The sequence below is a fragment of the Sus scrofa genome, chromosome 12 (assembly GCF_000003025.6).
Source record: "Sus scrofa isolate TJ Tabasco breed Duroc chromosome 12, Sscrofa11.1, whole genome shotgun sequence".
NCBI classification, from domain to species: Eukaryota; Metazoa; Chordata; class Mammalia; order Artiodactyla; family Suidae; genus Sus; species Sus scrofa.
In genome coordinates this window covers 13,335,525-13,457,420 of record NC_010454.4, presented here as the reverse complement: position 1 = coordinate 13,457,420, position 121,896 = coordinate 13,335,525, and the positions used below count along the sequence as shown (strand labels likewise).

The 121,896-nt window shown below is 53.7% G+C and overlaps 1 protein-coding gene across 1 annotated transcript; it reads right to left on the bottom strand.

Moving 5' to 3' along the window:
* CACNG4 (calcium voltage-gated channel auxiliary subunit gamma 4) lies at positions 2,879-66,341 on the bottom strand. The gene is given in 5 exon segments (XM_003131272.5): positions 2,879-5,707; positions 5,710-5,784; positions 11,136-11,276; positions 16,501-16,584; positions 66,085-66,341. Coding segments are annotated over 5 exon segments (981 nt in total). The 5' UTR covers positions 66,305-66,341; the 3' UTR covers positions 2,879-5,246.

Here is a 121,896-nt window from a genome sequence, read left to right as displayed (position 1 = left end):
GTGCGGGGAGCTCAAGTGACAGGGCTGGTTCTGAGCTCCCAGCAGGGAGCTCTCCCCGACCCCATGGTTGCCTCCTCCCCCCAGGCCTCTCCCTTTGCAGCTAGGCCCCAAGCCAGGGACCCAGAATGGGGCTCCTGCCCGTACCGCCCAGCTCCCAGGGCACCAAGAGTGGGTGAGACGGGGGTCTTGCAGCCTGTATACCTCCCTGGACCAGGAGAGGTCCCGGTGAGGTTTGGGGGCTTACAGGGTCTGCACAGGGAGCCTCTGCCATGACCGCCACTGCCTCACCACCTGGGGACCAAGAGGGCCGAAGGGAGTGGGCACAAGCCCAAGAAGCCACTGAGAGAGGAGCCCTCTCCTGGGCGGCACCCCACGGTGCCTGGGTGACAGGTTTCTCCCAAAGCAAAGTGCGCTGGGCACGCACACCCTACGAGCCTGCCTCTCAGAGCCCTGCCTCCCAGGGCTGTTCTAGAACAGTTCTTTTTGGGAAATTCCTTGAGTGTTTTTAATCAGCAGACACTGCTGAAAGCTCATCCTAAGGCCAGCGGCTAAGCTGGAGGATTGACGAATGTTGGCTTAAGATGAAGTTTAATTCATCCTCCCAAGCGAGACCCTCATCCTGGGCCCCGGGAGGGAAGTGGGGCCCTGAGAGCGTGGGTGACGGGCCCACTGCCGCCCCTGGGTGCCTGGAAGATTTGGTCTCGGTCTTCCTGGCTCTGGGCCACGTCGCCACGGCTGCCCAGTGTGTGTGGAGGAGGACGCAGCAGAGTCGTTGAGTCCTGGTGTCCAACTGGGCCAGGATTCTGGGCTGCTTCTACCACTGCCTCTTTGGTTCAATTCAGTCAGCATTTTGTCCCCAACCCCAGGGACCAAGCATCCCCTAGCTCCACCTGGGGAAAGGTGGCTGTTCTCTCATTTCTTTCTTCAACCACCGCTTCCATTTTCAAAACTGTCGGCCTGAGTGTCCCGTCTGGTGGCTCAGCGGGTTAAGGATCCGGCATTGTCATGGCTGTGGCTCTGGTCACTGCGGTGGCAAGGGTTTGATCCCTGACCGGGGAACTCTCACCTGCTGAGGGTGCTGCCAAACAGACAAACAAACAAAACAACAACAACAAAACCATTGGTTCAAAAGTGAAGAGGAAGTGAGAGGCAGAACTCGGAGTGTGTTGCAGGGCAGGGAAATACTGAGTGTAAACAAGTGTGTTTTTCTACTATGTCCACAACCGCAAGTGCCAAAAACTCACTGTGTCTGAGATCAGCTTGGGCGTTATTGACATTTTGGGCCAGATCATGCTTGGGGTGGAGCAGGGGCTGTCTTGTGCGTTGTAGGATATTTAGCAGCCCCTGGATGCCAGCAGCAGCCCCTTCTAAGTTGTGACCTCCCAAAAGGCCTCCAGCTATTGAGAAATCAACTTCCGTTTTGTTAAGCCATTCTCCTTTGGGAGCAGTTGGTTATGTCATCAGCCTACTCTAAGTAATACACGGGACGGGTACAGTGGAGGCTGAATGGGGGCTCTGGGCGGCATTTTAAGGCCCTAGACTGTCCATTTCTGTGTCAGTTCCCATGGCTCTAACTCTGCAGGTTACAGAGGTGGTTTTTAGTTGAGCAAAATGCATGACCATGGGAGCCCCACATAAGACGGAGGTCAGACCGAGTCATTAAATGCAGATGGCACCCAAGTCCACCCAGGACGGCTGCGAAGCTTGTGCTGAGCCAGTGTGTCCTCAGGGCTAAGAATAAACAGACATTCTGGCACATGGTGCTGAGGCTGGGTGGCTTGGCTCCAAGCTGGCAGAGCCATGAGCCCAGAACTTGGCCAGGGTCAGTTGTGGGGGGTGGGGCCAGAGCTCCCGGGGCCCCAGGACCTGGTGGCTCAGCCCATCTGGGAGCATCAGGCTCCCCTGGTGCCCGTCTCCAGCAGGAGCAAAGAGGATCAGGGAGTGGGGCTGCAAGTTTGGACCAGCCGGAAGTAGTTCCTGCAGCCACCAAGTGCAGGTCATGGGGACACTGGGCCCTCGGCCTCCCTTCTCAAAGCCTTTGCCGAGACCAGGCTGGGAAAGGCCTTCATGACACCAAAGTTCTCTTGAAGGAGGCTTGGGAGTTCAGTGCATCTTGGTTCCAGAAGAAAACTCATGAGCTTAGTCCCGAGAGGGGAACATGTAATTGGCTGCGAGGGGCCCTGGCCTGCAGCTCGAGTAGGACTAGAGCAAGACTGGATTAGCCCAACTCAGTGCCTCCCAGAGGGGAGGGTTGGTGTCCAGCCCGTGCCTACCTGTGCAGTATGTGGATCAGAGGGTCACTCTGGTCCCTCTCTCCATCCCTCACTTCTCTCCCCTCATGGCCAGCTGCCCTGCCCAGCATGGGGCGGCTTGGTCCTATTTGGCTTCTAGTTGGAGCCGCATTCGCTCATCCAGCTCTTGCAGGCAAAAAGCTCACGCTTTGGTACAGGGCTCCTCTATCTATTTCACATTTGTTGTGGAATTTGAAGGGGAAAGGAGGCTGGTTAGTGGGCCCTGCGGCTTAGGGCCCCTGAGGCTGTGGCTCCGTCCAGCTGGCCCCCACCCTGCAGGTTCTGGAGGGAGACAGGCCTGGCTTCCCAGCTGCCCCCACCACACTCGGGGTGGCCTGTCCCTCTTCTGGCTCCTCAGTGAAAAGGCATCTCCGGGGCACCACCCAGAAGTCTAAACCCAGCTGATGGTGCTGGAGAGGCGACCAGTGACCTGGACAAAAGCCAGAGGAACCAGCCTTGACCTGCACAGAATCCACCCTCCCCTTCTCTTCTCCTGGAGGGTCCCCCGCATCCCGGCCCAGGGGACGCTAAGTGCCTACAAAGACCTGAAGGACCTCTCCCCCTCCCCTCCTACATTGAGAAGAGAACATTTTAAAAATGTTTTTATTTAATTAAAAAAAGACAGAACTAACAACCCCAAACCAGTAGTAGGTACAGGATTCACGGGTGCTTAAACTGGCGAAACACACAGGGGCTGGATGGAGAGGGTGGGGGCGGGGGGAGGAGGCAGGCACGGGCCACCCCGCACCCCCGTGGCACAGGGGCTCAGAGCGATGCGTGGGGTCGGGGAGCCAGCTCCACTCCCTCCCCGGGCGGGCCCCTCCGAGATGCCTGCGGCCAAGAAGGTTGGGGGGCGGGGGGTGGGCAGAGCCCAGGAGAGGGGGCGCTGGGGAGAAAGGCTGTGAAGACCAGAGGCTCTGAGGTGGTGCTGCTCCCTGCTCTTCTGTCCCTCCTTGTCATTTCTTTCTACTTTCTTGGTCCCTAGAGTGGGCCCCGCGTTCTCTGCCTGGGACTGGGCAAGAGGTAGGATTCATCGGAACACAGCTTTCTCCGCGAAATGATAAGAGATTTCCGGGGCAGCAGGTGGGATGCGGCTCCCGTGGGAGAAAGGACACGGCTACCTGCTTTTGGAAGTGATGGAGGAAGCGTCTCGGGGCCTCGCTGGGGAGATGGGTCCCCAGATTTTGCCCCCATCCTTCTAGCCTGGTGAGATGGTGTCATGGTACGGAGAGGGTGAGGGTGGACGGGGTTGGGGCGGGACGGGGTGGCCCACAGCAGGGGCAGGCCACGAGCCCTGACACTCCAGCATTCACTGTGGTACATGCTTGGACAAACCACACAAAGCCAACCTCAACGGGGGCAGGGGGGAAGGGTTTCGAGCAAGCGCAGAGGGGCCCCGGCACGCAGTCAGGTGGAGGCGGGACAGGAGGAGATACCCTCTGGGGAGCGGGGCGGGCAGAGGAGGATGGCAGTGACCATGACCCCAATCGGAACTCCTGGAGGCCGAGGCCGCCCGGGGTGGGTCCGTGAGCAGGTGGCTGAGGTAAGAATTTGCTTGTCTCTTCTACGTCCGACAGCTACGGGGATCACAGACAACTGCCCGAGGTGACCAAGTCTCAAAAAGTAAGAAAGGATTGGTCTTTAGAAAGCACGTGTGTTATATAAAAGAGGGTCCACTCGGCGCTGCAGAAACCCAGACACGCTTCCACGTTCTCTGCCTGCTTCCGGAGGGGGTGGAAGGGTTGAAAGAACCTCAAACATGGAACCTGCCGCCTTGCTTCCCGAGGACCGAGGTGTCAGCTTGGCCCTTTCAGGTGGTGGCAGAATAAGTTACCATACGAGGAGCTGGGGCAGGTGCCGCTGCCCCTTTTTAAGAGGGAATGAATGCAGCTTGCTCTCCTGGCATTTACTTGCAATAAATCAGGATCAGAAACCACGTGGGAAATGGATGTTTGTTCTGATTTTTTGGTCGCGGCTTACCCTGGGGTCTCCTTCTCTTGCCCAGAAGTTCAGCCTCCTGTTGCCAAACACCTTGGGCGGGGGAGGGTCTGCACCCCCTCCCCAGGAGTGAAGAGCTGCTCCTCAGGGCAGTGGGCGGGAGAAGTGGGGGGGGGGGGTTTGCACACAGCAAAAGGCTGCCTGGCTCCCATTCCTCCCACCCCGTGGGATCTTTCCGACTCTCAAGTACCATCAGTGTGTTCTGCCCTTTGCTGTGTGAGGCAGAAACTTCCAGAAGCAGAGAGGAAAGCCAGTGACAGGCTCTGGCCTTTGCCTCCCGCCCAGGCCGGCAAAGGCCTCCCCTGCTGCGGGTTCTTCCCCAGGCCTCCGTGTTCTCCGGTTGAGGGAAGCCGGCCCAGGACAGCACAGAGGCCAAAGCACCAGTTGGCCGCAGGGCTCTCTCCTCAGGATCCCCGTCATGTCAACAACAGGCCGCCTCCAGAGAGAGAGGAGGGAAAGGGGGCGAGCTTCAGCTTCTTCATCTCCAGCTCGCAGACACGGGACCCTCCGGCTCACAAGCAGCAGACCAGCGTCCAATGGCCCCATGGGCCCTGCGAGGCTGTCCCGGTGGCCCAGCGCCCAGGCAGGGCGGAAAGGCCCCAAAAGCCTGTTCTTCGGGCAAGATTTGTTTCCAAAAGGGGTTAATGGCTCGAATTTGTTTTCCCGGGATTGGTCAAGGCTGTGCAGCCTCAGGAGAGCTCTGGGGCCTCCTGGGAGATTTCAGAACCCGGCGGGGTGGGGGTGGGGCATCCGAACACCCTTGTGGGGGGATAAAGTCAGCCTTCTTGCTTCCAGCTCCCATCTCCGGGGGCTTCGCTCTGAGCCAGCCCTCCACACTTTCTGGAGACCCGGGAGGGTGGGGTGTGGCTTTAGTTCATCTTAAGGGTCAGCTGCCCCCGCTGTGGGACCCAAGCAGCCAGCCCATCTGGGGAGAGGCCGGAGCAGAGAGGGGGCGGCTCACACGGGGGTGGTCCGCCGGTTCAGCATGCTGATGTGCATGCCTTCCTTCAGGTCCTGCTGAAAGAAGTCGTGCACCTGCAGGAAGCCAGCGTCCTGGTCGGGGCTGTAGCTGGCGGCCGTGGTCACCTTGAGAGGCTCCCTGGACAGCGTGTACATGGACAGCTCGCCCATGGGGATGGCTCCCGTGATCTTCAGCCCCACCGGAGACGTGTCCCGGGACGGGGAGGCCTCGGTGGACCTGGAGCTGGACCGCGAGCGCCGTCGCCGGTACCGGTAGCTTGGCATCCTGGCGTAGGGCGACGAGGAGGGACCCTTAAGGAACTCCCGTTTGGTCTTAAATCTCAACTCTTTGTTTTTCTCAATGTAAATGTTTACGGCCAGGACACCCACGGTCTCGGCCACAATGAAAGACAGGGCTCCGAAGTAAAAAGACCAGCCGTAGTTGTAGTGGTTTTTTTGTCTTCGTCGCGCTTGTCGCTGGGGTCCCCCGTGTTGCTGGAAATGTAGACGATGATGCCGATGATGTTACTGAGGCCTGAAAGGGAAACAGCAGACAGGGTGGGAGGGAGAGAGGCAGAAGTTAGACCCACGGCGGGGCAGGGGCAGGTGGGCGGGGCATGGAGCTGGTGGGCGGAGCTAAGGGCTGGTGGCCACGCCCCCATTTGGTGGTTGTCCTTGTTTTGGTTGCCAACTTTACATAAAAGTAGTTCATTTTGAATGGGTAATAAAGCACAGGGTTTTGGTGAGTACACAATAAAACAGAGGCTCTTAGCTACACAGTTCTCCTGAGGGCAGCTACTGTTATCCATTCTTTCTCTCTCTCTCTCTCTCACACACACACACACACACACACACACACACAGTCTTTCTTTCTTTCTTTTTTTTTTTTTTTTTTGCACAATACTCTTTGGCCCCTTGTCTTTCCACCTAACAGTCCATCAGAGAGAGGGTTTCCTCCAGGGGCCTGAGGAGCTGACTCTGTCTTTTTAACTGCATGTGGCCCCCACCGCAGGTCAGGGACATCTAACCAGGCCTCTGCCCTGGCGGTGATTTCCAGCCCTCTGCTACGGGCAGCCTTGTGTTTACACCATTTTACACACACACACACACACACACACACACACATACACACTACTGTGATTAATTCCTTGATGTGAAACTTCTGCCTTACTAGGTATGTGCATTTAAAAACAAACTTTAGGGAGTTCCCCTCGTGGTGCAGTGGTTAACGAATCCGACTAGGAACCATGAGGTTGACGGGTTCGATCCCTGGCCTTGCTCAGTGGGTTAACGATCTGGCATTGCCGTGAGCTGTGGTGTAGGTTGCAGATGCGGCTCGGATCCCGCATTGCTGTGGCTCTGGCGTAGGCCGGTGGCTACAGCTCCGATTCGACCCCTAGCCTGGGAACCTCCATATGCCGCAGGAACGGCCCATGAAATAGCAAAAAGACAAAAAAACCAAAAAAAAACCAAAAAAACCCACTTTCATTTGGAGGTAGTTTTAGATTTATTGAAAAGTTGTGACGTCGGTACAGGAGAGCGAGCCCCTTTCCAGCTCCCCACCCGGTTCCCACATTACAATGTTCACTTGTCACAACCAGGAAGCCCACCTCGTGTGTTACTTTTCGCTTACCCTCCAGACTTTCCTTGCATCTCCCTGGGGTCTCCACTAATGCCCTTTTTCTGTCCCAGGATCTTCAGTTGTGTTTAGCTGTGATTGACTCAGAGTTTCTGCCCAAGCGCCCTCGGTGGGGGAACAAAATGTCTCAACAGCCTATAATTCGTAGTATCCAACTTCTGGATCTTTGCTGATCTGAGAGGTGAAACCTGTTATTGTGTTTATGTGATTTTTCTCTAATTATAAGTGAGGCTGAGCAGAGCTGAGCTGCCTGGGTTTGAATCCTGGTCCTGCCAACTCTCGGCTCTGGAACTTGGGGCAAATGACTCACTTCTCTGTGCCTCGGGGTCCTGACTGCACAACAGGGATGCCAGTGGTGCCCACTTTGCTGGATGGACGTGTGGATGTGACGAGCTAAGCCGTACAAGCACAGCACTCCAGGCACACAGGGAGCTGCCTGGAGTCCTGTTACAGAGTCTATTGTGCTTTATTGTAATGTGTTGTATTATTATATCCTGCTCAGGTCTTCTGTCCATTTTCTTACTGCACCGACCCCGGCGTGGATGTGGGAGGGGCTGACTATTTCCTGCTGAGGGCCTAGAGATCCAGCTGTAGGTTTGGATTCCTCCGGCCTTCCGCCGCGTTCTGGAAGAACCCTCCCCGATGTGGGGTTTCATGATCGCCGTCTGCTTCCTTCGTTTCCTCCTCTCTCATCCTGCCTTGCCCTGCCTCCTGGCTTTGCCTGTCCCTCCCCACTCCGTATTCTGCACTCAGAGTGCCCTGTAAATTATATCCCAACGGCTTCTATGTTCCCAGAGAAGCTGCTATCTTCCGACTTTCCCAGGCCTTGGACCATCCTTCTCCCAAGGCTCTGATCATTTTCCACCTAGAATCATTCATGGGCCTGTCTCACCCCCGTGCTCGGGCTGGAGCGGCCTGGGGCTGGGCCCTGCCCATGACCCTGGGCTCATACTGCCTTGACCCACAGTAAAGCTTCCTGAACCAGGGAATGGACGGGAACAAATGCACGTCCCCTCGCTCGCCTGCCATGGCAACTGTTCTTTGCTGCTGCCCCCTCCTCTCCTCTCTGGCTGGACCTGTGTTTTCAGCTGAGTATCTCTGGGCCCCGGCCTCTGCAGCCCCTCTGCTGACCAGGAGCATCTGGAAATGCCTTTAAAATGGTTCTTCCTTGGAGTTCCCGTCGTGGCGCAGTGGTTAACGAATCCGACTAGGAACCATGAGGTTGCGGGTTCGGTCCCTGTCCTTGCTCAGTGGGTTAACGATCCGGCGTTGCCGTGAGCTGTGGTGTAGGTTGCAGACGCGGCTCGGATCCTGCGTTGCTGTGGCTCTGGTGTAGGCCGGTGGCTACAGCTCTGATTCAACCCCTAGCCTGGGAACCTCCATATGCCGTGGGAGCGGCCCAAGAAATAGCAACAACAGCAACAACAACAACAAAAGACAAAAGACAAAAAAAAAAAATAAAATAAAATAAAATGGTTCCTCCTGGGGGACCGGGCAGCTGCAGAGGGCACCTCACTTCAGAGGCTGACTGTCCTGGGCTCGGCCGTGTCTTTGCCACCGTGTGACTTCAGGGAAGCCACCCGGGCCACCTGACTGCCTCCTCAGGAGCCGAGATGATGGGATTGTGCTCACTAGTGATACTGGACATCTTTCTCTCCCTCCTTGGGAAAGGAGAGGGGACAGTATCCAGGTGTCACAGCAGGGACCCAGATGTCACTTCGTGGGCCCAGACCTTGGGAAACCTGACTGTCCTTGCCCTTCTTTCTGCCCCTGTTCTGGGCTAAGGCAAGGAAGGGACGGGCCGGGAACCGGCCAGGAAGGAGGGTCCTGCTCCTTCCTCAGGGGACCCTTCACGCAAGTTCTTCCCAACACACACGCCCACTCCTGACACGCATACATCTCTCCTCAGACACACACACACAGACACACAGACACACTACGGCTCTGGAAGAAGACAAAACTGAAGTGGGATGTAGAAGAACGAGCACACGAATGGCAGCCCGAGGCGGACCCGGACGAGCTCCGGCTCTCAGGTCCGAGAGGCCCACGGAAGTCATCCTCCGTCTCCAAGAGAAACCATGAGGAGTGACGGGGATGAGGGTCCCCTCTGGGGACCCCCGTGGGCCGGGCACCCCGGGAGGCCCCTTCCTATGCCAGCAGAGAAGGCGCGGCCACCAGCGACTGGAATCCTCCCTGTCACCCTCACGGTATTCCAGGGCCCGTTTAGGATGTGGAGACCAGGCACAGAGAGGGGACAGGGCCTGGGCTGTGCTCCGGCCACCTCCCCGATGCTGCTCCGTGTCACCATTTGGCGTAAGAAAAAAGGTGCCCTGAAAGCAAAAATGCTGTTGGGACAGTGCAGGGAGCTGTGGTAACAATTCAGGAAGGAATTGCTGAGCTCTGGAACATTTCTCCAATTTGCCGACTGGAACGAGGCCTAAGAAGTCATGTGGCTCCTGTTCCTCCTGACAGGACAGGGACCCCGGCTGCCCTGTTATCTTCACTCCTCCAGGCAGCCTGGAGTCTCAAGGATGCCACTGGCTGAGCTTTGCCCCCCGACCCCTGCTGCGCCCCCAATACCCACTCCACACCCCTGCAGCGACTCAGGCCAGAAAACCAGGGTTCTCTACTGCACCAGGTATAAACACTGGCTTGTCTCCGGCCTGGATTTCTCCTGTGTCTGGCAGCGGCGAGGCCCACACTGAACGGTCTGAATCTGGGCTCAGAGAAGTGACCGTGTCATGCCACTGTGGACCCGTCAGGCAGGGAGTATGTTAGTGTCGCGTTAGGGTCACCCACAACTCTGCGGGTTTTCACTAGGTGGCAATGGGGGTGGCACTGCAGTGTTGCTGCCAGTCTCTTAGCCAGGAGAGTCAGGCAATCAGGATGGGCATGGGGGAGGGGTTGTCCACCAGCTCCACCCCCACCAGCCCCTCGATCAACCTTCCCCCAGCACACTGGGCTTCCCTGCCCCTGCATCCTCCCAGCCCTGGCCCCCACCTTTGTCTTTACCTGGTCAACTCCTTCAGGCCTTGGTTTCTCTAAGTTCCTCTGGGTACCATCCTGACCCCCTGACTCGGCCAGGCTCCTCTGATGCAGACATGTAAGGCACCAGTGCTGACTTTCTGTGGCATTTTGCACCCTTGGGCTTATTATTATTAATATTATTTTTATTATTTTTAATTTTTTAAATTTTTATTTATTTGTTTGTTTGTCTTTTTGCCATTTCTTGGGCCGCTCCCACGGCATATGGAGGTTCCCAGGCTAGGGATCCAATTGGAGCTGTAGCCGCTGGCCTACAACAGAGCCACAGCAATGCGGGATCCAAGCCGAGTTTGCGACCTACACCACAGCTCACGGCAACATTGGATCCTTAACCCACTGAGCGAGGCCAGGGATCGAACCCGCAACCTCATGGTTCCTAGTCGGATTCGTTAACCACTGCGCCACGACGGGAACTCCGTGTTAATATTATTTTTTAAATGGCCACACCTGTGGCATATGGCACCTCCCAGTTAAGGACCGAATCCAAGCCGCTGCTGTGACCTACGCCTCAGCGGCGGCAATGCTGGATCCTTTAACCCACTGTGCTGGGCCGGGGATGGAACTCTTGCCTCCACAGCAACCTGAGACACTGCAGTCGGATTCTTAACCCACTGGGCCACAGCGGGAACTCCCACTATTATTTTTTATGGAGGCAAAATTTATATAACGTAAAATTACCCCATTTAAAGATGACAAATCAATGGCATTTAGCACGTTCACACAGTCGTACAACCAACCACCCCCAGAGGCTATCTGTTCCAGAACATTTTCGTCACCCAAAAAGGAGACCCCCACCCCTGTGAAGCCGTCACTCCCCGCTCCGTGCCCAGCCCCCTGGACTTTCTTTTTTCTTGTCTTTTTGCCTTTTCTTGGGCTGCTCCTGTGGCATATGGAGGTTCCCAGGCTAGGGGGCTAAGCGGAGCTGTAGCCGCCGACCTACGCCAGAGCTGCAGCAACGCGGGATCCGAGCCGCATCTGCAATCTACACCATAGCTCACGGCAACACTGGATCCTTAACCCACTGAGCGAGGCCAGGGATCGAACCCGCCACCTCATGGTTCCTAGTTGGATTCATTAACCACTGAGCCACAACGGGAACTCCTGGACTTTTGACATGAATTGCACACGGCAATTTTACAGCCTGCCCGCACCTCCCCCCGGAGACGTGTTCTGTGCAGGGGGCACCAGAGGCCACAGCTCACCTGCAGCCACAAAGAGGATGCCAGCGCTGAGGACGATGTTGTTCTTGCGGCTGTAGAACCGCCCGGCGCCAATGCAGAGCCCGCCGAGCAGAAGCAGGATGGTGCTGAGGATGGGGAAGACGCTGGAGGCGCGCACGATGCCTGGGCCGGAAGCAGAGAGAGGAGAGAGGGCGATGAGACGGGCTGCCCTCCTGGGCACGGCCATGGGCCTCGGCCAGGAGCCCCAAAGCTCTCAGGGCCCTTCCCCTTGACGTTGCAGGCTCCGGAGACCCGGGGTGGGGAGTCGGCTGGGGCCGGGGCGGGGGCGGGGGCAGCTAGACCAGCTTTATCTCCATCTCCATCATCGTCGTCATCACCCCAGGGACACACCAGGTGACAGAGGAGGATGCGGACTCTCGGGACCTCCTGAGGTCACAGAGGACGAGGTGGCTGGACAGAGCAGGACATGGACTGTGGTGTCCAGCACAGTGAGACTTGCACCCTTGCTCTGCCACTGACTAGGGGCAGGACCGGGGCATCGAACCCCTGACCACCTTGGACCCCTTCTAACCTGAGGAGCGTCGTCACACCCATTTGTCGGGAGTTGGATCGTGGCCCCCAAAACCATGTCCATGTTCTAACTGCTGGTACCTATGACCATGACCTGATTTGGAAAAAGGGTCTGTTCAGACGGAATTAAATTAAGCATCTTGAGATGGCACCATCCGAGATGAGAACGGGCCCTAAATCCAACGACAAATACCTTTATAAAGAAGAGGAAGCGCTTCTCTAATAATTAGTGATGCTGAACGTCTTTTCATGCGCCTACTGGCCACCCGCAAATCTTTGGAGAAATGTCTATTCAGAGCTTCTGTCCATTTTTCAGTTGGGTTGTTTGTTTTTTGGTTGTTGGGTGGCATGAGCTGTTTGTATATTTTGGAGACGAAGCTCTTGTCTGTTGCATCGTTTGCTAAGATTTTCTGCTGTCTTGTGGGTTGTCTTTTCATTTACGGTGGACAATAATACGAGAAAAAGAATGTATATAAGTGTATAACTGGGTCACTTTGTTGTACAGCAGAAATTGGCACAACACTGTAAATCGACTATACTTTAATAAAAAAATACGTTAAAAAAAGAGGAAGCCACACACAGGAGAAGCCGTGGCAAGGAGGCAGAAAAAGGAGTGATGCAGCTTAAGACAAGGATGCTGGGACCTGCCAGAAGCTAGAGAGGCAGGAAGGATGCTCCCCTAGAGCCTCTGAAGGGACCACAGCCCTGCTAATTCCTGATTGAAGACATCTGGCTTCTGCATTTGTGTTTCGGTAAAATTCTGGGGTTTTTTTTTTTGTTTGTTTTGTCTTTGTTTCGCATTTTAGGGCCCCGCCTGTGGTATGTGGAAGTTCCCGGGCAAGGGGTCAAATGGGAGCTACAGTTGCCGGCCTACGCCACAGCCAGAGCAACAGGGATGTGAGCCACAGCTCACATCAACGCGGGATCCTTAACCCACTGAGCAAGGCCAGGGATCGAACCTGTATCCTCACGGATACTAGTCAGGTTTGCTACCACTGTGCCATGACGGGAACTCCTAAAATGTTGTTGTATTAAGCCACTCCGTTTGTAGCAAATTATTACGCAGCCTTAGGGAAAGAATCCACGACGTGCGAGAGCTGTGATGGAATGAGGGCTGTAACACATTTGGTTGGGCCCTGGGCGAGGCGGGGCCCCTTTCCTGGCACCTGGCTGGGAGGAGAGCAGGAGGAAGAGCAAGGGCACGTGAGCAGGAGCCTGAGCCCAGCCTTCCTGCTGCGCCTGCAGACCTTCCAGCCCAGTAGAAATCCCGGCTCCGTGGACTCCTGGAGTCAGTGAGTGGGGCTGGCTGGCAGGCCCACCTCCTGAGCCAGCTGAGCCTGTGTGCGGCTGTCCGGTCTCTGAAGGCAGCATTTGTCTCCTTTTCTGTAAGCCCACCAGTGTGTGCCCTGCTGCACAGAGGGGGTTTGTTCGGGGCATTAAATGAAGCTCTTCTCTCTGCCACCTCCTCCTCCTTCTCCTCCTCCCTCTGCCTCATGCAGCCGTGGGTTCTGGGAGGAGGTTTCCTGTGAGCTTCTGTTCTGAAACGTGCCTCTGAGCTGCACTGCCCAGAGACGCGGGGTCGGGTCCCCTTTGATGCCCTCATTCTGCAAACGGATCAGAGGGGCCGAAACGAAGGAAGCCTGGAACCTTTACAATTGCCGAGGTCAGGCCTGGCCCGGGGCCGTCCATCCTGCCCAGGTGTCGTGTGAGTGCCCCTCCTTTGCCATGTGGGCTCATTCTGGAGCTCCGGATATGCAGGCGCCAAGCAGGGTACGGGTTGGGTCTTGCACAGAGTAGGGCTGTCCAGCCTGGGCCCCGTGGCCCAGGCCGGCCCTGGATCTGTGTTTGCCCAGAGGATGGGCATCTGCTTCTAGCTCACCCTGGGGTACACGGTGGACTCCCAGAAGCACCTGAGGCTCAGCACAGACACCACCCACTGAACCGGAAGTGCAGAGCCTGGAAAAGGGGGACCAGGCCCAGGGCAAGAGGGACAGGAAGCCCGGAGGCCAGCAGGACTGGTGGGAGAGAAATGGTAGGGAATCAGGGAAATACAGGCTGGATGGCCAGAGGGACTGTGACCCCAGCCTGTTCTGGAATGTCCTACACCCCCTGGCTCCCAGCTCAACAGGGACCTGCCAGCTGGAGCTCCATTTCAGGGCCAGTTCTCCCTGTGTCTGCAGCCCCCGAGCGGAAAACCAGCTCCTTGTTGGAGAGTCGGCTCTGCCCTCCACCCCAACCCGCCAGCAGCCGAGGTCACAGGCCCCAAGGCTATCACCCCTTCTCTTCCTTGGGCATCTCCTGGCTCTGTAATGAACCCGGCTTGTCTCCGCGCAGCGGACGATGGAGCAGAATATTTGCTTCCCTAATGAGCTTTAATTGCTGATGAACCGTCACCAACATCTTATTTGAGAAAATCACTGCTGGGGCCCTCCTGGCCCCTACACCCTGAAGCTGGCTTGGCGAGCGTGTGGCACAATCTGTTTGCCCCTCCAGGTCCTTGGACCACCTTTCTCCCTCCTGCTCCGGGCAATGGGTGGCTGACACCAGGGACCGGATCACTGGGGTCCCTTGACTCCGGCTTTGGGAGAGAGTGCAGGCTTCCCTCCTGCGGATGCGGACAAGGATGAGGCAGCTGCATCCCCTCATAAAGGCCACAGCTCCGGCCAGGTGGTCCGGTCCTCAGGGCTCCCCTGGTCCATGTGCCCATACCTGCCTCTGCCGCCTGTCCAGGCCGAGTGGGGAGGGGCTCCTTCTGTTGCTGTCCCCGGTGTGCTCACCCGACCCCAGGCATCCCTGAGCCCCGCCCACACCTCAGTTAACTGTCCTTTGTTAAATGCCCTTCCTTTGCCCCGTCTGAGTATCTCCTCTGCTTCCTGCTGGGGCCCCAGGAAGCCATATCACCTGACCTCTGGCCTGATGAGGCCGATTCAGAAAGAGGTCCCAGCGCTCTGGGAACCATGAGGGGGATGCAGCAGGGAGTAAAGAGGAAGAGCCAGCACTAATGTCCATAACCTCAGGCAAGTTCAAGGGGGAGATGGAGAGGGCACGGTTTGTTTCTCCAGTGCCTCCCTCCCCAAAGTCCCAAGGCTGCTCAGTGGAGTAAATCTGCCTTCAGAGCCTTAAGAACCCCCTGACTGGAGTTCCCGTCGTGGCGTAGTGGTTAACGAATCCGACTAGGAACCATGAGGTTGTGGGTTTGGTCCCTGCCCTTGCTCAGTGGGTTAACGGTCCGGCATTGCCGTGAGCTGTAGTGTAGATTGCAGACGCGGCTCGGATCCCGAGTTGCTGTGGCTCTGGTGCAGGCTAGTGGCTACAGCTCCGATTCGACCCCTAGCCTGGGAACTTCCATATGCCGCGGGAGCAAAAAGACAAAAAAAAAAAAAAAAAAAAAAAAAAGAACCCCCTGACTGCTCTGGGCGTGGCAGACAAGGGTAGGTTCTGAGTTGGGGTTGATCTTCAGTTGAGCCATCCCAACTGGGCTGAGCACCAGTGGCCGCCTCTGGTGGCTGAGCAGGCCACACACTGTGCAACTCACAAAGTATTATTTATACTACATGCAAATGACATCCCTTGAGTTGTACAGTGCGCAACCTGCACAACCGTCTGTGGTAGCCCCATGGAATATCATTTGCTTGGTTCTGTATTGATGCCCAGAAAGCAGAAAGAAAGGACAGGCAGGAGGAACAGGAGAAGAGAAGGGAGGAGGAATGGGAGGCAGATCTGGCCAAATTATTTCAGGTTCTCGGCCTGGCCAGAGCAGCCTGACACTGCCCCAGGCTCCATGGGAACCACACGCTGTTCTATTTCACTAGATGACTCAGAACTCAAAATCCTTTCTCTTAGGAAAAAAATGATCCATAAGCAGGTGCAGAATGAACTGTGCTCCCTCTGAGGATGCTGGTATTGATTCTTCATAAATGAAGCTGGCCCAAGCCCCTGGGGGAGCTGCTGGGAGCAGCTCTGTGTGTGACTTGGCTAATGCAATCAGGGAAAACTACTTCAGAATGGTGCTGTTTTTCCCATTGCCGGGTTCCTTCCCAGGCTATGGCTCCAACCCTCTTTCCAGGGAGGTATCCACAGGCCCAGGCATGAGATCTGGATTTAGGGCATGGGGCTGGATTTGTGCTTTGGGGTTCAGTATACTCTGTCACTTCCGGGTTCCAGTCTGGGGACCAGTCCAGCCACAGGACCTGAGCAGGGGTGGCTCACGGGCAGGGGAGGTGGCTCCACCAGTTGGTGCTGCAGACACTTAAGGACCACCTATCCAAGGCTGGTCCTGCCACCTTCCTCGCCTTCTCTCACAGGCTGCCTGGCACCCACCGGGCTGCCTCAGTGTGCAACTGAATCAGATTTTTGGAGAACAGAATGAATGCTGGGTGGGTGTGGGAAGGAACGGCAGGTCTAGGGCAGTGCCCTTGGGGGTGTCATAGCGCCCCAGGGATGCTGGGCCTGGGGAAGCCTAAGTCTCTAACCTCCTTGCCTCAGGACCAGCTGCAGCAATCAGCTCCCGGGAAGACAGCCACGGCCCTGGGAAGGGGGATGTCCCCATCCCTGCTTCCCAGGCCCTAGTCTCCAAGCCCCGCCCTCAGTGGTCCTTTCAGCCAAGTAACTCCCCTGGGATACCCGGCATGTCACCATCCTTGAACAAAACTCCATCCTCTGAAGTAACATTTCTCCATCAGAAAGGGGAGTGACAGGAGCACCCAGAGAACAGCACCCCCACCACCCCCACGGGGCGCGTCTTTCCTCCAGCTGTCTTCCCACCACTCAAGCCCCCGCGGCGCACGCAGAGGAAGCAAAGGGTTCTGACACTCACGGAGGAGATACTCCGAGCTGTCGTGGTCGTAATCATTGTCCTCTGGGAAGTGATTGATCCGGAAGCAGTGCCCTTTATAGATGCCTGGAGGGAAGAAGAGGAAAAGAACAGTGTAAACGTTCCGCGGGCTCCCCCGTTCCTTCGCTCCAGACTCGCTCCCTGCCTGTGCACCTGGCTCTGCGCGCGCCCCTGGCGCCGAGACACCCAGCGTCGCTCAGGAGTCGGGGGAGGGGCGTGTACAGCGGGAGTGGGGGTCCGGATGGAGGTGGGGGTGGGGGTCGGGATGGAGGTGGGGGTGGGGAGCGCCCCGTGGGTCACCGTATCATTTAAGGTCCGTGTCTGGACACCCGCAACAGTAAGAGGACACCATGAGCAACCACACGAGGAGAAAGGGGTCTTAAGCGGAATGTCTCTGGGCTAGCAGGAAGAACCCCCTACCCAAAGGGACTGCAGAGCTAAGTCTTGAAAAATGACAAAGAATTTCCCAGTGGGGTCGGGGAGGCGGCCTTCCAGGCAGAGGAGGAGGCTGGGGTGGGCGCCTGGTTATGGGGGGAGTGGTGGGAAGAGGCCAGTGTGACCAGCCTGTGCACCTGTGCAGGGGGCGGGCTGCCGCGGAGGAAGGCGGGCTGTGGTTCAGGTAGGTAAGGAGGACCCCCGCCTTCCCCTCGGCGGGGTCCACCTTTCCCAGTCTCTCTCAAGCACAGGGAATTATGGTGAATCCCTCCCAAGTGACAGACCCGCACACTCTTGGTAACATGATTCTAATCCCCTCACTCAGTGGGTTAGAAGGAAGAACGAGAGAAACTTCCAGAAAGGTTGAGATCCACTTCTGCCTGGTTTCCTCTTCCCGCTCAGAGAAGTAGTTTTTTTTTTATGGTGGCGGGGCAGGACATCCTGGGTGGCTTAGTAACTGCAGGACAGCCCAGCCTTCCCTTCTGGGCTCTTCCATCTCGCTGTCCCAGTCCCTGCTGCTCCCTGCAGTCTCAGAAGGCCCAGTGCAGAACTGGACACAGACGGAGGGGAGCCCAGAGTGTGAGGCTCTGCCTGGCCAGCCGCCCCCTCATACCCAGGCTGGCCTCCCTACTCCTACAAGGAGCTCATCTCCACACCCCACACTGCCCACGCCAGGGCTGTTTCCAGCTGGAGCCCATTCTCGTGCTGTAGCTGCTGCCAAGTGCAGCGCGGCCTCCCGCAGCCCAGCCTGACCACCTAGGTGGGAGCAAAGGTAGAAGGGGGGCCTGAGCCAGACTGGCATCCGTCTCGGCACTTCCCATCGAGAAGGGCCTCTGATGAGCCGAGGGCAGGCTGCTCTTGCTTCTGTTGACCAGTCAGCTGGCTTTCCAGCTGCCTCCACTCTGCTGGGCTCCTTAGCTGCTGCCTCCAGAGAGCTGGGGTGCTTCTTCCTGCTTCCAGGGCCATGGAGGGGCTGGCTGGGCTTGGTCAGGGACCATGGGGGACAGTCTGAGGGCATCAGAGGTGGTGCCCTCAGTGTTCCCTGTGCTGGGTCAGGCGTGGACAGCTCAGTCAGCCCTCAGTCACCTCGTCTGTAGAATGGGGAGAACCAGAGGCCTTACAGTCTAGGGATCTTAGGAGGTGATACTTGAAAGTCACTTTGCTGGTCCTTGGCTTGGGGTGATGGCACAGGGGAGACTGCTGCTAGGGGACCCGCCGCCCTTTACTCCATGGGCCTCAGGCTTCTGTGAGTGGCTGAGTTGCTGGAGAAGCACCAGTGACTGTGAGCCAGAGGAAGGAGCCCCGAGGCAGGCTGGAGTCAGGATGGCCAGCAGTGGGGGCCTCGGAGGCCCCAGGGGGCCCCATCCCAGATTCCAGAGATTCAGGGAGATACAGAGCAAGCATTTTCCAGATGTGGGAGTGCTGGGTGGAGCTCTCCGTCCTCTCTCCCCAATCCCACACTTTTGGGGCTACTTTATGGGTCTAGAAATCATCAAGTCCCCCAGGCTTGTTGGAACAAGTCAAACATTATGAGGCTGAAAAAGAAGTAAATAATCTCCCTTCAGGAGTTCCCTTGTGGTGCAGCAGGTTAAGGATCCAGTGGCTGCTGTGACTCGATCCCTGGCCTGGCCAAAAAAAAAAAAAACCAAAAAACAAAAACAACTCTCCCTTCAGAGTTGTTTTCTGGAAGTCAACAGCCCACCTCTCTGTGTTGCACACCTACACGTGTGCATGTGTGTGAGGCTCTCTTTTTTTTTTTGAAAATCCGCTTTTTTACTTGGAGATAATTGTCGATTTATATGCAGTTGGAAAACTCAATACAAAGAGAGCCCATGTGCCTTTTACCCAGTTTCCCCCGATGCTAATGTCTCAGGAACGGCAGTGTCGCAAGCAGGATGCTGACCTTGCTGCAGTCAAGATACAGAACATTCCACCACCTGGAGGGGAGGGTCCCTCAAGGTGCCCTTTCCTAGCCACGACCACCTCCTTCCTGTGCCCGCCTCTGACCCGAGCCACGAGCCACGGCAACTACTAAGAGGACCTCCCTTTGTATGGCTTTGTCATTTCAAGAAGGTTCCATAGATGGAGTCATACAGCGTGTAACCGGTCGGGACTGGCTCCTTTCACTCAGCCTAATTCTCTCGCGATTCACCAAGTTGTCGTGTGTATCAATAGTTGGTTTCTTTTTATTGCAGAGCAATATTCCATGGCATGGATTGACATCTGGATTGTTTCTAGCTATGACATGTGTGGTTTCCAGCTATTTCTAATAACACTGCTATGAGCAGGTTTGGGGTGGACCTGTTATTTCTCTGGGATGAGTGCCCCGGAGTGCAATTGCTCCGTCATATGACAGTGGCTTGTTAGGTGTTATAAGGGCCTGTCACACTGGCTTCCAGGATGGCTATATCCCCTATTTTTTTTTGTTTGTTTGTTTTGCTTTTTAAGGCTGCACCTGCTGCATGTGGAGGTTCCCAGGCTAGGGGTCAAATTGGAGCTACGGCTGCTGGCCTACATCACAGCCACAGCAATTCAGGATCCGAGCTGTATCTGCGACCTACACCACAGTTCATGGCAATACCAGATCCTTAACTCACTTAGCGAGGCCAGGGATTGAACCCGAGTCCTCATGGATACTAGTCAGGTTCGTTACAGCTGAACCACAATGGGAATTCCTATACCCTCTATTTTGAAAAAGGAATTTTACAATACACATTATTCTGTAAACTTTTTTTTTCATTTAATAATGTATGTACACTTCTCTAGGTCAATACCTATAGATTTAGCCTTAAGAAACTGTTTTTTAAATAAAAAATAGTGAGTTGATACAAATCCAAAAGTTGCTGAAAATCTTAGAAGGAAATAGTTTAGGAACAAGAGGCTAATGCTTGCTCCAACGCTGACAATGCTAAAAGAAAACTCTGCTTTTTTGGAGTTCCCATCGTGGCTCAATGGTTAACAAATCCAACTAGGAACCATGAGTTTGCGGGTTCGATCCCTGACCTCGCTCAGTGGGTTAGGGATCTGGTGTTGCCGTGAGCTGTGGTGTATTGCAGACACGGCTCGGATCCCGCGTTGCTATGGCTCTGGTGTAGACCGGTGGCTACAGCTCTGATTAGACCCTTAGCCTGGGAACCTCCATATGGCACGGGTGCAGTCCTAGAAAAGGCAAAAAGGCAAGAAAAGAAAGAAAGAAAGAGAGAGAGAGAGAGAGAAAGGAAGGAAGGAAGGGAGAGAGGAAGAAAGAAAGAAAGAAAGAGAAAGAAAGGAAAGAAGGAAGGAAAGAAAACTGTGCTTTGGCAGAAATGGGGAAACCACGTGTATGTACTGAATCTGAAAACAAAAGTCGGGTTTTGAAACGTTAGCCTGCCTAGAGCCATGTTAGTTCCAAAAGTCCTTCTGATGTATTCTGCGAACCTCCGCTCTGCATGTAGGGTGATGTTTTACAGTTGATAGAAATTGAAAATAGAAGTCACACCGTCCAACACATTAACACATTTTTTAACACATTCTTTTTCGTGGCTGCGTAACCACTGGCAGTGAGGGTTTATCCCTTCAGCTCTACGACAGGAAGAGACATTCCCCTTTCCTGGGCTGTGTGTACACCCCATGGATCCCACCGCGGGGAAGTCTGGGCAGAAGCGTGCTGGACGACGCACTCTGTTGCCCGCTTCCTCTCCTCTCCTTTCCTTTTTTCCTCTCCCGTCTTCCCTCCATACCCAGCAATTCCGACCAGACCAAAAGAAGGGGCATTGCTATGGGTTGAACTGTGTTCCCCGCCACCCCCCCCAAACACACCTCCTGTTGAAGCCCTAAGTCCTGGTCCCTGTGAACGTGACCTCATTTGTAAACAGGGTCTTGAAGATGTCATCAGGTTCAGATGAGGTCACAGTGACTTAGGGTGGCCCTCAAGCCAGTGACGGGTGTCCTGATAAGAGGAAGACTTGGACACAGACACGCTCAAGGGAAGAGCAGAGACTGGACTGAAGCACCTACAAGCCGAGGGATGTCAGGGAGGGCAGGCACCTGCCAAAAGCTAGGAGCAGGCAAGGAACGAAGCCACCCGGAGTCCCAGAGCGGGAGGGGCCCTGTCGACGCCTTGATTTTGGACTTCTGGCCTCCAGAACTGTGGGACAATGTTCTATTGTTCTAAGCCACCTGCTTTGTGACCATCAGTTACAGCAGCTGCAGGAATCAGATACAGGTGAGTTGCTATGTGGGAGGAAATGCAGGGTGTCTCCTTCACTCTTTGGAGTCCAGCCTTGCAGGAAGGCAGACAGACGTGAGGCAGGCCTTAAGGCTCCTCCATCACCTGCCAGGGCTCGTGACGATGTCTAAGAAGCCACATTTACCAGGCACCTGCCACAGCGTCGTCTCGTCGGGTGTGCAACAAAATGCATATAATCTCTCCGGCGCAGGCTTCCAGAGCACCCCACAAGGGGCTCGAACCCTCTCCTCCTGTACCTCCAGCCAGCGCTGGGGACCTCACCACCTCCCGAGGCATTCTGTTTCCAAACAGCTTTAACTTCAAGCTCCTGAGAGGGCCTCTGCCTCCACTGGACTTCATCCACGGCTATCACTTAGGATCCCGGGGGGAAAAAAGAAGCCCTCATCTATCCCGTGTCAAGGCTTCAGATCATTGATGAGAGGGACTGAGTTCAACAAGGTGGAAGGACCAGCGATTTTTCCAGCTGTCCAGGATCTGCACAAAAAGTGAAGTCCAAGGCTGAGGACGAGAGGTGGCTGGCAAGCTGCCCACAATTGGGATCAGATACTCCCCCTCACCCCCACCGGACCTTATTAACAGACTGGACGCCAGACTCTGCTCCCATCAGCCTGCCCCCCACACCCAGTCCAAAGAAGTGCGACCTGTGGAGGAGAAGGGCACCAGTTGTCTTTGGCCCCTGGGGAGTGAAAGAGTGTGGTCACTGCTCCTGGAGTCGAGAACGGGGGTATTTACCCTGGATGAATAGCCTCTTTGGGTCAAGCATCATCATTTCCTTCAGCTATTTCTTTTTTTTTTTTTTTTTTGGCTTTTTAAGGCTGCACCCGGGACATATGAAAGTTCCCAGGCTAGGGGTCCAATTGGAGCTGCAGCTGCTGACCTGCACCACAGCTCACAGCAACGCCAGATCCTTAACCCACTGAGCGAGGCCAAGGATCAAACCTGCATCCTCATGGATCCTAGTCTTAACCTAGTTCTTAACCCCCGAGGCACAAAGGGAACTCCTTCTTCAGCCATTTCTTTACAGATGGTTCCAAGACCCTTCTCCAGCCTCGCTCCCTCCTCTGGGTCAGCACCCAACCCGTAGTGCCCAGGACGCAGCACACAGCACCCATCACCATATGCTCCTTCTCTCCTCTGGATTCCGGGCTTCTGTTAATGGGACCTGGTGTTCCTGGCGGCTCAGTTTCCCAGGGGTTGTTTCACGAGAGCTGCCTCACCTCCCCCAACCTGTTTTTGTGGCGTGGAGTGTTTAGTCCTAAGGACTTCGCATTTGTCCCTGTCAAATTTCATTTTGTTAGTGTTGGCCTCGAGGCAGTTAATAGGGAGAAAATTAATGGCTGATGTGAGAAGTAAGAGAGAAAGCCGGTTCCAATCCACTTCACTCATGTTCTTTCTGGGCACACAGGCTATTTACCAGGCTATCTATTCAGGGATATGCGGGGTGGTTAATTTTGAGATCCCAGACTGGCCACGCCGTCGGATAGACACTCGGCCCCCGGGGCACTGGCCTGTGATCCCAGACACATGGCGGTTCTCTCCTTCTGAGGGTCTGAAACCCCTGGTGTGAAGAGACGGCTTTCCTCCCAGATGAGTTATTTCTTCATCTAAAAAATTCAGGAATTGGGCCAGAGGGACCCCCCCTCTTGCTCTAAGATTTTAGGACTATTTTGTGACAGAGTGTGCCTATGTTAACGTATCCATTCGGCTGCGTACATTGTGTTAAAGGAATTGCTATAGGCATAGGAAACATCTAGCAAGAGATAGCCTACCATACCATGGGCCCACTGTTTTATTTCTGAGTGAATTAAGATTTTCTCCTTTACATTTTCTCTATATTTTCTAAATGTTCTACAAGGTCTGAAAATGAACCAACAAGGCTTCTTGAAAGAAAGAAAAGGGAGTTTCCATTGTGGCTCAAAGGGTTATGAACCCAACTAGTATCCATGAGGACATGGGTTCAATCCCTGGCCTGGCTCAGTGGGTTACGGATCTGGCGTTGCTGTGGCTGTGGTGTAGCCCAGCAGCTGTAGCTCTGATTCAACCCCTAGCCAGGGCACCTCCATATACTGAAAGCGTGGCCCTTAAAAAAAAGAAAGGAAGGAAGGAAGAAAAGAAAAGAGGCCACATCTTTGATTCTAGGGAGAATGTGTGTTCTGTCTGAAGTGACCACAGGTCTGTCCAGATATGGAAGCTGGCGGGCGGACGTGTGTGGGTGACACTTTGGCCGCCATGGCCTTTCCTCTGGGCTCTGATGGTCATGCCCTGGGGTCATGCCCTGATACACAACGAGGGTGACCGACTCCAGGACTCAGGTGGTGACGGGGGTACAGGACTTTCCGCTACAACCAGGAAGGTCTCAGGCGAACCAGGGCGCATTGGTCCCCCCATCAGTCATTTCAGGGCTGCTAGCGTGTGATGTAAGCCTCAAGCCTCCGTAATAGGCCACGGCGGAGTGGGGAGGGGGGTCCATCGTAATTGAGGGAATCCTGGAGGAGAGACTGTGAGAGGTTGACTTAGTTGTAACGGCGCTCATTTGTGTAACCTCTGGTTGTTTGCACATTTTCATAAGCATGACTTTGTTTCACCCTCGCCAACTCTAATAGCAGCCACGACACCTATGGAGATCACAGGGACACCCTTTTGCCCCCCTCACACTTCTCTGCCCACCTTCCCCTCCAGCCATTCCTCAGTGCAGCGACCAGCTCTGGGCAGGTGTCACCTGCTGATACCTCGATTTCGCCGCTCCAGTTATTTCTTGCTTTTTGCCCTTGGCACTGAGTAGGGTGCCTGGGGGAATGGCACTGCACACACACACATGTGTGGGACTGGAAGTTCAGGGGATGGGGCCCCCCTCCCCCACGCCCTGGGGTAAGCTTTGAGCGGGAGGATGGGAGCTCGTGGATAAAGGTCTCCATCCTTTGTCCCTTGGGTCCACTTGACCTGCTTCTTGGGTCCCTGCAGGATAACTCAGGGACGCCCCTTGCACCTGCTTTCCCTCTCTCTCAGCTTCGCTCTCGCAGCCCTCCCCCACGCCTGCACCCAAGACACACCGCCTGCATGCGGGTACTGGCTCAGGCTTGGATGAGAGCTAATGTGCCAAGCACGCCCCGTGCATCAGCCCATCATCTCTGTAATGACATGCCTTTGAAGATGCAAGAGAGAGGCTTCGAGATGTTGAAAGCCCTGCCTTCCCAAGCCCAGTGCAGAGGCCCAGCTCGCTCAGATATGCAGCCTTACACTGTAAAGGAAGACTTTTCTGCCTGATTCTAAAGAAGAGGCTCAGGGGGTGCCCGTGGCAGAGCAGCAGCCTCGGGAATCCAGCTTCTGGGCATCTCACCGAATGTTCCTCCCACAGCATCCTGACGCTGCCTTTCCAAGAATCCCCCGTGAATGCAGGAGATGCAGGAGAGGGTGCTGGTGCAGCGAGCGTCACTGGCCACCTCCCCAGGACAGGTCAGCAAGTGAAACCAGATAAAAACCAAGAGCACCAGGTTAGCTTCAGGAAGATGGTTTCCTGGCAGTGCAGCAGGAGGCAAGGGTGTGTCTCCTTTGGAAAAGGCAGCTCCAGGTCGGCGGGGCAGCTGGAGGCGGGGAGGAGGAGGAGGAGGCCAGGCCCCTTTTGGCTCCAGGACAAAGCCTCTGTCTTGGCAAGTTTCCATCAGGATCCTTTCAGGGAGAGTTACAGGCTGGACAGAGGGGAAGGGCTCTGAGGTGGTGCAGATCGTGGGCTTCTGTCCTTGAGTTGACGCTGAGCTCAAAGCCAAGGTTGGGGGCCCACATCCGGAACGGATACTTCTGCAGGGGTCTGCTCAGACCTGTGATCTCAGAACACCTCCGTCATCCCTGGTCAATAAGAGCGATGGAAAAGCCCAGTCGAGGCCCAGCTGCTTTTGGGGGCCGCCCAGACCCGAGGCAGAGGTGAGGGTGAGACCCACCCGGGGGCTGAACTTTCCACCAGCTTCATTGGCATCATCTTTTGTGTCGGAAAATAATCAAATCACATCTATTTTTTCCTAAACAGCTCTCAACGTGGACTCGATAATAAGTCCATGTGGCCGTCTCCTATCTCGTCCAGATCTAGGAGGTCTCACTGGACGGGCGTGCTGTGAGCCAGGTCATCCTTGTCAGCCACAGCCCAGGTCCGAGGGCCAAGTTCCTATCTTAGGTGGGGCAGTGGGAGGCGAGTGGTGCCTCCTCCGCCCCCGGGCCATGCACCTGCTCCAGTGTTTTCCCACAGCTGCTTATGTGGGAGCCCGGCCCCCCCGACCCCAACCTCCCGTGGGAAGGCCGGAGGGCTGTAGGTTTCCAGGAGGATACAGGCCTTTCCAGAAAGGACCCAGGACTTTGTGGAGGAAGTGGGGGATCAGCATCACCCTCGATATGAAACGGGAACAGCAGCAAGGACTCACTTAGCACCGGGATGCGACAGGCACTCTTGGAGCCACCTGACATCTCACTCCCTTCATCTCCAGACTAACCCAGTGAGGGAGACAGGATTACTAACACCATTAATTACTAAACGCCCCAGCCGGGATTTGAACCGAGGCCGCCCAGCCTCAGAGGCGGTGCCCTTACCTCCCACGCTCTGGAGGCAGAAGGACAGACTGTGTTCCCAGAGCTACAAGGAGTTCTGATTGGCTGGAGCCTGACAGGGAACGTTGGGTCCCCAATACCCTTTCTTGGTAGAAAAACCCGTTTTCCCAGACTCTCGGGCTGAAGGTGCTGGCTCTTGTTGGGGGCTGGGTTAACCTTTCGTGGAAGTGGAGATGTTCCCGAGGGGAGGGAGGGAGGGGCGGCCAACCAGGGCCCCACACCAGTCAGGGGCTGGGGCTGGGCGCCAGGGCAGAGCTTGGCTCCGGGGTAGGTTAGGAGTTTTGAGAGGTGCCGATGTGTCGAGAGGGGGCGCTACAGGGCCCGTGTAATGCAAAAGGTCCACGGGGCACAAGCGGGCAGGCAGGCCAGCCTTGTGTCCTGGAACCTCAGACGGCCTGGGTGGCAGAGACCAGCCATGAAGATGCGGAGGCAGAAGAGGCTGGGATGGGGCTGAGGAGGTGGGACTTGACCATCTCCGTGCGGGTGATGCAGGGAGCTGCAGGGGGGAGGGCCGGCCGGCAGGAGGGGTAGAGGAAGAAAGGCAGCACAGGACAATGGCAAGCGGTGTGCCTGTGCGGGGGAGACCCTGGCTCTTGCCCTTAGATGGGTTCGCAGATGAGCGATGGGGGCCCTGGATGGAGACGACGTGGCCAAGACCATTCCAGCACAGAGAGCCAGGCTGCATTTGTTTTGCAGGCTGCCGGACCAATGCACCGCAAGCAAACTCGTGGTCTCACAGTTCCGGAGGCCAGAAGTCCAAGGTGAGAGGTGGGCAGAGTTGGTTCCTTGCCAGGGCTCTGAGGGAGCATCTTCTGGGCCTCTCCCCCAGCTTCTGGTGGTTTGCTGGCAATCACATCCCCTGGCTCACAGAAGCATCCCCTCCATTTCTGCCTTCATCTTTACATGGTGCTCCGGGTGTGTGTTTCTCTCTCCAAATTCCCTCTTTTCTTCTTTAAAGCCACTCATATTTGATTAGGGCCCATCCTAATGACTTCATTTTAACTTGATTAGTCTCTATAAAGACCCTATTTCTTTCTTTCTTTTTTTTTTCTTTCCTTTTAGGGCTGTACCTTCGACATATGGCAGTTCCCAGGCTAGGGGCTGAATCAGAGCTCCAGCTGCCAGCCTACACCACAGCCACAGCAACGCCAGATCCGAGCAGCATCTGCATCCTACACCACAGCTCATGGCGACGCCGGATCCTTAACCCACAGAGCAAGGCCAGGGATTGAACCCACATCTTCACGGAGATTATGTCAGGTGCTTCTTTAGCCTAGTGAGCCACAGCAGGAACTCCCTATAAAGATCCTCCTTCCAAATGTAGTCCGATTCGGAGATACTGGGGTTAGAACTTCAACATGGGACTCTGAACAGACACCATTCAGCCACAACAACAGGGTTGGGGCAGATGCACTCACCAGGCGTCCAGTGGTCCAAGCTGCCGCCAACAAACCCAGGCCCCACGCCGCTTCCACTCCTCCACTTTGCCCTCCCCCGCCCTGCCTCTGCCTCCCTGTAATTCCCCTTCTGTGCTCTCCCTCCTAATTCCTCTGCTTCCATGCTTATCTCCAAAGAAGCTCCTAATAACAGTGATTTCCCAATTGGCACACGCTGGTGTTCTCCTAAAAGCTGGCCCCTCTCCAGCTGCAAGGAGGCAGGCTGTTGGGAAACTCTCCATGGGCTCCTATAGAGACACTCAGGCTTGGAGAGACAGCGTGGGCAGGGCTGGTCTTTCTTAGGGGAGCCATAGCTCCCTAGCTTGTAAGTGACTCTGCGAGACCTTGTTGAGCCATTATGAACTTCAGTTTCTTTGTTCACCTTACCTTTTTGAGCACCTGCTATGCATTAGATGCTGGGGACTCCTGGATGCGACAGAGTATCTACCTGCCCACTAAAAACACAGGCCTTCTTCTCCCTGGGCTCAGGGCCACCCTGTATCTCTCAGCTTCCTCTGCTGTTAGATGGGGCCACAAGAACCAGCTGGCCAATGGGTTGGGAGGGGAAGTGATGTGCATCCTTCCTGGATGAGGCTCTGGAGAAGCAGGTGTGCCCCTCCTTCTCCAGGACCTCCCGCGCCCCACCACAAGACAGGAGTAGCCTGGGTCCCTGAGTCCCTTGTGGAGACTAGCCATCCACAAAGAGGCTTATCCGCGTTGAGCTGCCACACGAGCAAGACATGCCCTTTTATTCCCTTTCGGACACCCTACGTTGTTGGCGCACTTCCATTCCAGCAAAAATCAAGACGACAAGAAGAGAACCAGACAGGCACGGGCCCTGCCATCCTGGAGCTTTCCAGGCACACGGTCCCTCAATGACCCCCGACAAGGGGGGTTTGAGGGAGGAGGCTGGCGGTTTTGAGAGCATGTCATCCGAGGCTGCAGAGGAGGGGTCAGGAAAGCGCCTCCCCGTCCGGAAGGTGGGGAAATATTTTTACCATCATTCAGAGCAGAAGTGAGGCCCAGTGAGACCCACGTTGGTCAGAGCATCTGAGCGGGGTCAGGGCTGATCATGTGGAGGGTGAGTATGGGGTTTCTAAGTCTTTTCTTAGAGATGCCTTCAGACCAGACTGTTTTCCGACTGGAGCTTGGGGAGCTGCCCTCCGCATCCTCTCTGTGGCCAAGGGCTTGGGTCTCAGCGCCTGGGCAGTCACTCTGGGCTCTAGCGCTTGTGACGGGTTTCCCGCGTGCTCTTTTCTCCTTTCTAACATGAGCTATTGGGTCACTGCAGTACCTCGTTGTCCCCGTAGGACTGATTTGGGGTCTTTCTTTTGAGAGGCACATGGTTGATCCATGCAACGCTCTGGCCACTCTTTCAATTCAGCATTCACCTATTGACGCCAGGCCCCGCGGGAGCGCAGAGAGCTGGGTCCTGCTGGCAAGAACTCGCAGCCTGGCTGGGGAGCTGTGTCCTCATCACCTTGGAACAAGAGAGCCAATGACAAGTGCAGGTTCATGGAATTTCAAAGAATGAGGGTTGAGTGCTGGATGGGGCGGGGGGTGGGATGCAGCTGTGGGAGGGGCTGCTGTTCACACACAGCTCAAGAGTGAAATCTCTGACATCTGGCAGCTGGGGGCTGGGGCTGGAGGCTGGTAGGGGGGGGGAGCACAGAGTCATATCTGGGGAGTAAACTTCTAGAAGAGAGCATTTTTGGGGTGGGGGTGGACTGAGACTGACAAAAGTAGGTGAAGCAGCAGTTATGAAGGTGGCCTGGACCACCCTGTAAAGATCTTGGATTCAGTGCCACTGGCTCTGCGGTGCCACTTTGACTTTCCTGAATCTAGAAAGGTCTCCCCATGACTAATGCAGGGACCTCTTGTCCCTGGAGTCTCTGTCCATCTCTGATGCTATTCCCAGTCTGGCTCCGTGGGGACTCCACCTGCTAAGTCTGAGGGCCCCGCCCTGGGGCCTCTTGAGTGTCTTATTTTAGTCCCAGAGGAGCCCAGCTGCCTGGGAGCCCACAGGCTCGGCTCCCCCAGGATTAACAAACTCTCCCTTCATCGCTTCCCTTCGCATCGCAGCGCCTGGGAAAAGGGACACATTTCAACTGGCTCCGACTCGGCAGCTTCCTGCAGCTGCCAGCCGGAACATGGCAGCCTCAGTCCCGTGGCTGCCAGAAGCACAGGGAGGGCAGGCTGGTGGGGGACCTTGGACCCAGCCTGCCTCACCCCTCGCTCACTGTCAGCCACAAGGAGAGACGCATCTGGAGCAGCAGTGGGGCTCAACTTGCACTGTTTCACGCCCATCAGAGGAGAATGGATTCCAGGGACATTTGGGCCCTGGCTCAGCTCTAGTCTAATCAGGTGGCAGCCAGGAGGCCCCATGTCCAAGACACTTCCTATCTTCTCTAGCAATCGGGGTGAGCTACTAGGTCCAGAAGGGTGTTTCCCCCCGTGGGACAGTCAGAGTGGGGCTAGTGGAGGATTTGGGAAGAAGTCACCCTTGGCATCAGCAACCAAAGAAAGATGGTGCCTATTTCAATGGGACTGGACTCTGGTTCCGTGTCCACCAGAGGGCTGGAGTCTGACCGCAACGGTCCTGGTTCAAGCTCCTTCCTCCAGGCAGTGGGCATCATGGAGCGCACTCTATTCATGCCCCCAAACTAGGTCTCTTTAAACCTGAAACCTGGAGATCACAGTTAGTCTGATAAACAGAGGCAGCTCTCAAGGTCCTAGACTCCAAGGATCCTGTCTAGGACAGCTGGTCAGTGGCTCAGAGGGCAGAAGATGCGGGGGGTGGGGGGGCATCTGCCCGGCGCTCAGCCCATCCCGAGGCTCTGATGTATCCCTGGGGGATACTTGTGGGGAGCCCCTTTCTCTGGAGTGGGTCTCACAGAGCTCCCCCTGGCGGCTGCATTGCCTGGCCCTGCCCCAGCCAGGGATCCTGGGTGCCCATCTGGCCTGAACAGGTCCAATCAGATGTGCTCTTGGGAGCTTGGATTTTGGATCAGAAGCAGAGAAGACCCAAGGGCTAGGGGACTTCGGGGAGCTCACAGATGGGGTGCTCTTGGTGGTCCCTGATGCCAGCGACAGAAGCACCTGGTTCTCCTCTTCCTCGGTCTTGGCTGTTAAACTCCTTTCACCCCTTGGGACCCTCTGCATCCTTTCAATCTCCTTTGGGATCAACGAAACATGTTGGTTTCTTGCACCCAGGAGAGCCCTAGCCCCAACCAACCGCACCTTCATCAGAGATTCCAACCCAGTTCTCACGGGCCTGGGTCATACTTCATTCCTCAGGGCAGGTCTACAAGGCTTTGACAAGACACGAGAGTGGGTGCAGGTTCCCAGGAGACCACAGAACCTGGGGTGGGGGAATAACATCGGGGGACAAGCATGCTGAACGTGTGTCCCCATGTTCCTACGTGGAAGCTGTGTGGCCTGTAACGTTCAACCTCCTGAGATCTCAGTCATCTGGGAATAACCTCCCTGGCCCGGTCAGTTCATTGGTTGCCGTTTCCTCATCTAGAAAGTGGGGATCCCCACGGATCTTGGACAGTTGCCGTGAGGAGTAAGGAGGTGAGAGCAGGTATGGCTAGCACGGAGAAGCTTCCCAGCCATGGTGGTTTCTCCTCCATCCCCATAAAATGAAGCCTTCTCACCTGTTGGTGGCCCATGATCCAAGCCCTTGACCCAAATCTCCTCCCACGTACATGCTGACATTGCAAGAAATGCCTTCTCTGAGGACCCCAGCGGTGGCTCTAGGGCTCCAGAGTCCCCATCCTCACTACCCAGCTCCCTGGCCCTTGGCAGGAGCTGGGACCTCGCTGTCCCTCTCTCGCTATCCTGCCATCTCTCCTTTCAAGAAGCCACAGTGCCAGCCTCGCGCCTCCTCCAGCCCTTGGCTCCAGAGCAGCCGGGATTTTCCAGGCTTCCTGCCGAGCTTCATAATTGAAGGGAGCCGGGAGATTTCCCCAAGAGCTCGTTCTCCCTCCTAACGCAGGGAAATGGGTGTGCGCTTATTGTCTCTGTGATTTTTCCACTCGAATCTGCTTGATAACTGCTGCTTGGAGGACAGCTCGGTACCAAGGATCGGGTTTTTTTTCTTCTTCTTCTTCTTTGTTTTTTTTTTTTTTTTTTCCTTCTTTTAATGAGCAAATATGAAGCTCCATGGGGCAAAACAGCTCTCTGTAGATTCCAGGCTTTTCTGTTCGTTTGGCTCTACGAATCTCTGGAAAGTTATGCTCCAATAACCTGAGAGTTTTAATGGAAGGGTTTGGGTGAGGGAAGGCGAATCATAGTGTGGAATCATACGCTTCTAGAAGGAACCCTTGGGACCATCTACTTCATCTCGTTCTCTTTACACGTTAAGAACCTGATGCCTGGGGAGATGAAGGGCTGTTTCCGTGCTGACAGGCTGATTGGTGACAGAGCCACGCCAAGAACCCTCGTTTCTTGACCCCAAGTTCAATGCTCTTTGGCGCATTCCCCACTGTCAGCTCCAGTGCAAAGATTCACAATCTGGGAAGAGTTTGCCTCCCAGGGGACAACGTCTGAAGACAGTGTTGATTGTTAGAACAGTCCCCTACAAAAAAGAATGATCCCACCCAGAATGTCAACACTGCTGTGGTTCATGATGCCTAAGTGGCCGGCACAGAGCTGAATCCTCCCTTCCTGGGTCCACGGCAGACATCGCTAATCAATCACAGTACTGTTCTGCCCTGATTACAGTCTAAAGTCTTCTCAATGCGGTAATCCATGCAGGGACTGTGAGTCCAGATGATATCTTTTTTTTTTTTTTTGCTTTTCAGGACTGCACCTGCGGCATATGGAAGTTCCCCGGCTAGGGGTCGAATTGGAGCTGCAGCTGCAAGCCTATGCCTCAGCAACACCAGATCCAAGCCACGTCTTTGACCTATACCACAGCTCACGGCAACACCAAACCCTTAACCTACTGAGCGAGGCCAGGGATCGAACCCACATCCCCATGGGTACTAGTTGGGTTCAATACCACTGAGCTACAACTGGAACTCCAAGATGATACCTTTTGATCACCCTGAGGCCAAATACCCCAGAGATGGTAGGTTCTGAAGTCATTCTGTTGGGTTTGAGTTCTGGCTGTGATCACCAACTAGCCATGTGATCTTGGATCCTAACAAATCTCTCTGTGCCTCCTTTTTCCCATCTGTGAAATGGGGATCACAAATGGGCAAAACTTCAGAGGGCTCTTTGGGGGAATTAAACAAGTTAATGCTGTCTTTAAATGTCACTGTGTCTGGGACAACAGGAAAGCTGTTATTATGATAATCAGGCCTGCTCCCAGGGACAAAGAGGCAGCTGGTCCTATCGGAAGGGAGCAGGCCAGTTTTGTGCCCTGTTGGGACTGACACGGACTCTTCCTTGTCCTCATATACCCGTGATGTTGTGACTTTCAAAACACACAAAGCCCCTTGACTCTTCGAAGGCCTGGCAAGAAAATGGTCTGGCCTTCAGTCCCGTGTTGGACACTGACTCTCTGCAAAGCCCTGTGCTAAGCTCTTCCCATTGTCTCATTTAAGCCTCAAAATCACCTATGAAATAGGAGCTCCCAGGAACCCTTTTTATGCACAAGGAAGCTGAGGCTCAGAGAGGCCAAGCAACTTACCCGAGGCAGCAGAGCCCCGGGCCCATAGGCCAGGATTCTCACCTGCTCATCGCCTGTTCCTGTCTGACACAGGAACCAGAGCTGTCCCCACAGTGCTGCCCTGCCTCCCTGTTCTTGAGATCGGGAGATGAGAGAGCGGAAAGATGGGGGCAGAGAGAGCCCATGTCTTGGAGGGCACCCTCCCACCAGGTCAGCAGCATTCCCGGACAGGTGGGTGGGGAGGGCTGAGGGCCAGGCTGCAGGGAGAGCATATCCCCTCCTGGCATCTCCCGGGGTTGAGAATGGCTCCTCCTGGGAAGCCAGGAACTGGTTCAAACCCAGTTTTCAAAACCCCTGGCATTGCCGCCGGCACCTGCAGTCTGGAGAGCCATGTTAAGATTCTCCCCCATCTGCTGGAACCCTGGTGCTTCCAGGTCACTTGGGGAGGAGCCACCAAGTCATGGGCTTACAGGGGACTCAGCCCTGGGCTAATCAGCCATAGTTGGTGACCTGTCCCTTTGTCCTCAACCCCCAGAGCACCCGAGGTCCTGCCTGTCCCAGTCCGCTGTCTGGTGACTCTCCAGGAAGGGTTTCACTATTTTTGGACCTTGTACCTTCCATTCTCTTTGGAACCAGAGCAAGTGTGTCAATTCTATCCCCCTGCCTCGCCCCCAGGACCCTTCCATGCTGGCAGAGCAGCTGTGGAGTCAGGGCCTTCCAGTCCCAAGACCAGTCAAGTCAGCACCCAGGCTCTGAGGGCCAGCCGCATGCCAGGCCCTGGGCTGGGCGCTGAGCTGTGGTGGGCAGCAAGCCAGAAACTCTCTCTCTTTCTCTCCCTCTAGCTTTTTTTTTTCCTTTTTAGGGCCACACCTGCGGCACATGGGAGGTTCCCCGGCTAGGGTCAAATCAGGGCTGTAGCCTACACCACAGCCACAGCAACGCCAGATCCAAGCCAGACCCTTAACCCACTGAGTGAGGCCAGTGAACGTGCATCCTCATGGATACTAGTTGGGTTCTTCGCCCCAAGCCACAGCGGGAACTCCCAGGATCTCTTGGCACCAAGAGTGCTGGGGAGCCTGTAACGGGGTCAGGGAAGCTGTCCAAGGAACCAGCACTGGAGCTGAGCCCAGAAGGATAAGCAGGAGCCTGCCTACTGAAGACAGTATGGGTGTTCCAGGCAGAGGGAACAGAATTGCTGAGGCCCAGAGGCAAGAGGTCAGGAGGTCAGGGCACATCTGAGGAGGGGAAAGGAAGCCCAGCTGCAAGTGGAGGGCTGGGGGCGGAGACGGGAGGTGGCGGGCTTTGGAGTCAGAGGAAGCCATGGAAAGGTGTTAAGCCAACAATCAGATGGGGTTTTCAGAAGGTCTGCCCCTCTCCAGGATCGGGGGCCAGAGCAGAGGCAGGAAGGCAGCGGGAATCCAGGCTCTGGGACAGAAGTCTCACTTGAGGTTACCTGGGCCAAGAGGGAGGGAGGCTCCGCCAAGGTGAACATGTGCCCCTTCCCCATTCATCTGCAGACTAACCATCCATCCCCTGGAAAGCAGCCTTGGCTTGGGGACTCGAGCGCCCTCTCCCAGTGGCCTTCCCAGGCTGCTCCAGCCAACTTCCTCCTGGCCGTGTCCAGACTCAGGACCTGGGGACTTGACCCCCCCGCCTCTGCTCGCCCCCCCAGTGCCCCTCCTGGCCCAAGAGGCCACGCCCACCCCCACCCCCAGGCTCTGTTGCAGGCTCATGGTTCCAGGGCTCGAGCAAGCAGTGGCCCTTCCCCTGGCACCAGGCCCTTTAATTCCCGGCACAGCTCCCTGGGCCTCCTTTCTTCCAGGAGGTTCGGAGCTGAGGCCTGGGCTTCTGCTTGCATGCAAAAGAAAAAAGGAAACGAAATGTAAAAGCCAGCTTTCCCCTCCTCTGGGGCACAGCAGGGCCGGCGAGCGCAGGGTGTTGGTGGGCTGGGACGGCGGCAGTTCCAGGCTGTCTGGGAGCCTGGCGAGGATGGAGAAACCCCCGGGAACAGAGCGGAACAATTGTCATTGTGAGTCAAGCAGGCCATTTACGGGGAGGATAAAAGTTAATGGGAAGCCTTACTGCAGCTCCTCACCATTAAGCAAGAGAAAGGCTGCTGAGAGACACAAAGAAAAGGAGAAGAGGTTTCGAAAGCAGCGGGATTCTGCTCACAGAGAGAAAGCCCGGGGTTAGGCTGCCGGGGACCCACGTTCATCAGCTGATTAGGAACCAAGAGCATCTGGACATCACTAAATCTTACCTCATCTCCGGAGGACTTCTTAATCTCTGCCCCATCATTCTGTCCCAGGCCCACTGAGACTAGGGGTGGGGAGCCAGTCCTCTCCCCAAATCTTGCATGTGAAAGCCCGCTCTCTGGAAGATGCCGGTGGGGCAGCCTGAACCCAGAGCCTCCTCTGTGCTAGCAGTCTGCAGTTGCTCTGGTTTCTCGCCAGTCTTCAGAGAAGCGCCAGGAACACAGGACTAAGGTCTGCAGAGGGGAGCCCTCTGGATCAAGCGGCTGCACCCTTGCTAATTACCCCAGGGTCTACAGGAACTTCTAGCACCAGCAGCTAACACGGATCCCTTAACACTTAGCAAGTGTTTCTATTTTCACTCATTTAGTCCTCACTACAGCCCTCCCCTGTGGGGGCTGCTATTATCATCGACTCCATTTCACAGATGGAAAAACTGAGGCCCCGAGCGGTTAAGTGACTTGCCCAGGTCTGCCCAGAGCTGGCATTAGAACACAGACACTGCCCCACAGAGCCTGAGTGCTGAAATCGGTCAGCCCTACCGCCATCACACGCTCTATAGAATACAAATGTCCAGACACCTGCTGGCCCGGTAGGGGCTGAGGAAGGCCCAGCCCACAAGGTGGAATGTTCTGCCAGATCCCCTGACCATCTCAGGAGTGCCCGCCTCTTACCAGCCTCTGCTTCAGGCCAGGCACTCAAGCGGACAGAGCTGATGGGTGGGTCTCAGAAAGGCTGGGGTGGGGTGGGGGCTCAGCGAGGAGAAGGATGCAAATGAAAGAGACCTGGAGACTTGGAACGCGAGGCAGGGAGGAGACTGGATGGGTCCCCAGGTCTGGCCCTGGGGGAGCTCAACCCCTCGCTGCTGCTAGAAAGGAGCCGCCAGTCGGGGGTGGGGGTGGGGGAAGCTCAGGGCAGCAGACTACAAACCTGGAGGACCAGAAGCCACCAGGCTTAGGACTGCATGTGGCAGATATGCCCCCTGAGACCTGACGGTGGGAACTCCCCAGCTCGGGGGTCTCTGATTGGATGTGCCCCCCGTGACCCTCTATCCAGAACAGCCCGGAAGCGTTCTGGACCCTGACAAGTCAAGGACCTTTGCAGTTCCTCCCAGATGTGGTTCCCTCCCCGGCTTCCACGGCCCTTCTCGCGCCCTCTCCTAGCTTCTCCCAGACTGCCCTTCTCAGGCTCTTTCACGGGCTCCCCCTCCTCGGGGGTGCTGGAGCCCTTTCGTGGGCTCCCCCTCCTCGGGGGTGCTGGAGTTTCTCCGCTGCCCTCACTTCCCATCCTCACACCCCCTGCTGACCTGTCTCCTGTCTTCTCTTCACCCTGCCTGTACTTCTGGAATTCCACCTCCTCGGGATACTCAGACCCTCCCCGTCTCCATCCATGATCCCGGTGGGCTTGCGTGACCTTTCTCTCAACTGGTATCCTTGCACCGCTTCCCTTGAAATCATCTGCCAGGGTGACTTGGTGACATGAGGCTACGACCACAGCACGGTCAATGACCTTCCACCTCCCCCAGGCTCAAGGCGGGGTACTGGCTCCTGCAGACCCTGAGTCTCAGGGCGGGCCCCTCCTCCTCTTCCTCCTCCTCCTCCTCCTCCTCCTCCTCCTCCTCCACCGACCTGAGCTCTGCAGGGTTCCTCGTTCAGTCATGATCCCACATTCTGCTTCTGACTCTTCCCCTGGCCTGGAGTTTTCCTCCCGCTTCCACCTTCTGAAGCCCCAGAGGCATCAGGGCCAGCGCCGCCCCTTCCAAGAAGCCCCCTGGACCTGCTTCCCTCTTCCCTTTTGAGTACCCATAATGCTCTGGGCATCCCCTGTCATTGCAGCTTCCTGCATTCCATTTACACAGCGTCCCCGAGCCAGAGGCCAGGTCTGAGACCATCTACCTGTGCATCTCTTGTCTGCCTGATTCATGTAGGTGGAACTGTGCAGTTTGCAAAGGGGGCATCTATGGGGCTGGGGAAGTTGAGGACACAGCTCTCTCCCGGTGCTGTGGTTCCAGGTCCACACAGGAGAGGCAGAAAGAGCATCCATTCTGCGCTGCCATCTGTCTTCCCCACCAGCGGGTGGAGTACCCCAGGGTGCCCCCAAGACGCCCTGTAACACGGCCGACAGGCATGGGCAGGGCGTGGGAGGCCTCTCTTCACACGATGCCAGTGAAAGGCGCTGCTTGTCACCGACCCTCCTAGGTCAGCCCGTCACTCCAGGAAACACCAGCCAACGGTAATGTGATAACTACGGCTGTTCCAGAGGAGAATGCCCAGGAGATCCACCCTCTGAGAACCGCCGTTGGGATCCAGTGTGACTGGCTGTCAGATAAGCTCCATTTTAACACGCTTCGAAACCAAAGGTTGATGTGATGGAAAGAGGGAAAAAACCCCACATCTGTCTGGATCCCATTTTCAACACAACACACACTGTCCTCAATTCCTAGAGTCTTGATGTTTCAGAAGAAATGCCAGCCCCCACGGAGAGGAGTGGACTCCCGAATCCCAGCCACACAAGGCCTGGGAGGGGCTGAGCCTCCCATCCTGCCCTCCCCACGCCTCCCTTTCTTCCTCCAGCACCGCGAGAAGCCACCCCACACGCTGGTAGAGCCGGCACTGCCCAGGAGCCCATCTCCCTCCCAGCTGAAATCCAGATCCAGACAGGAGAACAGCACAACCTTCAGGCCCCAGCACAATCTCTCCCTGTCTGCAGACAGAAGCCCGGGACGCCCGCTTCCAGCGCTTTGAGTAACAGCCGGAAAATGAAGCCTGTCCAGGGGCCTTAACCCAGGGCAGCAGTGCAAGCTGTGGCTGGGAGCCAGCGCCATGGCCATGGAGGCCTGAATATTTTACATCTAATGCCTCTGAGTTATGGGCTTTATACCTTTAGATACCGGAATAAACTTGATGTGGAATTGGCCCCAGGGGAAATTTGTTAAAGAGAAATAAAGATGTTTGATGACGTCTATGGCACTTTGCAAAGCGGCTCTCTCCGCCGGCGTTCACAGGGCCATGCATTTCCAGATAATCCGGTGGCAAGACTATTCCAGCCCCTCCTCATATCAGTGCCCCTCCCCCACGCCTCCCCAACCCCTCATCCTGGAAGTATCACCCCGTCCTCACCCTCTGCCCCGCATCAGCCTCTGGGAAGGAAGGAAGGGGAAGCTGAGAGCTGACCACGCCGGCCCTGCTGCTGCTAAATGTATTGCATGTCCCTATTTTACAGAGGAGGAAACTGAGGCTGCAGGAAGCGCTAGAAGAGCAAGTGGAGAGACAGAGCCAAGATTTCTTTCCTTCTTTCTTCCTTTTTTTTTTTTTTTTTTTTAATTTTTGGCCTCTCTCTCTCTGCATATGTAAGTTCCCAGGCCAGGGAGGGAACCCACACCACAGCCGCAACAACATCGTATCCTTAACCTAACCTGCTGAGCCACTGGAGAACTCCAGGATTTCACCTCAAATATCTGGTCCCAAAGTGCATGCTTTTCACTTGCATGACACCCAGCTTGGTGGTCACCAGGACCGGGCCACGTGGGGGGAGAATTTGGCAGTCAGCTGAGTCTGTTATGGGCTGTTCATGCTCAGCAAGTTGTTTGACCTCTCTGGGCCTTGTTTTTCTGCTCCAAACAGCCAGATCATCCCAAGACCCGCCTCCGAGGGTGCGGACTGGGTAAACGCGAGAGGACCTCGGCACTGTGCCTGCTGTGACTTCTCCACATGGATCTTCCCTTAGAGGAAAAGCACGTTATAAGGTGGGCCCTGATCTTAAAACACGTGTGTCCTCGAATGACAGGCTGTGCCAAGCTGCATGTGTGTGGATGGCGATGTGGGTGAGCAGGTGCCTGGGGAGGGGGAGGATGGACGGACAGGTGCGTCCTGTCCAAGGGCCCAGCCCCAGCGTGAGTGAGAAGCTGCCTCCTGCCACCAAACGCACGCCCTTTGCTCCGAGCGGCCAAGCGCTTTGGGGTGTGACCTGCAGGCGGGAGCAGCACAGAGCAGATGACAAGCCCCTGGAAGCCAGCAGGCTGGCCCGCCCAGCCTCTCAGCGCTCCCAGCTCCAACCGAGCCCTAATTCACAGGGCTGCTGCCAGTGCTCATTAATAAATGATGGAAAACGTCTCGGCAAATGTCGAGCCCCGAAACGGCGCTGTGCGGCCCCCACGAACCGAGCCAGGCTGGGAGGCCGGCCCCAGATCCCTCACGACCAGCCCAAGCCCGGGCTGGGGAACCAGGCCGGCTGCTGACACGTGGGGCTGCTGGATGCAGGGGTGGGCGCCCCTCTGGGGTTTCCTTGAGGAAGTCAGAGGCGGCCAGGTGTGGAGGGCTCTGTGTTTGCTGATGGGGATCAGGACTGCGGTTGTTGGAATCAGAAAGGTCAGTCTTGGAGTTCCTGCTGTGGCGTTCTTGGGAGAGCTGGGATGCAGGTTCAATCCCCGGCCCGGCATAGGGGTTAATTGTGGATCTGGTGTTGCCACAGCTACGGCCTAGGCGGCAATAGCGGCTCAGATCTGATCCCTGGCCCAGGAGCTCCATATGCTGCAGGGTGGCCAAAAGAGGAAAAAAGGTCAGCCTGATCAGTGTGTTTTTCCAGCTGTCTGGGGAGCCAGAGAATAGAGAAAAGAGCGGAGACACTCACAGTCCTTACCGGGAGACCCGACCTGGGCTGGGGGAGCGAGGTGACAGAACCAGCAGACTGGCTTCAGCCAGGGGGCACCCCCATCTCACCCCTAGAGACCGGCACTGTCAGTGCCGGGAGCCCACTGACTCTGTCCCCATAAAGCTTGATTTAGGGAGACCTGCTGGGGACCCCAGGCTACCCCAGAGGTATGCGTGTACTTTCCGGGACCCTGAACCTTCTTTCAGGGTCTCCTGGTGCCCCAAGAGACAGGACCCCATCTTCCAGAGGAGTCCTGGTTGGGCATCCGGAAGTTTGTGCACTTAGACCCCCTCTCTTCAAGAAGAAGAAGCCCCCATTACAAATGTAGTTAGAATCTGCGCCTTGGAAGGGACCAGAAGCTTTGGCCTCTCAAGCATCATGATAAGCCCACTTTGTGCTGATCCTGTTCCAGGAAAGCAGTGAAAACAGCCAGCCTCCTCCAAGCTCTCACCTTTTCAGGAAGCCCCCACCAGACTAGTGGTCTCCACATCAAGCTTGGGGGGACAAGGAGGGGGGAGGGGGGCTTACGATGCCGCAGAGGGGCGCACACAGGCAGTTCCTATCTGATCCCCTCCCAATCCAGCCATGGCAGGGTTGCTTCTTGCTGGCTTCTGAACACAGACCCCTCTGTCTGAGAAAGATGGGCACGGTGGTGGGCAGGGCTGGGTCTCTTTGGGGCAGCCGGAAGGACTTTCTTCTTTAATACAGACCCTGCGCCTGGGAGGATCAGTGCTAGGTCGATTACATAAATGAATGAATGAATGAATGAATGAATGAATGAGGTTAAGCCTTCATGGGGAAGGCCACCTATAGATGAGTCTTTTTTTGGGGGTGGGGGCAGCACCCACAGCACGTGGAAGTTCCTAGGCCAGGAATTGAATCCCAAGCCTCTGCAGCGACAGTGCAGGATCCTTAACCCACAGTGGCACAGACCTCCTAGGTGCGTCTTGAAAGATGGACCGAGTTGGTGCAGGCAGTTCCCCTGGGGCGAGGCTGGACACGCAGAGCGGACAGCGGTCTCTCAACATGCACCTCTCTTTTGACACAGAAAAGCTCAGCCTGTGGATTGTACACCTCTGGCTTCCATCTGCTTCAACATTGGGCCGGATCATGCCCTAAATGGTCAAAGTTTTGGGCCCTCAAAGGGCAAGACGCCTTGTGGGGTGTTCACTCGCCCAAGAATCAGCAACGCGTGGCCGGGAGCGGTCTGACCCTTTCCAGGGCTAATGTCTGGGGGCTGCCTGGGCAGGTCCACGCCCTGTCCTGGTGGGAAAAACCCCTGGTCTGTACGAGATTCTCCCGGGGGTTGCAACCGAGACGGTGGTGAAGGTGCCCAGTGGACCAGTGATCAACGGGAAGAAAGGCACTGGCCATCGGCTGCATACACACCTGCTTATTGGTTGGCTCAGCATCTGGAGGAGAAGGTGCCCTTCCCTCACTGGAATCTGGCCTTGGGGGAAAGGGAAACCAGGCTTCACTCTGGACAAGGAGGAAGGCCTTTCCAGAATGGCCCTTTGGTCTTGGGAGCTCATTTCAGCTTCACTTTTCTCCAGGTGAAGCTGCAGGGACTCTGACTCTTTGCAAGCAGAGGAGGGGGAAGCAGAAACCAGGAGACAGGTGGGCCCCGCCCGAGATCAGGGTGGAGCCCGGCCTTCTGGCTCCAGGCCCAGGTGCCTTCCACGTGCTTGGCTGTTCCTGTGTTTTCCTTTGTGAAGGGGATACACTTGCCAAGAGAAGGGAGGGAGCTGCGGTTTACTGAGCTCCTAGCAACTACCGGTGCTTGGCGGTTCCACTGATCTAATCCTCAGGACACCCCCCTTGAGCATAGTATGAGGGTCCCGCTGTTAGAAATAAGGAAATTCAGATTTCAAGGGTGTGGGAGAAAATTTGCCAAGGTCACACCCCAAGTCAGGGACGGAGCCAGGACTCAAGTTCATCTTGGTCTCCCAGTCAAGTTCACCTGAACTCGGTAGGCAGAATCCTCACTGGGTTCCCAGGTCCCCACCCCTTGGTGTGCTCCCCATGAGTGTGGGCGACACCTGTGAATAGGATGACATGTTATGTAAGGCTCCACTGTGGCAGGCTGGAGGGGGAGAAGAAGGCAGAGACGCACTCCTGCTGGCCCAGAAGAAAGCATATTGTCATATGGTGGGAGCCGCCAGTAGGCCATGTGGCAGGGAGCTATGGGTGCCCCCGGGAGCCACGAGGCCCCTGGCGGATGGTGAGCCAGAGAGCGAGGCCTTGGTCAGGCAGCAGGAAATGAGTTCTGCCCACAACCAGTGACTTGAGAGAGAAAGGAAGGCAGCCCGCGGCCACCCTGATTACAACCCTGGGAGACCCGAGCAGAATATCCAGCTAAACCAACCCATGGGAACCGTGAGCTACTCGATCTGTTGGTTTAAGCCCCTAAGCTTGCAGTAATTTGTTAAGAGGCATAGAAAACCAATATATTTCTTATCCAACCAGGTCCATTTTGCCCTCAGTAGCCCAGTCCAGCCTTTGACAATAGCCATGGAGCCAGAAAGAAAGAAAAATGTTCGGAATTCGCTGGTGGCCGAAAGGGTTAAGGATCCAGCATTGTCACTATAGCGGCTTGGGTCGCTGCTGAGGCATAGGTTCGATCCTTGACCCGGGAACTTCCCCATGCCGCAGGCATGGCCAAAAATAAATAAATATCCTCGCCTTGAGAAAATTATTTCCTCTCTCTCTGAGACTCAGTTTCCTCAAGTTTAATTGGGTTATTACCTACGTCCCAGGGGTGGTGGGAGGCTTCCACGAGGGTTCGACTCCGCCTACACAGCGAGCTCTCCACACACAGCTGCTAACAAAACCGCATTTCTTTTATCTGAGGTCACCCATGAGGTCACCTGGGCGGTATTGCAGGGGGCTGGTGAATTTGGTAGTTGTTTACGGGGTTGAAGGACCTTCCCTATATTCTCTGTATATGCTTCCCAGAGCTGCCAGAACAAAGCACCCCAAACCGGGATGGCTTAAAGCAATAGAAATGTATTCTCTTGCCCTTCTGGAGGCAAGAAGTCCAAAATCAACAGCAGGGCCCCGCCCTCTGTGGAAGGTCCAGGGAAGATGCAGGTTCACCTCTTTCTTTAGCTCTTGGTGTTTGCTGGCAATTTTTGGTGCTCCTTGGCTTGGAAACAGCATCCTTCCAAGCTCTGCCTCCGTCTTCCTGTGCCCTCTTCTTTCTTTAAAAATCCAGGCTATTGGCTCTGACTGTGACCTCGTCTCAACTTGATTACATGTGAAAGAACCCTATTTCCAACAAAGTCTCATTTTATAGGTCCTCAGGTTAGGACTTGAATCTGACTCTGGGGGGACCACATCACATCTCTACGCTAAAGATGTTGGGAGGGAAAAGCCCTCAGCGTCATCCTTTCCTCTTCTCATCGCCAGCCTTTTCAGTGCCCTTCACAGAACAGAACCAGAGAGGAGAAGCCTCCACCCAGGACTTTCTAGAACATTCTGTCCTGAGAGAGGTGAAGAGCCCCCCTGAGGTCCTGTATCCCTGGAGACCCTCTGAAGAGCAGAGGAGACCGTGAGCTGTTCGCTGCTATCCGGGTGGTGAGAGATGCCAGGGACAAATGAATCACAGAGACGATGGGAAGCGAGGGGGCAGGTGCTGGGTAGCAGGCCCGGCGGGAGGCCCGGCTGACTTGCAAAGTCAATAGGCAGATACTGCAAAACCTCTAATGATGGAGCCGGATTTCTAAGGGACACGGAAAAGCTGCTTCCTCGCTTCAAAGAAAAGCTGGAGCTGCAGATCCCGGCAAACTTGTCTTTCCCAGCTCCCCTGTCCTCTCTCTCGAGGGCAGTTTACAGGAGGATGATGCATCCATCCAGGGGCTCCGGTGACCAGCCTGGCAGAGTCACAGGGCACCGTGAGGACAGAGCTCTGAGCCTTGAGGCTCATGCTCCAGCCTGGCCCTTCTACCGTGGTGACAGTACAGGATGGGCTGCAGGCAGGTGCCGTCCAGATGCCATCACATGGGGACTCATGGGGTCAGGTTGTATCCTGTGGGGCTGGTGGCTCTGTGGCCCTACTGTGTGCAGTTGCACATGTTCTGTGCACACAAAGGGGAGGCACGTGCATACACACAGGGCAACTCTGCTTCCTCCTTTGCTGCAGAGCTGTGATGTGCACACACGGGGGATGGGGGTGGGGTGGGGCATGTCTAATCTCAGCAAGTCTTTATCCCAGGAAACGACACTTTCCAGCCTCCCTTGCCCTTTGACTTCTGGGGATGGCTGGCCAACAGGAGGCTCTGGAACGTGAGAGGGCGGGAGAAACGTGTTTGTGGCAGCTGCTGCATCTCTTCTGGTGGCCAGTTCCTTCTGGAAAGTCTCTCCCACTGTGGTCCCAGGTTTCTTGACGATCCAAACACCTGCTAATGACCTGGCTTCTGGACTCTGCTTCTTCCCCGACATAGGGGTGGCGGGGGGCTCCCTTGTTTGGCTACTTAGCTCTTCCATCACCTGTGCCATCAACTCCCTCTACGAAATTTCCTCTGCTGAAAGACACAGAGTGGCGTCTGGTTTCCTGGGTGGCCCCTGACTGACTGAGTAATGACAAAGACCAATCTAAGACCACTTAGAATGTGCTACTGACTCTGACAGACAGTATCTCCTTGAGTTCTCACATGGGTAAAGGATGGGGCTGATATCTTGAGTCCATTTGGTAGGCAAGGAAAATGAAGCTTGGAGAAGTTAAATAACTTGTCCAAAAAGAAACCTCCACTTGAATCCAGTTCTAATGGACAGAACACAAGCTTCGGGGCAAATCTCTGCTTAGCCACTTAGCAGCTGTCTGCCCACAGGCACGTTACCTGATCTTTCTAAGCCCCTATTTCTAGTTCTAGAACGTGTCCATCACCCAAAATGGAAACCCCGAACCCATTAAGCAGTTACTCCCCGGCCCTGCTCGCCTCTCCTCCCAGCCTCTGGCAACTACTAACCTGCTTTCTGTTTCTATGAATATGTCAGATATTTTGTATAAAACGAAGGACATGAGTATGTGGCTGTGAAGGGTTGGGCTGTGTTCCTTTCCTCCCAGATGCATATGCTGAAGTCCTAATTCCCAGGACCTTGGAACGTGACCTTGTTTGGACATAAGGTCATTGCAGAAGGAGTTCAGAAGGCCATTAGGATGGGCCCTCATCCTATACGACCGATGTCTGTGTAAAAAGGGACATTTTAGGAGTTCCCATTGTGGCTCAGCGGAAACGAATGTGCTGGTATCCATGAGGACACAGGTTCGATCCCTGGCCTTACTCAGTGGGTTAAAGATCTGGCGTTGCCATGGCTGAGATGTAGGTCACAGATGTGGCTTGGATCCTGCATTGCCATGGCTGTGGTGTAGGCCTGCAACTGCAGGTCCGATCTGACCCCTAGCCTGGGAACTTTCAGTGTAGCCCTAAAAAAAGGAGGGGGGGATTTATACACAGACACACGCATGAGGGCAATGAACGCCCTGTGATGAAAATAAAGGCAGAGACAAAAAGCCGAGGAACACCAAAGATCGCCAGCGGCCGCCGGAAGCTCGAGGAGAGACACAGAGAGGTTCTCCCTCCCAGCCCTGAGAAGGACCCCACACTGCTGACACCTTGATCTTGGACTTCTGGCCTCCAGAGCTGTGGAGACCACACATTTCTGCTGTTCAAGCCACGAGTTGGTGGTACTTGGTGCCTGAGCCTGAGCTCTGGCGTCTGGCTTCTTTCACATAAGATAATGTTTACAAGCCTCAGCCTTGTTGCAGTGTTTCTTGTCACTATGTTCTGGGTCCCCTAGGGCTTAGTTCTAGAGTGTTGAGAGCCAGGGTCTCGAGACAGTAAGCAGTCACCACTCCCAGCGAGCACAGCAGGATGGAGACGTGACTAGCGTGGGGAGGCAAGCTGGAAGCACGGCTGAGGCGGCCTCCCTGACAGGCTCCCTTTCCTAAGGGTCACACCTGGGAGGCCCGGCGGAGTAGACCTGCCCCCCTCCTGCTGAGAAAGATCTCCCAGCCTGCGTGGCCCCTCTCGCTGCCCCAGAGACGTTTCCAACGTTCACCCTGCATCCAGGGCGGGGTGGGGGCCTCCCCAGGGTAGCCTCGCAGTGTGATGCTCAGAAGCTTGGCATTTGGAGCCAGACTGCCTGGGTTCAAATCCCAGGGCCAGCCCTGCCATGTGTATGCTCTGCGATGTGGGAGAGTTACTGTCAGTTGCTGTGCCTCACTTTCCCCATCTGTGAAATGGGAACAGTTAAAGAGTGAAGAAATGACATGAGGACCTTGCATGGTCTCATCTAGACCAGCTGCTGTTTAGCTGCCCCAGTGTTTCCCCCAACATGTCTGCACTTTCCCCCTGGGGCTGGACTCTTCAGCCCCACTCCTTCCTCCCAGGTGTCCCATCTTGCTTGGTGACACGAGGTCCACCCAGTCCACCGGTGATGGGTTCTCCTTCCTCCCTGCATCCATCCATCTCTAGGATGGAGCTGAAGTCCATCCTCTCTCCTCCAGCCCACTGTGTGCATGCAGGGCTCATTCCCCCTCTTCACCACAGGGCATTCTGGACTCTTCCAGCATTTTCCTCACAGGTCTCCCTGCCTCTCGCCAGCTCCCTCCACTCCATCCTCCGCAGCAGAGGTCGCAGATGCCGCTTGGATCCACCCAAGTCATAATCTAGATGCTCCCCTGCGGAAACCCTCCCGATAGCAACTCTTGGCAGGAGGTTCTGAATGCAGGCTCCTGACACGTGCACGCGACTCCAGCTTCCGCCCCCATCTTCCTCCCCAGCGCGGGCTCCTGGGCCTCCTCTCACAAGGGCTCTTTGTGTCTGCAGACCCAAATTTCTCCGGCATTCCCGAACCCACTGCGTCTGGTGCCCCCGCAGCAGCCCCCCAGGACCCGGGCGTGGCGGGCACGCGCTGATCGCGGTCCGCCCGAGCGCGCGCCCGCGTCACACTTGGCCCGTGTTGGTGCTCTGCCCTGAAGCCTCTTTTCCTTCCCATGTTCTTAACGGATTCATGCTCATCTTTCAAAACGGGTTCGGATGACTTATCCTCTAGCGAGACGCCTGTGACCACACCCCGCGGCTCCGAGGGCCTCCCTCTGCCCACGCCCAGCGACGGCGGCGCCTCGGATCTGCATATGCGGTCGCATTTCCTCAGGGAAGTGTGCATGTGGCTGGCCTCTGTCTCTCCTCTTCCTACTGGACACCGATTTCTTTGAGGAACAGGGCAGGATTCTATTTTTTGCCCAGGTGCTCAATAAAATACCTGCTGCATGAATAAAGGAGGACTAGATGAGTGAATGAAGGTGGGAATGGAAACGGGTGATGCTGCATGTTCAGCTCCCTACGGATTCCTGCGTGTTCCGCAAGAGGCAGAGCAAATGCCGCTGCCTCCGAGAAGCCTTCCCTGACTTCTCTCTGGAATCGGGAGCATCATGACAAATTTCTCTTAACCGAGGATCTCAGAAGAGCCCCACCCACGCAGGAGCCATCCGTGGGCAGGTCCTACCCATTCAACACGGAGCCAGAGGGATCCTTTTGGAATCCAGGTGAGAGCACATGAAGACTCTGCTCCAGGCCTTCCATAGCTCTTCCCTCAGTGTAAAAGGCCAAGTCCTTATCAGTGGCCACTGTCCCTTCTCTGATGCACATCTGCTCCCTGCTCCCGCCACTCAGGCCTCCGACAGGCACTCGAAGGGCCATGACACCTGCTGTCCCTCTGCCTCATATGACTGTCCCAGAGACCTCCACAAAGCTCACCTCTTCGCCTCCTCCAGGTCTCTCCCTCTCAGGCCCTCCCTGGCCACCCCTCTACCAATGCAACCTTCACCCTGATGTCCTGGTGTGTCTCCCCGTGGCAGTATAATCATTGCAGGAATTGTTGTCTGCCTTATTTATTTGCTTCTGTGAAAGAAGCTTTCCCCACCACCTAAAAGGCTGTTAGGTAAGTAGCAGGCACTCAGTAAATGTTTGTTGACTGAATAAAGGAATGTATCTTTGGGGTACAATCTCATGACTCAGTGTGGGATCCGTTTTTTTTCTTTCTTTCTTTCTTTCTTTCTTTCTTTTTTTTTTTTTTTTTTTAGGGCTGCGCCCATGGCATATGGAAGTTCCCAGGCTAGGAGTTGAATCGGAGCTGAGGCTGCCAGCCTATACCACAGCCACAGCAACACGGGGTTCAAGCTGCATCTGCAATCTACAGCACCAGATCTTTTAACACCAGATCCTTTAACCCACTGATTGAGGCCAGGGATCGAACCTGTGTCCTCATGGATATTAGTCGGGTTTGTTACCGCTGAGCCATAACAGGAACCCCGTGGGGTATGGTTTTTAAATATCAATGAAGATTTGCTGGATTTGGATAGAGACCTTAAAAATATACTGGTGGAGTGTTGAGGGCCGATGGGACAGGATGGGGGCTGGTGACATGAGTCCTCCAGAGCAGGGTGCTAAAGAGTCTCTCCAAATCACAGTTGCCAGGCCGAGAGAGAACGGTCTCCCGAAGGGGTTGGAGGGGGTTGAGGCTGTGGATCACAAGGTGCATATACATGGAAGAGCAGCTCTGAGTCACGGACTTCTCTGAAAGAGGAAGGCCTTTTTCCTTGAGCAGGTCAAGCAGCGTTCTCAAGAGGTCAGGTGCAACAATAATTGCTGAATGAATGAATGAATGAACGAATGCGTGCATCATCAGAACTCAGCACAGGAGCAGGCACGCATCCCCAGTGAGTATTTGCTGGGTTGACAAGACTTGAAGGAAACACAGGCCAGGAGATGGGGCGTGACAGGGGCAAGTGAGGGCTGGTGGCAGGCCACCTGAGAGGTCTTTGTCACCCTAGACCTGTATTTGCCTGTTTTTAATTGTTACTGAGGAAAATACACAGAGAGTAATCCTAAGAGTGCAGCTTGATGGGTCTGTGTCCACATCTGTGTAACTGCCACCCAGATCAAGGTATAGACCGTGTTTGCACCCCAGGGGCTCCCTCTCTCCCCCTCCCAGGCAGTTCTCCACAAAGGGAGCCACGCTGCTGACTTCCATCATCCTAGATTAGCTTTGCCTGCACTTGAACTTGATATGAATGGAAGCCTACAGTAAGATCAGACGCTGTTTTTCTATCTGCCTTTTGTGAGCCAGGCGTCACCACGTGAACGCCAACGATCGGGATCTGGGTGTGAAAGCGTGTTGGCAGGTGGCATCTCCTGCAAAACGTGGGTTCTGGGGGTTTGAAGTGCATGGTTACTGCCTCCTTCAAGGAGCTGTCTTGAGCAGAATGATTTTCACCTTCTTTGCTGAGAGCGCCCCATCTTAAGAGCCGCCCTCGGTCTGACAGCGGAATCTTTCCAGGCTGCATGAGTCAGCCCCAGAGCCTGCATTGTGTGCTGTTCTGATCACGACGCTGTGCCCACCTCCTCCAAGAAGGCTGCCGTGCCGACCTGGTCCACAGCCAGCAACCACTGAGCTGCACCTGAAGGGACGGGTCTTGCTTTGTCTTCACACCCAACCCTCCACCCCCCACCAGCATCAGCAGCCTGCACCACGGCCCCAGGTTCCCAGAGTCACTGCTGGAGGTCTGGAGTCTTTACAAGACCCTGAGCCACCCCACAGCCTCTCCTCAGGGAGTCCGAGGCTGCTTTTCTTTCTGGACACGCAGCAGGCACAGGAGTTTTTAGCGGGGGCTGGGTTTTGGAGTCAGAGATCAGGGTGCAAAGGCTGGCCGTGTCAACCTGCCTCAGTTCCCCCAGCGCCCACAAGGGAACCGTCACCCGCACTCTCTTGTAAAGATGAAACCTACTGTGCAAAATGCCGGCACAGAAGAGATTTTCAGATGTCATAGCTACTGTTGTTACAGCTCAGCCAGAAGGAGGATGACATCTGAAGCTAGATTGTGTGGGTCTGAATCCTGATTTCAACACGTATTGGCTCTGGGGCCTGGGGCAAGGTGCTGTACCTCAGTTTCCCGGTGCATGCAACGGAAGTAGTGATAGTACCTACCTCGTGGCGTCGCTGATGATTGACTAAATCTGTCTATCTGTCTATCTATCTACCTATACATCGATCTATCTATCAGGATTGCTCCTGGCACCTAGTAAAGGCCACCTAGTAAAGTGACAGTTCTCTCTCTCTCTTTCGACACTTGATTAACTAATACTTTGATAAATAAATAGTAGTAAATCATGGCCGTTACAAGGATAGGATGAGATTACATATGGAAATTCTTGAGCTAATGCATATCATGCTCAGTACACAGTGAGTACACACTAGATACCTGGTCATCTTTTAAAAGTATTCGTGCTTTGGATCCTACACGGGGAAACAAGCAGGAGGGTATGGGATGGATAAGCAGGTAACGATGGGGAAAACAAGCCCACCGCCAGCGCTGTGCAGGGCTGGCCTGGCCACCTTCCTGCTCCTGGGCAAGTCAACGACCCACCTCTAAGGAGGGGAGGGTCTCCTGGGACCCAGCACCAGCAGACACGCCCCAAAGGCTTGTTGATCGAAAGCCAGAGACAAGCTAGAGAAAGCACCCAGGTTTACAAACAAATGAAGAAAACCAGGTAAATTTCCTTCCCAATCCTCCAGAGACGGGGAGACGGAGGGCGGGCATAAACACCACTTCCGAGAAGATGAAGGGCTTTTAAGGCTGAACATGAGTGCTTTGTTTTCAGCTCCGGGAAAGATGGAACAGGGAGGAACAGACATCACCATTAGAGGCGCAGAGATTTTGATGAGACTCGAGAAGTAACTTTCCAGTTCAAGTATTGGACATCTCAGCCGCAGACTGCTGGACACAGACTTCGCTGTCTGCCTCTCTACCCCCTCACTGGCACTTTGATCTGGACTACCACTGCCACGAATGGCTAAAAGCAGCATTAATGAGCACCAGGGACCACCGACCCCTGGAAGATGATACCCCAGCATCGACTGGCATTCGAAGGGTCAAATGACTCACTGACACGGAGCGGTTACGGCAGCGGTACAAGCCGCAGTGGATGTTGTCTTTCCTCCAGGAGTCACCAGGCAAAGATCTTTGCCAAAGAATTTACACACATGGCATTGGCAATGGAAACATGTCGAGAGCGAAGAACCCTTTAATTTAAAGCACTTGAAGATTTTTTGGTGCAACGGAGCATGCTTAAACTTGCCACAGGGTGATTTTTCAGGGAGGAAAAAAAAAAGCAAGCATCTTCTGTTCAAACTTCATTGGCTTCATATTTTAAGAAACCTTAGCCAGTCTGGTTCCAGCAGAAAAATTCCCCCAAAGGAAGATTTCATGGCAGAGCTTTTATATTAAGTACTTAGTTTTACATATGCAATAAAAATTTGTAAGAGCATATATCTGGGATTTATTTGCTTTTCACTTACTGTTGTGGTCACTTTGGGCACTTGTATTGTATGAGATGGATTTCTAGGAATGGAAGCCCAGTGTGTAAACTGTGCTTACAAGAAATAAAGATTCAATGGCGGATGGCTCGAAAAGGCTTTGATCCAGGAATCAATTTGGTTATAAGTCAGGGGTGGCCTGCAATAAAACATTGACAAAGGTGACTGGGCGTGATGCCTGGGGCATGTTCCTGGAGGCGTTTTAAAATAAAGTGAGCAGACGCCATCAATGCTGAGTGAACACAGAGACCCATTCATCAGTCTGACGACTGGAGACTGGCCCTGGTGTTTTTTTAAATGAAGTATCAGGTTCATACATCCCTCACCCCCAATGAAGTAGAACATTTGAAAAAGACAGAAAGAGATAAAATAAACCACTCAGCGTTCCCATGATCATCATTTTTATAAAAAAAATTTTTTTGGTGAATTTTTTTCCCCACTATGTTTTTCAGCCCTCAGAGAACAGCCAGAGCAATATTCACATCTATTTTGTACCAGCTGACCTTTAGAGGTTTCACATCTGTGGGTTTTTGACTCACTCGATTGCTATTTAATAGAATTCTCCTCATGTTTAATAACCCTCCTAATAATCATGGAGTTAAAAGAATACATTTTTATCTAGTCAATGTCTCAAGAACGTTCAAAAGACTGCCTCGAACGGGACGGAGGGGAGGGCTTGTGTGATGATTTAAATATGGCAGATTAGGAAGGAAAGGGGAGAGAGAGAATCAGAAACAATCGGAAGGAAAGAAAGAAATGGAAGGGGGCGGGTGCCCTGGGGAACCGACAGGAACAAATGAGCTGTTTTCAGAGGACACCGGTAAAAGGGCAACCACTGGTTGGCCAGGTGGACAGGGGACGGTAGGGACAGTGTGGTGGGAAGCACACAAGCAGGACTTTTTTTTTTTTTTTTTTTTGGTCGTCTTTTTAAGGCTGCACCTGCGGCATATGCACGTTCCCAGGCTAGAGCTGGAGCTGCCGCCACAGCCACAGCAGTGGGGGATCCTAAGCTGCACCTGCGACCTACACCAGAACTCACAGCAACATGGGATCCTTAACCTACTGAGTGATGCCAGGGATCGAACTCGTGTCCTCACGGACCCTAGTCAGGTTCATTATTGATACGCCACAACGGGAACTCCCAAACAAGGACGCTTGCGGACCCATCAAAAACAGCCAAGGAGGAAGCCGAGCTGACCAGCGCGAAGGTGGGGAACAGAGACGGCCCCTCCGGGCCACGGCCACGGATGAAGGCCAAGGTGGAAGAAGGAAGACCCCTCCAAATGGTTAAGTGCTTGGGGACTCTCCGCCCACCAGGCATCTGGCCTTGACTCACACACAGGAATCCGTGGGCAGAAAGATAACAAAAGCTATTTTTCATGCAAGAGGAGTCGGACATCAGGAAAAATCAGAGCCCCTTTGTATGACATGCCAAACTGCTCAAGCGAGAAAATGTCTCGGGCGAGGGCTCAGATGCGAGCCGGGGAAGGCATGCTCGCCCTGGGGAACCCGGCCGTCAATGTGCGCTTGTTATCGGCGCTTTTCAGAGCGAAGGCCGGAAGCAAGCGCGCGGCGGCCGCCCCCGCAGCGCAGCCAAGACGAGCTGGTGACACGGCCTTGGCTGGACTGTCCAGTCCCTGGAAGGGAGCCTGGATGTCCTGAGATGTCCTCGGGGAGTCTTTGGGGAACCACGCTCTTCTCCCAGCTTGCGGTGTGGTCTGGGGGCTGGGGGTGAGCCCTAGCGCTCCCGACCGCCGAGACCCCTCTTCCTGTGGCCCCGTCCTGCAGCCCCACGCGCGGATAGCTGTGAGTGAGCAAGTGAGAATAACTGCGGGGCACCGGGCACTGTGTTCCAGCCCCAGGCTAAGCACTGACTTCTCATCTCCGCTCTGGCCAGCAAATCTGCACAGTCGGTGTTGCTAACATACCCATTTTGCAGAGAAAGAAACTGAGGCTCAAAGAAAGTGACATAGCTGCTCCAAGGTCTCACAACTACTAGGAGGCAGAGCCGGAACTCAAACCACGATGCACCCCCGGATCTGGGCCTTCCACCGCTCTGCCCTCCGCCTTTCCAAGACTCCACTGGTCAGAGTTGCTGTGTATTTCAAGTCCGTGGAGGCAGGTGTCTGAGGAGCCCCGTGTGTATTTTCCATCCGATCCTGCTGAGCATCCTAAGACAGGTCTGAAGAGAACCCCCAGGAGGAGGCCCTGGCATCCGGATCTGTGCAGTTCTGATGCTCTGTCCACGCCCTGTGCTGTTTATGCTGCCCATCTGTGCTCCTGTGGGTTGCGCAGACCCAGACTGTAAGTTCCCCCAGGCCTTCCTGGATCCACAGTGCCCAGCACCAAGCCAGGCACTCAGGAGGGGCCCGTACATGCTAACATGACAGAGTTTGAAGTAACACTGATCTTCAGTCTCCAAGGCACCCCCTGACCCTCTGTACGGCTGGTGGTGGCCCTCAGAAAAAACAAGAAGGAGGGGGTTCCAGAACCCCCTCTGCTCCCCACCCCAGCTGCCAATTTCTGTGCAACCTGAGGACCCTCCAATATCGTCTCCCTTGGGGACCAGCTCCCCTTGCCCCACCTTTCTTGCAGTTAAGGTCTTTTCTCAGGATAAGACACCCAGGCCTGGCTATGCAATTTGGGGGCTGTAGTGTGAAATGAAAATTCAGGCCCTCTTGTTCAAACATGATTAAGATTTTCAAGACGGTGACAGCAGAACATCAAATGACATGAAAGGTGCATGAATATACATAGCTCTGATGACACCAATCATTTTATATCCTTTGCACATGACCTATTACTGGCGTCTGGATTTTTCTAGGGCAGTCTTTTTTTTCTTTTTCCAGGGCCACACTCCTGGCATATGGAAGTTCCCAGGCTAGGAGTCGAATCAGAGCTACAGCTGCCGCCCTACACCACAGCCACAGCACCACAGGATACAAGCCATGTCTGCAACCTACACCACGGCTCATGGCAACGCTGGATCTTTAACCCTCTGAGTGAGGCCAGGGATCAAACCTGCGTCCTCCTGGATACTAGTCAGGTTCTTAACCCACTGAGCCACCACAGGAACTCCCCTAGAGCAGCCTTGATTTACAATTTTCCAGATTTCTTCTCCTCTTACTCTTGCCATTTCCCTCTCCAAACTAAGAATGTCAACATTTCAGCATCTCAGTGACACCTCCTATGTTGCCTCTCAACATACAACAACATGAGAAAATCTATCCTCTGCTCTTTTATCTAGACTTTTTGTTCAGAAAATACAAATGCCACGGGGCCATTTGTTCCATCAGGGAACCGAAGGCAGTGGGGTTCAACAGCCGCAGCCTGACAGCTCATCACGAGAGGAGGTGTTTCCAGCCATCCGGCAGGTGACTTCCGCAGCTGTGTCTCCAGGCCAGCCCAGCCTGGCAGAGAGGGCTGTTCCCCAGCCCTGTGCACTCAGCCCTTCTGGAGCCCAGCTCTCCTGACCCCCACCCCCAGGGCACTCCTCCCTGGTTCAGCCTTGGGTAATGGCTCCACTGCTTGCGGGGCGCGCGGGGGGGGGGGTGTCCACCATCATAGCTCCATTTTTCAGATGAGAAAGTGGAGGCTCCGTGAAGCAGAGGAATTTGCCCAAGGTCACAGAGCAGGATCCAAATGCAGGTCTCTTTGACCCAATCCTTCTCTCTCTCTCTCTTTTTTTTTTTTTTTTGGCTTTTTGGTTTTTGCTATTTCTTGGGCCGCTCCCGCGGCATATGGAGGTTCCCAGGCTAGGGGTCGAATTGAAGCTGTAGCTGCCAGCCTACGCCAGAGCCACAGCAACTCGGGAACCGAGCCGCGTCTGCAACCTACACCACAGCTCATGGCAACGCCGGATCGGTAACCCACTGAGCAAGGGCAGGGACCGAACCCGCAACCTCATGGTTCCTGGTCGGATTCGTTAACCACTGCGCCACGAAGGGAAGTCCATCCTCTTAACCACCACACAGCCTCGGTTCACAGATCACCTTCCCTGACTCTCTTCTGGACAGTGAAGCCCCTGGTGGGAGATGCCAGACAGATCTGCGGGGCTTCGTGGATCAGGGACAAGCCTGGCTTTATCCCAACTGGGATGTGGTCCCACTGATGACTATCAAGCTGGGAATGACGTGATCTGATTTATATTTTTACAAGATCATTCCGGCTGCGTGTGACGAAGTGCTAGCATGGGGGCGGGCAGGCGGGATGGCAGGAAGACTGGCCAGGACACAACCTGGGGCATCCAGGTGTGAGATGAAAGAGGCTGGGAGCCAGGTGGACGAGGTGGAGCAGAAGCCTCGGGGGCGCGCTGGAGGTGGGGCCGGCAGGTCTGGGGAAGGCTCTAAGGAATTCCCAGGGGATGTGGCAAGAAGGGCATTTTATCTTGCTCCCCTGGTGGCCAGCCCCGTGCTGGGCACAAAGCCGGCTGTCAGTGTTTGCTGAGAATGAATGATGAAGTGGGTGGGAGCAGGAACGGGCTGATTCTCTCAAGGGGAGACCACCCCAACCAGCAGCAGCGCATCCGACCAGGAGGGCTACCATCGGCATGGGGGCCTTGCCCAGGTGTCAGGGCGAAAAGAGGCCAGGTGTTTCCAAGACAAGGAGCCTGACGTCCTGTCCCCTCTGCGGTGCCTCTGTGGGAGCGCAGCCTGGGTGCTTTTCACAGCGCTTTCCAGGGTACCCTCTCACTGGATGGTCACGCCATCCTGGCAGGATGCGGGAAAGAGGAGGAAGAAAAGAGGGAGGGATAGAGGGAAGGAGGGGCGGAAGGATGGAGGGAAGAGGGAGAGGGAGGGAGGATGGAGGGAAGGATGGAAGGAGAGTGGAGGAGGGAAGGATGACGGAGGGGTGGGGAAAGACAGGTATCCTTTGCCAACGTGACGGCCAAGCAGCGCGGGCCTCCGGGAGGGTAAGGGGCCCGCAGAAGACTGTCCAGATGGCTAGTGCCAGAATTCAGACCAGGCCACGGGTCTCCTGATTCCCGCCCTGATGTTTGCGCTCGCCGGTACCCTGTCCCCCTTCATCAGAGCCCTCATCCCACGACACAGGAGTTCACAGTTGTCGCCTCGGTGCCTGCCAGGACATGCAATGAGGGGACACAAGGCCTGGGGGGCCGCCATCGCCACCCTGGGCGCTGCCTTGGTGGGAGACCCTATGTCAACTCTTAACTGAGAGCCCTCGGGTTCAGATTTTACGGTTCACAGAAGCCATTCAGCGCGGTTCTGCCGCTGAGAGGTGATGAAACAGCCTCATGTTTTACGCCGGCCTGAACATCCCCGGGGACGCTCAGCTTCTTCCATTCCCCGACCCCGGAGGCCAGAAAGCGGACCTGGGGCCTCACTCAGTGCGGCTGCAAAGGTTGGGTGACTTATTTTTTCTGGGAAAACGTCCAAGTTTCAGGAAGTATGTAAACGGGGCGAGGTAATCATGCCTTGAATATCTAAAAGATGCCAGGCACCACGAGGGTTGTTTTTTTGCGTGTGTTTTCTCCTCAAACCTTTACAACAATCCCAGGGGTTGATTTGATGATGCCTCTATTTTACGAAGACGAACTGGAGTTCAGAGAGGTTAGGTAATTTATCCGGAGACACACAGCTGATTAATGGCAGAGTCTGGACTCAAACCCAGGTCCACGTGACTTCAGTGGTGGCCATCTGGATGCTGCCACTTCCACGCAGCCTAATAAAGGTTGGAGAAAGTGAGCTGGGACAGGCATGTGGCTCCTGTCTGTCTCCTGGGGGCCGGGAAGTGACGGACAGGCTGAGGGAGGTGAGCTAGGGAGGCTAACGATTTTTAACTCTTTGTTTTTCTTCCCGGCTCTGGAGCTGGATTTGAGTCTAGAAACGTCCTTGGGCCCTCTCCACATTCCTTGGGAGATGGGCGATGGCGGGGCAAGGGGTTGTGGCAGGTGGGGAGGACACATAAACGGCACTTGTTGGGCACCTTTGCCTCTGCAGGCTTGGCACAGTAGTAAGCACAGAAGGGGTTCCATGCTGTGACAGTAGGTCTGCAAACCTGGATGTGGGGGAGGGGAGGGGCAGGTGGGGGAGGGGGTGAAAGAAGCTCCAGTTAAAATCCAAAGCCCTTTCAAGCCCATGGGCAGTGAGGCCCTTTGAGGCCGGAGGACAGAAATGCTTGCAGAGCCCAAGGAAGGCCCTGGAGTTGACTTAATGGAGGACATTGGCTTGAAGGATAGAGAGAAGTTTGGGGGTGGTTAGAAGCCAGGGTGATGGAGAAGTCCTGATGTTTGAGGGGAGCGAAAACAATCAGAGGAATCTTCCGACCCAAGCACATCTCTGGCTCCAGCATCCCACCAGGACGGCTCCCCTGCCTCCATCCTGGCTCCAGGGAAGTGGGAGCAGGGGAGGAGGAAGAGGAGGAAGCCTGATGCCAGGCCAGGCATGGCTAAGTGTTGAAGTCACACTCTGCATCCTCGGGCCAGCAGGGAGCCTAGGGTCTTCGAGGGGAGGCACTGTCGGCTTTGCAAAGATCCTGGAGCATCACTGGAAGGTGGTCTGGACCCCAGCCTTGTCCCGATGCTGTAGAGATGTCAGGGAGCCCTCAAAACGCAAAGGGACATGGAGTTCCTGCTGTGGCCCAGTGGGTTAAGAATCCAACAGCAGCAGCTCAGGTTGCTGCAGAGGCATGGGTTCAATCCCTGGCCTGATGCAGTGGGTTAAAGGATCCAGTGTTGCTGCTGCTACAGCTCAGATACAATCACTGGCCAGGGAATTTCTGTATGTCATGGGTGAGGCCATAAGAAAAAAAAATGCAAAGGGACAGGGATGTCTAACCCGTGTTTGGATGGCCAGCTGTCCGCTTGTGTGGCGGGTTGGCAGCTACATTCTTCCCTTGGCCCCAGGCCCCCACCCAGGAGCCTTGGGGACTCCGGAGGCCCTGGACGTCCTGATTCCACCCAGGGTCCTCTGAACAAGCACTGCCTTCGGGGAACGCCTGCTCTTAGGTGTGCGCTGGGTACTTTCAGGTTCGCTGCCTCATCATTCCATTTTCCAGACAAGCAAACAACTCAGAGAGGTTAAGTAACCTTCCCAGAGCTACACAGCTACCTGGCAAAACTCAGATTTGCACAAACTCAAGCCTTCCCTCCCCCACACCTGGCCTCTTTCCTCCACCTCATGCTGCCTTTTCAACAGGATCCATTTTAATGTGACAGACTGTTCCTTCTACAAGAAGACACGGAATCCATTTCTCCTGAGCAATCATGGCCTTTTCTTTTATGAGTTCCATGACCTTAATACGTGGTCAGTTCTCCTCTGCCCCAGCCCCCAGGACAAAGCCCAGAGACAAACGTTCAGCCCACTTTCCAGCAACTCAGCCAGCCTTTACAGCACGTATTTTAGGCACTGACCACAGTCAACCATCACCTTATTTTTTCCCAATTTTTTTAACAAAACAGTTGTCCTGGATCCTCATCTATTTGGTTATTTATCTTGCCCTTTCCTTCCTTCCTTTCTTTTTCTGTTGGAAGAAGAACTAAGCAAACAGAGTGAAACCACGGGATGTACCTTTCACAGCTCTGAAAAGTTTCTCAAAGAAATTGATACATTAGAAGAAAAAAAAACAGTCCTTGGTCTGTGCCATGTCCTGACTTGTAGTTCAGTCACGTGGCACCCCCCAGTGTGCCCTGGGGGTGAAAAGCAAGAATGGCAGGGGCCTGGGGCCGGGGGTGGACCCTGGCAGGCCCTGCATGGCTCATGCTTGGGGGGGTGAGACCCAGTCTGTTGGCCTCTCGGAAGCTCTTCCCAGGAGCCTGTGCACACACATGCACGGGGCAGCGTCCCTGCTGGAAGTCAGGGGGCTGTTTCTCTGCGTGTGTTCGCAGGTTCCGCCAGAGGGAGGGAGCTCCCTTTTCTTTCTGCATTGCTTGCTGCTTACCTCGTGCTATGGTGGCTGCTTGTTATCTAGCATTTGCCCAGGTGCCATCCCAAGGGGCGGCTGGGCGGACAGAGCCCTAACCGGGCAGCCCCCCACACCTGCTTCGGCTCCCAGCCCCGTCACTAATGAGCGGTGTGACCTTGAGCAAGTCCCTTTGCTTCTGCAGCCCCAGGTTTCCTTTGCTCACAGAGTATAAGGATCAGGCTGAATCGGCACTTTCCGTCCCCAGGGTGGACACACGCTGGGGTGTCTTAGGCCAGGGTGAGCTGGGTCACCTACGATCTATTACTCTTAAGAAAGGGATGGAGCCGGCTACCATCCATTCTGCCTCTAGTCACCTAGAGAGATGCCAGGTCAGCCTTTTACTAGAGATGCTCCCCCCACGCCCCTCCCCCCCAGCATTCTGTGCATTTTCTCCAAAGAAAGAGAAAGGAGTGGATTGGTTAACCAGGAGTCAGATCTGCCCTCGCTCTCTGCCTAAATGATGCTTTGCTGAGGGCTGTGGTTCTCCATGGGGCGAGAGGGGGGCAATTTTGCTCCCCAACCCCATCCAGGGGACCCACAACCCTTGGACTAGTGTGAGTTACTGTGGTTCTCCTAAGTTACGCTCTGGAGTACTTTCTGGCACTGCTCTTGGCTGGAGGGGCATTGGCTAGTCAAAATCTGGGAACCCTAAGGAAACCACACTTGATTTCCTTTCCCAAGCCTGCTCCTTCCTGCATCTTCCCCTTTTCAACAGGGCACTTCTCTCTCTCGCCAGCTGCCGGAGCCCACCCCCTGACTCCGGTCCAGGCTCTTATTCTTGACCCCTTATCTCGCCTCCCCATCCTTCACCTCACATCTCTCCATCTCCACTGCTGCCACGTGGCCCCAGGCTTCCCGTCTGGGCAGCTGCAACAATGTCCAGACAGGTCTCCCGGTGGCATCCGCTGCCTGAGCCTGACTTTCCGACCCCCACGTGATGATGGAGCCCCACCTTCCCCTCTGACCTCCTCTTGGCTCACGCGCCTCCATCCTCAACAGGTGCTTTCCTGCCTCGGGGCCTTGGCTGGCCTCCTCCTCTTCCTGGACGCTCTCCCTCTAGTCCTCTTACAGCTCCTTCCTGTCCCCTGGACCCATGGCCACCCTCCCCAGCCTCTCCTAGCACAGCCCCCTGCCCTGTCTTCATCCCAATGCGCCTCACTACCTGGAAGTGTGGGCTACCCCATTAGAATGTCAGATCCAAGAGAGCAGGGACCACGCCTGTCCTATCCACCTGTGACTCAGAGCGATACAGAGCAGGTGCTCAATGAGCATACATTGAATGAATGAATGAATGAATGAATGAGGGATGAATGAATGAATAAATGACTGAATGAACGGAGGGAGGGTGGGAGGGATGGATGAATACATAAATGGAGGAAGAGCAGTGTCCCCAGTAGGCAGCTGACTTATCCTCGATATGTGTGTCTCGGCAAAAAAAAAGGTTGAGAGCCACTGACCTAAGCAATCACAAAGGTTCTTCCATCTGGACAACCTGGCTTCCTGCGAGCCCATGTCAATGTCGTGCTGAACCTGGTTCTACCTGGAGTCTGTGGGTGGGGGCTTGTGGGGCAGCAAGTCAAAGGTAGGAGGCATGTTCCAGACCAGCCAGGCCCCACACTGAGACGGGGAGACAGAGGCCCATCAGGCTCTCTGACACCCTGAATCTGGTCACCTGAAGCCCCTTCCTACTTTGTGCCTCTGTGACTCTGTCCTAGAAATCCCCAGAGTGTTGGCTGTCTGAGGAGACGGACACAGGAGATTTATTTTAAAGAGCTGCGGGTTTCCTATGGAGCCCTTCTGAAGCCCCTGACGCGAGCTTCCTCCAAAGCCAGCTTTGCATGGAGGCCATTAAGTCGGGCTGGGGTCCACCAAGATCCCAAGCTTCTCTTCACTAAGTCAGCTGACTCCAGCTGGGTTTTCTCTTGTCAGAAGAGAGAAAGAAGACCAGTGGAGGCGGAAGAAACAGAGCAGGGCATGAAGGAAAGGCAGACGTGAGAAGGGACCGCCAGGGATGATTAGAGAGTGAGTTCCAGTTACACAGCAGCGACAGGAGCAAGAACATCCTTGTTGCAGCATGTTTGTGTCCGTCCCCCCCCAGATTCATACACTGAAGCTCTAACCCCCAGTGGCATTTGGAGACGGGGCTTTGGGAGGTGACTACATTTAGATGAGGGTATGAGGATGAGGTCCTCGAGAAGGGATTAGCGCCCTTATAAGGTGAGAGCAGCGAGCTGGCTCTCTGTCACACAAAGACACAGGGATAAGGTGGCTGTTTGCAAGGCAGGAAGCAGTTCTCACCAGGAACTGAGGGGGCCAGCACCTTGATCTTGGACGTCCAGCCTCCGGAACTATAAGAGATCACGTCTGTGGCTTCAGCCATGGAGTCCGTCACATTTGGGTTCGGCAGCCCGAGCTGAGACATCAAACAAAGGACCTCCCCTGGCTGGTGGAAAGCTGGGCTCCACCCAGCTGTGATCCAGACAGCAAAGGGCATCTCTGATCCTCGGGAGCCAGGGCCATCTTAAGCCTCATGTCTCTCCATTTATAAAAGGCAGATAATTAATATTTACCTTGGAGAGTTGCTGGCAAGGACACGAACGAATGATAAGTCCTGCGCAAAAGCCTTCAATAAGTGATGACTATAACGATCCACCACCCGAGACGCCAAAGGAGGGCCTGCAGGCGAAGTAGCCAGAGGGCGGGCTGGCGCTGCGGGAAGGAGCTCTCTGCTCGTGCCTACCTGGGCCTAACTGGACAGGCTGCCTGTGAGTTATTGCAAGAGAACATGAAAGCAAACAGACAGGAAAAGCGCCCAGTCCAGCGCTGGCATGGAGCAGGTGGGAAAAGGGCGTTACTTGGATCCAAAACGCCCTAAATGGTCTTATGTCGGAAGTGTGCTTTAAGGCAGAGCTTCCCAGCTGACCTCCTATGAAGGGGTTCCAGGTGTGCTCCCCACCCCCACCGCTGGGGAAGTGAGCAGGGTCTGGGGTGGCTGGTGCCCCTGGGCTCGTCACTGATGGCTGTCCTGCCCCCTGACTCAGGGTGCAGTGCTAATATGTTCTCTGGGTGCCGTGGTGTGAATAAGTCTGGGCACACTGGTGCGAGGTGCTGCCCAGGTGAGGAAGGTGAGCTTGACTGGAGCAAAGGACCTGCTCACTCTCAGGGTCCAGAATCTCTCAACACCCCCCCACACACCACCACCACCACCCGCCAGTGCCCAGGACAGAGCTGACACAAGCAGGTCCAGGCCCACCCCTGGCATCAAGGTTGCCACCTTAAGGCTGGAAGAGAGCTGCGAGTGTGCTGGGGGCAGCTCCTTCTATTGGGGCGGAGCTTGGGAGGGGAGGGGCACTGCTGAGGCTGAGCTTTGCCAGGATCATTTATTCTGGACTCAGCCCTCTCCTGATGGCAGCACAGGGTCCCTTGTGGACCCTGGTGACCAGCAGCCTCAATGAATGCGCCAGAGCTCACGGTGAGCATGGGGGCTTCGTTGATATAAGCCTCTGCTCTCGGGGCCCAGAGTCTCCTTGTCCCTCCTATGTTGATGGCAGGTCGCCTGTCTCTAGCACAGAAGACATGCTCCAGAATGCTTCACGTCTATGCCTCGCCTAATTCCAAAATACATTAGAGATGGAACAAATGGTGGTTGGAGGTAGCTTTGATGGGAGAGTCCACAAAGATTTATTATTCCTTTTCGATGTCCCCAGCCTTGGGCCAAGTGTCACCAAAAATACAAAGAAAGAAGGAGGTGGGGGTCTCAGGGAGGGGGGGAGCAGATGGCTGATTATAGTGGGAATGGGCTAGTCCAGAACATGGTGGGAAAAAGAGAGAGACTGAGAGAGAGGCAGCGATACAGAGACAAAGACAGAAATGCAGAGAGAAGAGAAAGAGTGTGTGTTATGCAATTTGTGTATCAGTTGTACATTCTCACTTCTAAATGCCTTCACACCGCCGCAAGCCAGCCTCAGAGCTGGGCTCCACTGGGTAGTCAGGTACATGGTTCTGTTTTTAATGGCAACGCAGAAGATGTTTGGGAAAGGGGAGGACAACAGGGTGGGAAGAGCTTTGTTGTGTGACAAAGGCTCAATTCTGGCCCTGCCCCCTCTTCCCTGGGCACCTCTGGGCAGGTGCCGTGCCCTCTCTGAGCCTCTGTTCCATCAGTTGCGGATGGGGGTGAAGATGGCATCCTCTTGAGGCTGTTGGGAGCATGCCACGCGGTAACACGCCCGCTGGAGGATTTTGACACTTGTCTAACAGAGGGGCAGCAGGAAGCCCCGGCTTTGGGGGCAGAAAAAGGTGATGTCAGCCCTGGTGAGGCTGGGAGTAGCTGTCTTCTGCACGCAGCCCTGCCAGGTCACGTAGATGCCTAAGCACACAGCAGGGTGGGCACTCCCGGCCCCGCCGCATCATTTATGGGGAACAACCAGGAAACTGAATCCGTTGCGTGTGAGATGCCAGTATACCCTTCAGAGTTTCACTGTCACATTTGGTGTTCTATTAGCTGCCCGCTGCAGTATTTTTTTGGTTTCAGTCTAGAGGTTTGATCTTTGCATCCCCCCACCCCCGGAATGCTTTGGGGACTTCGCTAGAGAGCAGGTGGAAATAAGGCACTGTACACACAAAAGCCAATATGGAGGGGACCCTGCCCCCAGGGAGTGGCCTGGGGTTAATGGCTTCCCCGGGTCTCAGTTTGGACCCTCGCTGGCAGGTGGAGGCGTCATGGATGTCAGATGGCCGTAGGACACTGCGATCTACTTTTATGAGATAAGCTGGCAGTTTCCACGCAGGCTGACGGACTGTCAGGGTGATTTTAGCGCAACAAGCAATCTTGAACCAGCTCTCCCAGCCCTGGGATGGTCCGAGGATGTTCCAGTCCTTGGAGGTGGCCTGGCTTGGCTCCCAGAGCCCCTAGGCTCTGGGGGGGATGACGGAGGAAGCCAGGTTCTTTCGGTGAAGTCCCCCAGATGGCAACTCCCCACCCTCCCTCTGCCAGCGGAGCCAGCTGCCCAGATCAGCTCGGGGCTCTCTTGATGAACATCGAGTGCAAACGGCTCGAGGCAGCTGGCAAGATGCTAAGTGCAGCATCAATCCTAATTAGGATGAGAAATTAATAAAGGAGGCATTCGAGCCACACTGCAGAGGCCAGGCTTGCCGGCGTGGAGGAGTTAGTTCCAATTTCAACTGGGAGACCGGAAGGCCTGGGGTCCATGCATGTGTCTGCATGATGCCAGCGGCAGGATCTGCTGGCATGTACACGGTACCCAGTGGAGCCTGCGGGGTAGAACACGGGGGCCCAGCAGCCCCGCTTCTGTATCTAACTCAGGTGCAGGTGACGTGGGTACATCCTCCAGATGAGAGGAGTAGGTGTTCGGGATCTGAGCGACTGCACACCAAAAACGATGTTTTTTAAAAGAAAAGAAGACGGTGTGATCGTGGGCCCACCAATTCTTTGTGTGACTGTGTTTCCCGAACTATTGACTGCACATTCCTGCTCCTGGAAAACTCCACCTCGCTCTGGCGATAAAGCTCTAAATTCAAAGGGCAAAGCAGCCTCGTTTAGGAGAGGATGTGGGGGGCAGAGGTGGGCAGGATTCCAGATGAGAATAGGCATGATGGGGGGGGGCAAGTTCCACCACACTAAGCCCGCCCAGCTTTACAAAGCCTCTTTTTACATGACTCCAAATTCGTCCAGGAAAAGGGTCATCTCGTTAAGCGCTCCCTACCAATCTCCACGAAGATCCAGTCAGGCTGAACTCTCTGCAGGGGCTGTGAGTGCAGTGAGGAAGGCTAGGTGTGTGGGAGAACTTCCCGAACGACTGAGGGGCAGAGTTAACACGCGGGGAAAGGGTACAGAAAAAGAGGAAACTCTGTCCAAGGCTTTTTGAAAGGAACTCTCTGCCAACTTCCCCCATCCCTTTTCCAATCTCAAAGCCAAGACCAAGCGGAGGACCCGTGCACAACCTGCTTGGGACCAGACGGTCCCTACACAGCAACCTGTTAGTTCAAGTTCCGCAGCAGGGCGGGCGGGAGGCGCTGAAGTCGGGCGGGCGCACGTCGCCATCCGAGGCGACCGGGTCCCTTCCCTGGAGGGAGAGGCGCCCGCAGTCCTGGGGCACCCATTTCCGGCCCCAAAGGCATTCCATCCTTACGACACCTACTACTGGGCCCCGTCTCGCATCTGAGGGGCACCCCTCCTGCCCAGATCGGACGGCCACGCCCCTCCCAGGCAGTTCCAGGTCCGCGGGTCGCCCCTGCGCAGCCCAGTTCTAGTGCAAATTCCCTGCCTTGAGATGACGGCGCTGCCCTAGTCGAGGGGACGTTCCCCTCCCCTTGCCACTGAGCAGGGAGGAGTGGGACGATGACCCCCTGGAAGAGTAGGTGACAGAGCAAGGTCTCGGCAGGCGTCAGACTTGGACCACCTGAGTCCCCCAGACACGACGGCAGCCCAGCCCCGACTCCCACCCCTGGGCCAGGCCTGGAGCGAGCGCGGAGCGGCCCCAGCGCTCCCCGCCCCCGGCCGGCCCCGCCCCAGGATGGCCAGTTCCCATAGCAATCGCACAGACACCGGTTGCCAAGCAACCTCTCCCCCTCCTCCCTCCCTCCTCTCTTGTCAGCTCCCCCCAACCACAGCGTCCTCCCGCCCCCTCGCCAGCCTCCACCTCCCCCGGGGGCGCCGGTGCGGCCCCTCGGGATCGTTCTGGTCTCGGGCTGCGCGCGCGCGCGTGAGTTTTGGTGTGTTTCATTGTGTCTGTGTGAGGGGGTGTGCGTGGGCCAATTGAGAGTTTGTGGGACCGGTGTGTGGGGGGGTCCCCAGCCGGGAGGGACCCGGAGGTGGTGCACAGCTGGCCGCGACGGGACCCGCCCGCTCGCTCTTGCTCCTTTGTGTCTCGCGCGGAGCCAGTGCCGCGCCCATCCCCTTCTCGGCCGGCGCCCAGAGCAGGGTGTGCGTGCGTGTGTGTGTGTGTGTGTGTGTGTGTCTATGTGTGTGTGTCTATGTGTGTGCGCGCGCGCGCTCGCGCTTAGGGTGGGGGGTGCCGGGACCGGCCGTACCTTCGATGCAGCACACCCGCCACAGCCCGGAGTGGGTGAGGTCGCCGCGGGCGCGGCGGGGCGGGGGCCCGTCGTCCATGGTCAGGTTGGTGCCGTTGCAGATGTGCGCGCTGGAGTAGAGCCAGTAGTCTGTGCCGATGGCGATGGCCATGAGCGAGAAGGCGGCGAAGGCTCCCGCCGTGGTCAGCAGCATCTGCAGCCCGCGGTCGCATCGCACCATGGTGGGCGCCTCATAGTCCGCCGCCCGCCGGCCCGGCCCGCCGCGCCCGCCCGCCCTCCTCCCTCCGCGCGCCGCTCTGGGGGCGCCGGGGCTGGGGGGCCGAGGGCCGGGGGGCGGCGCCGCGCTGCGCGCTCCGACCCCGCGCCCCGGGCGTGCTTGCGCTCCGGCCGCGCCGGGGCTCAAACTCCGAGGCGCGGCGGCGAGTGAGGGCTGCGCGGGCCGCCGGGGCGGGCTGGCGGCGGCGACCGGGGGCTCCTCCCTCTCGGCCCGCCCTCCCGGCTCGGTCCGCGCCTCCGCCCCGCGCCCTCCGCGCTGCCGCCCGCCGCCGCCGCCGCGCTCCCGGCCCGCGCCCCGCTCCGCTCGGCGCCGCCCCTCGAGCCTCGGCCCCCACCGGGTGTGCGCTCCCCTCTCTTCCCCTCTCCCCTCGGCGCGGATTTTCTCTCCCTCCCCGCCTCTCCCCTCTCCGCGCTCGCGCGCGCTCTCTTTCTTCCTCTTTCAGGGTTCATTCACGTTATTAGAGCATTGGAAGCCGAGGCACGGGCTTCCCAGGAGGATCGAGGGGAAACGGCGTTTCCAGCCTCCCTGCTTTCCCAACCCAGGACACCCCGCCTTTCTTAAATGGCCCTAGGGAGTCTTTTAATATGTGGTGTGTGCGCGCGTGCGTGTGTGTGCGTGTGTGGTGTGGCGCCCCTTCTCCGTGCCCGTATCCGTGCCTTTACCTGGTGAAGAATGTATAGGCCTGAGTGTGGCAGTGGGAGTGTTCAGGTCAGATTTCCAGAAGCCCCAGATGTGGCTCACAGCTGGGAGACATTACAGGCCAAGCCAGGCCCTGGCCACTTCCCTCCCCTGCCTAGGGGGCTGCTGCCCCCAGCAGCTGCTCCAGACCCCACTGGTAGGGGCTGGAGAACCCAGACTCTGGGGTTGAGGGAGAAGGGAGGTCAGCCAGAGGTCCTTTGGGAAGAGCATCAGAGCCCCTTTGGGCGGGGGGCGCTGTGCTTGGAGCCTGGACTCTTCTTCTTGAGTACCTTTCTGATGGTCCATTACTGCCAGCCCAGGAACACCCCAGTTGTGCTGGATTCAAACATCTCCATCCGCAGCTGGTTCCCCCTCTCTCCCAGCTCCCTCTTCAGAACCTTTATTTCTTTTTCCCTTTGGCTCTACTCAAGCTTAACTGGCTTTCCCTCACCTCCTCTTTATTGCCAGCCTCTGCCTCCAGCCCTGCTGGCTTCACTTAATTGCCTTTGCTATTGGCATGATCTCAACCTGGACTTGATCTCTTTTCCTCGGAGCCGGAGCCATTTAAGGCCCCTCTTCCTTTAAAACCCAGCTCCAGACTCTCCCCTCCAGGAGGCCCTCAGAGACCAGCACCTGGATATCCAGCCTAGCTTCCTGAAGCTCATGGCATTGGCATTACTGATGGGTGTCTTGTGGCCTCCAGCCCTGGACCTCAGGAAACAGGTATACGGAGAGCTGCTTTCTTCTTGCAAGATGCAAATTGCACCGCCCTTTGGCACTTTCCCTGGCCTCTACTGCCCAAAGAAAGTTAATTACCCCATGCTGGAATTACTGGTCTGTCTTCCATGAGGTTGTGAGCCTTTCCTGTATCTGACAGATACGAAATGTGTTTAAGAACTAACTTGCTGAGCAAGAAGTGTTTCTTGCCCCCCCCCCAAATTAAAGGCTGATTGGGGAAAATAGAGCATCTAAATAAGGGGAGGGGGATTCCAAGATAAGAGAACACAAGTACCAGACTGGCTGCATTACTTGCATTTGTTGGCCCCTTCTCCTGCCTTGAGGGTGTCTGTTCTGCTTCTTCCAAGTCTCAAAGGACAAGAGTTATCATGCATGTTTTACTTTCACCCACCAGACACCTGGTCTGGGGTTCTGCACACAGCAGGTGCCCAATGTGTGTCTGAAGGTGTGCAGCAGGTGTGAGATGACTTACTCTGGCTCAGAATGGGGCTGCCTCCCTCTGTCTGTAATGTCTACAAGGATAAATTCTGGATCCTCTTCTCCGAAGCTCCCAAAAGGTGGGTCTCAAGTTTCTCTTCTTCTTTCTCTCCCTCTTTTTTTTTTTTTTTTTAAAGCAACAAACCTTTGCTTCAGATTAAATCTTAAACAGAAACCCAACATAAACAAACCAAGTCTTCCACCAGTTAGCCTTGTAGGTAAGAGCTGGCATTGCTCTGGTTGAGTGGGGGACCCAGGGTTTCTGTACCCCACAACCCATGCCACACCCTGCAGCCTCCAAAGCACCCTGTGGACCTCAGCTTCCATGGAACGTGGGGTGAAAACCAACATCCTAAGTCAGCTCCTGGGTCACTTGGGGACAACCCCTGCATTCTGTTCTGCTGGCACCCTTCCTCGAGGACTTGGAGAGAAACAAATGAAAGTGAGGTCAGGGGATCTGATCTGTAGGGTGGGCGATTGGAGACGAAGCCTTAGTCTCCTCTGAGGTCCGGAGGAGGACACTCAGATGGTGGGGTCCTCCTCCAGACAAACGACCTTGGGATTGGTCCCACAGAGACAGAACTCTTCATTCATGGGAGCCCTGTTAGACCAGGTCCCACCCCTCTGTTCTCAGAAGAGGGCACGAGAGAGTTGAAAGACCAGGGGGTTAGGAGCCAAGACAGACGCCATCTTGTGCTTCCTCCAGGACTAACTAGCAGGGTGATTTTGGGCAAGCCAGCACCACCGGGAAAAACACGTGCATCCAGCCCACTTTCAGAATTGTTTTAAGGGTCCATAAAGGAGGCTTGCACACTGCATCCACTTAGCGACTCTTCGTGGAATGCGTAGTAGATCTTCCCTTTTCAATCTTGTTTTGGAGACCATCAAGCAAATGAATTCTCTGGGCCTCGGATTCTCCCTGGTGTTGGGAGGGAGAAAATAGTGAGAATAACAGAAAAGGCAACATACACCCCTTAGACAGTGAGCAACTTGCTCAGGGTCTCATACCTAGAAGAGCCCAGCTCAGATTCCCATGACTTCAAGGCCAGGGTTTTCCAAAGACGTTAAACAGCCTCTTCGTTCCTGTCAAGCCTTGGCTCAGCTGTGGTAGGTTTACCTGTTTATCCACTTGAGGGAATGGGACCTGCCATCCATAGGCGGTTGGCCTTTCTGTCTGTGGATACGCAACGGGCGACCATGCTTCGTCCTGAGATCAGGAGGGTGTAGACTGTGGAGTCAAATAAGGACTTGACCGCCAGCGAAGGGAGCTGGAGCAAACTCAAGACTGTCTGAGACCATTCATCATGCCTGGGTGAGCACAATTTAAATCTGGAAATTTCTGCTCAGCTGGATTAGAGAACTCTAAACGGCAGTATTTAACTCCTGCCTGAGGTCCCTGGAGTTTCTCCCATGTGACATTTCCAGATCCAGGGGGAGGGGGAGGGGGACTGTGTCCTTCACTTGCTCAGGAAGAGGCTCTGGGTGGCGGCTCCTGTTCTGGAGAGGCTGGACCCTTGGCATCTTCCCCCAGGGAGCCACTCAGGACTAATTTTCCTGTTGGGGGAGGGGACATGCCATCCTAATTATTTTTACGTCTCTGGACAGCTGAGAAGGTAGAGATCCTTCGACCACCCTCCAAAGCTGTCTTCGTCAAACAAAGTGGTTTCTTGCCCCCTCACCAGTTCGTTGGGGGTACTTCCCACAAAATCCCCAGCTTTCCTTTGGCCCTGAAGACAAAGCTTTAATGAGCTCAGAATCCTCTGACCATCCCAACTCCCGGGCGAAGCACTGGGCAGCCGTGGTGGGAGAGGCATACAGTGCTGCTGCGTAACATGCACGTCAAAGCCCAGAGGAGGCTGCATTTGCAGTCACAGGAGATCAGAGCGGGGAGGAAGAGAGGAGCCCTGGCTCGGCTAGGGGAGCACGGTTGTTGTTCTGCGGGGCGGCTGCGAAAGCCTTTATTAAAAAGCTCTGCTTCCCCCCTGCTTTGTCCTCCAGAAATAATGACCTTTATGTGGCAACTTTTTATAATATCTCATTTCCATGCCCCAAGCAGATGGTCAGGCTGATTTCACAAAACCTATTAGGGAGACTGGGGGAGCCTGGGCGGTATCTCGGGTGAATAGACATAAAGAGTGACTTTGAGTTTCCATAGCAAAGCGTTGGGGGGATGAGTCTTAGAAGGTTCCGGGGCTTGGTTCTGTGTGGAGGCTTATCTGCAACCCGTCCAGTCTGCCCGGAATCCAAGAAGAATGCCTCCAGATCCTGGTCCTGACAGCCTCCCCTCCATCAGATTAGGCACGCTGCAAGAATGACTTTTTTTTTCTTTTTCTTCACTATTTCAGCAGGATCCTCTGAGGGAGCGTGCAGATCAGGAAATGGTACTTGGCTTTATGTATTCAAGTTTATTCTATTTCCTTTGCTTATCACTTCTATCCCATGCGAGGTGATTGGCACTGGATACGCAGCGTTTCTTTTCCAGCTCTGCTGCAATATACCGGTGGCAGGCTCGCCGTCTCCACACTGAGAAGCACAAGGGCACAGGAAGCAGCATTTAACGAGTGCCCTTTGAATGCCTGTCCCTATGCTTGCATCAGTTCATTTAATCACGAGGGCAACAGGAAAAGGTGGATGCCTTTCCCCTATCGTGTTGAAGACGAGCCTGCGGCTACACAGAGACTAAGCTGGGATTTGAACCCAGCTCTGCCTGGAACACAGCCAGGCTCTGTCAGCCTCACACTGTGCCCCACTCCCTGGAGATTTCAGGGCCTTCAAAGCACACATCTGCTTCCTCCCCAACTCCTCCTCCTTGGATTTATCCAGATGAAATCAAATTCAGAGTCACTTGGGGAGAGGTCCTGTCGTGGTGCAGTGGAAATGAATCGACTAGGAACCACGAGGTTGTGAGTTCCATCCCTGGCCTCGCTCAGTGGGTTAAGGATCCGGCGTTGCCCTGAGCTGTGGTGTAGGTTGTGGACAAGGCTCAGATCTGGTGGGGCTGTGGCTGTGGTGTAGGCCGGCAGCTACAGCTCCGATTGGACCCCTAGCCTGGGAACCTCCATATGCCGCAGGTGCAGCCCTAGAAAGCAAAAAAAAAAAAAAAAAAGAAAGTCACCTGGAATTGGAGAAGTTAGGAGAGGCCTGTCCTTGCAACCCAGCGGTGGGGGGGGGGGGGTGCGGAAAGCAGGGTTCCTATTTCCTGAGAGGGTGGGGGTGAGCTGGGCTGATGGCAGGTGATGGAAGCCACCAGCCCTGGGAGCACATCCTTCTCCTGTTCCCTCCTGGCTGCTGTCCCAGCACCCAACTTGATGTTGGCCAGAGCAGAGGGCAGGGGCCACCCCTGATTTGGGGCCAGCGGCTTCTTTGAGACAGCTCTGGCCCCGGAATGGCACCTTCCTGGGTGTGTGGGCTTATCAAGACCTGTGTGTTTTCAGACTACATCCTGTTAGGCCTACACGCGGGTCACCACGCTGGGCGGTCTCTCCCACTCGAATGTGTTCGGGAACCAGCGCCGCTGATGGTCATATTGATATGAACAACCTGACTTGGCCAAAGCTTCCGGCCCAGCACGCTTGCCAGTTAGCTGGTTATTCTGAGAACATTCTTTTCAGAACACTCAACAGGACAAACAGGCGGAGAGGTTCCTTTGTCCACAGCCAGCCTCTGAAACCAAGCCGATGCTCAAAGGGTTGAGAAGAACTAACTCCAAGGAAGGACTCGCCGCACAGGAGGGGAAACGTTTGAGAATGGGGGAGGGGAGCATGGTCCGTGACAGCACCATGGATCACTTGTCCTTTTACCAAAGCAGAGCTTTTAATTCCTAAAATATAACAGGAGCTTGAAGAAAGGGCTGCATTTCCTGCAGAACTTTGCTGCCAATGCCCTGCCGCCGAATGAAAGGTTTGGATCCGGGTAGGTCTGGCTGCTTTTCGGCTTCTGCTCCCTTTTCATCTGCTGCCTCCCTGGGCACCAGGCGGCCTGCTGGGGTCGGGGCTGTGGCTGCCCTTGGTCCTCTTGGAGCTGTGCTTGCCATGGGGTGGGAGAGCTTGCTTTATACTGCAGAAAGTCTTTTGAATCCTGGAAACCAACTGCATATTTGCCCCTGCCTCCTCCGTCGGCGATCCCCACTCACTTTGTTACTGAAGAGCTGTGCATCTTCGCTCTTTTCTCTCCGAGGCCTTTTATGAAAAGGAAAGGGAGGCTCACTGGCATCCGATCGGCCCAGCTTTCCAGTCTGCTTTTGCCCTTTGCAGCTGTGTGGTCTTGGACTAGTGGCTGCACCTCTCTGGGCCCTGGCAAAATGGGAAACTAAGCATCTGCCTCATGGGACTTTTAAAGAAGATTAAAGATGCCCAGACAAGGTGTTGACACGCTGCAATGGCCAAGGTTTCCCTAGCGCTTCATAAGCACCAGGCTCCATTCTAAGAGCCTTACCGTCGAGTATTTGCTTTTCACCAAAACTCTGAGATGGTGCTATCATGGGTCTCATTTTACCGAAGGGGTAATGAAGGCCCGAAGAAGGCGAATCGCTCTGCCAGGGTTGTGCAGTAGGGGAGCCCGATGTTGAACCTCAGCAGGCAGGCTCCAGAACCCACACCCATAATTTTGACTTAAATCTGTATGGACCACATGGTAGCCTGATTCTCTTGCTTGGTAATATGCCCCTTGCGATGGAGGGTCCGCTCCTCCCTATCCTCATCGGTGATCACGGATGTCGCCAGTCACCCTCCCTGTCACACAGACCATCACCCACTAGTGCATCCATCCTGAAATACTGCATTTTCCTCAGTGGGGTCCTCTCCGTTGGTGCCTTTTGTCCCCATTGGAACCTAGGGATGTGGATTCTCTGAGAGACAAAGACATTTTTTTTTTAATCTTGTTATTGATCTATTTTTTGGCCTCACGTGCAGCCTGTGGCAGTTCCCGCACCAGGGATTGAGCCCGAGACACATCAGTGACCCAAGCCTCCACAGTGACAACACCGGATCCTTAACCCGCGGCACCACCAGGGAACTCCCAACAAAGACATTATTAAAATCATTGCTGTCTGTTGCCAAAACGCTTTGGGAAAATCTCGAGGCCAGAGGGCTGGGCCGCAGGCAGCCAGGAGTGTGGGGAGCAGCTCTGGGGGGAGTGGCTTCACGCTCCGTGGCCACCACGTGGCAGAGCAGCACCTCCCCTCGCAGGGCTGTTGTCAGACTTGGAGGTGATGCTGTGTGAGGGGTGTGGCCCCTGCCTACCCAGGCCCGGGGCAGTGACATCCACAGGTGTCACCCCTCGAGGCACATAACACGAACTAAGAACTAATATTTATCTTGTGGGTGAACGAGGCAGCCAGGACTTCGGGGGCCCCTGGAAGTGGTCTGAAGACTCACTGGGGTCTTCTTGGGGGTGTCTGCCTGGAAGTCCCTGCTCCCTGGCATGACAGCCGTGGCACCTCAGGACCTTCTCCATCCAGCTTCTCTATCCCGCCCTGGCCTGAGGCAGCGCCAGGCAAGGTGAATTCTCACATCTGGCTCCTGGCTCAGCTGGATCTGATAACAGACCAATTCCAGATAAACAGAGGATGGAAGATGAATTGACTTCCCAGAGGAGGTTTTTTTGTTTGTTTGTTTGCTTGCTTGCTTGCTTTTTAGGGCCACACTTGCGGTATATGGAAGTTCCCAAGCTAAGGGTCAAATCAGAGCTATAGCCACCAGCCTATGCCACAGCCACACCAGATCTGAGCTATGTCTGCAACCTACACCACAGCACAGGGCAGCGCCGGATCCTTAGCCCACTGAGCGAGGCCAGGGATCGAACCCACATTCTCACGGATCTTAGTCAGGTTTGTGAACTGCTGAGCCATGTAGGGAACTCCCTAGAGGAGGTATTTTATATGCTCTAGATCTTTTAAAATTCAAGGAGAAGATTTGTTGGACTGGTGCTGTATCTCTAAGGTGGTGTCACCTGGAGGATGGCAGTGGCTGAATGACTGAATTGTCCTCTCATAGCCTCCACCCGGAGGCAGTTCTGCAGGTGACAGTTCTGTGCATCTCAGCTTCTGTCCCCCTGCCTTGTCCGGCTCCTCTGCATGTCCACTTTCAACATTCTCTGTTTCACAGGATGGGATCATGATGGAATATGATAACAGAAGCCCTAACTTATTGAACATTTAATGGGCAGGGCATTTTATAACAAGAAAGGTGTTGTTACCCCCATTTTATAGATGATAAAACTGAGGCTTTCAAGCAGCAGATTCAAGGTCAAAGCTGATAGATAGAGGAGCTAGGATTCCAGTCTAGGACTGGCCATCCCCAGGGAACATCTTCTTCCTATTTCTCAATAATTTTCAACCCCAGATACCCTTGACAATGGCCTAGGGGGACTTTGGAATTTTATGCCCCACTTTCAGAGATTCTGACCACTCTGGATGCACTCAGTAGTTTTTAAAGCTACCAAGGCATTCCTCATGTACAGCCTGGGAAAAAACCAGGGCACAGGCTGTGATGGCTTTGGACCCAAGTTCTCCTGGAAAGTGTTTGATTTTTAACTGAATTCATCGCTGGCACCTAAAGCCCGGCTCAGTCTCTGTGGTAACTAAGAGTGGATGGTGGGTTGGAGGCTCCTGGCATCAGCTGGGCTGGCTATGCCCTCGGGTCAGCCGGGAGGGCAGCTGTTAACCTGGTGTGATCTGGGCCATTCTTTGAGGGCTTCCTCTGCCCCCAGGGTGGGTCACGCTGTCTTGCCATTTGTCTGCCTTTCTACCCGGCAGGTAGGAACCCAGGGAGAAACAGTGAGGGCTCTGGCTCTGCCTTCAGAAGGCTTCCTGGGATGGGAGAGCCTGGGGACACAGGGACCAAGCCGGCACCTTCTCCTCCAGCCCCCTGCCCCACTGGTAACTAGGGAGCTGGTCCCCACTTGAGGGGTTTACCTGGGAGAGTGGAGGAACTCCGACGTCCACTTGGGGGGCTTGAAGGTTGAGAGGCAGGTGGGGATGCTCGGGGTTGGGGGGGTCCTGTGTCCTGGCTCCCACAGGGGTTGGGGGTGCGGGGTATCAAGTGTGGACCCCAGTCTCTCTCCGGATGCCTTGACTCCGTCCACTGGGGCATCTCAGAGCTGAGCGCCCGGGCTGGGGGCTGCAGAGCCGCCCATCCCAGGCTCCTCCTCCCTCTGTCTCGGCCAATTCCCAGCAAGCTGCCCGGCACACTTGCCAATGGAGCCAGATGCTGCTTTGGGGAAAATACCTTCTGGAGTTTGTTGTCTGAGCCCTCCCAGCTGACACCCACGGTGGAGAAGATGTGTCAGGATAAATGGAAAATCTCTTCATAAATATTTGAAAAAAAAAAAAGCAAAAAAAATAAAAAATAAAAATAAATAAAGAACTAACCCCCAACTCCCAGAATTTGGGAGCATCTTAGGGATTGAGGCTAACAGATGGGGAAGCAGGTTGTTACCATTCATCAATTTGTAGTGCGATCCCAGCAAGAGCAGCCAGGGGCCCTGCCTGGTCCGGAGCTGCCACCCCACCAGGCCCCTTGGCTCACCTTGCGGCTCTGGAGAGAGGACGGGCCTGCCCAGGTCGCCCGGAGAAGCCGCGGGGCACGCCCAGATGCTGAGCCGCCCTTTATCCATAAGGCATAATTGTGTCTTCAAACTCAGCTGCCTTGGGACCTTATTACAAGTGGAGCACAGGCTAAAGTGACTTTAGGGGAGCCCCGGGAGAAGAGTTAAGAGGCCCTGGGGACTGCAGCGCTAACAGGATAGGGCTGGTGGCTCACACAGTGAGAAGAGAGTTGTACACCCGCGCTGGAAGGCCCTGGGGATGGGGCTCCTGCCTCCCGGGATGGGGGTGGAGGCTCAGCTAAGGGTAGATGGGGCATCTTAAGGCTGGGCGTGTCGTCAGCAGTTCCAGGCCTCCCCAGTGGAAGGGGACCCTTTGCAGGTCTCGTTAGCAAAGAAACTCACCACCGAGGGGGACCACCTTGGCCTCACGCTGCTACTCCGCGTTCCAGCTGCATTACCCCCGTGCATCCCTGGAATGGAAGCAGCTCTCCCAGCTCCGTGAGTCCGTGAGGCTCCTCACGTGCTTTTCTGCCCGCCCGCCCCGCTGCAGCCTCGCTTGCCTGACTCAGGGGCCCCACTCTGTCTGTCCTGGATCCCAGGAGACGGACTCTTCTCACCCGAGGGGAGGATGGTCCCCAGGGGCAGCATCCCTAGAAGACAAAACCCTGGGGAGGAAGAAGGTGGCTTTCTAAACCTAAGTGGTGGCACCTGTGGTTCACTTGGAAAGGCAGACCTGTTCCTAAGGGCCCCAGGTACCCTGGCAGAAGGTCCCTTTGTGGTCTGGGGCCTCCCTGGCTGGAGAGGTGGGCACACAGAGCGCGCTCGGCTCTGGAGTGGCGGACAGCCTTTAGTTTCCATAGCTGGTGCCGTCACAAGAGAAGACGGCCTTTAGCACGTGCTGGAGTGGGAAGAGGGGACCGTGGTGTAATGAGACGTCTGTCCTCAGGTCTGGGAAGGGAGGTCACAGGGACCTCGATCAAGAGAGTTGGAGCAGCATTTCTTATTTTATTTTTTTAATTTTTAAAAAATTTAAATTTATTTTTAAATTTAAAAAATTTTTTAATTTATTTTTAAATTTTATTTATTTTTAAAAATTTTCTTATTGTTAGCATTTCTTATTGACCTGTGTACTGTCAGGGTTCTCCAGAGGACAGATCAAAAATATATATGTGGGAGTTCCCATTGTGGCTCAGTGGTAATGGACCTGACTAGTATCCACGAGGATGCAGGTTTGATCCCTCGCTTCGCTCAGTAGGTTAAGGATCCAGCACTGCTGTGAGATGTGGTGTAGGTGGCAGACACGGCTCAGATATCCCATTGCTGTGGCTGTGGTGTAGGCCAGCACCTGCAGTTCTGATTGGACCCCGAGCCTGGGAACTTCCATATGCCATGGGCGCAGCCCTAAAAAAAGGAAAAAAAAAAGTACGTATTACACACACACACACAATGTATAAAAGAAGATTTATAATGGGACTTGGCTCACAAGTATAGAGGCTGAGAAGTCCCAATATGCCATCTGCAAGCTGGCAAACCAGGAAAAGGTGTAAAGATCAGTCCAAAGGCACAGGAACCAGGAGCTCTGATGTCCACAGGCAGGAGAGGATGGATGTCCCAGCTCAATAAGAGAAAAAGAGAAATCGCCCTTCCTCTACGTTTTTGCTCTATCCGGGCCCTCAACAGATTGGAGCATGCCCCCCAGTATGGATGAGGGTGGGTCTTCTTTATTCAGCCTACTGGCAGATGCTTCTCTCTTCCGGACACACCCTCATAGACACACCCAGAAACTGCCATTACCCGCTGTCTGGGCATCCTTAGCCCAGTCAAGTGGACACAGAGAATTAACCATCACAACTGTCTTTTCCTCCAAGGGCAGCTGGAACTATTAACTGCTTCTAGAAGGATGTGGACTTGAGATCCTAGAGGCTGGGCTCAGAGATGATGCTCAGGGCTCTGTCTCTGTCTCTGTCTCTCGGCAGGAAGAGTGGCCTTAACCACAAAGCTGGATCCCTGTCCACCCGTGGGTCATGAAGTCTGCCTTTATGACTCAGGTTCTCTCCAGGTATTGACTGTGAGTCAGTTCCACCAAAAAGGCTGGATTCTGGACACATTTCTAAAACACCGACTTAGAGAAACTGAAGATGAACTAAAAACACCCTGAAAATAAGACTGGTTGTAAAGCAAAGGATGTGCTTTCTGAGGAGCATCTGACTTACCCTTGGTGCTTCATTTAGTCATCCATGTTCCCCGGGTTCTTCCCTGTGTGTGACCCTGGGCTTGTCATGCTCTCTGGCACAAGTGATTAAGAAAAGTGAATGCAGGAGCTCCCATGTGGCTCAGAGGTAATGACCCTGACTAGTATCCATGAAGACACAGATTCGATCCCTGGCCTCGCTCAGTGGGTTAGGGATCCAGCATTGTTGCAAGCTGTGGTGTAAGTCACAGACGTGGCTCAGATCCGGCATGGATGTGGCTGTGGCTGTGGTGTAGGCCAGTAGCTATAGCTCCAATTCAACCCCAGCCTAGGAACTTGCATATGCCATAGGTGCAGCCCTAAAAAAAAAAAAAAAAAAAAAAAAGAGTGAATGTGTCACACTCATTCATTGACTCAGTTGACAGATGCAGTGCATTGAACGGTGGCCCCCCAAAATATGTCCATGTCTTAACTCCCAGAACCTGTGAAGGTAAATTTATGAGGATGAAGAATCTTTGCAGATGTAATCAAGTCAAGCTTCTTGAGATGAAACCACCCCAATTTAGGGTAGGTCCTAGGTCCAGGAACAAGTGTCCTTACAAGCAAAGTGTCCTTACAAGGAGGGGAGACACAGGGGCAGGCCCATCTGATGAGAGGCAGAGAATGGCCAGAGGCAGCTGCAGGTCCAGGAAGGCCACCAGAAGCCAGAGAGGCCAGCAGCTGTAGCTCCGATTCGGCTCCTAGCCTGGGAACTTCCATGTGCCACAGGTGTGGCCCTAAAAATACAAGGAAAAAAAAAAGAAAAAGAAAAAAAGAAAAAAGAAAACAAGGAAAGAAAGAAAAAACAATCCAAATGCAAAACTAAAGATAGTCATCAAAACACAAGAGAACAGAACAAAAGAGGAAGGGAAGAAAAAGTGACCTATACAAACAAATCCAAAACAACTAACAAAATGGCAATTAGAACCTACATATTGATAACTCCCTTAAAAGTAAATGGATTAAAGTTCCAACCAAAAGACCTGGACTAGCTGAATGGATAAGAAAACAAGACACCTTGCCTTGGGTCTTCTAGCCTCCAGAATGTGAGGAAAATGTGTATCGTTGAAGCCACTCAGGTTTTGGTAATTTGCAGCCCGGGAAACTAAGCACTGCGTGTGAGGGGCCGAAAGTGCGCGGCGCTGGGCTCACTAGCCAGAATGGCAGTGAACAGAGCAGGGGTGACCCTGGGCCCTCACGGAAGCTGCTGCTCGGGAGCAGGAGACAGACCAGAAGAGGAACTGCGTGACCAGCGTTCTGAGGGGACCATGGGTGCCATGGTGTCTCTCTCCCTCCAAAACTGCCTCTTACCTGACCAGCATCACTGCTCTGCCGGTCCCTCTACTGATTTGCGTCGGTCGTGCACCCTTGCCACCTGCATCCTCTCCAATGCACCCTAGGGATCTGGACAGTTGCTGCTGACTTCACTCCTCTGCTGGAAACCATATCCCAGGTAGCCAGGCCCTGAGAGCCCAGTACTAACTAACGCCCCGCCCCTCACCTGTTCCCCCCCCCCCCGCGCCTGGCCCCTCCCACCACCCTGCGGCATCGCATCACGCTCACTTCCCTCTCCCCCCAAAGCTGGCCAGGCTGGTCATCTTTCCAAACTCGGATCCATCAAGCTCTTTTCCAGCTCAAGGCCATCACACACCCCGCTTGCTCTCTGTCTAGAAAGCTCTTTCTTCGATTTGTGGGTCTCGATTCCTGGTCCCAACTTACAGGTCACCTTCGCAGGCCTTTCCAGTCCATCCAGCCAGGATCGAGGGCTTCGTTCTTCTTTCTTATGTACTTTCTTCTCAGCTCTTATCCCCACCGTTACACGGATCGAGGGGTGTCTGTCTTTTCCGCACATGGCGAACCCCCCAGGCGGGCAGCGGCCGTGTGTGTTTGATTCAGTTCTACTCTCCACCACGGGCGCAGAACCTGGCAGAGAGAATGCTCGGTGACTGTTTGCCGAGTGAAGAGATAAATGAATAGCTTCCCCAGCCGTATGGGGGAGGGGAAGACAAAAAACGAGCCCGCGGTGCTGAGGAGGCAAACTTCTCCCGAGATCCTACGAGTTTATTATCTCATGACAGCAGGCTTGAAGTGTAATTAGTTTGTTTTCCTCTCTCCTCCAAACGCCTCGTTTTTAAAGTTTGGGGTTTCTTCTTCCCACCCCGTGGAGTAAACATGGGCCTTGACCCTTATGGCAGCAGAAGGGGAAGGGTTTGCAGGCTTGAGAAAGTCAGACCCTCAGAAGGAGAAACTTCCTGCCAACACAGAACATGGGCGAAAGTTAAAATGCGCTCACAGAAATACATTGGTTGCTATAGCAACCAATCCTGGGTCCGGGCCCGCCCCCCCCCCTTGCGGAAGGAAAGCATAGAAGGCGGGGGCGCGCGGGGGGGGGGGGAGTCAGCTAACTTTGGTCTAGGTTTGAGAGAAGAAGCTGTCCAAATAGAATTAGGGGACAGTATTGCGAAATGTCTCACATTACCATGGTGCATTAAATGATGTTTGCATGCTGGCCTCGGTTTGGGCGATGGGCTGTCTTCCCCCAGCGCAGTTGTCATTTCTGTTGCTTCCCTGCCGGCTCCTGTGGGCGGCAGAACGATGCCTGCCCAACCACGCTTCCTGACCCTCTCAAAGGTGTACCCATCTAATACAGCTCCTGTGCTAAAACGCTCCCCGAAACTAGCTCTTTAAAGAGACCCTGTGCCGGATCCTTCGATAATGAGTAATCACCTTCTAAAAGACGCTCACGGTAAATTCAGATTTTTATCTATATATGGTTTCGCAGGTTGGAATCCACCCACTTTCGCTGGGAGAGTTCACTGAAAGTATCAGAGTGGGGAGTGAAGTCTCAGAAGTGATCCTAGATGGTGCATTTGGGGTTTGTGGGGAATGGCAGCCTACTCAGGGGGGGAAGGGCAGCAATGGGACCCCTGCCACAGAGCCGTGGGAAGGTGGGTGCAGGCACCCTCACCTGGCCATGCTGTTGATAAAATGCAGTGGTCCTGGGGAGTGGATGGCCCAGCCTTGGCTAGTTTTCCAGCAGATAATCTGTTGAGCATGCCATTCTATTTTTGTTTTTTTGCTTTTTTTTCTTTTTAGGGCTGCACCCAAGGCACATGGAGGTTTCCAGGCTAGGGGCTGAATCGGAGCTACGGCTGCTGGACTACACCACAGTTATAGCAATGCAGGCTCCGAGCCACGTCTGCAACCTATACCACAGCTCGTGGCAATGCCAGATCCTTAACCCACTGAGCAAGGCCAGGGATAGAACCCGCATCCTCATGGATACTAGTTGGATCTGTTTCTGCTGCGCCACGACAGGAACTCTGGGGCATGCCATTCTAAAGAAGCACTTTTCAGGGCTTCCATAGTGACAAAAAGGCACAAAGAATGCTCATGTTGCAGGTTCTCATGGTTGGTGGTTCATGAAGCTTGGGGGGGGGTTCCTTTCACTCTTCATCTCTGTTCAATATGCATTTACTGAATCTCCTCTGTGGGAGGCAGAATAAGGGCTCCACAAAGAACCCCCGACCCTAATCTCTGGAACACATATGTTGCAAGATAAGGGGATTAAAGCTGCAGATGGACTTAAGTTTGCTAATCAGATGACCGTCCAGTAGAAGGATTACCCTGGACTGTCTGGGTGGGCCCAAGGGAATCACAAGGGTTCGTAAAAGTGGAAGAGGGAGGCAGAGAGGAGGTCAGAGTCAGGTGATGTTAAAAGAACTCCACCCCTTGCTGACGTGGAAGATGAGGGAAGAGGCGCGAGCCATGGAGTGCAGGCAGCCTTTGGAAGCAGGAGAGGGCCGGCTACCCCGGGAGCCTCCAGAACGCAATGCGGCCTGGGAGCACCTTGATTTTTGTCCAGGGAGACCCATTTTGGACTTTGGAACTACACAGCTATAAAATAATACATCTCTGTTGTTTTAAGCCATGACATGTGTGGTAATGGGTTATAGCAGCTCTAGGACATGCAGCTCTGAGTTCGGGGCCCTGGCCCCAGGCTCTGGGGAATAGAGCCACTGAGCCGTGTGCCTACCCTCCAGGGTTATGGTCCAGAGAGGCGGTGGCCAGGGGTGATGGAGGGTTGTGCTCTGGGAAGCTTCTAGAACCAGGCTCCTGGGGGAGTGTGGGGGGGAAGGACTGGGCTGGTGGGGGAGGGCTGGGGGAAGCAGCCCAGGCGAGGGAGAGGATGGAGCAGCAGGGGTGGCGGGGGCTGGGAAGGCCATAGAGACAAGGCTCTGTAGCCTGCGCAGCAGCCGGCCTGCTGAACTCAGCTAAGCTGCTGGAATTTGCTCCCCAGAGCGGCAGGGGACCCTCTGAAGGTTTTGAGCCAGAAACTGGCATGTTTTGATCCCTCTGACCAGAGGAATCAGGCAGAAGCAGAAGCAAGTCAAAAACAGAGCCAAGTGGATCAAAAGACAAGCTCCCTGGGGCCCTGGGCTGAGGAGGGTCGCCCTCGGAGCAGGAGGGCCAAGCCCTGCCTCCCACTCCGCTCAGCCCCCTGAGTTCGCATCCCAGTGGAGTCTGGAGCCCTTGGTCTTGCCCCACCTGCTTCAGAGGTCATCAGGACTCCCCCGACCGCCTGCCTTTCCTCTTCGCCACGGGTGGGGGCACGGAGAGAAACAGGCGGTGGAAACGGAGCCGTGGTCACAGGCTGAGCCCTGGGCCTGCCATCCCTTCATAAATTAAACATAAACCGTAAAAATTGATTATTGAAGGCATAATTGCCATTATTTTCTAATATCAAAAAAGCAGGGAGAACGCTCAAATGGATTATGAGCCAGGAGGCAGAGAGGCATTTAATTCATTTCTCGAACCTGCTGCAAAAGCAACCCCCTGTCTGGGAGGGGGAGGGCTCTGCCTTGGGCCATGCCAGGCTGTGCTGGCTCTGCCAGGCGGGGGGTCTGCTCAGGGCAGGGAGCTGTCCACGGTGGGCTGAGGCCTGGGTGGCCTGAGCTGGGGAAGGAACAGCAGGCTGGGGTCCTGGGGCTGTGAGGGCGCAGGGGCTAGGCTCTGGGGTGGACCCTGCTTGGCGTCTGGGCTGGCATGGCAGCCTAAAAGGGGGGTGGGCCAGGTCAGTGGAGGACCATGGTCTGGGCTGGAAGATTGAGGTCAAGGGCAGACAGTCAGCTAAGCCTCTGGTCCTCAGCCAAAGCCTCGGGGCCCACAGGTGGGCTTTGAGGAGGAGCCCAGATTCACTCCTCCTGTGACCGAGCTTGGGGACCCACCAGTCCTTTTGGGCAAGTCCCCACTGTTCCCTCCAGCTCTACTAACCGGGTCCTGTCTTGTCCTTCCTTCTCCAGTTTGTCCGGTTCCCCGATCATCCTGATGACAGCGCCATGCCCCCCAGGCGCCGTGCAGAGGACACACTCTGTACACGTGGCCTCCTTCAGTCCCCTCATCGACCCTGAGGGGCAGGTGTTGTTCCCACTTTACACAAGAAGCTCGAGGCTCAAAGGGTTAAGCTGTTTTCCACATACGTGTTGTTAGTGGCAGAGTCAGGATTCAAACCCAGGTCTGTCCATTTCTACGGCCATCTCTCCCCCTGTGTTCTGGCCACTGTCCCAACCTCTATCCCCACCCCCACCCCAGGCCAATTCCTACCCCACTGCCCCAGGGTGCCCCTTAGGCCAGTCCTGGGGTGGGCTTGCTCTAACCGAGAAGGGAGATTTCTGGGGTTTGTGGAGCCACAGTCAGAAGCGGCATTTCGCGGCCGCCTTCGAAGCTGGGTCATCTCCCAACCAGACCCGCTTCCCGTGTCATCCCGTGGTTGCCAAGTGGAGCACCAAAATGCAGATGGAAGGGCTGGCATTGCTCCTGGTTCTGGGCCCCCTCTTTCCCGGTCTTTCTCTCCTACCTCCATCTGGCTCACCCATCCATCCCTCGCCTGCACCCTCCAGCACCAGGCCCAAACGCACACTGCTTCACCAGCAGCCCCCTCTCCTCGTTCATCTGTACCACAGCTCAGCGAGGAAGCTGGGCCAAAGATACAGGTCCAAGGCTGGAGTCTGTCTCTAGAAAGCTCCCAGCCATGAGGGGAGACAGACGAGCAAATGGGTGACAATAAATTTTATGTACAAGTGCAGTGATGGGCAGGGCAGGGGCCGAGGGAGTCCAGTCTGCGTGGAGGTGTGGGGCAGTGGGGACACTTCCCGGAGGAGGGGACCTTTCCGCAAACGCCCCACATGATGGCAGAGCACGGAGGAGCCTTCAGGCCAGGTGCACAGGCCTGCTCAAGGGAGGGACATATATTTGGGGGACAGCAAATGGCTCAGGGTGGGGACAGCTGGTAGGAAAGGAGAGGGCTGAGGCTGACACTAAGTCAAGGGCTGGATCACAAAGGATTTTGCATCTTGTCTTGGCTGGATGGGACATCATCAAAGGAGGACCTAAGCCACCAATCCAGGGAGATAAAAAAAGCATCAGCGCAGAGCCGAGAGCAGAGGGTTCCGCGTGGAGACCCTGACCTGGGAGGCAGTGGGTATCTGGGCAGAAGGGGCTGGCTTGGGCTGGGAAGGGGCAGGGAGGATGGAGGGTGGGGAAAGACTTGAACTTGAACAGGGGGCGGGGGGCCACACTGGGGATAAAACCCATCTAAGAAGGAAACAGAAGAGGGACAGCAGCCACGTATATTCCAGACCCCTTCTGGTCCCCAAGACACGCCGCTGTGTTTATTGTCATGCCTTCCCCCCCCTCCCCTGCCCTTCAGGACACGTCACTCAGAATCTAGTGAGCAACCCCATCCTGATACTTGTGTGATTCATGGACCCTGTGATGGGCTTTCCGGAAGCTGGTGTGGCCCCTGTGGCCGAGGGCGTCTAATTGATTTAATACATCAGCTAAGGAACTGCTGTTTCCTGAATGAAACCTAAAATTGCATTGACTCTCCAGCTGCAGCTGAGAAGGGATTCGTTCCAACAGTCCAAATGCATCAACAGAGGTGGCGCCAGGGTTGCTGGGCTGTCACCGGAGTTTATCACTGCGCCTGATCTGCTGTCACCTGCACCTCCCCGAGGGGAGGCACGGACACAGGAGGAAGCGATGAGCTGCGTGGGAGGCTCTTTAGAGGGTGATAATGGCCATTTGTAAGAAAACAGATTTCCCCTCCCCCAACACACACACACACACACACACACACACACACAGCCAGGCTGAGATAATGAATGTTCCGTGAGTAGCTCTCATCTGAAGAGAACAAATTGATTCCAATTTTCATTTTACCATGTCCCATAATTATTTTTTTTAGGGCCATAAGGGCAGCATGTGGAAGTTCCCAGGCTAGAGGTTGAATCAGAGCTGCAGCTGCCAGCCTACACCACAGCTCACGGCAACACTGGATCCTTAACCCACTGAGTGAGGGCAGGGATTGAACCCGTGTCCTCATGGATAGTAGTCGGGTTCATTACCACTGAGCCACAATGGGAACTCCCAGGATTCTTTATTATGCCTTCTTTTATGACCTGGGAGGCTTTGGGGCTGCGCGGCTGGGTCACAGGGGGGCCGTGCAATCCACACGGTCCCCACTTATTCATCAGCAGGACCAGGGGCACTTTGTGTCATTAAAGGGATCCCCAGCTCTCACCCCATCACTCTTCTGTCCCATTGGAGACGGCAGTGTCATCTCAGAGCTCCTCAAGCCATCTTCTCCCTTGAGAAGAAAGAAGGGGACGGGTGCCTCCAAGGAATCTCAGAGATGAAGCCGAAGTTGCTGCTGCTTCTCCTCCGGCCTCCTAAGACAAATGGAAGCATTTCTGGGAAAATCACTCTTCAAGACGGTTCCCTGATGGCAGGTGGCTTGAGACAAAATTTATTTCAGGAGAAAGGATTCAGCCTTGTCTGCACGTGGGCAGGGTGTTCTGCTCCCCAGAGCTGCTGGGCAAAGTTCCAGGAAGCCGGGTTATTAAGCAGGTTTTCAAAGGCAGGTCATGGCCATTCTCTCCTCCCTGCAAAAATACAAAACGCCAGCTCCTCCCTGCAATGGTCTTCGCAGGCTCCTGAATGCACGGCCCTGTTCATTCACTCACTCATTCACTCTCTTACTCCACACGCATTTATCAAGTCCCTGCGGTGTGTCAGGCACTAGGGGTACAAAGATGAATAACGCACGTGGCTCTGTTGTCAAGGAGCCGACTTTCTGGTAAGGGAGGAAGGAAAAAAAGAGCAAGTGAATAAAAGAGCAACAGAGCAACATGTGACAGTGACAGAAGCAGGTCTGGAGAAAGGTGTGAGAGATCCGCCCAGCTCTGCCTTGGGGCTCGGGGTACAGAGTCTGCTGAGGCTTGTGGGGGGGTGGTGTGTAGCTGGATGGGTGCTTTAGGGAACTGTTAGCAGAAGTTCAAGGAAAGGAATGGCTGAGGTTTGGAGAGCCAAATCATGAGGGTTGTGTCTGCCTTGCTAAGCAGTTTAGGTTTTATTCTGGAGGCAAAGGGGAGCCAGTACAAATTCTGAAGCCAAAAAGGGACACACAGTCCAATGTGCAGTGTATGCATTTTAGAAAGCTCCTTCTGGGAGTTCCCATCGTGGCGCAGTGGTTAACGAATCCGACTAGGAACCATGAGGTTGCGGGTTCGATCCCTGGCCTTGCTCAGTGGATTAAGGATCCGGCGTTGCCGTGAGCTGTGGTGTGGGTCGCAGATGTGGCTTGGATCCCTCGTTGCTGTGGCTCTCGCATAGGCTGGTGGCTACAGCTCAAACAAAAGCAAGCAAGCAAGCAAGCAAGCAAGCTCCCTCTGGCTGCAGTGGGGTGAGGCTTTGGAGACGGTGATGGTGAGCATAGGAACCAGAACTGTGATGTGGGCCGTGAGCACAATGGGGACGCAGGGAGGTGAGACACCAAGAAAATAATCCCTCCAGGCCTTGGTGACTTATGAGACATTGAGAGTGAGGAAGGAGGGGGTAGATTTTATACCTGAGATCCTGGCTTGGGGAGCTGGGTAGGTAATGTTGCCCCTATTTTTTTTTAGAAATGCTTTTGGCAGCAAGACATAGAAACCTAACAGTGACTTAAGCAATAAAAGCATTTAATTATCTCACACACCAAGAAGTCTGGAGGTGAGCCATCTAAGGGCTGGTTTAATAGCTCCATAGTGTCCTTAAAGACCAAGGATCTTTCTTTCTGCTCCTCCATCCCCAATGTATTGGCTCTTTAACCTCATGGTTGCAAGATGGCTGCTGCAGCTCCATACATTTGTACGGCATTCAAGATAGGAAGAAGGGGGAAGCGGTGGTCACAGACATGTCTGTTTCCTTTAATCAAGAATTTTAAAAAGTTTCCCAGAAGACACTGCTTGTAAGTCAATGACCATCCTTAGCTGCAAGGAGGCTGGGAAAGGGAGTTTGTAACTTTTCCAGCACCAGTAATGGAGGCAAGTCAGGAAGAAAGGGGTTGGGAATGAGCACAGAGTCAACAATATCACCAACCAAGAGGGAAACATTCAGGGAAAAAGGCAGCATAACCCCATGCCCTGGGCGGAGTGGCTTGTAGAGGAGAAACAGCCTCTAGCCGGGAGGGTTGTGGGGACGTGGGTGTTGAACGGAGGGCCCCTGGTGCGCTGTGTTTGCCTCCCATCCACTCCCAGCCCTTCCCCAGCTCTGTCTGGCTCTGTTTCCCTGGCTCCCAGCTCATTCCCCCAGTGGGAGTCACTGGAGCAGACTGGAGGGTCTTACTCCCCCTTCCTCTTGTCTCCAGGGCTTGCATCTCCTGGCTCCTGCCTGCTCTGGTCCCAGGTTCCCCCTGTTGACCCCAGGTCCTGCTCTCCCTCCCTCCAGGCTAGCGGTGAGGTTGGCTTCCTGCTTGGCTGATCTCTGGCTCCCTGTCAAATGTGGCTTCTCAGTTCTTCTACTTCCTGTGTAATCACTTCCCTGGATTCAGTTCTTTCTATTTTACATATTCAGAATGATTTACATTTTCCAGGTTGGACCCTATCTGAGCCATGTGTTTTGAAGAGGCTGTATGTGTGTGTGTGTGTGCACGCATGTGTGTGTGTGTAGGAGTTTGTTTCCTGAGATAATGGTCACAGGAGGCCCCAGGAAATGGAGATAGAAAGAAAGGGCAGCCAATGGGGCTGGGTGAGAGGAAATGGAGAGCGAAGAGGTATTGGGGGCAGGACAGGGTGGGAGGCCTGATGGAAGGGATCCACGGTTGGGGACGTCAGTAGGCTGGGGGCAGGGGGATATAGGATTCAGGTCCAGCTGTCTCCAGGCTCTGCTGGCATCGGCAGACATTTGACATCCTGGAGCCTGAGCTGATGGAGCTGCAGCCACTGTTGACACCAGAGTGCATTCGAGATTCGGCAGCTGCCCAGGGTGCCTTGATGGACAGAGTGACAAAGCAAGGCAGAATTTCTACACTTGCACTCTCTGCCTGGTGACTTCTGCTTTTGCTTCCTGTGGATCTGCTAAGACACTGCTACGATGTGAGACGATGGAGACCTCTGACAAGGCTCTGGTGGGGGAGGTAGTTTTATCCACCCGTAAGGACATGCTCAGTTATGCTGCCACCACCAGCAACGCCCCCGTCTCAGTGGTTTAACGCCACCAAAACCTATTTCCTACTCACACTACACTACACGCCCACTTGAAATGCTGGCATGGAAGGCACTTGAAAAGTCTACGTGGGGACACGACTCCTCTCAGTCACCCAGGGAAACCAATCTGGTCACATACATTCATAAGTGTCACGGCTGTGCAGTGGCTCTTAAAGCTTCCACCCAGGACACCTGTCATTTCTGCTCATGTTGCCTTGGCCAAAACAAGCCTCATGTGCCCAGAAAGAGGAGAAGAGGAATCTTTGTGAACAGGCCTAATGACTGCATCACAGCAGAAGCAACCAGGTGCTGCCAGCCAGCCACACTGCTGCTGCTGCTGCTGCTGCTGCTTGTCGAGGTAAAAGCCAGTCACGCTTTAGTAGGAATTAGAGCACCTACTTTCTGGTCGTGGCTCTGCATGCGTCCGCTAGAATGTAAGCTGCAAGAGGGCAGGTGTCTCTGTCTGTTTTGATCACTGATAGAGCACAAGCACCCAGCACTGTGACCAACACCTCTGAGAGGCTCCACAAATATCTGTGGAATGATGAGCACCACCACCCTGATACAGTAGGTATTATAATCAATCTCCATTTTCCAACTGGAGAAGCTGAGGGTAAGAAAAGTGAGTAAATCAGCGGTCCTGGTTCTGGCAAGGGGGTTAAGGAGCTGGCTTTGTCTCTGCAGTGGCTTGGGTTGCTGCTGGGGTGTGAGTTCGATCCTGGCACAGTGGGTTAAGGATCCAGGGTTGCTGCAGCCATGGTATGGGTCACAGCTGCGGCTCGGATTCCACCCCCTGGCCTGGGAATTTCCATGTGCTGGTGATGTGGCCGAAAAAAGAAAAGTGAGTAACTCACCAGAGGTGAACCCCTAAACTCCGACGTCAGCACCAAAGCCCCTGAAGATGCAGAGAGCTCCGCCTGCCCCTCGTGAGCGCTTCTCTTCTTTGTGGCAGGTTGCTATGGCCTCCCTTTATCAGCCTGGAAATTTTGTGGGCAGGAGGGTGACCTGACCAGCCCCACTCGGTTGGCGTCTATCAAGGACCTGCTGTGTGCCAAGCACTTGCTGGCCAGGATTTCCCAGCAGCTGGGATCCTCCCCAAGACAGAGCTCTTTGGCAATGAGGGAAAAACCACCCCACAGAAAGTGACAAGGAGGAAAGACCCTTGTTTCAAAACCTCAATAGCAACCAGCCTCGTTGTCTTGGGTAGAACCGGAAGTCAGTTCTTCCAGGCCTCTATCACCTTATCCAGGGGGGTGGCTGTCTGCTGGCTTTGCCCCCGTGGCTTTCATTCCCCCTCTGTGGGCCACAGCAGCCCACCTCCCCGGGAGGATCTGGTCTCCCCTGGGTGCAGCCTGGGTACAGCCTGGGTGCCCTCCTCTCTGCGGGCCAAGGAGTAGGGTCTCCTGACGCTGGTGGGAAGACATGGATCCCTTGCTGCTGCTGGTTTCCTGGAGAGGCTGTCCATGGGGTCTGCCATCCTGAGTTCGGGCCCTCTCTGGTTCTGGTCCCCCAGCTCTGTGAGTAACCCCCCATCCCCTTCTGCAGAGCTCAGCCAGTGCTGCAATCGACAGGATGCAACTAGAATAAGCTAGCTGATGGACTCCGCTACTCAGTCCGGAGCTGGAGGGTGACGCAGAGGCCATTTGATCCAACCCTTTTATCCTGCAGCGAACAGATTGAGGCCCAAGAGTAAACGGATGTAATGACAGGCAGCCGGAGCGCTTTCCGCGAGTCAGCGCTTTTTCTGAGCATCCCCCACAACTCAATCACCCAATACGAGGGTTAGTCTTCCCATTCCAGAGATAGGAGACTGGAGAACGGAGGTGCAAAGGTGCCAGCGACCCTCCCCTGCTGCATAGCTGCAAAGTGGCAGGACCGGCATCTGCACTGGGGACTGGCTCGTCTTCCTCTTGTGGCTTGGCCGGGCAGACGGGACCCGGGTCCCGTCACAGGTCTTCAACGAGTCTGCCATGGACAGGCTGATGGCAGACGTGGCCGTTCCTTCCCCCTCCCCACCCTCCTTCCCATCCTGTTCTTCAGGGTCTGGGGGGGCCCCCGTGTTGCTGTTTTGTTGGCCGTTTCTTGAAAGCTTGCCAGCAGCCAGGGAAAGCAGGGGTCCCCTGCTGCTGCACGGGTCTCCCTGCCACCACGGTTGAGAGATGGCGCCCATCCCTGGAGGGGCCAGGCCTCCCAGAGCCCTACGAGATGACCGGGGAGCGGCCCTGACCCTCCCCTCGGGGGGACCTGCCTCATGCCTGACTCTGTAGGGTCTGCCATGGGGTAGGCCCTACAGAGCAGTTCCAGGGAGGAGGCATAGCAGGGAAGGCTTGCTGATCACCTGGCACCTTCTGTGTCCTGTAAGAGGAGAGCTCGCTCCCTTCCCCCTGCTCCCCGCCCCCCATGTGCCTAAAGGCCCTTCTGAGGCTCCTATTGAGTCTTCCCCAGGAAGCAGGTGCCTCTCCCCAGCCAGCCATAGTCTTCCTCAGGGGCAGCTGGTGTCACCACGCAAGAGAAGAAGATGTGCCTCCATTAGTGGGGCTTTGATGGCGCCCCTCCGGAAGCATGAAGCCAGAGATTTTGCATCAGAGGACATTGCATCATGTTGATGCCTGTCTGTACGAGGCTCGCTCAGTGCTTTCCAAGAGAGGCGAGTGGAGCCCAGGGGCTTGTGCTCTGTTCTCTGGAGGGCAGGTGACGTTCTGGTTACCTCCCTGCTGCACCATCCCCTCCACCATCCCCTCCAGGAGACATGCCAGGGCACGTGATAATGCATGAGGCAGGTCTCACCTCCGTTAGCACTGACCAGGGCAGACAGGCAGCCACCACGCAGTGACAGGGAAGGGCCACGAGCGTCGCGAAACAACCCAGTAGGCAGCCGGGCGGTCCTAGCGACCAGGAAGGCCTCCCTGGGCAAGGCACGTTTCAGGTGGCATCTGGGGTGATGGGTATGGTTTAGCAAGATAAGATTGGCGGGGTGGAGAGAGGACAGTCCAGGCAGGAAATGGGTCCCCTGAGGAACTGAGCAAAAACCAAACAAACCCAACAGAGTTGAAAAGAAGGGTGAAGACATGTAATTCAACAACTAACTGGACAGCTCCTGTGTTCTAGGTGATGAGCGAGAAGGAGCTGGGAGGCTGGTCAGATGTGAGGGGTTTGCAGATCCCTTGAGGCTGAAAGCAATGGGATGCATGTCCCTATTTTAAGCCAAGGAGGAGGGAGGAATCATCCTGCGTAATGTGCGGAGTTGGGGTCAGGAGTCTCCAAAAGATGGGAGCACCCCAAGGGTCCACCAGCGAATGCGTGGATAAACAAAAAGTGGTTTATACACATAATGGAATAGTATTTAGCAGTGAAAAGGAAGGGGATTCTGACACGTGCTACAACATGGACGAACCTGGAAGACCTTATGCGAAGTGAGATAAGGCAGTCAAAACGGGACAAATCCTGCAGGATTCCACTTACATGGGAAAGCCGTAGAGACAGAGAGTAGGCCAGTGGTTGCCAGGGGCTGGGGTGGTATTGGTACAAGAAGTTTGTGTTTAAGGCGTGTGGCGTTTCAGTTTTACAAGATGAAAAGAGCCCTGTGGATGGATGGTGACGGTTGCACGGCAATGTGAATGTCATCACTATTTTGATGCTGCAAAATAGTGGTTAAGATGGTTAACGTCACATTATATGTGTTTTACAACAATTTTTTTTTTTTTAAATCAAGTTTAAGAAAAAAGAGACGGTCAAAGAGGGAAAGCGTAGACTCCTGGTTTTGATAAGATAGGCCCTCCAGGTAAGATGCTGCCATCGGGGCAGCTGGATAAAGGGTACACAGGATCTCTCTGTGCCATTTTTGCAACTTCTTATGAATCCATAATTTTTTCAAAATAAAAAGCTAAGAAAAGGGGGCGAGCAACCTAGGGGAAGGGTGAAAGATAAAGATAAAACCTCCCTCTGCCTCCCCATCCTACTCACAGACTTGGGCCTGTCCCCTGGTCTCCCTTTCTTTCTTTTCTTTCTTTTCTTTCTTTCTTTCTTGTCTTTTTAGGGCCATACCCGCGGCATATCGCAGTTCCCAGGCTAGGGGTCCCCTGGTCTCCCTTTCTTTCCTTTCTTTCTTTCTTTCTTTCTTTCTTTCTTTCTTTCTTTCTTTCTTTCTTTCTTTCTTTCTTTCTTTCTTTCTTTCTTTCTTTCTTTCTTTCCTTTCTTTCTTTCTTGTCTTTTTAGGGCCATACCCGCGGCATATCGCAGTTCCCAGGCTAGGGGTCCAATCAGAGCTGTAGCTGCCGACCTGCACCACAGCCACAGCAGTGCCAGATCCGAGCCGCATCTGCGACCCACACCACAGCTCACGGCAACGCTGGATCCTTAACCCACTGAGCAAGGGCAGGGATCGACCCTGCATCCTCATGGATACTCGTCGGGTTCATTAACCACTGAGCCACAACAGGAACTCCCATTTCCCTTTCTTATTTGTCCTTCCTGAATGTATTTTTGTCTATACAAATGCAAACAGAAATGAGGGTTTTCCCTAATTTTTCTACTAGAACGCTCTATTAACATACCCTTCTGCCCTTCCGTTGCTTTTCCCCCCCTTAACACTAAAGCCTAGAAACCCTTCTATTTCAACACACAGAGGGCTTCCTGGTTATTTTCAAACATGCATATCTTCCCATAGTCCGAGTGCACTGGGCTCTGTTTAACTAGTCCTGCTCGGAGGGACAGCTGGACTGTTTCGCTGTTTCCAAACAGTATTGCAATGAATAACTTTGCGCAGATACCATTTTTACTTCTCACCTCCCCAAGGTGTCACAGCTGGATCTTTGGCTCTCTTAGCTCGTGATCAAAGGGTCATCGAGGGGGGATAATGTTTGGGAAGGCTGCCTGCTTCTGCCAAAGGAGCGTCAGCTTTGCAGCCAGACGGCCCTGGGTTTGAATCCTGCCTCTGCGGCTCCGTGGCTGTGTGACCTTAGGCAAGTTCCTTCATCTCTCTGGGCCTTGGTTTCCGTCTCTTACGGTGGGCATTGTTGCAGGTCCGGTCTCTAGGGTGGCCCGTCGGTGCTCAGCACCGTGCTGATTGTATTTATCACTATCCGCGTAAACAGGATGCCAGAGCTTTCCTGCCTCAGCTTCCATAGCAATGACTGACGACAAATGTGCATGGGACGGTGTTCCAAGGACATCTCTAAGGACCTGCTCCACCATGCTGGAACCCTCTCATCCAGCCAGACGATAAAATACCAGTGAGGGAGAGAAGAGAGACAGCCCTCTAGCAGGCTGCTCAGCGGGTCCCAGCCCCCCTCACCCTCCCTGGCGAGATCACCCACGCCAAGGATTTCCCAGGAACCTGATTTCAAAGTTGGGCCCCACCGTCAGACCCCAGGTGCCAGTGTTGCTTGGAAATTATGTTTCCAGATTTCAAAGCTCTTTGGGGGCAGGATGCTTCGGAAGGAGGGAATTGGTGTTCCCTCTGCCGCCTGATGTCGTAGGCAGGATCTGAGACCCAGAACTGTGGCATCTGGGGCTGTGTCAAGCTGGAGGATGGCTTGGCATGAGGTCATGAGGATTAGACTGGGCAGACCTAGAAACACATCCCAGCTCACTGACAGTGAGATGGGCAGGTCCCTTCACCCCTGGGAGCTTCAGGGCCTGCGCCTGTAAGACGGGAGATCATACTTTCTGGGCATCACCTCATTGAATCCTCATGACAGCCCTGGGCAACTGGTATCTTCAGCAGCCCCATTTTGCAGATGAGAAAACTGAGGCTAAGAGCATCCCCTGACTAGTAACTAGCAGATGCAGAAATCCAACATGGATGTGTCTGACTCCAGAGTCTGGGGTCCCTCCCATCCCAGGCCTTTCCACCAACTGAAGGTTTCATTCGTCCTAAAGGCAGAGTCCACTTGGCAGCAGGTGGACAGTTGGCCAGAGGGTGGAGAGGAGCTCCAGTGCCCATGGGCTTGGACCTGCTGCCATATCTGAAGATGCCGGCTCCGAGCAGCCAGAGCCCCTCCCACGGCTGCTCCCCCCCACCCCACGAGCTGGGGAGAGATACAGTTGGCAAAACACATTAGCATCTTCCTCTCTGCTAATTAGTTTTGTGAAAAAATTATTTATTTATCTATTTATTTTCACCAGAGAGCAATTGGGGCTGCAGAAATGCGCTGACAGGTTTTACATGAAAAAGGAAGGAAAGGAAAATGCCACTCACTGAGAGCGTGGAATCCTCTCCCACGTGGATGACTGGATAACGAGTGGGGAGCTGGGAGGCCCACGTGCGGGGGCGGGGAGGGGGGCTCGACGGGGGAAACAGTAACCATCCCCAGGATGACATGGGCTCCCAACATCCCCCGCCCCAGGGATGGGAACCCATGCCCAGAGCCCTGGCCCGCTGCCTAAGGGTCACTGGACAGGTGTGGAATGTCAGGCTGTTCCCCACCCCCACACCCGGTGGGTGCCGTTCCCACCATTGGCATGGCCTTCCTCACCTGTCTGCCTAGACCATGCCTCTCCATCTCTCAAGTGCCAACTCAAGCAGCATCTCTTCTGGGGAAAATTTTCAAACCCTCAGGAGGAGAATACAGCCCTCCTTCAATGTTTTTTTCTTTCTTTCCTTTTTTTTTTTTTTTTTTTTTTTTGCCACTCCCGCAACACACTGACGTTTTTGGGCCAGGGACCAAAGCTTTGCCACAGCAGTGACAAAGCCGGATCCTTAATCTCCTAGGCCACCAGGGAACTCCCAAAGTTCTAAGTCCCTTTCTGGGCCATCCTAGCATCTCAGTGGTTTCTGGGGTCATCACATGACTGAGTGTGCGTGATGCTCAGTAAGTGCTGGTTGAAGAAGGGACAACTGGTAAAAGGCATTGGCTGCAGGCTGAGCTGGTGAAGGAGGGCTTCCCGGAGGAGGGAGCTCGGAGCTGGGTGCTCACCTACTTGGGGATATGGCCAGGTGGAGACAGGGAGCATGCCGCTTCGCACCTGGCACCGGCTGGCTCACATACCCAGGGGTCTTCCCCACAACAAGGAAGCTTCCCGAAGGCAGCAGTTGGTCACTTTGGACACCGTGTCCCAGTCTTAGCACGTGCATGACTTTGATAGCTGTGTTTCTGAGACACACACCGAACGCTTGCTGAAAGAACGAAGATGCCGTGATAGAACCAGAAGATACGACGCCAGGGGTCAGCCCAGGTGAAGAAGGTGGTCATGACCTTTCACTCGCTGTGAGATGCTGGACCGATCCCTTCCTCTCGCTGGCACTCAGTGTCCTCATCTGCTGGTTGTGCATGTCAGCTAAGTGGGGTCTCCAGGACTCCTCCTGTCATGGCAAGCCCTGCCCTTCCTATGTTTGGAGAGCTTCCCACATCGTGAACCCCCTTCCCTCACCCCCAGGTATAAACCAGAATTCACTTTCCCAGCCTCCCTTGTAGCTACCGCGCTGTCATGTGACCTGAACTTCACACTCGGATACACCTGCACAAGGCTTCTACTGGCGACAGAGAGCCACCGTCTACAGCTGTCATTTGGTGGTGGAGAGAGGTGGAGCTTTCAGGGACCACAGTGGTACAGGTCCTGGGCGTGGAGCCTGGGCAGGACACACTTGTGGTGTGAGCCAAGGTGCCAGTGTTGGTGGCAAAAGTGTCTCTCCTGGGAGCCGTGATGGCAGGTGCTTCCTCCTCCAAGCCTACCTCCCTGACCTGCAGAATTTGTGATTTGTCCGATGGTCCTTAGTAAATTCCTCTCTGGCTGCAACCAGTTCGAATGGGTCCTGATGCTTGCACCTGAGAACTGTGAGGGAGGTGCTGCTGACTCAAAGATTCCATCACTCCAAATAGGAGCTGGCGGCCTAAGACTGGGGTATATAATAGAGATACAGAGTAGCCTCTCCACGGTATTGATTTTCAGCCAGCCTGTTACCCAGCTCTCATTACCCGTTAGCACAGACTTCCTGGTCATTTTCAAAACCTTGGGTAGCTGTGTCTGAGAGACCCCATCACTTCAAATCACCAATTTGGAGAAAACGTCTGAGGCCCATGATTTTGACCTTCGCATCTCAGTGAGGACCAGGGCCAATGCTACTTAGTTTCTGCCAAATGCATTCAGTTTCACACAGGCCCCGAGAGGGACGTGCATGGCCTCTCTTGGAAACCTCGTTTTTTATACACGTAGAGGCATCAAAGCTCTGGTGCTGAGCAGTGGGGCTGAGAGAAGTGCCCGTGGAATTTGGTAGCCCTGAGTTCGAATCCCAGCTCAACCACATGCAAGCGGTGTGATCCTAGCCATGTAACGTAAGGTCTCTGAGCCTCAGTTTCTCTCTTTACAAATCAGGACAGGTATGTCTACATCAACGGTTGTTATGAGGTTGTTGAATGCCACTCAATTTGCATGTATCCTTCAGAGCTAGTCTCTAAAAACAGGCAAATATGCTTTTCTCTTCCTTTTTTTTTTTTGCTATTTCTTTGGGCTGCTCCCGCGGCACATGGAGATTCCCAGGCTAGGAGTCGAATCGGAGCTGTAGCCACTGGCCTACACCAGAGCCACAGCAACGCGGGATCCGAGCCGCGTCTGCAACCTACACCACAGCTCACGGCAACGCCGGATCGTTAACCCACTGAGCAAGGGCAGGGACCGAACCCGCAACCTCATGGTTCCTAGTCGGATTCGTTAACCACTGCGCCACGACGGGAACTCCTCTCTTCCTTTTTTTGAAAAGAAAAATAATGACACGCTATAAATGATATTCTATCCCTCACTTTAAAAAAACTTAAGAATATATCTTGAAGATGATCCAGTTTCTGTAGGTAAGTTCTTGGCTTTTTACTGGCTGCATATTATTCCATTGTGTTATCATATCATCATTTAAGTCTCCTATGAGTTGTTCATCACCTTTAGCCAATACAAATAACGCCACATAATCTTCTGCATATGTCATTTCCCCCATGTTGAATTCTGTAACATTGATAATGGACGAGTGCTTTTATAATCTTGATTGATGTTGCCATGTTGATCTATACAAGCTTCTCCCATTCTACACCATCGTACACGAGCACCTAAAGTCTCACACTCACCAAAACTGTATAATCAGACTTTTACTTCTTTGTCCATCCTCTGGGTAAAACATGATGTATCAAAAATTTTTTCTCATATGATGAGATCAGGTTCATAAGAGCTTTTAGTGTTCCTTTTCGAGGGAACTCTCAGGGCAAAGCCCTAGCCTGGTTTTCTACTGGCTTGTGAGTTTTTCATATTGATGTGAAAGAGTTCTGCTTTCAATGGGGAGTTTGCACCCCGCCTTTTGATCCTCTCGATTCCCTGTTCTGGAGTCTTTTTAGTCTTCATTGTGGGGGTTGTCCTTCTCTCAAGGTTAGGACATTCCATTAACCAAGCCAATCAGGTAGTCAGTGGAATTGAATAATCATAGGACTTCTAAAAATCATAGAGGAAAGACCACATCAATATAATGTCCCCAGATGTAGAGCAAAGACACCAACTTCTTTGCTTGGTGTGTCCTTAGGGATGCGCTTCTAGGGGTCGGCCTGGTTTGTATTGACTGCTCTCGCCAGAGGCCATCTGGAGTCATGGGCTCTGTCCCCATCTACAGAGCAAAGCTTGTCACAATTGGATGCTTAACCAAATGCTAAGTAAGTCTGTTTTCTCATCTCGGTCGTCCTAGAGGTTGGCTGACTGTTCAGTGAAGAAAGATTAAGACATTAAAACTACAAGCATTGGAACAAAGCAATGGTGGACTGGGCACTATTCTAAGCGCTTTGACTCTATCAGCTCATTTATGCCTCTTAGCAACCCTATCAGTCTTATTTCACAGACATGGAAACTGAGGGTCAGAGAGATCCCTGTCTTTTACAAGGTCTCACAGCTGGTTCATGGAGAAACCAGGATCCAGGTTCAGAAAGTCTGCCTCAAGATCTGGGTCTCTTTTCCACGATATGATTCACCTTATCCAGAGCCAGCTGAGTGATTTCGCCTTTGGTCCTCAGGAGAGAGAATGACTAGTCTAGCACCGGCAAATAGGATTCATCATGTGTGCAAACTCTGATGGCTGCCTGAAGGACTGGCTTGAAGAAGATCCAGCCTCGTGGCTCTTTGGTTGATTAATAATGCCTGCCATTCGGAACAAGGAAGGGGCAGCAGGTGTACCTCACAGCTGCTGTCTCTGGACTATTCCGCTGACATGTTTCCATCCTGGGTTATCCAACCAGCCCCACCCGATTGGCAGTCTGATCTCCTCCACTAACATTAACCCCCAGTCCTCTTCTCTTCAGCATCCGCACTCATCGCCTTTCTCATCTCTGCCTCCTAAAATTGTCTCTCCTCCCGTTAAGCCAACCACAGCAGTACTGCCTGTTATGTGAACTTACTCCCGACCTCACCGCTGTTTATATCCTTGAAATCTCTCCATATTATGATGTGTGGCCGGCCCTTATGCGTGCAGACCACCGCTAGACAGACCCCTTAAGGCGGGAGCAGGTGGGGGGATGTGGGGGGTGGGGGGGATGGGAATCCATGCTTCCTCTCAGTTTCCCTGAGTCTAGCAAAGAACCCTGTGTAAAGTGGATACGCCGCAAATGTTTACAAAATAAATGAAAGAACGAATAGGCGGTGTTCTTTCAACATTTCACCTTTGTACATCTCCACAACTTTTTGTGAGCAGAGATGGTGTCATCTGATTCTTTTGGGTTCCCCACGGCACCGCTGCAATGGACAGTAATCATTTCTTAAAATCTGTGGGGACTGAACTTGAACCAATAAACCCTCCTTCAGTGAGTGGTTATTGAGCAATCCGAATGAGGTGGAGAAGGATAAATGCTTGCAGCAGGAACTCAATAAATAGTTGGCGGTTACAAATAATAACAATAACAATAATAATGCCAACTTATTGATTTAGTTGTCTTGACTGTGCAGAAGCTATTTATTTCTTGTATTATTCAGGGCTTTTATTTCATTGTCGATATCAATACATAATTTATATCGGATAGCTTTGGCTGTGTAACAAACCACCTTGAAATTTAGTGACTTAAAACAATAATGATTTGGAGTTCCCTTGTGGTACTGGGGGTTAAGGATCCATTGCTGTCACTGCAGCGCCTCAGGTCGCTGCTGTGGCTCGGGTTGATCCCTGGCCCGGAAGCTTCCAATGCCATGGGTGAGGCCAAATAAATAAATAAAACAGATAATGATTTATATACTTCAAATGGGTACTTTATAGTACAGGATTTTTATCTCAGTCAAGGTTTTAAAATGAGCAACAAAGACATCTAACTTTTTGCTTAACAAATTAGAAAGGTTTTTTGTTTGTTTGTTTTTTTGCTTTTTAGGGCTGCACCTGCGACATAGAGGTTCCAAGGCTAGGGGTTGAATCAGAGCTGTAGCCACCAGCCTGCGCCACAGCCACAGCAACTTGGGATCTGAGCCACGTCTGCGACCTACGGCACAGCTCACGGCAATACCAGATCCTTAACCACTGAGCGAGGTCAGGAATTGAACCTGCATCCTCATGGTTTCTAGTTGGGTTCATTAACCGCTGAGCTGCGACGGAAACTCTGGTTTTTTTTTCCTCCTTAATGTGCCATGAACCCCGTCCCCCACCCGAGGGCTCCCTGGGGCCCTTTCAGGGAGTCTGGGAGATCAGAACTATCTTCATAATAACATAAAGATGTCGTGTGGCATTTTCCCACTCATTTTCTTCCTTTCCAGAGGTTCCATGATCTGTGATACTGCAACAAAAAATACAGATAGGAGAATCCAGATGTTAACGAGATTTGCACAAAGGTAAAACAATGCCACTCTTTTCGCTATTTTTTTTTTTAGACTTGTAAACTCTTTATTTTCCAACAAATGTAGTTTTTATATTAACATGTAACGAGCTTGTTGTCATTATTTAAGTGAATTGACATTTTAAAATACGGATTAATGTCTAAGATAGTTATATGGATAGAAATAACACACATAAACAAAAGCTCTTTGGCATTCTTAATAATTTTTAAGAGTGTAAAAGGACTCCCAAATCAGAAAGTTTGAAAAATGCTGCTGTAGAACAAGGAGATAAACAAGGGTCCAAAGCCTGGAAAATGGAACTTTTCTTTAATTCAGCATTTTCATTTTAAAATAATTTGTCCTAAGGAAATAATCAGAGATATAGCTCAAACTATTTCTGTAAGAATATTCATCACAATGCTATTTAAGAGAGAATAATATAAAAACAATACAAATATCCATCCATAGGGGTTTCAGGAAATTAAAACAATGTAATAGAATACATACAGTTAATTTAAAAGAATATTACAAAATAGTATTTTACTATAACAAAAATGTCCATGATTAATTTTAAATATACGATACAATTTAGTAGGTAGAGCGTGACCTCATTTTGAAACGTTGTATATCCACCTACACATAAAACCAAGAATACAAAAGGTCAGCAGTGTATTATGATTTTCAAAGTATTTTATAAAAACGTGTATTGCTTGCTTTTTTGCGTGTGCGGTAACACCCTCGGCGCATGGAAGTTCCCAGGCCAGGAATTGAATCTGAGCTGCAGCTGTGACCTGTGCCACAGCGACGGCAACAAGGGATCCTTTAATCCACTGCACTGGGCTGAGGATCAAACCTGAGCCTCTGCATTGACCTGAGCTGCTGCAATCGAGTTCTTAACCCACTGTGCCACAGCAGGCTCTCCACACGTATTGCCTTCGTAACTGACAAGCTGGGGAGAAAACCATTATTAAAATAACCATGATTTCTTTAGGCCACAATTTGTGAGTTGGCATTCTGGACCAGGCTTATCTCAGCAGTTCTGAGAGCAGCTGGGTCAGGCTCAGCTGATCTTGGCAGGGGCTGGGTCAGGTCTTGGCTGGGCTTCCCAAGTGTTTGTATTTAGCTGCCAATTGGCAAAGAGATGCCATCCCTGGAAACCAGCTGGCACTTGGATGGGGGGAGGTGGTACCATGTTTCTCACATCATCTGGTGGGCCTGTGTGGATTCCTTCACATGAAGGCTCAAGGTTCCAAGAGCAGCAAGAGGGAAGGACTAGAAGTTGCGGGCCTCTTAAAGTTTAAGCCTGGAAATCACATGTCACTTTCGCTGTATTCCATTGGCCAAAGAAAGACAAGTCCAGACAAGATTCAATTGAATTCAAAGTGAAATTGACCACTTTACCTCTTTTTTCTTTTTTTTTTTTTTTTTTTTTTTTTTTTTTTTTTTTTTTTTTGCTTCTTAAGGCTGTGGTATATGGAAGTTCCCAGGCTAGCGTTTGAATCAGAGCTACAGCTGCCGGCCTACACCACCACAGCAACGCTGGATCCAGACCCACTTAGTGAGGCCAGGGATCGAACCTGCATCCTCCTGGATACTAGTCAGATCCGTTTCCACTGCGCCACAATGGGAACTCCCACTTCACCTGCTGATGAAGGAAGTTGCAGACTCTTGTGATGCTTTACGCCATCTGCCCACGGTGATGCCAAAGACCCGTTTAGTTGACAGATATTCACTCCGCATCATGCACTATGCTGGGCATGGCCTTTCCTTTCCCTGGGGGAGAGACGCACATGCCACCCCAATACAGTTTCACCCACCCAAAGTGCCCGGCACACAGTAGATGCTCAGGAAATCTCTGTGGAAGGAAGGGTAGAGCTGGCGCAGCCTCGGCTCCTCCTACCAGCCTCACTAATAAGCTTCCCTGTTATCCCCCGGCACCATATGCCATATGGCGTAAGTGCCTCATTCAGACGCAGATTCATAGGAAAGCAAAGACGGGTTTCTAAGAGGAACAAACAAGATGCTGAGTTGTGCCGGGTGCAGCTTGATCCAGGACCAGAAAAATGCTGCCTGCTCCACTTTATAGGGAGAGAAAAAAGCGGAGATCTATTCATTTAGGAGAAAATCGTTATTCTGGGTTTAGACACAAGCAGACAAGCATATGAAAAGAATACATTTCTTTGGTGTTGCTACTGATACCAAGTCTAGACACTGCAGAAGACAGCCTCACTAAGCAGAGCTTCACAATCAAGCTTCAGAAAAGGAGGAGGCTGGGGCGTGTGTGTGTGTGTGTGTGTGTGTGTGTGTGTGTGTGTGTGGAAGAGGGGGTGGAAGAAGAGGTAGGAAGCTTCGAGTCTTTTCACCTCTGAGAACAGAACACAGCGTCCCTCTGAAGATGTTGGTTTACTTTGGGGTTTTTCTTTATTAAAAAAAAAATCAATGATTTCTCCAGGGAGGGGGTGCTTGCAGCAGCTGCTTCTGACACCACCAGCTGCATCGTCTTCTCTGCCTGCGCCTTTTGAGGCAGCCACTCGTGGCGGCAAGACCACGAAAGTGTGGCCACAATCTGTCCCATGCGGAAATCAGACTCTAACTCACCCTGAACAGCTCACAGCATCTCACGGAATACAGAGACCGACGCCCAGGTTTGACTCTGTCCTGTCGTGGTCCTCTTGTGGCCCAGGACTGCAGACCACACTGCATTTCTTGCAAGGCAGAGACGGGGAGGCTGGTCAGGGGGAATGGAGGGGATGCAGGCTGATGAGGTGCTCCAGGTGGGACTGTGGGTCGTGGTCAAGGGCAGGGACTTGGGACCCCGACACCTCTGCCCCTTACTAACTGGGTGAACGCTGGGCAAGTTACTAAACCTTGCCAGCTTCTATTTCCTCATCTGTCAGTAGGAGTAATCATTGTATCTATTTAGAAAATAATAATTATATATTTAGCATGTAATAATAATTATTAAGCTGTTGGCATATATTAATCACTCAATAAACAGCGGTATTATGGACCGCATGTTTGTGCACCGCCCCCAATGCACGTATTAAAGGCTTAACCCTCATCTCAGTGGTACGTGAAGGGCTCTGGGCAGGAATTAGCTTTGGATGGTGCCATGGGGGTGGAGCTGCCCTGATGGGATTGGTGCCTTTACAAGGGGATGAAGAGAACAGAGGCTCTCTCTTCCTCCACTGGGTGAGGAATCCAGGGACAGAGCACCCATCGGAACCTACTGTGCTGGCCTCCTGCACTCAGACTCCCCAGCCAGAGAGACATGCATATTCGCTGTTTATGTCACCCAATCTAAGGTAGTCTTGTTATATAGCAGCTCAAACCAAGACAAGTAATGGCAGTGCCATAGGATGCGGGCATGTGTTAGGGTGCAGAGAGGGACCCCAACATTCAGATCTTGGTGAACCCCCTTAGCTTGGGTTCTCCACCCTCGACCAGCATCCTCCCCCCTCATCCCCCATCTCCAGGAACTGGAGGGGTCCAACCTCAAGGGCAGAATGAAATTAGGAAGGGCGGTCCCGGTGTTTGGGGTAGCAACGAGGAGCTCTCCAGAGCAGGAAGTCATTCCCTTGGGTGGTAGTGAGTCTCTCATCTCTGGGGATATTCAAACAGAGGTTGAGGGACCAGTTGGCAAGGATGCGTAAGGGGAATTCAAACGATGGGTGGATAGAGTCGGCCTTTGCATCTCTAGATCCATAACTAGGGAAGCAGTGCCCAGTGTTTAGGTAACTATGTAATAATCGACTCATCCTTTTTTACTGATTCACAAATTGAACTTGTGCTTTTCCCAGTCCCTGCATGAGTTCCCCACACCCGTCCTGCCCATGCGAGGGAGCAATGAGGGCCTGGGGATGTCCACATTCCTGATGGGCTCGGAGAAGCAAGTGTTTTTTTCTGTGTTTTGTGTTTCAGTTACAGCTAGCACTGCGTTTTCCTTCATGGGAAATAAATTTTTTTTTTGTCTTTTTGGGGCTGCACCTGTGGCATATGGAGATTCCCAGTCTAGGGGTTGAATCAGAGCTACAGCTGCCAGCCTACACCACAGCCAATGCCAGAGCTGCATCGGTAACCTACACCACAGCTCACGGCACCAGCGGATCCTTAACCCACAGAGCAAGGCCAGGGATTGAACCTGCGTCCTCATGGATACTAGTCAGATTTGTTTCTGCTGAGCCATGTTGAGAACTCTGGGAAAAATATTTTAGATGGTAGTTAGAATCTTGCATCCTTTTAGCCTCATGGTCCAGACACCTTGAAAGTTAATGCCAGTTTTGTGGGCTGGACACAACCCACAATTTAAGGGAAACTAGAATCTTGTACAGGGCCACTTGCACCAGAAAATGTTTTCTAAGCTCTGACCCTGCCTTGGGTCAGTCAGCTGGAAGGCAGGAACTGCCTATGGACAGAGGCAGGTACAGACTTTGGGTCAAGGTCATGAGTCTAGTGCTTGAATGACCCAATTAACTTCCTTCAAACCACAGAAAGCTCCTCTAATCTAGACTAGCATCTTCCCAAACGTGGATGCTTGGTCCCAGAAGGAGCCAGGCGAATGAGTCTTGGCGGCTCATACCATCTCATGCGTATCTATCTTGTCTCATACCAGCCCAGCCCAACCAACTTCACCTCATCCCTCTGGAGAAATAATTTTGAGCACCTGCTCTCTTGAGAGATACCTAGTCCCACGAACCACCAGATCAACTGGGGTCCCCTCTGTCCCTTAAAATCAAGACGAGATGGGCTTGAATCTCCATCTGACTTCCCCGAACCTTTTGCAAGTTTCTTCCTGCTCCTGGTCTCCGCTTGTTATCTCACAGAACGGCCTTTAGCTCCCCCCGCCCCCCGAGTTTGACTCCAACACAGAACACTGCCCTAGAGTCCTTCACCAACTACCACTTGCAGGAATCACCCTGTGAAACGGACTTTTGCTGTGGATGGAGAGTATGGCAAAAGGAAAGCACACTACCCCCGAAAGATCATTGGACGTTGACTTCACCTTTTTCTTTTCTTTTCTTTCCTTTTTGGTCTTTTTAAGGCTGTACTTGCAGCCACAGCCTAACAGCACAACCATAGACAGCAATGCCAAATCTGAGCCGTATCTGTGACGTACGCCACAGCTCTTGGCAACGCCAGAATCTTAATCCACGGAGGAAGGCCAGGGACCGAACCTGCATCTTCAATGGACACTATGTTGGATTCTTGACCCACCGAGCCACAACAGGAGCTGTGACATTGCTATTTTAAATGGTCCCTTGGTCGTCTCCACTAACTTCAACTGCATCATCCCACCTCTTTCATGAGCCACGGTCCTCCACGCCCTATTCTCTGTGCATATACCCACCACTGGATTTCTGCTCGTCTTTAGCTCTTGTTATCTCTACCTAATCATCGCCTGGGCTCTCCCTTTCCATCCCAAAGTGACTGATCCTGGTGTATTTCTAATCAAAGGCAGTTCTTCTTCCCCTAAGAGCAGCTCTGGTAGAAGCTGGTGGAAGAAGTTCTTCCTGCTTGGAGTTCCCATTGTGGCTCAGAGGTAACGAACCCGACTAGCATCCATGAGGAAGCGGGTTCAATCCCTGGCCTCGCTCAGTGGGTTAAGGTTCTGGCATTGCCGCGAGCTGTGGTATGGGTTGCAGACACGACTCAGACCTCATGTTGCTGTGGCTGAGGTGTAGGCCGTCGGCTGTAGTTCCGATTCGACCCCTAGCCTGGGAACCTCCATATGTCAAGGATGCAGCCCTAAAAAAAAAAAGGCCAAAAAAAAAGTTTCTCTCCCTCTACACCACTGTCTTCACTTGTGAAGAAAAGTCCTTATTATCAGACATATATTGGTTCCACTGCAGCTTCCGGAACAGAAAATAAAATTGGACAGACAGCCCCAGACAGACTAGTCAAGGAACCTTTGCAGACCAGCTCACATTCCATGCCAGCCACCACCACGACACCAAAGGACGACCAGTGGTCCACGGTGCCATTCCATCAGGCAGGCTGAGAACCAACGCCTGAATGAGGGCTTAGAACAGAAAATCCACTCCCTTGGGGTGGCTGCAATTTTCCAAGTATTTATTCCAGACACACAATACCCGATGAAGAAGCCAGAGCAAAGGATACTGCGGACTGAAAGGGTCATGTGATTTCCTTTCTGAGTAATCCAACGAGCAATGAGTTTCATCCCAATCACAGAGCCATTATTCCTTGGACTCCAAGTAGGCAGGCCTCAGCTGACTGCCTGATGATTGGCTGGCCCCTCTCGCCACCGTATTACTAGTTAGGACCAAGATTCCGTGGGTCACCCACACGGCTTCCCTTCTCCCTGATCCCACCCGGATTTCTCTTACATCTTCATTCCCCGCTGACCAGTTGGGAGCCCTTGTCCCCAGGCTCTGTGCACAGCCTGGCCATCCTCACCAATGCCTCTTTTAAATGTCTTAGCATTTTAAATGTTGTACCAGGGCATCAGGCAAGGGGGGAGGAATTAAATGGGTTTTCTCCAAGCCAAGACCATGAGTGATCAACCAGCTTCTTTCTATCCTACAGGGGATGGAGAGTCATTAGGTTTGTGTTATGAGGAGTCACACTGATGGAGACGGAAGGAGGGGCTGAAATGGAAATTCAGCTAGAGATAGAAAGGCCTGGAGGCACCCACGGATATATCATAGGATATGATTTGGCCGTAAGAAACAAAGAAAAAAAGCCAAAGTTAATAGTTTGAAAAGGCAGAATTATATTTCTCTTTCATAGTCAAGAAATCTGGAGGTAGGGCTAGTGGGTCCTCTTGGTGTCAGGAACCCAAACGCCTTCTGAACTTTGTTGTTCTTGCATAATAATTTCTATTTGCATAGTCATCTTGTGATCCAAAATGGCTGCCAGAGCGCCAGCATCACATCTACATTCCAGTCAGGAGGAAGATGGGAAGGGAAAAAGGAAACACATGCCCTCCATTTAAGGACAATTCCTGAAAGTGAAAATCACACGTGCAGTTTCTGTTTGGGGTGGAACTTAAGTCACATGGGTTTTGCCTTGCTGCAGAGTGGGCCAGGAATGCAGTCTTTATTCAAGGCAGCCATGTGTCCAGCCAACATCAATGGTTCTGCGACTATGGGCTTTAGAGGGGCGTGGCTTCCATTATTACCTCGACCATGTCCACATACTCCCCTTCCTCCTCTGGACGACATTCTCTCCACACAAATAGGGCTGTAGAATCCAACTTCTTCCTCCCATCCGTGCTGGGCACTTCAGGGGATGGGAGAGAGACAGCAGGCACTCTGGATATCTCATCTTGTTCATGACGTGTGTGTTCTGCCTATTGACAGTGAGTAGGTGGGCAATAGACATTTTGTTTTGTTTTTAAAGACTTTATTTTTTTTAATGGAGTTTTAGGTTCACATTGAAAGGAAGGTACTTTGAAGGAAGATAGCAACAAAAATTGCTCTGGCAAATTAATTGAAGAAAACCTGTTGGAAATTATTAAGAACACAGGATGTTTTCAGGGAGGGCTGGCGCACTGGGTTTTAGCAGAATCCCCCTAAGCTGGGCTGCCACCTTGATCTCTGTCCTTTTCTGCTGCTGGATGTCTTAGCCTCTTGGCCTGCCTGGCCAGATGGCTGCTTATTCCCTTGGTCCAGCCTAAGCATCCCTACCTCTGCGACCTGTCTGAGTATCTGTATTACAGCTTCTAACACCCAGAGCTGCTCCCCTACCACCATTGGATGGTGAGCTCATTGAGGGCAGGATCCGCAGCTTATTATTCCGGCTGCCCAGGGTCCAGTACAGTGCCTGGCACACTGAAGATGCCTCTCTATCCTAGTGGACACTGATTCTCAACACCAGGGGAAACAATTTGGCTTAGTCCTGGACCACCACCCTCAAACTGCTCCTGGACCATGTCCTGAAAATAGGTCTTCGTTCTCAGTGTTGGGGGTGGGGGAGATGCTGAGGCCAGAAGGCCAGGCATTTGGCGCAGGATTGGGCGCCCTGCTGCGTTTCTGGGCATGGGGAAGTTTGCCTTGTGAGGTGTGTCTTCCAAACTCAGAGCATAGGAGGACCAAGAACTCCTAGAGAAGACTTAAGGGAGATGAGCGCGTGGTATGGGTGGGATGGGGTGATTCTGACGGTTCTGTAGGGTGAGAGGACTGGAAGAGAGCCCTGCAGCTGTTTGGAGCACAGAAGCTGCAGACAGACAAGCGTGCGTGCTGCTGGGGAGGGGTCAAGGGTGTAAGACGCCAAGGTTTGTGCTTGTGCATTTACTTGTGTGCGGACAGACGAGGTGTGTACGCCCTTTGTGTGCGAGGGATGGGGATGGATGATTCCGGAGGGAGAGCGCGGGGACGGGGAGGGGAGAAGCCGCAGCAGCAGCCCTGGAGGAGGAGGGGGAGGAGGGGAGATTAGAAACGGCAGAGAGTGTGCAATGTGAAATTCAGAGCCTGCGAGATGCGGCTGTGACTCAGGTCTGCACGGAGTCTCTATGACCTTGCTTCACGTAAGAACCGCTGGGTTTTGCGGGCGCTGTGTGCCCGGGGGATGAGCATCTCCTCATTTGGGCGATAAACTCATCAGTTACAGGTGTCGTGCGGTTTGTGCACAAAGGGTACTTCTCTCGCTCTGCGCGTCCTGGCGGAGGAGCGGATCGGGTCTGGGCGCCGGGCGGTTTCAGGCTCCCGCGACCCGGAGCCCGAAGGAGGAGGGGCTGCGCATCCCTCCCGGGCCGATTTCCCCGCCCACCTCTGGCTCCTTCCCGCCTCCCGCCCAGCTTACTGCGGGGCAGAGGCTCCCTCTCCTGGGCCCGCGAAGCCAGTGGAGCCGAGGCGGCGCGGAGGGGGCTCTGCTGGAAGAAGGGGCGCCGTCCCCCCAGCCCTGCGCCGGGGTCGGCTCCAGTCTCCCTCTCCTGCCCCGGGGCGCGCGTGCTCAGGGGAACCCCAGATTGTGATGCCCTGGAGAACTCTGCCAAGCGCTGCTCCCAGGTCAGGCTGCCCTTTGACCCGAGGCGCCCTGAGAGGTAGTGAAACACTGGACCAGCAGGCGGCGCTGGCAAGCCCTGGGAGCTTCCTAGCAGTGCCTAGCCCCACCTGCTCCCACACCTCCGGAATCAGTATCTCCAGGGTAAGGGCCAGGCCTCTCTCCAGAGAGCCTTCTGGGTGATTCTGCCGCTTGCTAAGGTTTGTGAAGCACAGTTCTAGAAGGCCTAACGGAAGCACCCTGGGGGAAGTCCTTTGGCCAGGGTTTCACTCACCCAGTCATTTGCCTAAGATTTGGGGAGCACCTACTTCTTGCCAGGCGCTGGTCTAAGCCCTGGGGATACATCAGTGAGCGGAACGGGCAAAAATCCCAGCCTCGTGAGTTCGGATTCGAGCGTGGGGAGACGATATAGAAAATTATGTAGGACACTAGACGGTGGAGGAACTCAGGCCAGGGAGGAGAGTGGGTTGAGTGACAGTTGTCAACCGGCCAGAAAAAAAAGGCTGGCCAAGGTGGCGAGGAAAGACTTCAGGAGGTGAGAGCGGTGGCGTTTCAGGGAGAGGACGCAGCTGGAGGAGAGGCAGGAAGGCTGAGGGAGGGCTGACTTGGGGGGGTGGGATCATGAGGGGCAGGTGCCAACTTCAGACCAGCTCTGACCTTCCTTCCCTTTGCTTCTGTGTCCCATCCAGACCTTGGACCGGTGTGCTTGGGGACTGCCTGGGGAACCGAGCCCGAAGCTCCTAAGACCAGAACGAGAGAGGAGCAGCGTGACCCCGAGTCCCAGGACGACCCAGGTCCTGCAGGATCTTCCAGATGCTGGGGGGAGACGGGTCTGGAAGAGACGAGGGGCAGCAGGAGGCTATGGCAGAAGGTGTTGGTGGCTGGGGCCAGTGCGGTAGCTATAAAATGGGTCAGAAGTGGTTGGCTTTGGGGTGTCTTTTCAAAAAATTGTAACTGTGGTAAGACACACATAACAAAATTTACCATCTTCACCCTAAGTGTACAGTCCAGTGGCATTAATACATCTGTTGAGCAAGCATCACCACCATCCACGGAGCTCTTTGCACCCGGCAAACCTGAAACTCTACCATTAAACACTAACTCCCCTTTCCTCTCCCCAAGCCCCTACTTTCTCCCTATGAATCTGACTGCTCTAGGGACCTTACGTACATGGAATCAACCTAGTGTGATATCTTCGAGCTTCATCCATGTTGTAGTTGGCAGATTTCCTTCTTTTTTAAGGCAGAATAATATTCCACTGCAGAGTTCCCGTTGTGGCTCAGTGGGTTAAGAACCTGACCCAGTGTCTGGGAGGATGCCATTTTGATCCCTGGCCTCGCTCACTGGGTTAAGGATCAGGTGTTGCTGCAAGCTTCGGCACAGATCACAGATGCAGCTTGGATCCAGTGTTCCTGTGGTTGTGTAGGTCTGTAGTTGCAGCTCCAATTCGACCCCTAGCCTGGGAACTTCCACATACTGAAGATGTGGCTGTATATATATATATACATAAAATAAATAAAATATATAAAATTCTGGAGTTTCTGTCATGGCTTAGCAGTTAACAAACCCGATTAGTACCCATGAGGATGCAGGTTCGATCCTTGGCCTTGCTCAGTGGGTTAAGGGTCCAGAGTTGCTGTGAGCTGTGGTGTAGGTTGCAGATGCGGCTCAGATCCCATGTTGCTGTGGCTGTGGTGTAGGCTGGCGGCTACAGCTCTGATTGGGCCCCTAGCCTGGGAACCTTCATAAGCTGTGGGTGCTTTAAAAATAAAGCAAAAAACCCCATTGCATTGATGGATAAACCACATCTTGCTCACCCATCCGTCTCTCGCTGGACAGCTTCTGGCCGTATATTGAAGACAGAGCCAAGAGGTCCGGGTTGGGAGAGGATGGGGAGAAAGAGAAGAGCTAAACCTGACTCTGAGAATGGCGCTGCCACAACCAGGATGGGAAGACCAAGGAGGAGCAGCCTTCGGGGGAGTGGAAGTTCGGTTTGGGCTAATTGCACGAGTGACAGCCACTAGCACACCTGGTGCATCTGCTCAACCAGGCAGTAGGGCTGTGCAGCCCCCCAGAGAGGTCCTGGGGAGCCTCACCTGGGCGGTGTCAGTGTGTCTGTGCGTGTGGCATGGAAATCCATGAGGCTGGATGGGGTCCCTGCAGAGCAGGTACAAAGAGAAAGGTCTACACACCGAGCCCTGGGACACGTGGTATTTAGACTTCTGGAGAAATCAGAACTCTACCAAAGGAATGGACAAAGGAGCTGGACAGTGAGGGGCCGGGGAAGTGTGCTGTCCAGGCGAGCAAGTGAGGAGGGACCCTCTTTAAGTCCCATGAAGCCAAAGCAGTTGCTTGATCTGACATTCTGGAGCCACGAACCCTGGGTTTTTTAAAAAAGAGACTCCTGGGAGGTCCCGGGGGACCTAGCGGGTAAAGGATCCAGCGTGGTCACCACTGTGGCTCAGGTCACTGCTATGGTGTGGGTTCAATCCCTGGCCCAGAAAATTTTGTATGTTGCAGGTGCAGCCACAAAAAGAGAGAGAGAGAGAGAGAAGTTCTATAAAAAACAAAAAATAAGCAAGTCTTGAAAGTGGGGTTGGGACCCCTGTTTCCAGGCCCCTGTTGAATATAGTTTATTTTCATGAATCGTTGAAAGCAGAGGTTCCCAAAGGATAGGCCACAGACCTCGAGAGGACAGTGACTGGTTGCCAGGGTCTCAAAGTCCACTTGGAGAAGCTGTTCTACCCACACGTAAAGGCCATGTCTCACAGGTCCAGGCGGACCTCAGAGATGTTGAGGGTTTGGTTCCAGACCGCTGCGGTGAAGCCAGTATCACAGCAAAGTGAGTCACACAAAATTTTGGGTTTCTCATCACTTATAAAATTATGTTTACCTGATACTCTAGTCTACTAAGTGAGCAATAGCTTTACATCTAAAAAAGATGTGCATCCTTTAATTTAAAAATGCTTTATTGGAGTTCCCATCGTGGCGCAGTGGTTAACAAATCTGCTTAGGAACCATGAGGTTGTGAGTTCTATCCCTGGCCTTGCTCAGTGGGTTAAGGATCCAGCATTGCCATGAGCTGTGGTGTAGGTTGCAGACGCGGCTTGGATCCCAATTGCTGTGGCTCTGGCGTAGGCCGGCGGCTACAGCTCCAATTGGACGCCTAGCCTGGGAACCTCCATATGCCGCAGGAGTGGCCCAAGAATGGCAAAAAGACAAAAACAAAACAAAACAAAACAAAACGAAAAAAACACACATGCTTTACTGCTAAAAAAGGCTGACCACCATCTAAGCCTTTTTGCAAGAGTAACGTCAGAGGTCACTGATCACGGGTCGCTGATCAAAGGACACTGATCACAGGTCACCACAGCAAGTATAATAATAATGAACAAGTTTGAAATATTGTGAAGTTTGCCAAAATGTGACACAGAGACACAAAGTGAGCAAAGAATGTTGAGAAATTGGCACCGATAGACTTGCTCAGTACAGCGTTGCCACAAACCTTCAGTTTGTCAAAACAAAAACCAAACAAAACCTCGCAATGTCTGCAAAGCATGAGAAAATGAAGTGCAGAAAAAAGCGAGGTCTGCCTATATCCTGATGACTGTTTTTGTGAAACTGTGTAGATGCTGTTGTAATGAATCAAGTACCTATAAATTCCGAAGCACCAGTGAATTCATCACTTTTAGCAGCCTTTGCACATTCTCGGTCAGCATTTGCTGCCTCTGCAACCACTAGGATGTGTGCTCTGAAAAAAACCAGGCACCTTCCAAATCTGGGAAGCTCCTTGTCCAAAAGCTATAGAAATGCGAGGTCTCCCAGGCCTCTTCCACTCCAGGCAGTCAAGGCCATTGTCCTTTTAGAGTCAGTGTTTTCAGAGCAGGGTTGGGCAGAGCCAGGTCAGGTGGAAATCTTTCAGATGGCTGAGTGCCGCTGTCTCCCATGGAGAACACCCAGAGAAGGTGGGAAAGAGCCACTCTTGGTCTGGGTGGTGTCCCCAAGCCCAGAAAAGTACCCAGGTGGCAGATGTACAGCCTGGAATACTACCTTCAGCCTCTTGACCCTGTAGGCTGGATCAGCTTTTCTTGTACTTATTCACAATCGGATTTTTTTTTTTTTTTTTTTTTTTTTGGCCAAGTCTGCAGCATACAGAAGTTCCCAGGCCGGGGACTGAACCTGAGCCACAGCAGTAAGCCAAGCCACTGTAGTGGCAATAGTGAGTCCTTAGCCATTAGGCCACCAGGAACTTCCCCAATCGTATTTTTATAAGCAGATCCTTTGCTTCTGGAAATGGAGCATCTGGGCCAGGAATTGAACTGGCAAGTGACTGGTTAGGGCAGCAGCTGACCCTGGCAGATGTGGGTAAATGACGGCCACCTTCTATGAAAACATATTCTGCTCCTGGCTGCTGCCCTGCAGCCTCACCCCACTCTCCTACCCCAAGTCCCCAAGCGGCTCCGAAAAACACCTACTTCTGCAGACTGATCAGGAATGAGGTTGTGAAATGAATGTTGTTTTTTTGTTTGTTTGTTTGTTTTTTAAATAGCCGCACTTGTAGCATATGGAAGTTCCTGGGCCAGGGATTGATCCTGCATCTTTGCAGTGACCTGAGCCGCTGCAGTGGGCTGTGCCAAGCGGGAACTCCATGAGATGAATTTGGAAGGGCAATGGCTCTTGAAAATCTTTCTGAAAGTTTTACTTGGAAATGTATGTTTGTCTGTCAACCTAAAACTGCTCTTAAAAAATAAAACCTATTAATTAAAAAAATGAAAAATGTTAACATGCAGAAAAAACATTATACTGGGATTGCAATTTCTCCTTTATTTCCCCCTTGACTATGAAATCATAATGCACAGATTTAGTAAAATGTACCCAAGAATCATGTATATTATTCGGATTTGTTTTAAAGCCGCTTTCAGTGAAGGTAACAGTTGCATTAAAGGCAGATTTTGTCTCCCTGGGTGGGAGACTCTCGCCTCCCCCTGGGGCAGAGAAGAAGCACCTGGTTTCTGGTTCAGGCTCCCCGCACTCAGCCTCCGGGGACCTGGGTGGGGTGGGGGTTGGTTTGCGGTCACCAGGGCCATTGCCAGTGTTTGTTATCAAGAGTCCAGACCCAGAGAAGCGCACAGACACGGAGTCATGTGGATTTAGAGCCCCAGGGCATTGCACCCTGCAGTGTTAGGTGGAGCAGAGACAGGACCAGAAATAATATCCCTTCCCCAGGGAAATACTTCCTCTTCATCCTCAGGTCTGCTCCTCTGCCTCTGACATCCCAGCACCCCCGCCAGTCTCCCTTTTCAAGAGCTCAGCGCAGCACCCGCAACTCTCAGGAGGCAGCAGAGCCTGGATATTATGCTCCATGGATTCACCTTGATGGTAACTTTCTCCGTTTCGTGCGCATGGTATTGGAGTCCATGTACTGGATGAGGTTGACAAAATTTTTCTTTTAAATGAAATGCCCTTCAGTAAACAAGCAAGTTGGTCCACAGAAAAGGTGTTGATAATATCATATTACAAGTGGTACCTAGATGTGGCAAAAAAAAAAGTTGTGCACGCACATACAGATGCATATGATGATTGGAGGTATTTATTTAGGGGGTTGTTATTGACTTATTTATTGACTCACTTATTTAGGGATTGAGCATACCCATCCTATAGTTTCTTTTTTTTTTTTGTCTTATTGGGGCTGCACCTGCGGCCTATGGAGGTTCCCAGGCTAGGGGTCCATTCAGAGCTGTAGCCACCGGCCTACACCAGAGCCACAGCAATGCAGGATCTGAGCCTGTTTGAGACCAGTTCATGGCAACGCCAGATCCTTAACCCACTGAGCGAGGCCAGGGATCGAACCCACATCCTCATGGATGCTAGTCAGGTTCGTTAACCGCTAAGCCACGACGGGAGCTCCAACGTCTGAATTGCAGGAGGATTTAAAAGGATTGAATCTCTTTCTTGTACCTGTCTGTGGATGATAAATGCCTGGAGTCTGCAGGATCGATCCATGCAGTTTTGGATATGGCCACTAGATGGGGCTTCTCTCTTTGCCTCCGAGTAGACCGCCTCTGCAATGGCTCTGCACCGCGTTTCTCGCTCGGTTGTCACCATTTTCTGAACTTAACCCAAATCTTTATTACTAATAGATTCCACAAATATTCCCTACCATACAGGGCTCAACCCAAATGCCACCTCCTCAGAGAGGCCGCCCCCATTCTCTCCCACCTGATCCTGTATTACTGCCTTCATCACACCTGAACCTACCTCAGGTGGGGGCCAAGCTGTCCTTGGGTTCCATCCCCAGCCCCGCCCACTGGAAGGTACATTCTTGGAGGGCAGGTCTCTGGTTTGCAGGAGGTACTCAATGAATACTGTTCAGTAGCTCAGAGAGTGACCCTTGGTAAGAACTTAGTTGAGGGTAAGTCAACTATACACCAATAAATTTTTTTTAAATAATAAAATTGGAGGCATAATTAAAAAAAAACTTGAGCCTGGAAGGTGATTCTGGGAGGATGACAGGTGTCAAGAGCAGGTCAACCTGACTTCAAATGTCAGGCTGTTCCACCTGCTGGCATCGTGGTTTGGGGCGTTATTAGGATTTGAATGCAGCTCTTTTCCGAGTCACTGTGTCTAACAATAGGGTTGGAGAACAGTCACCTCAAGTGGCCCCCCGGCATCTGGCACCTGGCTGACGCCTACACATGTGAGTGAGTTTCCATCCTTTTCTGGGGGGATCAGAAAATTATCAGAATAAACACAAAACTCACCCTCAAAATGTGACAGCATTGTTCTTGGCTGGATTCTCTTGCACACTCTTCAGAAATAGGCAATTAGAACACGGGAGAGAACGACAGACACAGGCTCTTGGGAACCAGGCTGTCTGGCTTGGGCAAAAATTTTGACTTGACCATTTTTATAGAAATTGGTTTTGTAAAACACTTCCCCCCCTCTGCAAAAATACCAAATCGTGTGCCTGATTTTTATGATCTGGATGCTTACTCCAGCCCTCACCTCCATCTCCATCCTCCTGCTTGCTGTCCTGGGCTCCCCTCAGGTTCTCCAACCGGCCTCAGAGCCTTTGCTGGTGCCAGTCCCAGCCTGGAAACCGCTGTCTGAGGCCTGTCCCCTTGGGCTGGGCTTAAATGCTGCTTCCTCAGGGAAGCCGTCCCTGATTTGGCTCCACTAAGTCAGCTGCCCCCTTTGGGTTCAGCTGTTTGAAGTTGTATTTATTTCCTCAGTGTCTCGCTTCCCCCTTGTCTGTGGACCGATCACTTATTCGTGGACAGTGTCTGAAGGTTGGAGTGGTTGGTTCCTAGCTACCGTCTGAATATCCGCAGTACCAAGACGGCTGCATTGGAAGGCGGGGTCGCTATGCTCTGTCCTGGAATATGCCAGAACCTGCCAGAACCTACATCTGTGCACTGGATGTTTCCATGGCAACCAGCTGGGCCCTGGTGCAGCGCATTTGTTTCCCTAAACGGGCTCCCGAGTTAATGACAGATGTTCGTCTATTAAGGCAGAAACTTATTTTAAAGTCATGGTTTGTGAATTCATAGAGCAAGAATTCCGCTGTCGAGAAATTCACGCTCAAGGACAGAGAGACGATGGGGGGGGGGGGGGGAGGGCTGCGTTCCCACATCCCAGGTTGTGTGCTGCCAAAGGGAAAAGCCTGCAGCGCTCACACCTCCTCCATGCCCACTGCCCCTGGTCCAGCCCTTCCCTGCCCTCTTCCTCATTCTCAGAGTCCATCACCAGGTAAGCTTCTGGAGGTAATGGCTAGATTCTCCACATTTTTCTTCTTCCTGGCTACAGACGATGGGATTTCAGAGCATCTGCAATGTTCTCTGGCCAAAGTAATGTCTCCATACATATTTGCAGCTTAATTATCAGCCTCCTGATTGCAGCATTCTCCCAGCGGGACACACCTGCTCTGCCTTTGGAAGCTTGGCATTTGGGGTGTGTGTGTGTGTGTGTGTGTGTGTGTGTGCACACTTTTTTTTTTTTTCCTGCTAAAAACGTTCTGTCTGTTCAGGTGAATGCATTTGAACGGTGCTGGGCTTTTGTGGCTTCTTCTCTTAAAGAAACTATTTTTGATCATCTTTGGACTGCCGTCCCAAAGGAAAGGTCTTTCTCTTGAAAGGAGTGTGCGCCAATGGTTACAACTGAAAAACGCTGTAGGCCCGCTTCCTTGGCATCTGGGCTTCCCGTCTGTGTGGGTGTACACCAGCCGAACCCCCCAGGAGCTGAGATGGGGCCGGGGCTTTTTTCTCCACTCCCTGGACTTCCCAGGGATGGGTCCCCTGAGCCTGAACCGCAGGCAGTGAGTCCGTCCCCTTTGATGACACCAGGAATCAATGGGAAGTTCTTCTGTGCTCGGAGCAAATGGAGGCCCTTGACGTGGCCCCATTCTGTCCCTTCGTCCTCCCACCCCATGAGCCCACCAGCCTTTCCCGACTCCACTCGCATCCTCCATCCTGTCTGGTACCTCGTCCACCCACGGTCTCTCCTTAGTCTCTGCCTCTCAGCCCAGCCCCTTGTGTCAGAGCATCTTTGGACATCTCTGCTGGGTTCTGGATGACAGCATCCCTTCTGGAATCTTTCTCTCCCTGAGCTCTCCATCCTGCAGCCGGGGAGCCAACCCTGCCCCACCCCTGTCTCCATCCAGGCTCCGAGAGCCCTGCCAACATCCTATTCCTTAAGAATTGATGGATTAAACAAATTGCTGGTCCTTAGCTTGGCTTCTGATGAAAGTGACCGCTTCGATGGGACATGGGTCTTTCAAGAGGTGTGACCACATTAGCTCACATTCATCCTGCTCTGACTCTGTGCCAGGCCCTGGCTGAGACCCCTGTAAATGGGTCTTCATTTAAGCCCCATGATGACTCACAGATCCATTCTTCTTATCTTTTTGTGAGTTGAGGGAGGGAGAGCAGGGTGGAGCCTGGAAACAAACACAAGCCATCTGACTTCAGAACTTCCAGAACTTACTGAGTTGTTATGTGTCCTGAGAGCTGACTTCTTTGATGTTGTTTTTTTTGGGGGGGTCACCCCTCTATGCCTGTTGAGCCTCCAGTCTGCTCCACCTGGGCCAACAAGCAGCTTCCCAACTCATCTCCCAGTTCCTCCTCCCAACCATCTGGGCTGCGGCCCGGGAGGCCACGGCCAAAAATGTGATATGACACATAGCAAATGCAATACAATAAAATTAAAATCTTAAAAAGTGGTAAAGCCATTGTAAATCCACTATAATAAAAACAAATTTTAAAAAAGGAGGTAAAAACCCAAATAGACATCTTTCCAAAGCAGACATACAGACATAATTGTACATGAAAGATGCTCAGCATGGCTAATCTTCAGGAACATGCCAATCAAAAGCACAAGGAGCTGTCACGTCACACCTGTCAGGACGGCAATCATCCAAAGATAAGAACTAGGAGCTCCTGTTGTGGCTCAGGAAACATAGTGTCCCCGAGGATGCGGGTTTGATCCCTGGCTTCGCTCAGCATCCGGTGTTGCCATGAGCTGCTGTGTAGTTTGCACCTGCAGCTCGGATCCGACGTGGCTGTGGCTCTGGCGTAGGCCTGTGGCTACGGCTCTGCTTCGACCCCTAACTGGGAACCTCTACATGCTGCGGGTGCAGCCTAAAAAGACAAGAAATAACTAAAGTCCTTGGAGTAGAGAGAAAACACAGGGGCCAGAAAGAAGAACAACCTCAACCTTCGTGATCAGCGATGTTTCAAAAATGACGATAAGATCAAAGGCAAGAAAATGAAAATGAGGGAGAGTGGGCTAAGCGTTCCTTGTGGCTATTTTTGCTGGAATCAACCCCAAAGTCCACAGGTTCTACATTTCTGCAAGAGGACTGTGTGATTCGGAAGCACATGCATGCGAGACGGGGTCAAACAATAGAGGAAGATGGCTCGTTCCATTCCACCCGAAGGCAAGGTATTAAAGCAAAGGAAATCAAGAGATGGGCCATAAGAGGGCAGCGTTGTTAGCTTTTTTCCTTGTAAAATTGGAGAAGCACTTGACATTTGAAAGAAAAAAAAAAAGTGCTTCTTGGTGGGCGCAAGTTCCAGGTTGAATGGACACGTGCATAATTTGATAAAGGGAAGAAGTAAATCCAAGTACAGACTTTCTGCTCCAAAAAAACAATATTCCACATTCGCGCTGGGAAAGAGCGACTTCAGGAAATCACCTTAGTGACAGGTTTATGTCATCTTCTTCACAAACCCAGCAGACACATGCACAAGCCCCATGTCCAAGGAAACGATGGTTTCCCACAATCGGTGCTGGAGTTTTGAATCGGTTCTGGAAATCGCCTTTAAAAGAGGCCTTGCGATCTAGAGGGGCTACAGAGGGCAGGGACCAGGATGAAGGAATCCCACAGCCCCTGCAGATTGGGAAGGGGATGTGGACATAGGTCACCCCGAGAAGTGGAGACCAAACCGTGGGGTCCAATGACTCGTCTCAGACGCAACTTGGCAAAGCAGGGTTTGTTCAGGGCCGTTCCTAAGGGCAGAGAAAACCAGCAAATTGAAGTGACTGAGGCATAGAGCGTGTGCAGCAAAGAGCATCAGCTACTTGAGTGGTCCAATTCCAGAGCCACCTCTGGGGGCGGGGGGAAGGTCAAGATGACATTGGGGGCATCCCTGAGATACCAGTACAGGAGGCATCCACCTGGCATGTGAAATCAGTCTGGGTTGTGCTGCCCTCGTTGAGGTGGGGGGCGGCGCCGGGAGCTCCCCACTTTAGCCCATCCGATGTGAGGGATCACAGCAATTATATAATGATAGCGATACCTTCTTGCAGGTCAGATTCCGGGGGAGCGCCGTGAGCCTGAGCAGGTGTGCTGGCAGGAGTTGGAAGGTAGCTGGGCCCAGGATTGGGTGGAGGAGCCCAAGGGCGCATTCTCCAGTGCTCCTGAGATCAGCCCTCCTGAGATCCCGAGTTGGCCTCGGACAGTCAGGCCTTTACATTCCCAAAGGGACCCATCCTGGATGTGGGCTGCCCAGGGAAGCCCACTTGTGGGTGAGGCAGGTCCCAAAGGAAGGGTCTGGGGGCTGAGGGACGGCCCATAGGCCTCCCTGTGGCAGGGATGGGTCCATCATTGAAGGTGGAGCCTGGCGCAGCTCTGAGACCAGCTCTCGGTAATAAGAGCTGCTTATTGCAGCGCTTCTGCCCAGCCGTGAGCCTCTTGAGAACAGTGCTAGGTAGCAAGGCAGACAGGAGCAGCTCCCGCCCCATCCTGCAGGGGATAAGAACTTAGGAATTGATGGTCCACCACTAACAAAAGGGACAAGGTCTGGGCTTGGCCACTGCAGTCTTCGTCCCCAGCTCCAGCCAGAGTTTGGCTCTTGGGAAGGCTCTCAGTGGCTATGGACCACCTTATAGCCTTTGCAGGACGCTTTGCTGTGTTTACACCAAGTAACACAGAAGCATTACTTCCATCTGATGGAGGAGGTGGGGGCTCAGAGAGGAGAAGGTGTCTGCTCAGCTCAGTGTCAGGGTCAGGCTGCTGAGGGAGACCAGGGTGAGGCAGTGCACCTGCTCCCCCTGTGATGCCGCCATGCTCCCCAGACAAGCCAGCCTGGTGACTGGATCTGTGCTGCACCACCACTCTCTGAGCCTCTGTGCACCACCACCCCCCACCCCCACCCTCCACCAGCTGCCATGACCTGGTGTCCTCACAGCAACTTGCCAGGAAGCTGGCCTCCACTTGAGCCCCATGGCTCTTATCTCCGATGTGCACTGATCACCTGGAAGAGAGCCTGGCCCTGGGTCCAAGCTGGAGCAGGGGACAGGCCATGATGCAGAGCCCCCGGGACAGGCCAATTCTAAAAGCCATTGCTGGGGCAGGTCCTTGGCTATGCAGTGTCTACTGGGGGCGGATTGGGGAGATATTTTTCAGAGGGACATTTGGAGCAGCAAGGCAAAGGGCAAAGAGCAAAGAGCAAAGGGCAAAGGACTAAGGGCAAAGGGCATGGTTTCAGGGGTTGGTCAAACCCAGGCTTTCATATCTACAAGCCCTGTGACCATAAGGCAAGTTACATGACCTCCCTGGGACTCAGTTTGCCAATCTATCCAATGGGAATAAGGCACTTCCTTCATTAGATTGTCCTGAGAATTAAATGGAGTTTCTGTGTAAGAGCCCGGCACATAGTAGGTGCTGAAGAAATCTCAGTTCCCATCCTTTTTTTCTTTCCCAAGGAAACCAAGTGGTTCTGGAAGCTTGCTCGGGGCCTCACTTCTCTGCAGCATCTTGGAGAGAAGGAAGGAGGAAGGACCAGAGGAGCGGGAGCAGAGACAGCCCTGTGTTTAGGGGGGCTCAGAACTGCACTGAAAGCTCCAGATTGAGCTCCTGTATAGGAGTAATTATGGCTGCTATTTTTGCACATTTGTTTAATAACGTTAATTTGGCGACAGCCTGATATTATAACATCTTCCCCCACGCAGAGGTGGCTTTAGTTCCCTATTCACCAGAATCTATTTGCATTTTTCCCGTGGGGTTTGGGACTCTGGGGAGCCAGTGACTCACGGCTGGAAGGGGCCTGCAGGAGAGGCCCCTCTCCACCCGGGGGGTGGGAGCTGTGGGTAGTGGGCGCCTGGCAGAGCTGAAACTCGCCCGG